The sequence below is a fragment of the Aythya marila genome (genome assembly GCF_965140915.1).
Source record: "Aythya marila genome assembly, chromosome: 17".
NCBI classification, from domain to species: domain Eukaryota; kingdom Metazoa; phylum Chordata; class Aves; order Anseriformes; family Anatidae; genus Aythya; species Aythya marila.
The window spans coordinates 9,292,869-9,396,685 of record NC_139058.1 but is presented as its reverse complement, the minus strand read 5'-3'; the positions used below and the strand labels follow the sequence as shown (position 1 = coordinate 9,396,685).

The 103,817-nt window shown below is 44.8% G+C and overlaps 8 protein-coding genes and 1 long non-coding RNA gene across 11 annotated transcripts; 8 read left to right on the top strand and 1 right to left on the bottom strand.

Moving 5' to 3' along the window:
• Positions 1 to 5,003: 5,003 nt before the first annotated feature.
• LOC309884831 (solute carrier family 2, facilitated glucose transporter member 11-like) lies at positions 5,004 to 14,074 on the top strand. Its single transcript, XM_082774183.1, has 11 exons — positions 5,004 to 5,100; positions 6,075 to 6,235; positions 6,750 to 6,874; positions 7,762 to 7,891; positions 8,794 to 8,942; positions 9,745 to 9,932; positions 10,755 to 10,865; positions 11,301 to 11,402; positions 11,726 to 11,801; positions 12,129 to 12,256; positions 12,989 to 14,074. The coding sequence occupies exons 1-11, from the start codon at positions 5,005 to 5,007 to the stop codon at positions 13,193 to 13,195; spliced, it is 1,473 nt and encodes a 490-aa protein (XP_082630309.1). The 5' UTR covers position 5,004; the 3' UTR covers positions 13,196 to 14,074.
• A 2,492-nt stretch (positions 14,075 to 16,566) lies between these two features.
• LOC309884830 (solute carrier family 2, facilitated glucose transporter member 11-like) lies at positions 16,567 to 25,376 on the top strand. 2 transcript variants are annotated; one of them, XM_082774181.1, is made up of 12 exons: positions 16,567 to 16,622; positions 17,594 to 17,692; positions 18,017 to 18,177; positions 19,064 to 19,188; positions 19,627 to 19,756; positions 20,418 to 20,566; positions 20,934 to 21,121; positions 21,603 to 21,713; positions 22,279 to 22,380; positions 23,296 to 23,371; positions 24,350 to 24,477; positions 24,784 to 25,376. In XM_082774181.1, the coding sequence occupies exons 1-12, from the start codon at positions 16,599 to 16,601 to the stop codon at positions 24,988 to 24,990; spliced, it is 1,500 nt and encodes a 499-aa protein (XP_082630307.1). In that variant the 5' UTR covers positions 16,567 to 16,598; the 3' UTR covers positions 24,991 to 25,376. The 2 variants fall into 2 exon arrangements, with proteins under 2 accessions (XP_082630307.1, XP_082630308.1); XM_082774182.1 differs by having other exon boundaries at positions 24,350 to 24,398; positions 24,784 to 24,963.
• A 4,734-nt stretch (positions 25,377 to 30,110) lies between these two features.
• LOC309884938 (uncharacterized protein) lies at positions 30,111 to 53,379 on the top strand. The gene is made up of 25 exons (XM_082774425.1): positions 30,111 to 30,212; positions 31,449 to 31,547; positions 32,295 to 32,455; positions 33,323 to 33,447; positions 34,947 to 35,076; positions 35,225 to 35,373; positions 35,980 to 36,167; positions 37,255 to 37,365; positions 37,442 to 37,543; positions 38,718 to 38,793; positions 39,713 to 39,840; positions 40,164 to 40,363; positions 41,325 to 41,364; positions 45,359 to 45,385; positions 46,955 to 47,053; positions 47,862 to 48,022; positions 49,142 to 49,266; positions 49,497 to 49,626; positions 50,190 to 50,338; positions 50,875 to 51,062; positions 51,228 to 51,338; positions 51,916 to 52,017; positions 52,181 to 52,256; positions 52,590 to 52,717; positions 53,052 to 53,379. Exons 1-25 carry the CDS (start codon positions 30,189 to 30,191, stop codon positions 53,256 to 53,258), a joined length of 3,036 nt encoding a protein of 1,011 aa, XP_082630551.1. The 5' UTR covers positions 30,111 to 30,188; the 3' UTR covers positions 53,259 to 53,379.
• A 1,815-nt stretch (positions 53,380 to 55,194) lies between these two features.
• On the top strand, positions 55,195 to 58,868 carry LOC309884617 (macrophage migration inhibitory factor-like). The gene is made up of 3 exons (XM_082773711.1): positions 55,195 to 55,351; positions 57,854 to 58,026; positions 58,753 to 58,868. The coding sequence occupies exons 1-3, from the start codon at positions 55,244 to 55,246 to the stop codon at positions 58,817 to 58,819; spliced, it is 348 nt and encodes a 115-aa protein (XP_082629837.1). The 5' UTR covers positions 55,195 to 55,243; the 3' UTR covers positions 58,820 to 58,868.
• A 2,797-nt stretch (positions 58,869 to 61,665) lies between these two features.
• On the top strand, positions 61,666 to 63,629 carry LOC309885023 (macrophage migration inhibitory factor). The gene is made up of 3 exons (XM_082774560.1): positions 61,666 to 61,872; positions 62,479 to 62,651; positions 63,368 to 63,629. The coding sequence occupies exons 1-3, from the start codon at positions 61,765 to 61,767 to the stop codon at positions 63,432 to 63,434; spliced, it is 348 nt and encodes a 115-aa protein (XP_082630686.1). The 5' UTR covers positions 61,666 to 61,764; the 3' UTR covers positions 63,435 to 63,629.
• A 256-nt stretch (positions 63,630 to 63,885) lies between these two features.
• DDX51 (DEAD-box helicase 51) lies at positions 63,886 to 80,540 on the top strand. The gene is made up of 16 exons (XM_082774009.1): positions 63,886 to 64,009; positions 64,093 to 64,394; positions 71,470 to 71,708; positions 71,835 to 71,985; positions 72,864 to 73,009; positions 73,357 to 73,428; positions 73,612 to 73,718; positions 74,258 to 74,366; positions 74,995 to 75,140; positions 75,811 to 76,009; positions 76,696 to 76,811; positions 76,912 to 77,028; positions 77,925 to 78,026; positions 78,584 to 78,647; positions 78,903 to 79,037; positions 79,794 to 80,540. Exons 1-16 carry the CDS (start codon positions 63,987 to 63,989, stop codon positions 79,818 to 79,820), a joined length of 2,055 nt encoding a protein of 684 aa, XP_082630135.1. The 5' UTR covers positions 63,886 to 63,986; the 3' UTR covers positions 79,821 to 80,540.
• Positions 78,913 to 91,475, bottom strand: LOC309884756. 2 transcript variants are annotated; one of them, XR_014318682.1, is made up of 5 exons: positions 91,336 to 91,475; positions 90,595 to 90,695; positions 82,602 to 82,712; positions 82,006 to 82,243; positions 78,913 to 79,041 (listed from the first exon to the last, which is right to left on the bottom strand). It is a non-coding gene; the product is annotated as an uncharacterized lncRNA (long non-coding RNA). The 2 variants fall into 2 exon arrangements; XR_014318683.1 differs by lacking the exon at positions 82,602 to 82,712 and having other exon boundaries at positions 82,006 to 82,263.
• LOC309884755 (glutathione S-transferase theta-1-like) lies at positions 80,933 to 88,764 on the top strand. Its single transcript, XM_082774011.1, has 5 exons — positions 80,933 to 81,437; positions 83,565 to 83,652; positions 84,278 to 84,428; positions 85,036 to 85,212; positions 86,087 to 88,764. Exons 1-5 carry the CDS (start codon positions 81,326 to 81,328, stop codon positions 86,285 to 86,287), a joined length of 729 nt encoding a protein of 242 aa, XP_082630137.1. The 5' UTR covers positions 80,933 to 81,325; the 3' UTR covers positions 86,288 to 88,764.
• Positions 91,066 to 101,388, top strand: LOC309884754 (glutathione S-transferase theta-1). Its single transcript, XM_082774010.1, has 6 exons — positions 91,066 to 91,429; positions 91,535 to 91,591; positions 95,746 to 95,833; positions 97,429 to 97,579; positions 99,936 to 100,112; positions 101,119 to 101,388. The coding sequence occupies exons 1-6, from the start codon at positions 91,318 to 91,320 to the stop codon at positions 101,317 to 101,319; spliced, it is 786 nt and encodes a 261-aa protein (XP_082630136.1). The 5' UTR covers positions 91,066 to 91,317; the 3' UTR covers positions 101,320 to 101,388.
• The last annotated feature ends 2,429 nt before the right edge of the window (positions 101,389 to 103,817 follow it).

Sequence of the window (103,817 nt, the reverse complement as noted above, 5' to 3'; positions counted from 1 at the left end):
GGGGGAAGCTCAGCAGTGGCTATGTTCTCTTGCAGGGACACGGGGAGAGGAGGAGGGTTAGGGAGAACATATTACTCTTAGGTTCACCTTGAAAAGATTTTAGGCCAAAGCAGAAAACGCAGCCGTTCGGTCCACATTACTTACTTACTTTGTTTGTTAAACTCCTCCTAAGCCACAACTTGCTCTCCCTTCCTGCCTGCACCACTAACACGGACTTGTCCTTTGTCAGCCCTGGGGACGTTCTCAGTGACTGGCTTCCTGACAAGCCATGGGGAGGCTTCTTGTTAAAAACTGGTCAAGGGTGACACGAGGGTTCCGCTGAGATACTTTCAGACAGGTAAATCAGAGAGACACCTGACAGCAGCAAAACATGGATAGGCAAGGGATCTGATCAGTTTTCTCTAGGAGATCGATAGATGTTACAAACTGTAGTGAGATGCCTCTCCACCTGCTGAATGCTCCAACACCTGATAAACTCTTTTCTTGCTACACAGCTTAAAAAATTGTCCTGCTGCTCACTTCCATGAGTTGAAATGCAAAGTACTTGCTTCCAGCCAACACTGAGACTCAGGCCACGCTGCCAGGTACCTAAATACTGAATTAGGATACTATGGTTAGGTATTGAAATCTGAATTTTAGCACCAAAGACTGAATTTAAGATGGGCCTTGATTAAAAAAAAAAAAAAAAAAAAAGAGAGAGAGAAAATGAAAAATAGATTTCCTCCTTTCCCAAGGAGGTGTTCATAGGTGTTCTTGGATAAATGCATACACCCACTGAAGGGTCCATAGCTAGCAGCCAAAGCATATCAGCCTGGCACACACCACCAGATCTTTGCGTATATAGAACTTTGTGCTTATGGAAATAAATCATGTTGCTGCTTCTTTAAAGCAAATTTATAATGTACATCAACTAATATATGTCTCCAAATATTTAAAAATCTATTTTAAGTTTCTAGTAGTAAATAACACATCTATATTCACATTTATATATTAGAATCCATATTAAATAGGGACAGACTGCTGCCTTATTCTCTTATCATCAATTACCACCATGCAATGCTTCAGCAAATGTTTTCTAAGTATCTTCTGTATGTCTTCTCCACCCAGACAGTAACTTACACCTCAGAAGCCTTTTTTTGCTTCTAAATCTGGGTTCTCAAACACAAAAATTAATACGATTAAGTTCTTTTTTCAGATACCAGATGAAATTCTCAGTACCTTGTGCAGTGCTCCTGTTGTTTCTGTTATTAAGTGATTTCAAATCGCCCCCTACTTGTTGAGCAACAGTGAGAGTTAATTATTTTCAGCTATAAAAACATGTGACAGGTGGATTAGGAAGAAAGCTTCTAGTACTTGCTAAGTGGCTTATTATACAACTGACTTTTGGGCACTGTTTGCAGACTATTTATTCTGGGCTGGTTTTCTTCATGGCTTGTTTCTTGCCATCCAGTCCTCTGCTGTGAAGCACAGGTAATTCTCCGGTCCCACGTGCACACCGTGAGCACAGACACTGCTGACGCACCCTGTGGGGCTCCCACTCCATTTTACACCCACGTTCTGCTGAGGCTGGAGTGTGGTGAGGAGCTGCGATGGCAGCTGCTGCTTCTGGATGTGGAGAAGATTCCCCACAGCACGTTCTCATTTGTCTCCACAGAGCATATTGGAAAAGACCCAGATGTGATGCTGATATTCTGTAGATAGCCCAGTAGAGAACAGGGCAAAGGTTCTCATTTCACATGGTTTTCCCAGGCATCAGGTTGACTGGTGATGGTTTTCTGCTGATGGTTGCAGCAAAGAAGAATGTATACATTGGCAAAATAAGTAGTTGAAGTTTCTTTCTTTATATTTGTAACTAAGTCAATAAAAGTGCAGCATTTTTAAATGGCATGAATGTAAACATCACATTTCCAGAGCGTATTATGGTCATGCTGGGCATGAGTGGAGAGGCAGATATATTTCTCAGACAAGGAGTCTGTGCAAGAGCTGTCTTTCATTGTCTACAGTTTACAACATAGGGAAAATAAATCTAAACTTTTGTTCACTTGTGTTTGGTGCTAGTAGTCAGTCACACACACACATGGGCAACAGAATGTCTCTGCTTTTGGGCAACACTGAGATTTGGAAACAATCAGGAATTTGAGAAAGACAACCAAGAGTAAGACACCTGCAAGCTAGGAAATGCAGAGATACTTTTCATTTATGCAGTCTGGAGAGCGCAGGAAGGGGCAGATGGAAAGCGTAAAATTGTTAAAGCAAAAAGTGCTGGTAGCATCACAATGGTACCAAAATACTCTGACATTCCTTTGGTGAGGATCAGAGAATACAGGAGACAGGAGGGAAGACAAGGCAGTAGAGAAGACGCAGGGTGGAAGCTGGGGATGGACTGAAGAGACTGCCTGGGTGAGGGAGAGCCCAGCACAGACTGCCAGGAGGTGCAGGTCAGAGAAGAACTGGGCAAAACGGAGAAGTCCTGCGACATCCAAAGGTCCTCAGCTCAGCCACCTTTGTGGCTAATGCCCAAGTCAGCATTTTTCTGCTTTCCCCAGATCCCTGGAAGGACGGGCACCTTCTGCAGCTGGCCGTATGCCACACAGCTGGCGAGGAATGACACGCATTCAACACTTCCAGAGTTAGGGACCCCATCCTGCGAGTACACTTCAGGAAACACCAATTCCAACTCCTGGCGTTTCTTCTGACTATGGCCTGAAATCAGGTGTCCTCAGAGTGACTAAGCAAAGACAAACAGTGGTTACATTTTAATTGATCTGATCGGTTACATTTTAATTGAAACACTTAACAAGTTGGTTAATTGTTACTGAACACACCTTCATAAACTGAAAAAATGTATGTCAGTTGTTTAGGTCAATTTTCTTATGTGAAGCATCAGGCAGAAACGCATCTTGTAAAAACCTTTTAACAGAAACACGGAGACTGCTAGATAGAGGTGATTTAAGAATATGGATAAAAGTAAAGATGTCCTTTTTTAATTTTACAGTTAGGATGCAAAACTGACGTTCAACCTCCCTAGCATCTACCCTGCTATGGGGACACAGACTTGAACTTTAAGGCAGTGACCATTAGCCTTGAAGAGTCGACTGACCCCACAACCCAAGTGTTGAGTGCTCAGGCTTAGTCAGGCTTAGTCATGTTTCGGAGACAGGCTTCAGAAGGCTTTACCGTGGTGAGGCTCAAAGTAACAGGACCTCCTCCTTCGGTGTGATGAGTGATTACCCAACCTATGTCTTGGGGAGGCCAGGCCAGTCTGCTCTGGTTTGTGCTGGTCCCTGGACTTTGCTTTCCATTAGTGCCTTCTTGTTGTCCTTTACTCATCTCCTGCAGCTCCGTGTCAGCTGTCGCTTCAGCTTCTCTTCCCAACTGACCTGGCGTGAATGCTCAACTCGCCGAGATGACCGGCAGTTTCATCAGTAACCAACACAATAATGACAAACCAATAGCAAGAACTTCATGACAAACCAAAGAGAGTGCAAACGCTGAAAGAGAATGAAACAATGTGTTGAAATATTATCTCGGGCTCCTCTTTCTCTATATATAGACTGACTTTTTCCAAAGTACCTGAAGAAAGCGTCAGGAAAGACCTAGCCTGCAAGCTGAGATGACTACCTTTGCATGCAAGTTGGTATATGTTTCTCTTTTTTTCCCCCAAATAGAATATATTTCTTTTTTTTTTTTTTTTTTTCCCCAAATAGATTTTTTTCAGTACAGATTTTTTTCTTTTCTGCTATTCTAAAAGACCAATTGTATAAATTAAGTACAGAAAGAAAAATAAATCTGAATCAAATATCGTTAAAATAATAGTACAGAGTCATAATTGAGAGATATCAAATATCTTGCAAGAAAATATTTTTAAAAATCAAAGGAAATTGGATTTGAGAGCACTTTTGTATTTAATGCCTGATACATGATAGAGAAGATAAACCAAAGGAGTTCAGAGCAGAGCAACAAAACAAGGCTGCATGATTTGACAGATGGAAGAGGACCAGAGGACTGAAAAAGTCCTCCACAATAAATGAGTTATCAGTAAGTAAGTATCTGAAAGATGTAAACACCAAAGGATGGAAATCAATCCTTTCTTGTCAAGGAGGTATAGGAAAAAAATACCCAGAAAATATAAAACAAAGATATTTTTAAAAAACAATTTTAGGATGAGTATTAAATAACAATAATAATAATAAAGTCTTCCTGATTTTAAAATCTGTGAGACTGGAAAAGGCACCCAAGAGATGCAACACAAAACTGAAGCAATCAATCAAGCAATGGTGTTATGATACAGAATGAGGATAAGATGAAGAAATTTGCTGCAGGTGCAATACACGTTTTGTACATAGAATAGAGTTTACTGACTTTGTTGCTGATGATCTGTCTCATGCTGATGTGTGGCATCTTTAGGAACATGAAGGATGTTAGGAGATGTCTAGTTGCAGAGACCACAAGTCTCATTTCTTCCTAGTGCTCTGACACGCAGCAGATTGCCATCATTTGATTTATGAATGCACCAAATATCAGATTTATTCAGAACCGAGTCCTCTGAAGCCAACAATTTTACAACATGGATAAATTTGGTGCCCATTGAAACAATGGCATTCATCTGATTAGAAATCAGCTTGTAAATGTTTAGCAGTTATTGCTCAGCATTGCCTTTGGATACGATTTGTTCTAGAGATAAAAGTGCAGCATCGTGCCATGATTGCTGGACACATCCCCACTAGGACTCTCCGTAACAGAGCATGGGGAGTGGGAGGGACTAGCAATCCCATGCTAGTGCCAATTAAGTTGCCCAAAGCTGGAGCCAGGAGCACTGAAGTGTGAATCCGGGTGCTGGGAGAAGTTCTCTCCTTTCCACAAATTTCCTACTGCCCTGTGCTCTTGCTGCTGTGGTCTTGCACTGCACTAGCTGTAAGGGTTCCCACAGGCAAAACAGGACAGCCGGGGCATGTCTGAATAGCTGCACTTGCTTTCTTTGCTGTTTTTTCTTCCAGCCAGAAAATGAGCTACAACCTCTTCCTCCTGGCTTTTGTCCTGGGCATTGGTGGAACTTTCCAATATGGGCTGCAAGTCTCCATCATCAATTCTCCTGCCGAGGTAAGCCCACCAGTTGAGCTCTCAGCATGCATTTCAGTGTCCTCATGTGCTCCTCTCTCTATTTCCAGTCACTAGTTTTTCCCTTCTGCTCTCAAAGCTAGACTTGTGGCTTCCTGGTTCTCAGAGCAGCTGCCATCGCTCCTGTGTTTCATTGCATTTAACTTCTGTCTGGTGTCACGAAACTGGGAAAGGGGAGGATGAGGAATATCTATGAAGACAGCCATGTGTCCATTACCGAGTTGGATTGTTCACAGGACGTTCTGCTCTCTCCAGAGCTCAGGGACTGCCTTGCAGCAGGTCTCTGGCTATGCACACTACATCTATGTGAATGCATCTAAGGCGAAACAGGACAGGGAAGAACTGTAGCTCTGGAGCTGAGGTCAGCGCTGATACCGCAGCTGAAAAAGGGGAATTGGGTGAGGTGTTTGTCATCTTCAGTGGTGCTGAGGACACCGAGCTTGTAGTATCACCACATTGCGAAGCCTCATCCTGAATGAGGACACACTGAAGTTATCTAGAGCAGGTCAGAGAGACCCCAGAATAGTGCACATCAAGGGACAAATCCTGACCTCACTGAGGTCAACTGGAGTCAAACCTGAATTTCACCCAAGGCATCAGGCAGGATGCAGAAGGTGGACGAGAGGAACAAATGGGAATGGAGGGAAAACCTGGGTAACAAAATGGTCAGGGTCTAGCACATAAACAGAAGCCCAGCTTGCTCTTCTCTTAGTGGCACCCACTACTGGTATTTAATATTGATAGTTACTGTGATTCATTGCACTGTGTTTTTAAACCATGGACTCCTGTAATGTTAGTGGCAAAATTCCCTTTCATTTCACTGGGGCTAAGATTGCAGCCAAGGTGTTGATAGAAATGTATCAAGCAAGACACGCAGGTAGGTAAGAGAAGCAAAAAAAGAGGTGCAATTATTAGGAAATACGTTGATTGAGTCCATTTCTGTTTTTCTTTTAAAGTACATCAAAAGTTTCATCCGTGAGGCCTGGCTGAAGAGATACGGATCTTCTCCCAGTGAAGAGATCATTACGTTGATGTGGTCCTTCGTTGTGTCGATTTACAGCATCGGTGGGCTCCTGGGGTCCTTGTCTGCCGGGTATTTGTCTGTTAGATTTGGAAGGTAGGAATAATGACTTTACTGGTCTTTCTGTTTACGCCAACACCTGCAAAAACAAGTGGTTGTCTCTTGGTAGAAACGCTGCTTGTAAAGTGGTGCTGTGAGCAGCCCAGGGCCACTTCAGATCAGTTCAGTGAAGACAGAGAATGGCAAAAACTGCCAATGATCACGTAAATCATGCCATGGTCCTTGTAAATTCCAAAGCCAACCTAGTTCAGAGAAACCACTTGGAGAGTGGTTTCTCGGAACATACCTTTTAAACACAAATTTCCCAGACACCATCTCACAAAGGCTGTTCCTCAGCGTAGATGCGGGCTCCAGTAGAATACCTGCACGTGGTGCTGTAAGCATGAAAAGCTCCAGCTGGCTTTTCAGACTATGACAAAATTTTCTCCTTTCCCATTTGCTTCACGGCAGCTGATCTCAGTGATACCCATGATACAATATGTGACTTCTGTCCAGCCGTGAATGCCACATGGGCAGTATTCATGCTCATCCTAATTTAAATGAATTCCAGGAAGAAGGTCATGCTGCTCAACAACATCCCCGCTCTGCTGAGTGCAGCTCTGATGGGACTCAGCCGGCTGTCTGGATCCTTTGAGATGATCATCATTGGCAGATTATTAGCTGGAGTTTGTGGAGGTAAATCTGCATTCCTACATATGGGTTTTAATAGCTGGGAGAGCAGTGGCTGAGGGTCACAATGTTTTACCAGTCTGACTGTATGGATTACAGATTTTCACTAAACTCTGAAGAGTGCCTGATTACTGAATGAACTTTTTACTAAGAAAACACAAACATAATTAATCATGTGTGACAGCTCCATTTTTTTTTAATTTTTTTTTTTTATCTTCACATCCAATCCATATAAAAATACTACCAACTCGTGAAAAAGCCAAAGCGTGTGATATTTCAGGGAGCACGCTCACTCAACAGAAAGCTAACCTCTGTTTTTTCTCTTGCTGCTGTTGTGGCTGACACTGCCTTCCACGTTACAGACAAGGGAGTGGTTTTCAAGGCAGGCAATTCTAATTTCCAGATCCTCAGAAGGTTACACTCTGTCGGTGTTTTGATCCCTGAGCAGCTGGATAAAGAAAATACTAACCAGCAAATGAATAAATAAATGTGTTTTAGTGAGAATAATTCTTAATTAATTCACAGAGTAAATGGAATATATGGTGTGATTGTGTTAACTTTTGGCTTCAAGCACAAAATAAAGCACACGAGATCCTGAGTATATGCTGACATGTCTAACTGGGATTAAAGGGATAGATAGCAATCCTGTGGCTGGAGGAGCCATGGCAAGGGAAGGCCAGCCTGGTGAAGAACTGACTTCCCAGGAGAACATACTTGCTTAGTGAAATACTTAGCAAAGATGCAATGCCAAGGTGTTGGGAACACATTTTGTGTGAGCCAGACTCATACTCAGCCCTGTAAAAAACATTTTATAGCCTAACCCTTTGCCCTTCCAAAACACCAGACCGCCAGGAGTTTGTACTGCTCCGTCTGACGGTCATTTGTCGCTGCAGGTTTGGGTCTGAATATCCACATCATGTATGCTGGGGAATGTGCCCCGCAGAAGCTGCGTGGGGTGATTGCCATAACAGCTTCCACTGCCATCGCCATCGGCAAGTTTATAGGATTTGCTCTGGGTCTCAGGTAAGGGGGTCAGAGAGCTGCTTAATTTCTTCTGTTTTTAAAATATGTGCATATGTCAATGCAAGCCTACAGAAAGGCAAATCAACAGCTTTTTTAGACATGTTTTCAGGGTACCCTAGGTAGCCAGACCAAATTGGCTCGGCACGAATTCCAGACTTAAGTAAATGGAAAACAGAAATCATACAAATATTTAATACTGAAGAATGATGTTGCTTCCTGGCAAACACAGATCAAAATACAGAAATGAAAACCTTTAACAGATGAGTTTTACGTCTTACCTTTTTAAGAAGGAACAGTGAGTGTCAGATGGACCAAAAACTTCCTGGAAACACACAAAAAGCAGCACACCCACTCACCAGGCACTCATGCAAAACCAGAAGGCTTTGGTGGATCCCTGCCCCTCAGCCCAGGCCCTGTCTGCCTGTCCTGTGCCAAAGGCAGTCTGTCCTGTCCCCGGGCACAGGTCGTTCTGCCCATAGTGTACTCGGAGCTGCTTTTTCGGAAGGCCAGTCCCAGGCTGGGAACCCACAGATCCTGTCTGCGTTGTAACTTGGGGGTAACTCTTTGCAGCAGAAGCAGAGGGATCAGCCACTTTCTGGGTGCTCTGCCCGGCCAATGCTCCTCGCTGGGGGATTGCAGGCTGCAGTTAGGGTGCTGCACTCCCTGCTGAGCAACAGGTGGCAACGCTGTGTAATGCCTGTGCTGCAGGCAGTGGCACTCTGCTCTCCCCTTTCTCCTCCTTTGAGATTTAATTTTTCTGGGCCGAGAAATCCTGGAGACCCCTCAGTGGCGACTGCCAGGACACACGCAGCAGGGCTGAGGGACCAGCCTGTGTCCCATGTGCTCACTTGGCCAGTGCACAGCGATGTTCAGCTCTTCTTGCTCTGCTGGTCTGGTTTCAGAGAAGTCCTCGGGGTGGATGCTCTCTGGCCAATTCTCATGGCAGCGAACGCGCTTCCTGCCCTCGTTCAGCTTCTCACCCTGCCCTTCTTCCCAGACTCGCCCCGCTACCTGCTCATCGACAAAAAGGACAAGGAGGGGTGCATCAAAGGTAAGGAAAGGGGCCACAAAGCTTTCATTTTAGAAAAAAAAAAAAAAAAAAAAAAAAAAAAAAAAAAAAAAAAAAAGGAAAATATGGGAAAACCCCACAGACAGCCTGAAAGAGATGTTCAGTTTGGAAAGAGGCTCTTGGCCTTTTGGCTCTGAAACCACCTGCAGTTTTAACACAAGGCAGCCCCTTCTGTTTTGGTGTTAGAGCTGTCTTGGCGCTAGTACTTGCCTTGTCCTCTGCCAGGATCCTCTGGGGGATGCGAGCACGCGGAGCTTGTGCCCTGAGCAGTCAGGGCACGGATGCAGCACACCCTGGCTCTGTGTAAGGAATGGATGCTCCCTACCAGCATGCCATTCCAGGTCTTCAGCAGGCCTAACAGCAGCCACTGACATGAACACAGAAATAGCCATTGTGGCTTTCTGGAGGATGAAAAGGCAGAACTCTGGCTTTAGACTTATTTTTTACCATAGGAACTGTTTTTCCTTGCTTTAGTGTATGCCTGAGAGCTGTATGTGTGGCGGGAGGGGAGTCAGGGAAGGATCAGTGAGAATTTAGGCTCGGTTTACAATGAAACCCTGTAAAGAGCTACTGGCCAACGGTGAGGTTGTGACTAAGATTTATGAGTAAAACCAGTTCACAGTGAGCTGGGTCAGCATCTAGGCTGAACCCAGACCTCTAGGAAGTTCACACAGGCAAAGAGCCTGAAGCTGAAATAAAACTGCAAGGCAGGACGTACTCCCTGAATCCAGGGCTGTGCTGGGGAGCGTGGACCAGGAGTCACCTTCTCTTCCCGTCCGTCCAGCTGTGAAGCAGCTCTGGGGAGACGGTGACCACATGGCCGAAATAGATGACATGACTGCAGAGCAAGAAGCCATCCGTGGGGAGAAGGCTAAGCACGTCTGCGATCTTTTTCGTGACAAAGCTGTCCGCTGGCAGCTCATCACTCTTTTCCTCGTCGCCGCATGCATGCAGTTAATTGGAGTCAATGTGGTACGTGTGCTACTTCTCTCTGCTTTTTAGTCTGCTTACGATTCCTTGGCAAAAAGTAAGTTCTGCAATGAGTAGTAAAATGCTGATTGCAACAGGGGCTGTAAGAAGGGGAAATGTCAGTGTTTATTATAATCTATTCCCATGGAAGCTTGGGACTTGGGATAAGGTGAGATCTGTGTTTTAGCAAGTGTCTTCTGAAGGCATCTCTCTTATGATAACACATTTCAAAAATCAGATTAATTTTGCAAATTCAGAAAGACTTTGAGATTCATAAAACCATTTTCTACTCCTCTCTTGCAGAAGTAAATATATCACGAAGGATCAGTATAAATTTAGTATAGTCACAGTGGAATTTCTTCTGCGTTAGGAGGACTTACATCTGGAAAAATAGTGGCTATCGAAATCACTGAAGATATTTAGAGATGCAATAGATAATTTTAACCATTTGCTTAGCAAGTACTGTCAGTATTTCTATGTGCTCTATGTTCTGCACATGAGACACTAAAACAGGACGTGTGCTCCATGTCCTGCATGAGATGCTAAAGGATGAAGAATTTTGTAACCTGTAACATAAAGCAAAGGCCAGTGCTAAAAGAAAGCAAAAAAAGAAAAAAAGACCGTGTGTTACTGAGTTAGAAACAGAGCTGTTCACAAAAACTCTTCTGCACAAATGAGTCTCATGGAAACATTGAGGATTAGTTACTGAAATCAGGAAGATTTTATTTTCCTAAGGCCTGATTAGTTATTATCTGTCAAAAAAGGCAAAGCTAGTGTAAACAGAACCACCTAGGAGCAGCCTTCACATGTTTCTGTACTTTCCAGGTTTACTTTTATGCATACAATGTCTTCCTACAAGTGGGAATCTCCCCTGCTCAAACCCGCTACGTCTCCCTGGGAGTTGGGGTCACTGAGATCCTCACCACGGTTCTGTGTGTAAGTGGATCCTCAGCTGAATTCATCCTGCTGTAGTGCCCATTTCATTGCAATCTTTAGAAACTACTGCAAATTGAGCGCCAGAAATGAAACTCATGCAACAACTCAGCAGGAGTACCTTGTACTGATCCTGCAAAACACCTCCCTTCTCAGCAGGACTCTCGGCTGTAGATTCATGGCAATGAACAGTGCAAACGTTTCCACGTTGCTGTCCTCCCAGCTGTCCTTTGCCTGCAGAGTGCCGCCCTGGTCCTGCCCTGCCCACACAATGCTCCCTGCAGCCCTGCACCTCCCCAGCTTGCCCCAGCACCTGCCTCTGGTGGTGCTCAGCCCCTCCTGGAGGAGCCCAGCTCCCCAGAGCCTCCCAGACCTGGCTGCTGAGGGCTCCTCCTCGTGCCTGCCCCTGGAGCTGACCGCGTGTCCTCCTGGTTGCAGGGCTACCTCGTAGAGCGGGCGGGGAGGAAGACACTGCTGTGGAAAAGCTACACGGTGATGGCCCTGGCTTTAGGGCTTCTCACGGTCACGCTCACACTGCAGGTAAGCATCACATCTTCCATTTTATTCTATGGCAGACATCATCACTATTTCCCTTCCCCCAAATCGTTTTGTAGCTGAAGCAGAATTATCCTGGGGGCTAACCATCACACTGGCAGTTCCCAGCCACATACACACAGATTCAAGGCAATAGCTTTATACACCCCTGACTGCTGCCAAAATTATCTCCCTGTAAAGTGTGTGGGAGCTGAGGACACAGATGTTGGTGATACCAAACAGCAATGAAGATTGACCCCGTTTCTAAGGGAGCTGGATGAATAAAATTTTAATTTCAGGTTTAATTTGCTTTTTGTTTCCCATCACAGGATTCTTTCTCCTGGGTACCATACTGCTCTGTTGTACTCATCTTTATCTACATCATGAGCTTTGGCATTGGACCAGGTTGGTATTTCATGTATTTCATATACCTCTGCCTTCCTCATGCAGCCTTTAGGAGAGGCAAGGCTGCTCCACAGTCAGTGTGAGTCCCTGCTCCTGATTCAGTGGGAGGAGATGTTCCAGGTCCTGGAGCACTCTGTAGTGTGGCAGGAGTTAAAATTTCATTTCCTATTGCTTTCCTGCATGCCTTTCTCCTGAAGGACCAAGCAGCACCTCAAACACTTCCAGGTCAGATAAAGCCATCGACTTCCATGGCGATATGCAGTATGAGTTACAGAAGCATCCTGCAAAATTTTTAATTTTCCCTTTTTTCTTCAATGTTTTTTTCAGCTGGAGTATTATGCCTCCTGCCCACAGAAATATTTATTCAGTCATACAGACCAGCTGCTTATGTTTTTAATGGTGCTTCAAACTGGATCCAACTCTTCTTCCTTGGGCTTGTGTTCCCTTTCATTGTGGTAAGCAAGGCAGGGTGTGTTAAAACTCTGGAGGAGGAGGTGCGGCCCTTCCTGAGCCCAGAGCCTGCTTCTCCTTTTCATCATATCAATGAACAGAGGCCGCACTGACTGCAGTTCTGATGGTCTCTTGCTTTCTACCTAGATACGTACTGAAGTGTAGCAAACCCACAAAATGCTGCTAACTGTGCACCCAGGGAGTATCCCTGGCAAACATGGAAGGGTGACAGGCATCGACACCGCCAGCAGTCATCTGAATGTCACGAGGGGCTCCCTGCTTTTCCCTCCTTGTCCTGTGTGTCCTTTGGGGTTGGTGCGGAAAAAGGCCGTGCCTGTATTTGTCCCAGAGGTCTCACCCAGGACTAGGAAGTCGCAGGGAAACAGAAGCCCCTAACCTCTGGGGACTGTGCAAGGAGGGACCGAGCTAACACACAACGGACCCTCCCCAGTCTAGCACTGACTGAGAAGGAGCAGAGAGGAACAGTAACTGGAACGTGGCTCAGCACCTCTCTGAATTGCCAAGCAATGGCATTCAATGCCTGCTGAGCGTACTGCTTCCCTCCCTAGGCAGGAAAGGAGAATTAGCTTGCCTTAACACTCAGTGCTGTTCCCACGGTGGCTGCAAGCAGGACTGACATCAAGTGTTTTAGTGAATACAAAACCAGAAACATATCATATGAGAAAGATATCTAGATCAATTTATATGAACATATTTTCTCCTTTCTTTTCCCATAGGAAGGCCTTGGTAGTTTCTGTTTCATCATTTTCCTGGCATACTGCCTGTCCATGGCTATCTTTGTTTTCCTGGTGGTGCCAGAGACCAAAGGAAAGACGATGCTGCAGATCATGGAGGAGTTCAACCGCCTGAACCACCGTGGGAAGAAGGGGCAGCCGGCCCTACCACAGAATAACTGCTCCCTGATGATTGTTACTAGACTTTAATAACGAACTCTCCGGTCCATATTTTGTTCAAGGACTATTTTGTTCATATTTTGAAATTACAACTTTTTTTGAGCTGCTTGTGACCATGTTTCTGTGACCTGCAGCATGGTCTTTATCCTTTTTTTTTTTTTTTTTCTTTTTGGAGGATATTCGTTGCTACATTTGAAGAAGAAAGGCATAAAGGACATTAAATTCCTGGGGTAAAGGAGACACTGTGTTAGAGAAGCATCCAGACATAGGCTGCCATCTCCAGCCAAGGTTACTGTTTTGTGCGTTGTTTCTGAGATTCTTCTGTTGGGACGTACAGCGATGTACCCGTACTGAAAGAAAGCATGATGAAGAGAGCAGAGCTGCAGACAAGCACAAGTAGGCTAATCCACAGCGGGTCTGTTTGCCTCCATCAGCAATGGCAACGGAGCATCCAGTCTTCAGCCTGGAGTTACTGCGTGTCAGAGGAGGAGCACTGAGCTGCAATGGGATTCAGTTCCCAAGAGTTCCTGGTACTGATGAGACAAAGAATTGTGGTGCCTCTCCCAGAGAACTCAATCTCTGTGTGTCTGAGTATTTGCTGGCCTCTCCAGGACTCCAAGTACTCCACATTCCCATCACAAAATTTGGGAAAAGGGCCTCAGTTTTTGTATTCTTTGCTATACAATGTGACACACCCTTGCTTGTAGTGCTTTGCAGTTTACTGATAAGGAAATGAAAAAAGCAGTGACTTGGAAAACACATCCCACTGATGGTACCTGCATTTGGCTTTCACCGATCGAAGAGTCAGGGACAGAGGAGAGCCCATCTCTGGGATTGTGTTGTCAGGGTCAAGGAATCCCGTGTCTGGAAGTGAGACCTTCACTACTGGCTGTTGCAGACGCTGCGCAATGCAATAAAATTTGGACCCAAACGTTGAGTGGCAGTTTCTTTTGCACCCCTAACATCCTGCTTTCTGATTGTCACACCACCCTCTGACAAGACTTGTGGCAGTGCCAAGAGCTGGTACCAAAAGCAGTGGCCTTCCCCTGCTGTGCTGGGTTTACGTGACAAGGGTTTGGTGTGGGGGGGCTGCAGAGCTGTGAGCAGAGCCCAGCAGCTGCCCTGTGTCAGACAAGGGCCATTTCCAGCCTGTTCCAAAAGGGACCCGCTGCTGGTCAGAGCTGAGCCAGTGAAGGCAGATTTAAGGAAGGGTGAAAATGCTGCTCAGTAGCAGCTGGGAGACAAGGGTGAGAAAATGTGAGAGAAATAAGCCCTGCAGACCCCAAGGTGAAAGCAGCAGGAGGGCAGGAGGTGCTCCAGGCACACAGCACAAGTTCCCCTGCAGCCTGTGCAGAGGCCCCTGGTGGAGCAGGCTGTCCCCCTGCAGCCCATGGGTCCCACATGGAGCAGATCTCCACGCTGCAGTCCCCCCATGGGTGGAGGAGCCCCCAGTGGAGCAGGTGGATGTGGCCTGGAGGAGGCTGCGGCCCATGGAGAGCCCCCGCAGGAGCAGGGGGCTTGGGGGGAGCTGCCACCCGTGCCCTTGAAAAGAAGGGATTAGGTTAACTAGCTTAACCTGGCCTGGGCTTCCTCAACCCTACTGGCTTGCAGGGAGGAGTGGTTTTGTGTCTTTTAAGACACTAAAGGCTCATTCCTTATACCCGTCTTCCTACAGTGCCATCTTGCTCAGCATGCCTGACTTCTTCCCTTTCCCCCCCTGCTAGACCATACTGCCTGCTAGAGGGAAATCGTGGTAAATCATTAATGCTGCCATAAATCAGCATCTATTGGAAATAAAGGTCAAATGAGTGCTTGTGGAATTTGCAGTGTATCCATGTGCTTTCCAGGATCACTAAAGTGCATCTTTGGAAATAAACCCCTTGTGACAAGAGTAATGGGTAAGCTACTTCCTCGGTCTGGAATAAGCACATTCCTTGTAATGCTCAAATATTAGGTGAAAAGACATCCCTTCCAAGGGGACTCCACTCCAAGGTGTCTGACCCTATCCCCAAACGGTTTGCTGTTAGCCTGGCAGACCCCCTTGAGAGGGAAAGGAAAAATAAGAAGAGACCTGCAAGAGACCAGCATGAAAAGGTCTGGAAACAGACCCAACATCAACTTTGACACAGGAAACAAAAGAAGTTAAAAGGAAAGGATGAACTTGTAAAAAGCAAGACAAAACCTAAACAAAGACAGGGATTTTTGCAGTAGTAATTGAAGAGGAAGGTGGATTCTGAGGTGTTTTAAAAGTGAGAACATTTGAAGAGTCTGCGCTGAGAGGGGCAGGAAGGAAACGCTGCTACAGCTGATGTGGAGGTGACGCCGAATTCAGGGAGGATGCGAATGGTGCGGGTGGACAGAGGAACTACCTCACCGTGCTGGTGTGCCACAGGGCACCCAGGCAGAGGCTTTGGAGAGAGCGTGACTGCAGAAAGGTCGAGGCGTGACTCAGCAAGCTCGCTGGGGCTGCCGGGCACGGGGACGCACGGGCTGAGCTGCGGGTGGCTGCGATGCGACAAGCACTGCTCAGCAAAGCTTCTCTTGTCCTCAGAGCTGCCACCCCTTCTGCACCAACCACAGACGGCTACATCTTTATAGGACGCTGTGTTGTACTTAGAGTAGTATGAAACGTTGTTTGTAGAAGCCTGAAGGAATGAAGAAGGAATTTGCACTCTTTGTAAATAGGCAAGTCTTTTGTTGAGTCAGAATAGTTTTTCTCAAAGTGGAAAGGACTTCTTAAAATCAACCCTAAAGCCAGAGCAGAATGAGCTCCCTGCTCTGGCACACACATGGCTATCTCTGCTGTAGCAAACAGGTAATAGTGGTTAGCAACAGGTCTGAGTAGTTCTGGAAACAGCGTGAGCCTCGAGAAAACTGGGTGTTCACAAGGACCAAGGCTCTTTCTCCATGCCAATATTCAAATACTTCATGTCCTGCAGCTGGGAAATTGCTCAGATACTTCAACCGATTGAAAATCTTGTGGTGTGCAGAAAAGCAGGCAGCACAGATACACCATACTCTGTGGTGTATCTCTGTGGTGGGCTGGGAGGAGGGCACACACTGCTGACACTGCTGGCAGAGAGGGAAGGCAGGCTGCTGCCCTGCAGGAAAGCTGCTAACACCGCCCGAACCCACAAAACAGGAACACTCGGTCGCTTTAGCAGTGCAAATAAGGGGGAGCACTCCCGTTACAAGGACAAACATTTACCAATGTTGTAATCAGCTTGGCATATCCGAGTCTTGGAATAATTAAACCAGCAAAAGGAGACCCTGGCCAGTGATGGAGGAGGACATAATTCACCAGAAGGCACATAGTTAGAATTTAACTTCTGTGCTATGATCCCAACTTCTTATAATCTAAGCATAGAAAACGTATCACTCAATCTGACAGACTTGACAAGGGCTCTCAGAGCAGGCAGGTTTTCAGGGGGAAATGGCTGGTTTCCTCTCAGACCTGGTGAGTATCCAACTTCTTGTCTTCTAGCCCTGGTCACCGATAGCAGCTTAATCTTTTAAGATTACAGAAAAAGGGAATCAAGCAGTAATGAAAATGAACAGAGCACATGCTGGGGACAACACTGATTCAGCAATAAGACTGAGTACACAGCACCTGCAGAAAATATATTGGAGGTACAAAAGGGAGGGGTTTAAGAGAGGACCTGGGAAGCCAGGAAAGAACAGACCCTTTGAAGAAAATGGATAAAAGAGTGGTATGGAAGAGACAAAAAGGAACAAATCTCCCACTGTACTGCCCTGCAGTCTTGAAGACATTTGAGGATACTCATCTGTTTACAGTGTGACCTGACTAAATACCTGAAAACTTATGTGCTTGTGAAGGGTGCTCTAAAATTCAGTGTACATCATGGGAACACAGCATTTCAAATAGAAGTCATTCAAGCAGGGGCTCTGAAGCTGCAGATTCCTACGAGAGTAATAAAAGTGAAATTTAAAAAAAAAAAAAAAGTTTTAAGAGGACAGACTTGATTATTCCCTGGAAGCTGGTGAACGAAGTCTCCAAGAAGTTATGGTTGAAGGGAAAAAAGGATTCAAGAAAGGTGTGGCTTCTTACCAGTACAGAAGCAAACATGAACTGTTTCAACAAGGCTTTTATGATTTTTTATGATTTTTTTAAATTTCTGTGGCTGCCAAAATGAAAAGAATTAAAGACTGCATCTTTCCAGGCTGTTAGTAACCAGGAGAAGAACTTAAAGGGATGTGTGGATTTGCATCTTAACTACTTCCCAGCAATTTTGCTTCATTATTGAAACATATAATTCGTTGTTGTTGTTTTGTTTTGTTTATTTTTTTTCTTTATAAAGGCTTTTTAATCATGGAAATGTAAAGATGTAATACCTTATAAATTACCTCGTGTTTCTGAAAGCCCTGCTGGTGTCAGGACCTTAGCATGTCTTTCATCATCTTTGGCAGGTTCAATACCGGAAGCTATTGCTAATGATTTTGGTGCTAGGAATTGGTGGAACACACCTCTCTGGTTTTCAAATGTCTGTGATCAATTACACTTCTCCAGTAAGTAAAGCTCTCACAACAGCAAACCTGTAACTGCTTTTCATGGGTCTAGGCCTTACACCTCGAAGAAGCTCTAAAAATCTCTTCCATGGTACTACGTGAGTTTATCCCCCGCTCTTTCCCATCCCTTACTGTCGCAGTACATATTACACAGTTGAATGGAGGGACTATGGAAGTCTAGGTGGTTCCTTATACTATATCTTTTTCCTTTATACAACATCTCAACATAACGACTATTAACCTAGCTTTTTAAAATCACCAACATAATAAAGAACTATTGCAATTAGTGCCTCAGAGGAATAAATACCTCTTTTTCTGTCCAAGTACATTCAGAAGTTTATCAACGAAACCTGGCTGGAGCGATACGGTTCAGCGCTGCAGCAAGAGACACTCACATTGCTGTGGTCCTTCATCGTGTCTATGTACTGTGTGGGGGGAATGATAGGATGCCTGTGTAGTGGGTACCTGACTGCAAAGTATGGAAAGTAAGTATATTTCCCAACGGTTAACTAATTAGGGATGCCATAAGGGAAGCAATTAACTATTACTCACCTCATATAATAGATGTAGGAATTTTCACTTCCCCGTCTTGGTACAGAATTAACTCTACTCTGCGTGTATAACTACACCTAGGTACATTAGAGAGACAAGAACATGCAGCTGGTTCTGATTACCTTTTCACAGTTTTTGGTGCCATACAATTCCTATACATTTGCTGAAATTTTAGTAAAGAATCACTCTGAAATTTCTTCATTGAGCAATAATGCCCTAGGGAGCCCAACAACACTGCAGGTGTGAAGGAGACGATAGATATTCTGTAGGCAAAAGCTTTTTCTTTTTTTCTTTCTTTTATTGTTTGTTTTAATTGATTGCAGCTCTTAAAAAAAAAAAAAAAAAAAAAAAGTGTGCAGGTTCATTCCTCTTTAAGAATAGCCAGAGTTTCAGCAAAGATAAGCAGAATCTCTCATGCCACATTCAGAATCCTCTCTTTGAGCTCAAGGTGGATAGGGAATCTAGCTCTCCCTAACACTGGATTTGCCTAGCTCAGGGGACAACCGCAGTGTTGGGGATGGGAGCCTGGCCCAAAGAAGTGAAAAAGAAAGTTCCTTATCAGTATCTACCTTAAAGGAATTTCCTTCAGTGTCACAGCATGCTCACATGGTATTAGCATAGAAAAGAGAAGTCTAATTTTTCCCTTTCCGCTCTCCTGAGAAGACATCACACCTTTTCCTAATCAGATATCATTGCCCTATAAGCAACGGATTTTAAAATGTCCATGGTTTAGCCCATAAATCCAGAAGAGAACATGCAGACATTAGTTAACTATGACAAAGTAAAACATGGATCATACCCACATGTTTGCTCTTGCAGGAAGAAATGTCTGCTGTTCAATGATGCAGTCCTAATAGTAGCCACACTGAACACTGGCTTCAGTAGGAGAGCCAAATCCTTTGAGATGATCCTGATTGGGCGCTTCCTCGAGGGCATTGGTGCTGGTAGGACTTCCCACTACTCCATGTTAATGTGACTTCTTTGGGGTGGATACAGAAATCTTCCTGCTGGGAGTACCCAGGCATGCACAGTAACCCCAGTGGAACAAGGAGCAGATTGGGAAAACAGAAGAAGATGATGGCTCGCAGCGAGGCAGCAGGCTGCACAAACCCATCGCATAGTCCAGTTTGTTCCCTGGGCAGGGACAATATAATGACGAGCTGTCCTTTGGCTTCAAGAGGTCTTTCTGAGAAGGGTATCTGGTGGATTAGCGAAACATCTCACTTAGAGTAGATGTACATTATCAGCCTATTTACTGTGGAGGACATACAGAAAACATTTCAGGAGGGAGATGAGAGAGCTACCTTTGGCTGAAGGAGAAATGGAAAGGGACCCTCTCTCTTATTTTCTATAGCTTTAGTTCTCTTTTGTCTTCTCTTTAGGAATACATATGAATGCCCATGTTCAGTATGCAGGAGAGATCTCACCTAAGAAGTTCCGTGGATTTGTAAATGTGACCTGCTCTGTGTTTCTTGCACTAGGAAAAGCTGTAGCAAGAATTCTTGGATTACGGTACTTGTGCTGCTCCTTCTGGTCCTGTTTTCTATTTGTCTTCTATATGTCAGGAAAGTGCTGTCCTCCTAGTCCTAGAAACAGACACACACTGAAGATGGAGTTTAACTTTGCTTAGCTACATCTGTCAAACAGGAAACGTCTGCTTCATGCCAGTCACTGAGGTTCCCTTGTCAGTCTCTGGGGTGAGAAAGACCCTTCTATTGAGAAAGGATGAGTCTATCTCTGGAGATGTAGTCTCTGCTGAAGTTAATAAGAAAAAAAATATGTATATAAACTCTTACTATACCTCTGAGACCTGACAGTTCTGCTAATTTTTTGATAATCTCATGCAGAATTACTATATTAGTTGAGATAGCTGTTGTGGGAATGTCCAAACTCCACTGATATTTAGAAAATACTCAATTTTGGAGAAAAATCTCAATCTTGCAGTAGAACTAAGGTATCAGTCTGTTTTCCTTTCCCTAATCTAAGCATCTTTTACATCAATTTATTCTTTACAGGTATATCTATATATATATGTAGATATAGTATATCTATAGATATAGATATAGATATAGATATAGTTTTCATTTTGCTAGCTTAGGATCCAGAAAATACCAGACTAGGTGTAGAATGTAACTGTCTTGGCCTATACATACACTCTTGTGTGCCTTCGTAGAGATCTTTTAGGAACTGAAGACATGTGGAATGTGCTGTTGTCCTTCTCTGGGTTGGTGGCATTGATTCAACTGCTCTTTTTGCCATTCTTTCCTGAGTCACCTCCCTATCTTTTGCTTCAAAAAGGAGACAAAGATGGTTGCTTGAAAGGTAAGGGAAAATTTTAGATCCCTAATTTGTTAGACTGTAACCCTTGGGAAAGTGAACCTAATAGAGGGAATTAGCTTTTCTATTGTACAACTACAGATTTCCTGATAATTACATGATGAGAGATCTTGCAAAGATCATAGCATAAAATTGTATTACTCTAGAAAAAGAGGAGTCATCAGAAATATTTACGATCTACCTTTAAATACTAGAACAAGTTGAAAGCCGTTTTCCAGGCCAGTCTCAGCATGTTGCAGTAAGCTGTTTTAGTTCTTTGTTCAGTGACTGATGAATCAAGGCATGGACTCAACTGTGAATGACTAGTGGATCAGATGACGGAAGCATATACTTCATTTTGTCTCTTCTGTAGCCATGAAGCAACTCTGGGGAGAAGAGAATTATCACACAGAATTTGATGACATGCTGAAGGAAAAGGCTGTAACAAAAGGCACCAAAATAATGAATGTCCTAGAAGTGCTGAAAGAGTCATCCGTGTATCCGCAGCTGTGTACCATGCTTCTGCTTTTACTGAGTCTGCAGCTCTGTGGCCTGAGTGCAGTTGAGTATTCCTGATATCCATACTTACATCCACTGTTAAGTGCTCAGTCCATCAGGGGCTTTGCAGATGAGCAGCTTCTGCTTAACAATTGTGAAAGGCCTACAGAATGAGCTGCTGGAAGAATTACATATGGTCTGCTATGATTGCAATTTGCTTTTCTTTTCTTCACTCCCTGTCTTCCCTGTCTTGTCCCTCCACTTTTCCTTTTCCTCTTTGCCATAACGTCTTTCTTCCATGCCTTTCAGGCTGAATGATCCTTTAACTCTTCTTTTTTTTTTTTTTTTTCCTGGACTTTCAAATCCCTTTTCTCCATCACCTTTCAATTTTTCACATCTCAAGCAGGTTATGTCACCTCTGCTAAGCCCCAGTACTATACTGTTACTGTTACAGTGATGCCAAATGTAGTTCTAAGTGATGCTGGGTAAGCACGTATTACATCTATTGACTATACTTCATTTTAAAATGTTTCTTATTTATTAGATCACCTTCTACACCACAGAAATTTTTCAGACAGCCAACCTCCAGGAAAACATAATTCCATATGTAGCTCTAGGAGTTGCGACCTCTGAGCTCATCTCCATCATCTTCTGTGTAAGTCAGACGCTGCTGGGGCTCTAAGAGTTCAAGTACACGTGATTTGTGTCTATTCTCCTTTAATGTAAATGAATCTTCATTTGGTGAGCTAAAGGATTTTTTGTGGCACTACATAAGTCTGTAAAGTGGTTGATACTGTCCCTGACAAATTTTTTCCATCTTTTAAATCTTTCTTCCCATCTTCAATCTTCATACTTTCTTATAAAAATACCTTTTATTCATACATATATAAATGAAATATCATTCAGAGATAAATGTTTGCTTATTTCCATACATTTGTATATATATATTAATGGAATAATTACATGCTTCCATTGACTTCAGTGTTCATACAAAAGTAGCTGCAATGCTCAGTCAGTGACGGCAATTCATAGCACTAGAGATGCTAGAAGGAACTCCGTAAATAACAAACTTGGTACTAACGAGACTTCTGTTCTCTAAATAAGAACTGAAGAAGAAAACTTGATTTGCTGAAAGGCTCAAAGCTGGATTTGGCCATGCTTCCAGTGATATGTTTGTTGTTGTTTTTGTTTGTTTGTTTGTTTGTTTTATTATCCCTCAGAGCTCCATTATCGATCGTTTTGGACGCCGGATTCTGCTATGGGGTGGTTATTTGTTGATGGCACTGATACTGGTGTTGCTTGAAACAAGCCTTCTACTGAGCGTAAGCAAATGTCTCTCTAGGGGTGGACCTGCATCTGAAATCTTTGTGCAGGACAGCAGATAGTCAGCCTTAGTTCTGACGTCCAAAAGAGCAGGTCAGAATATCTTCTGAACACAAATTCACAGCCCATCTTGCAAGGCCTTTATCTTTGTCCTGTCTTGTATTTCATCTTTTTAGTCAATCTTTCAAACAGTCGGTGAAAAACATTTTGTAAGACCATCAGCCTGGCGTAGCTTTCCTCCAGCTCTCTGCCTTCCTGATCTCTCTGAAGCTCTCTCATTGTTTGCTGCCCTTTGATCCCCTGGAGGAGCATCTCTTGTCACCGTTCCCATTTGCTATCCCATGTCCCATGCAACAGAAGCAGTGTGCACTGCCCCTTCCCACCACCAATTTCCACCCTCGTTGCATGTGATCCAGCTGGATACACAGCGTGCAGCTCTCTAACTCCTTCCAGCCTGGATGGTGTAGACGAGTGAGGAACTCAGTGTCCTGCCTTCCATATTTCCAGTGTTTCGTCCTGTATTGCAATCTTTGTCTCAGCCCACAAACTAACTTCTCTCTGTTTCAATCTTCTGATTCACGTGATTTAAACACTTCTCTGAAATTGTCTAAGGAAATTAGATAATTAGGTTGAATCAGTTACACTTTTCCCCATGCTGTAATTTTCTTGGAATTTATTACATGTTTTTCAGACCAGGGTGCAGTTTAACTCACCTCTGTAGATAGGACACTGCAGGCTACTTTTGGCCTTCCACTGTATCCAGTACAGAGATAAGTAGTTGTAGTGAGCATCCATTACAGAGCCCAGCATCGTGGGCTTTTTCATCAACATCACTTCTCTTGTATGTTTAGATCAGCTGTGCTATAGCTATAAAATTAATTGTCATTCTCATCCCTCCTTCTGCCCTTGTCTAGGATCGGTTCCTCTGGATGCGTTACTGCAGTGTTACTCTTATCTTTTTATTCATCATTGCCTATGGAATAGGACCAGGTGAGTGTAACAGCACTGATAGCAAGAGCAAACCTTGGACACAAGGGAATGCACAGGCCATGGATGTGTGGGAAAGTACGAGGCTGGGTGAATACATCTTTGTAAAGCAGCAGCTTAGTTTGGACTGATGGGGGAGCTCCAACTTCTGGTGAATTAATAACTTGAGGAACAATTTTTTTAACAAATTGCTTCAAACAATTCAAACCCTGATGTATCAAGACTCTATATCCTCACACTGAATTGCAGGTTCAAGGCAAAGAAATACTCATTAAAAATCACTCAGACTTGATTTGGGAGGCATGAATGCCGTTCAGTGCATGCAGACTCATCTGGTCCATCTCTGTCTCTGCAGAAAGGCAGAGGTAGCCCCTCTAAAATATCAGTTTTCTTAATTCACCTATAAAATTCAACTCTATTAAATACCCAATAGCACACACAGTCTCTCTTAGTAATTCTGCCTTTTCTCATCCTCTCTTAATCATCTACATCAGTAATGCCAGAACCAAATTTACAGCTCTCTGTTATGATTTCACTCACTTAAAAGCAATACTTACTCTGAAATTTCCATGTCTAAGCACTACTTTCAGTTATGCAATTTTCAAAATCAAACGCCAGCCTATTTTAAGGCTGAATATGAGGACTATGAATGTCTTGAAAACCTAGCAGAATTCCCATGGTAGCAAAACCCAGTCGGCACATCTGGGCAATAGACCCTTAGGGCATCTCCATATTTGATACATCTTAGGTGGATAGGAAGTGCATTTCTGGGGTGTGCATCTCTCTCTGTGGACCATTAGAGAGGTTGGTGGGTGAATTCAGATCAGGGTGGGTGTGCTTCCAAAATTTACATGATCGCACAGCAGCCTGACATTACTGGGGCACTGTGTGACCTTTGAGTAAAGTGGTTAACCAAATCTCCACAGGAGAACACAAACCATGCAGCAGTGTTTTTGTTTGCTTTTTATGTTTTTTCCTCAGCTGGAGCCGTTGCATCTGTCATGAATGAAATCTTCACCCTCTCGACAAGGTCTTCTGCTTTTGTAATTGGTGGAATCGTCATTTGGCTAGGCCTCACTTTCACTGGAATGCTTTTCCCCTTTGCTGTTGTATGTAATTTGATTCAAATCTCCTCTTTGACTCTCTCAATTTAAACTGGTTTTCTAGGTCTGGACAGAAAGTGAGATGAAATCCTTGTAGATGATCAAAGCCGTGAATTCCTTATTATTACTGGCACGTGGAGGTCATTCATGTAAAACACTTCCCTAGAGTCCAGACATCCTCTGCTGCCTTGAGAATAGACTGAAAAGATAAACTTATTCCTCATCTCGTAGGGCAAACAGAGAATTTGCAAGAATCTGTAGGGGAAAGTATTGTCAGGGAAATCACTCATCTTGCTCTGTTTTTATCTCCAGATGGTTCTTGGTCCTTTTTGCTTCCTCATCTTTATTGCTGTCCTGATCACTGCGGCAGTTCTCATCTATCTGTTCCTCCCAGAAACAAAAGGGAGGTCAATCTCTGAAATCACGGAAGAATTCAAGACACGCCAATTTAAGAAGAAACATCATCGGGGGGTGGAGAAGAATGCTACTGAAGAAAGGACATTCTGCACCAAGCTCTGACAGGCCACCTTAAACAACTTCTGCTGACAAAAAGCTGTGTCTCAGAAGCATACTGAAAGCTAACCTTTAACATGGACTTTTCTCAATAAAATATAATCCAAAAAGTAATCCACAGATAGCTTGTCATTAGTGCAAGTAGTCCTATTTTTGGTTTTGCTTTTCAGTGCCTCCTTCCTATAACAGCTCTGTGGCAGGAAGATATTCATAACCACGTACACTTCTCAGAACTGGCACAGGGAAAATATTTTCAGGCATCCCACACTGATTTTATTTCAAGTCTTTCTCATTTGCTATCACTTTAAAGAAGCAAGATTTATCTTGATGCTTGTTGCTTTGTAAGAAAGCTCTGCTCAGGATTAACAGCAAGATGAAACATAAACATAACTCCTGCAGACAATTTTCATGTCATCTATTTATGATACCTCACTGTAAAGAACCCAGTGCTGAGGATGAACACCTCAAATGAACAAATGCCTGGTTGAATAACAAAAAGAACTTGACTTTGTTCTATTTTATTTACCAGAAATATTCCAGCTATATGTCCTGATTGTTTCTGTAATGACTGTCAGGGCTCAGCCCTGCTCAATGACTAATTGGCACAGAACCCTCACCTGCAGCCTCTGGAGCAAATTGGCTGCACCCTCCACCTGTAGCAGTTGTAGCAAAACCTGGAGCAAGTTTTTGTAGTGTGAGCAATCCTGGTTGCCTCAAGGAGGGCACTGTTTAGCCACAAGGATACAAGGCAGCGCTGACAGCTGGGGAATGAGACAGGGAACGAGACGCTTTGCGACAGTACCATGGGAGCAGGCACTTTGAAAACTCAGCCCACTTTATAAACAATTAACTGCTCAAGACAAGAAGCAGAAGCTGCAGGGACAAACGTCTGCTAGCTGGGTGCTGGGTGAGGACACACCACGCTCCACTAGGGCCCATCAGCAGGCAGTGCTGCACTGCACTGCTGTGCTTCACAACCCCCGGCACTGCTGCTGGCCCAGCGCTGTTAATCCTGCTGACCACCATTTAATCTCCTCCCTCCCCAGAGTCTTCTACCTACGTGTAAGACTATCGGTTAGATTTCCATTTTCTGTCACAGATACAAATGGCATACCAGCAAATGCCTCCTGTTTAGTAGGACTGTAAGTCCTGTCTGTCCACAGTTTAACTGTCCACATTGCTTGTTATTGTGTGGGAGCTCTGAATCAGTGTTGAGTTTTGGGGAATTTTCTATTTAAAAATTTTAAACAACGTACTTGCTACTCCTAAAGGAATAGCTGCAGAAGAAACTCTGACAATAAAGCACCAGTGCATGTTCCCACAACTAAAACCTGATCTAGATTTTATATTCTTCTGGCTGAACGAAATCTGCCAGGCCTTCAGCACGTAAAGAAGAGAGAATCCTCTGCGGTCACCTTGGTCGGTGCCATTTGGCTTCGTTGGTCCTTTTGCAGGACCCGGTGCCAGCAGCAGCACGGCCACACCACTGCAGAGGGACCGCTCATTGTGCCGCGCAGCACAGTGTCAGGTTTAGAAGCGGGAGCCTTGAAGCCCTCTGTTCCTCTCCTAGGAGCTCCAGCCAAGCTCACCCTGATTTGGCTCCCCTGTCTCCTGCAAGAAGCCAGTGTTTTGTGGGCAGTCTTGCTGGGCACCTTCACTGCCCAGCTGAAGGATCCTCCCCATTTTAAGCATTCATCCTCTCAGGATCCGCCAATCCAATCCAAGAACTGAGCCTGCTCTCCCCAAACCTCGCTATTGTTGCATCTCTTGCAGTTACTGATAAACCAGATCGTACATGATTAACTCACCAATATTAATGTTTGCCAGTTGTTTTAACCCCATGCCAAGGCCTCTTGCTTTCTCATACTTCTGCAAGCAACATCTTAAGTTGCTGTTAACTACTCACTCTGCCTATCTTTTACCCAAAAGGAGAGATAAAGTGAGAAAGCTAGTTTTTTTCTCTTATCTTTCTCATTTTGTATCTCTGCCTCAGTGTCACTGCCATGGCCACCACCTCCAAGAAGAAGCTGGCAATTCAGGTGCCATCCAGCCTGCCTTATTTCAGTGCAGGCTCATGCATCAGGGCCAACACTACCGTTACAAGCCTGCTTCTGGCATCCAGTGAAACTGAATACAAGGAGAGGCATGACAGCTAGTGTGTCAGGGTTATGCTTGTATTTTTCAGAGATTACATTCTGTAAATATTATGGCTTCAGTAGCTGCTGTTGTCAGCCTTCATATCCTGTATTTTTGCTTCTTTTCTTGGTTTTGCCTTGACACAGTGGGGCTAGAATAACAGCAGCAATAGCAAAAGGAGAAAGAAAAATGCTTCGTGCGATTTCCCTCATTTCCCCAAGGAAATTCACCCACCATTAACACTTCTGTTTTCACTTCTGTAGGTCCATCACCAAGTGACGATGACAGGTGTATTCCTTGTTTTTTCTGGACCACAGCTGGCTTGCATCAGATGGTGACCAGGACTGAAACTTTAAAATGAAAGCAACTTCTTTCTGTAAAAAACATGTGAAAACTTCTTAAAAGATACTTTCTACTTCTAACCCATTCTTGAAAAGTATTTTCCCAGCATGCAGCAGATAGGACAGGTCACCGTTGGAAATACAGCCCATTGGCCTGCTTGCAGTCCTCGTATAGGAGGTGATATCACACATGCAGTTTGTTGTTCGCAGTGCAAGGTTTTTTTCTGTTGTGTTTTATAGTCCTATTTCTACACTCTTGAGGCAGCTGGGTTTGAAGAGGGCCTTATTCCATCCGCATCTCTAGGGGCTGGCCTGTGCATTGTGTAAGGTGCACTGCATCAGAGTGTCCCCAAAGGCCCAAAAGGCCCTCCCAGGCCTTTACCACTGAGCGGTGCAGCAGGAAGATGCTGCTGTGGAAGGGCTCTGTGGCCTCGGTGCTGTCTGTCTTGCTGACATTACATAAGTAAAGCTAGAGCAATAGTAGAGTCCAAAGGGGAATGGGAGGAGAATGGATGTAAATAGACTTCTGTGTGGAGAAAAAAAAAAAAAATCAGGTCTGATTATTTAGGGGAAATCAGAAATGAGGAGAGAACTGAGTGTCTCCTTTTCCCCAGTCAGCTTTGCATTCCAGATTCAACAGAGCAGTTTTCTTGTGTCACAGGGTATGCGATTGTCGCAGCCTCGGTTACTCATTTGGTGTTCTGACTTTTAGCCCCTTTCCTACCGCTGCGACCTTCCCCAGGACCTGCAGAAACGTGTGGTGCGGCACAAGCACCGCAGGAGGCACAACGCATGGAGGGAGCAGGAGGAGGGAACTGCCAGGGTACTGGGGCTAACCAACTATAAGTTGGTTAAGGCTTGCTGATTTCTGAGTACTATTAATTCCCTGTGGAGATCTGCAATACTGGACAACTACAAAGAAGTACGGACATAAAGGAGCACAGCAGAATGCAGCAGAGGTGATATACATGTATGGTAGCTGGTTTTTGAAGCAGGGCACAGGGCACAAGCAGAAGCCAAGAGCCTGTCCTCACTGCTTGATTCCTTAGAGAGAAAGGAACAGCAAAAGTCTCCCGAGCTCACTCCTAAAATTGCAGCTAAGGTGAACCAGTACCATGCTATAAAGTCTGAGCTATGTGGCTCAGGATCACCAGAAAGACACAAACGTGTAAGAGAAATTTGATTGTGAGCTACTGGAATTGCTGCTATTTGAGATCCTCAGCAATTACTTTGCAAGGAGTGTAGGAATCGTTGTAACATAAAAACCTGTGCTTTGATACAAATTGAGAAAAATCATTATGTAATACAAATTTACATTTTGAAACAATAAAAGAATCAGTCAATAGCTATGTGATCTGCATTTTCGTACAACGAGAATGTTACACTTGTTGGCATTCAAGAGAAAATACAAAAATGCCAAATCATTCTGGCCACTATCACAAGCCAGAAAAAACAGCATTTGCTGTGCGGTTATATAGGCAATAGTTGGAATTACAGCAGTAACCAAGGTTTTATTATTAACATGCATTTTTTCTCATTTCTTTAGACTCACAGTATTTGCAGAAAAACCCTCTGTAAATAATTGCATTCTGTGTTTTATGAACTAAAAGTACAAGTCCTGAGGATGAGCTTAGGCATTTACTGAGGGCTCCAGCACAACCCCATTGTCACATCTGCCCCCACACCTTGGGGCTGGGGGAAAGTCCCCTGGCCTGACCAAGAGAAAGCAGAAGGCTTTGAAAGCAGGAATAGCGCACAGCATCAAGCACACACGAGAGCCTCTCTTCCAAATGCTATATCTAGCCAGAGCCACGCAGAGTCACAGTTTGGGAGCCTCTTGGGACCAAAGGTGACTTCTCAGTGGCTGCAGCACCAGGTTTGGAGTTGTTCTGTGTCTGTAATGCTCAAAGCCAAAGCAGAGGGATTGAGAGCCCAGCTGCACCGTCCTAACTCACTGAGAGGTATTTACTCCCTTTGCTGACTCTCACGAGGATGCGGATCACACAGTTACTGCCTGCTTCAGCACCGAGCTCTGCTCCAAAAGCCACTACCAGGGCCCAGTTATCAGCTGGAGCCTTTTCACCTCTCCTGGCCAACAAATGCCCTCATAACCACCAGACAAGAAACACCCTTCCTCGGTACAGTCTAGCCAACACATAAAGTCCGAACGGCTGAATTGAGCTTTGAAATTTGCTACTTGTATCTCATGCCTATTGAATAGCTGTGTTTGAGACTTTGTCCATTTTTCATCTAATAAAAGGTATTTACCACACCAGTGTATCTGAAACTGAACACCACATCTTTACTTAATAATAAACACCAGTAGCTAAATGTCTTACCAACTGCGTTTTGGTTTGTGCAGATTATGGCAAAGATACTGCTCGGTTCGTATCACAGAAATAAAGTATTTTACTGTTCCTGAAAACTGTTTAGATTTTTTTTCCTGAGCTGTTCTCTTTTTCCTCTCAGTCCCCCCAGGTGCAAACTTCCTCTGCCTTGAAACTTTCCCCCTGCGGGCTGGACCAGATGCAATTATTTCCTGAAATATTTAATCTGGCAGTGTTAACTTTGGCCAGTCGAAGTAAACGTAAGCGAGTGAAGACACGATAGTAAAAATTTAACCCTGTTCCCTGAAGCCAGAAACCCACTGCAACACCAGCAGGCAGGAGCCAGAAGCCTGGGATGGCACAGACATCGCACGCTGGACAACCAGCCCCGTAGCCAGAGATGACCGGCTTCCTCTCAGACCTGGTAAGTACTTGGTGAGGGATTTACATCTCTGATATTTCTGTCTGCTGTCGGTTGGCAGGCAGAGTTTTTGAAAGGCAGGGAACAGGACGGGATGTTGCCAGCTGTGACCGCAGACAGGGATGTTTACGGGAGCCTGCAGCGTTCATCTTCTGGCTATGGCTGAGCTGAACTCAGAGCTGCTGCCTTGCTCATCAGTGTAACACCTTCAGTTAGCATGATCCTTGTTCAAGAAAGAGCTCCCAGCTTCGGCTCACCACAGTGAGCCTCTCTTCTAGGAAAGAGAATATGGCAGGGCACCTCTGAAGGGCAATTCTTCATTCATTCTCAGCATATTCACTGTCCTGTTGCAAAGGTTGCTGCGGTGCAAATGTAACAGCAGCGCTGATTGTGCATTTTTGGATCTGTAAGCAACCAGAAAAGCATCACAGTGCAATGCCTATTTTCCAAAGCTCCTGGGAAATTAAGATGACTGTGCTGCTTGAGACAGGCAGGGCAGGAGTTCAGAACTGACCGTGGTAATAGCAGCTAGAGAAGAGACCTTCCTCCTGTAGCACAGCTTGAGCAGAATCAGCACAGAATGCACAGCTGTCACAAAACTTGTCTTTGCTGTTCCCTCCTCTCCATGTAGGTAGAAAACATGGATTCTGTCACACTGACAGAAACCTGAGTGGAAAAACATGCTACATGCAACGTTAGTCTGGTTTTCTGCCCATTTTAGACTTGTTTGTTTGTTTAATTTTTAGCTGCTATGGGCAATTTCAGGGGGCTTTGCCACAACCCTCGAATTGAGGGATCCCTGTGCAGGGGCCTGAAGGGCAGCAAGCCCAGCAGCTACTCTCAGTTAACATAGGAAAGATCCTCTGGGTACTTGGGCACTGGGCTTGGGCACTATGGCGGGCAGGGGTCCGAGCTGCAAATAGCCCAGGCACTGCCCAGGTAGCAGAGAGGAAGGTAAGGCCTCCTGCCCCAAAACCACTCTCACATGTATTAGCCCTGGGGTGTGGAACAACCTTCTGCTTGTTACTCTGTTTAACTGATGATCAGGAGGAGAGGGAAAGGTAACGCTGGAGTCTGCATTTCCCCCAGCTGGCTGTAGGGAAGTCCCAGCAGGATGTACCCCTGCAAGTTCCTTGAACAAATGTTTCTAGAGAATGATCGACACGTTTAAGGCACAGACTGGTGTGACTACAAGCCTTTTTAAAACCTTTTTAAAAAGGTTTTGTTCTACCTTTGCAGGTACAGTACCAGGGGCTCTTTCAAATGATCGCTGTCCTGGGGATCGGTGGAACATTCCAAAATGGCTTTCAGGTTTCTACAATCACCTACATGTCTCAGGTAGGTAACAATTCACACAGCACGCTGGTGAATGGTGTCACTGGGTCTGCATTCTTGTCTGAGGATGCTCCTCTGACAGCCAGCAGGGGCTTCATCACTCTGTTCTCCTCTCATGTTTCATTCCCATTACTGTGCTACTGTGTAAAGCAGAACATGTCAAAGTGCTGAAAACAGTAGGAAAGAGAGAGTTGTTGTTTATAGAGCTGTTCCTCAAAGAGGCACCGACAGGTGTGGCATCTGCCCGTAAACTTACAGCACGTGTCTGCTCCCGTGGAACCACTTGGCATGCTTACAGCCCATCCGCAGGGTAGACAAACAGAGCAAGGCAAGTGAAGCATGCTGTAAGAAAATGTCTGCTTCCCTCCACTGACCACAGGTAAAAATGCTGAGGCTTCTTATTTAGTAGAAATCACCTTATGGCAAGTTATTATTATTAAGAGTGTTGTTTGGCAGAGAAAAAACAACACATCCACAGAACTCTACGGGGCAGTTCACATTTTCCTAACCACAGGTCCAGGCCTTGGTTCCTCTGATTTCAGAAGCAACAAAACAAAGAACAAACTCCTCCTGCTGGTAAAATCAACGTAGTGTACGCTACTACACAATGTCTATTAGCTAATGCAAACTTTTAGAGTCTGTATGGAATAGTGGCTTCGGATGAAGCAACAAAATTGTGTTCTAACTGTAATAAAATACATGCAGTGGAGCCATGGTTATTGTTAACGAGAATCCTTTTTTCTGTCTCAGCACGTTAAGGCTTTCATTAATGAAACGTGGCTGGAGCGATACGGCTACCCCATCCACCAGGATAACCTCCTGTTTCTGTGGTCCATCACCGTGTCCATCTTTGGCATAGGAGGTCTCGTGGGATCCTCAGGAAGCAGATACCTCACTGTCAAGTATGGCAAGTATGTATGTTTAAAGAATTTGTCGATCAGGTCTTAACCTAAAGAAATGACAGTTGGCGTTTTTAAATGTGAGATAGATTTTCAGGCTTAGTACTAGCTGTAATACAGCCGGCTTGGCAGTGGTGTCAACAAATTCTGCTACCCTTGTCCTGCAGCACTGCCAGTCCTTTGTGCTGCCGGCCGGTCACACCAGACGCAGTCAGGGAGGCTGGGTTACTACTGGCACGGAGGAAAGGAGCCTCCTGGCTGAAGGCAGAGTGTTTCTTGGAGGTGCTACTCACAACACAGCAGCATCAAGATGCTCCAAAGTGTTACATCAATGTGTTCCGTGGTAGATTTTCAAGTGCAAAAAAGCAAGAAGACTTTTTCTCTGCTACAAAACCCAGAAGCGTTCCCAAACTCCCAGGTCTAGCCATGAGTCCTTGTACACACACCTTTTCCCTTCCTCATCTCCCACTCCCTGGGTTACATGAGAAAGAAACTTCAATGTATGATCCAGAAGGGAGGCAGCATTGGCTGGCAGTCATCTCCTAGAAATGATGGCGCTCGTACATTTGCCAGGGAATCTGGAAAAAGCCTTTTTTTGCAAGGGCCTTTCTCTGCTGACCATACTAAGAACAACCTTGGCTTTAGCGAATTCTCCCTGTTCATATCCTGAGCTAGCTGGATGACAATATAATTCTGTGTACTAGGGACACAGTATCTAGTGTCAACAGGTGGAGGGTCATATTTTGTCCCTGTCCACATACACATAACTTGACAAAACTAGCAAGATAAATTTCACTCAGGACATCCTACGTGCCAAGAGCTTAAATGCCAATTCCCTCCTGATCTACAAAAATTCTTTTGACTTTCTTGCACTTACAGAAAAAAATGTCTCCTGTGCAACAATCTCCTTATGATAACTGCAGCATCTGTCATGGGCTGCAGCAAAATGGCCCGGTCCTTCGAGATGATCCTAATTGGGCGCTTCCTGTGTGGCGTAAGTGCAGGTAGGTGACTGCTCCCACGGGTCAGCACCCTCTCCCAAAATGGCACATCTTTATTCAAAGTATATAACCCTTCACTAAGAAAATAAAATCTTAAAGTCAGTGATCCCTTGTCAGAAGATCATCTATAACAATCGGCAATAAAGAGCCTAATTATTACTAATTCTGCTCATACCAAATGAAATTCAGCTTTGCCACGTGCATGAATATTCAGAGCTGTCAGAAATGTTTTGATACTATTTAAAACTTTTTTTTTTTTCTATTGGAAAAATAGATGCAGTATTACTGTAATCTTGACAAACAGTACTTGAAATTGTATGAGACATGGTTTAAATCTAGAAATCCAGTATTCTCATAAGGCTCCAGAAAACCAGACTGTTTAAAGTCATGGCCATTTCATTTGACTCTGTACATATTTCAGGAATGTTCTACATTGAACCTGTTTTTAAGCTGTAAATCCTTGGGGTTAGTACAAAGAGCTGGGAGTAATCAAGTAAAATCAGTCCTGGTAGGTAGTCCATATACAGAGAAATCATCCTGTGCTAGGACCAGTATGCCTTGTATTTGTCTCCTACACAAAAGGGTGCTCTTCCACTCAGTTTTGGATATTCACAAGAATGCCTATTTTAACTTATTTTATTAGAAATTAATGTCTGTGTTTCAAACAACCAAATTTTGTAAATTGCTTCTCTGACATACAGCCACATTGAAGAACAACAGTCTTTTGAGAATTACTCACTCACAGTGGCCCTGCTATGATCTAAAGCCTGTATCTTGCCTCATGCAAAGACTTAATTTTTGTTAAAGAGGTTGCATATCTCCATCACTTTGCCATCACACTAAGCCAGGAGAAGAAAATGTTGTTTTCAAATCAGATAAGATGGCCTGTGACCATCATATCAGGAAAAACCTCTTGTTCCCAGCTAGATTTCAGAATTTCTGAGTTATTAAGTACTTCACTGATAGCTGGAAACATCAACTCTGCCTGAAGCCAATGTTATAGCTGTACAGTAAAAAAGAAATACTCATGCCTCCCCCCAAATCATGTACAAATCAACGCTGAATATAACACCACTTACTTTAATCTGCTATGGATTGACCATACCAGCTCGTCCATAACATCATGTCAAAAAGGGCTGAGATTATGCAGGCTGATTACATGCAAATTTGATATTACTACAGGGTGTTTAGTTATTCAGCACTTGCATGCTCTATTTCCTCTAAAATCTGCTAAGATTCAAAAGAGACACTGCGATGAGGCAACATCCTTGAGGTGTGCATTTCCTAAGATCAGAAAACTGCACTGTGCAAATAGGGCAGGAACTGAACGGTTTTGCAGAAAGCGTTAGAAAATCTGGTACTGAAAAATCTCACACCTGGGCTGAGATTTGGTGCATGAAGCAGCTATGTTCTGTACTGCTTAATTTTTTACATTCAGTTTTATTTCCCATGGTTATGAATGTCTTCTTGCTTCTCTCCCATAATTCCCTCCTCACCTCAAGGCCTTTGCGTTCCCTTACATCATCAATATGTTGGGGAAGTTTCCCCTAAGAAGCTACGTGGATTTGCAAACTCCACTGCCTCTTTCTTTTGGTCACTGGGAAAAGCCACAGGGCAAATTGCAGGACAAAGGTATAGTACAACTGATTTACCACCCAATTCATACCTGGACCTCCTCTACCTTTTGCTTCTTCCTCTGCTTCTCCATCCACTCCTTTCTCTTCTCAAAAACCAATGCAATGAACTTTTATTCTACACATGTGTGTTTTATCCCCTCCAGGGAGCTGCTGGGCAGTCAGTCCCTGTGGCCCGTGCTGATGGCCTCCTGTGGAATTCCTGCACTGGTCCAGCTGCTCACCCTGCCCTTCTTCCCTGAGTCCCCACCTTATCTTCTCATACACAAAGGAGACCAGGAAGGATGCAAGAAAGGTAACTGAGGGCTTCGGGTTCCTGTTCCGCATTTGGTTTTCAATTGGTTTGTGATGTTTGCTTTCCCCATGCCAAAAAAGTTTCCCCCTGCTCATTTCTAAGGTGACTCTGTGAATATCCACAAAGTATATTTTTGTCGTAGTTCCACTTAGAACATGAAACTACTTCTCCTTACCATTCTGTAATAATAAAACATTTTATATTCAGCTGACACCCCCTGAGCAGTTTAATGATAAATGATAAATAATGATAAATGACACATGGCTGTTTGCACTGCAGGGGCTCCACAAGGCACCACTCAGCTCTGGTTGTTGGCTTTGTACCATGCTTATACCCTGAGAGAAGGTGGAAGGGAGAAAAGCAGACCCATGGGCAGGGAGGGAGTCGTTGTTCACCCCACTAGGTCCCCTGTCAGAACAGGCTCCTCTGTACAAGAGGGTACCAGGGCTCTGGAACGCACCATAGGACATCAGCGCCTCACACCACAGACACAGCCCACGTGTGCTGTTCTGACAGAGATATGCATCACCTCTTAACAAACTCCTCAGTCAACAAACAACAGAGCCGAATTAACATGGCAGGTCTCACTCTCATTCTCCTCCACAGCCATAAGGCAGCTTTGGGGTGAAGGCCATCACCAAGCAGAGATTGATGACATCATGAAAGAGAAGGCAACAATGAAAAACACCAAGATCTTGAGTGTCCTGGAGCTAATGAAAGAACCAGCTTTCCGTTGGCAGCTGTACATGATAATTATTCTTAGTGCCACAGTTCAGCTAAGTGGCATCAGTGCAGTTGAGTGCATTTCCCCCTTAAAGTCTCAAAACATTTGCTGACAACCTTAGAGACATCTCATGGCTCTCAGGAGCTCTCCTCATTTTCCTCAGGTTTCTCAGCCACAGTTTGTTTTCTGCCAACCCTCCTACACAGCAGCAGCAGCAGCATGCAGAGCTTGGCCAGGCTCTGTGTTTGACATCCTTTTGCCCAACTCTTGGTCCTTGCTGGAGTTAACATCCTCTGTTATTATTTAACAGCCATTTTGGACAGCTGCTACAAGGCCCCAGAACCTGCTTCTACAAATGAGCCCACCTTATCTTGGCAAAAACCAGAGCATAATTTTATGTTACTGCTGCCTGCAGCTGCTGCTATTTGGCCCCTGTCCCTCAGCATCCTAAGGAGCACACGTGTTGGGACGGCAGCACACACTCCAACTTTAAAGCTAATCAAGGAGCAGACTCACAGTTCTGGCGGCTTCTGCAGTTCTTCTCCTCTTCCTCAGATCAGAACTTCTCTGGGACCATTTTGAAGCCACAGCTTTGCAATCGTCTGTGTCATTCCTCCACGTGTAGCTTCACGGTGCAGCAACATCTGTGAAGGAAATACATAACTGAGTCTGCCACAGCTTAAACTGGAACCTTTCCTTCTCAGCAAAGTTCCAAATAGAGCAGAGATACTTGAAAAGAAAAGATGTTTGTTCTGCTCCCTCTTGATTCCATAGCCCATGATATTCTTTCTTGGGAAAGAAGGATATACCCTACAGTGATGTTCTTGGATAGGCTCCAGAAATGATGATATACCTGGCTGTTTCTGAAAGCCCCTAAATCAGGTCTATGCAACCTTAATTACATTGCAGCAGCTGGAGGTCCTTTTACCACAGAATTTTATCTTTCATAAAATTAATTAATCAATAATGTTTTACAATGTTTTTGTCTGCCAAAAAAGTGAGTACTACCTAAAAGAGTGCAGAAATCTAGCTTACTCCAAAGCTGAGCCACATCCTCCTCAGCTACTAGCTTGCATCCAGGGCAGTGGCACACAGACATGGCTAAGAAATCATTGCATTCTTGTCTTACAGTTTTATATTTGTTTGTTTTTTCCTAGATTTATTTTTATACTTTTGAAGTCCTCCAGGCAGCTGGCTTTGATGACAGAATGATCTCCTATATGACCCTCTCTGTTGGGCTTTCGGAACTTTTAGCTGCTATGGTCTGTGTAAGTCACATTACTGTGGGAATGGGTCGTAATTTGCTTTTCTAGCACCGACACCAGTGTGATTTCTGTCCCTCAGAGCTCCATCATTGAGCGTCTGGGCAGGAAAACGCTCGTAAGAGGAGGCTATTGCATCATGGGTTCACTGCTAGCTGCCATCACAGTGACTCTCTCCCTACAAGTAAGGAAACTCTTCTGGCAGGTCTCTTTCCAGTATCTGTTCTATTTTAACATCTGCTCAACATGCTACTGAGAAAGAAAAGTGAGGCTTAGAAGTGCCAAATAACATCTGTGTTAACAGCTTACCTCTGGGGCAGATGAAGGGAATAGTCTAAAGATCAAGTTTGTCTGTAGATAGGATTAAACCCTCTCTTAGCCAGCACTCTCTATACTCCTGCCTCCCCAAGTTCACGCGCTCAGCGAGGAGCACAGAAAGCACTGAGATACTAGCTGTGAGTCCTGGTTTCATTGGGCTGCAAGCACCAACCACTGGCCAGCATAAACTAAAAGACAGTCATAGGTAAATGGCCTTTCTCTGCATGCAGCTCTTAACAAGCCAGTGAAAAAAAAAAAAAAAAGAAAAAGAAAACAAACAAACAAGCAAACAAAAACCCACACACACCAAAACAGACTCTTTGCATTGGTTAACTTGAAGTTTAACTGCTGCTGAAGAGACTGGAAATGCACGTATTTGTTCACATACTGCAGAGCAGTTCACCTCTGTAATGCTGTCATTGCTGGAACTTTAGAAACGAGTCTCAGGGGTCACCACCAGCATTGACCCAGGAGCTCTCCCATAGAGACTACTGCAAAATTGCCCTGGAAGCAAGGTGGCAGCAAACTTCCATTTCTGTTTCATTCATGAAGGATCTCAGACACAGGAGAGAGAAATCTTTTCTTAAAACATTTTGTCTTATATCTTCTTGACTAAGATCTAGGAAATTTCCTTTTCAGTAGAATTATTATAGCTATCACCTGTCAAAAGCAAAAAAAAAGATGTGATTTGGCCTTCCTGTATCTCTAAGGATTAGGGGAAGCACTGTGGGGTCAAGGAGGAAAAAGGTCAGGGTGGAAAAGAGCTGTTTGGGCAACCTTTAATTGAAGGCTTCTAAGCTTGACAGCTATTCCCCACCAGCAAATCTGCTTCTCTGCACACCTAACAGAAACCTCAATGCTCCATCCGTGGAAAGAAGTACTCACATTTCTTTGCCTGTTCCCACACACTGGATATTGCTTCTTGAAGTGACAATGTTGGAAAACAATAAGCTTCTATAACCTATTTAACCTGCTAACCTAATTAACAGATTTCACCCAGAACTTGTGTATGGTTTTCTTACTGTGATTTTTTTCCCCAGGATTGGTATTTCTGGATGCCATACTGCAGCCTTTGTCTGATTATCTTGTTTGTAGTTGTCTTTGGAATTGGGCCAGGTAAGAACTTAATTCAAAAGAAATAAAGGAATCAAGTCATGTGAACTAATTCATATGGCTGGGAAAAATACTGCATAATATTGCATAACAGTTAGCATAAGTAAATTCATTTAACCTAACCTTGTAGTCATTTAAACGTTGTTCAGTCACTGGCCAGAAACTTCCGTGTCATCAGGTTTGGGTTTTTCTAATGAGAGACTGAGAGACCAATGAAGGAAGAGAGCAAAAAGAGCTCACCAGAAAACCAGAAAATATAGAACACGAGCTGATGGGTTAAAGATTTCTTAGAAGTACTAAGAAAGAAAGCGAAAAAGAAAAGCAAGAGTTCTTTCAAATTCTGTGTCATATAATATTACTTCTTTTCACAAATGAGCAGCAGTGTAGAGGCCCTCCTTTGGAGGAGCTCTTTTCCTAATGTATGCTACCTACTCCTCTTTAACATAAAAAGCCTATTTTCGAATATTTGCCTTCCCACATGGCAGGTGGAGTTATTTTCCTAACTCAAAGCTGGCAAAGTTCAGTGACTTCAAAACAGAACTGAAATGCCCAGGAAGTGAATCTGGAATGATCACTTATTGTTGATCTAGCAACATCATACTGGGAATTCTGGTATATAAGAATCATTATTCCATACTTTTTTCATGAGAAGATGTCAGATTTTTGCAAGTGTTAAACTGCTAATTCTAGAATCTTCCCAATGAATTTATTTGAATAAATCAATATTTAAATAAAGTGATGTCTAGCTGCTTGTAAGACACCACAAACACTTTCTTTCCTAAACGAGAGCAACATACTCACGACTTTTGAATGCCAGTCCATGACAGCAGCACCTGTTTGCTGACTGTGCAATGGTAACATGCAATCCGAACATCCAAATGAAACACATCGGCAAGTAATTCTTACTCCACTCTCCTTTCAGCTGGTGCCACAATTTCCATCAGGGCTGAAATTTTCCAGATGTCGTGCAGACCACCCGCCTTTGTGATCGGCGCTGTTCTCAACTGGCTGGGCATCTTTGTGATCGGAACAACCTTCCCCTTCATCGTGGTGAGTCGCCGTCCCCGGCACACGGCCCCGCCGCTAGGCTCCAGAGCCAGCCATGGGACAGGAAGGAGAGCAGCAGGAGATGACCGTGGCACTTTAGAGAGGTCTTGGTGTCTGCTCTCCCGAGACCACTTTTGCAAGTGTCAGGCCCAGATTTGCTCAGGAGTCCTATTCAAACTCAAATGCTTGTCAAAGGCCAAAATGCAAAGAATCCCTTATCAACTTCACAGTACCTTAGGACCCAAATACAAAATCTGTCCCAAGGAAGTGACAAGCGAAGAGATTTGCTCATCTTGCTCTCTTTCTTGCTCTGCTCTTCCCTGCAGGAAAGACTCAAGCAATTCTGTTTCCTCATCTTCATGGGGGTACTTTTCACTTCAGGGACAATTGTTCACCTGTTCCTTCCAGAAACAAAAGGGAAGTCAATTGTGGAAATCACAGAAGAATTTAATAAGCTAAACTTTAAGAAGAAGTGTGTTCCAGCAACTCCAAACCATGTCATGGAGGATTACACCTACTGCACCAGGCTTTGACTGCCCAGCAGGAGGAGTCAGGCTTTCTTACAAGGAAGAAAGAAGACATTCATCATTTTCTGACTAGCAAGCTGGTCCAAATGGGCTGTCAGCTTTCAATCTGTCTCCTACAAGGTTTTCCTCTTGCCAAAATATCACATTTCAAAAGCACTCCGCTCCGGCAGCTTAGAGAAGGGGTGATGGCTGATATTAGCAGGATAGACTTGGGTGACTCAAGAGCATCTTGGCTTAACCTGCTGATGTATAAATCTCTTTTATAACAGAGCAATTAATACATGCTGAAAGTACATGCAGAATTTGTAAATACGCTGCTGAACACACAAAAAGGGAAGACCAATGATCTCCTGTCTCTCTCTGATTTATGAGTGTTCCTGAAACGGGAATAGTAAAGTTCTTGGCTTGCTACCTCTGGCTAGATTTCAGTCCATGACAGATTAAAGAATAAAAATAATGGAATAGGAGAGAAATTCTTTGTTTCTTTAGACTCAACTGAATAATCAAACCTTCCCAGGTTCCCATGCTTAAATGCCATGTTTTTCTTCTGTTGTCAGACTTTCAGTCTAGTTTGTTTGTTTGTTTCATTCTTCAATCCTTTTGGAATGAAGTTTTTCATATCAGCAGCCCTCCTTGGCTTGGCTTAACCTTAATATAATTATTTTTGCTTAAAGAAAAAAAAAATCAATCATTTGATTCTAAGCTCAGAATTGTTCATGAAAAAGTATGGGTAAAAATTTGCTATTCAACTCTTCTCTGGGCTTGTTTCAGTGGCAATACAGCTAACGAAGTCATGGATGGAACCCAGTTGCCAGAAAAGACAGGCACCTGGAGTCATTTTGGGCACTCTCTGCTATCTTGTCCATCAGCATCATCACCTCTGAGCTCCCACAGTTACCTTGTGGGCAGCAGTTTAGCTGCTGCTTTCCGCAGTTGCTCTGTGTGACTTTTGGCACACAGTTTACCTCAGCAGAACCACCCCAGGCTGGAACTCCTGGCAGTAAAAGAGTATCTGTGGTTTTACAGTTTCTGTTAAAAACAGCTGTAAATACCTTGCTGTATGTACAGCAGGCAGTCAGCAAAAGCTAAGATATTGTCCAGCTCTTGGGTGTGTGCAAGGCTCCTCTCTGGGGTATATTTCTGTACTGTGACTCGGAAGCAATCACACAGCCTCCTATTTCAGGGATGTGCAATCAGCACAGACTCTTCCGTTATTGTTCTATGCAAGCGTAGATACTGACAGCTGGAGGGATGACTGGAAATGTTATATTCCTTGAATATTTTGTCAGACTCATACAGCTAAGTAAGTTTTACAGTAACAGTGAGAACTGTAACTCATAACATGCAAGGCATTCATTTAAGCATTTCCAACAATAATTTATGATTAATGACAGTCTCGTAGGAATTTTGCCAATTTTTTCAAGAAGGCAGTCTGCAAAGAGAAAAGGAGACAAAATGACAGAGTATGTTAAATGTATCATATGCATGTTTTCTAACTTCCAAATTTAGTGTCATATGCCATTCCCAATGATCACTGTTGCAAGAACAGATGCAATGTCAGTTCCCACATTGATCTATAACCAACATCTGGGCTTCAGTTCACTTACTGCAGGTCTTCAAACTGTGGAAGATGTTCAAGGCCATATGAGTTGAGTTCCTAATTCTTCTTCCTTCTGTATATAGTTAAAGATCAAGAGAGTTTGTGAGCCTTATAGGCCACAATCTTATAAAGTACTGCAAGGATTAATTTCACAAGAGACATTTTTTGAAATATGCAAGCTCATGGGATTTTCTTTTTTTTTTTTTTTTTTTTTTTCCAGAAATTGTCTAATTTTCTGCACATTTTCCTCTATTAATGGGAAGCTCACACAATCCTAGTAGCAAAGCAATACTATAAGCAAGAACGTGAAAAAGGTTAAGGTTTACAGTGGTGCAAAATATACCAATTAAAATCTAAACACACTAGCCTTACATAGTAGAGAAAGTGTTTGCATCTCTGATATTGCTTTGACTGGCATATTTACTTCAACTAAGATGACACTATTCAAAATATGAATTCAATTGTTCATTTTAACTGTTGCTTATTTTTCATTGGAAATGTTAAACATAATAAAAATGGCAGATGAACTTATAATAAGACTTCTGGCCTCCACAAGTGTTTCTTCCGCAACAGCAGGATGACCCTCAGGAACAGCTGACTAGAAAAGTTACAGGCATACACATCCTTCCATGACTGGGATTTTTCATTACTTCTGTCTTTCATATTGAGTGAAGTTTAAGACCTCTCACTAAAAGATAATCTTTGAAACATAGACAGTCCATAAACTCAGAAAAGTCCCCAAATTTTCACAGTGTTCTATATATGTAACAACATAATCAAAAACTACCAGTCATTTGGAGATGACAATATAGAAAGGAAATCTTTCCTTGTAGGAAGGAAACCTCAACTTTTGCAAAACAGAATTCTCTTTTCCTAACCAATCATTCTGAAGAAAGTCCTTCATTCCCTTACCACAATACCTGACTTCTTTGGAAATATAAGCAGAGTGGCACCGTGTAGCATTGCTGGAGTGACTCTCTGGTGAGCCACTTCTCTGATCTCAGTTATTCATTAGAGGCTGTTAGGAAAGCCTTCTCCATCAGCTCCTCAGCAGGAAGCGAGCAGATGCCCTATGGAACATTAATGTGACAACGAAGTGGAACAGCTGTTTGGAGCACAGGTCAACATTCGTCTGTGCTCAGTGGAGCAAGAACTGTATTCCGGTAACAGCCTGGTGGAGGGATGAAAAAGCAAAAATGTATGGTTCAAATGCACAGAGCTGGAGTATCTGCAATACTTGATTGCACACAACATAACGACTAGTTACATTGGCACCCCTGCTTACTCGTTTCAGTCTTAGCAATCTAGGCTTTCTTTCATGTTTTTGTGTCAGCAAGAATAAAAGTTGTCAAAAGCCTTCTAACAGTATCCCAGAGTCATCTGAGAAGGACCTACGGCATATCAGTGATACTTCAGAGAACTGTGTGAGGCCCATCCAGAAAGTCAGAGCACAGTCTGCGCTCCGGGAGGTGGCAGGCACGGAGGTCACTGCTGAGAAGCTTCAGGAGCACGACACACACTGTTTCTTTCAGAGACATCAGCTGATAGGTAAGGCACGTCTCAAATACTGCCTGTAACTGAGGTAGATATAAACACTTTAAAACTGGATCAGAGAACTGCTATTAGATAGACACACACACATACACACAGACACAATTCGGTTAGTTGGACTATATTAAGGAAGGCTTAGGATAGCTTTGCATATGTGTCTCAAATGGCCAGAAGGTTGCAAGATAAATAACTAAATGGCCTGATGATCTCCTGTTCCAATCACAATATGACTGAAGGATATCTGTAAGAACCTAGTTAGCAGTAATTATGAAACTGCACATGTAATGAAGGGTGCGTCAGCACAGCGTAAGCTGTATGAGCACCGAAGCAGTACAGTACCTAACCAACGTAAATGAAGAAGTGCATTACAGGAGAAAAACTATTAACCTGCCCAAAGTGGGAGTCCTAAAATTAAAGTACAAAAGTAAAGACAAAAAGTCACAGTATGTATAATGCAAAATAAGTAGAAATAGGGGAAAGAGAACATAAGAAAACTAGTCTAACAGCAGTGTTTGAGAAGGAATGTCCCAGGCTGGCAGCTACTTACCATTGCCTGCTTGTGTCTTCCCCCTGTGCCACCTAAACAAGGCCGGTACTAGAATTAGCATGGCATGTCTGTCCCTTGGTAGATGCACTGTATGTTGTTTCAACTTTACATGACTTTATGGAAAAAGAAATTAATTCTTAGCATCAAAGGGATGATCTCACTCATTTTCTAACATGGACTTCTCTGCTGGAGAAGCCAACCTGGAATTAAAAAAAAAGCACATGAACTCTCAGCTCACAACAAAAACAAAGTCAACTTCTTTATGAGGACCACACAGAGATGGGACAAATGGCCAGGTGGCACTACATGCTACATCTCAGGCATTAACCAGAGAATTTGTGAATATTCTTTGCCGGTGATGTATTTTCTATTATGACTACTTGCATCCAACAAGCCTTTTCTGATTTCTTCATCTTCTTTAACTGAATCACAGAATCACAGAATTTCTAGGTTGGAAGAGACCTCAAGATCATCGAGTCCAACCTCTGACCTAACGCTAACAGTCCCCACTAAACCATATCCCTAAGCTCTACATCTAAACGTCTTTTAAAGACTTCCAGGGATGGTGACTCCACCACTTCCCTGGGCAGCCTGAAGTGTAAAGGGTAAATGATATCTGAGCCATTTACCAATTTAATACATGCAAAACCCTCTTAACCATTAAATAAATCAAATTAAAGCCTGCAGATGTTCTATCTGAAGTAAGAGACAGCACTCCAACTATGCAGGTTACAAGACTGATGTTGAATCTTCCTCTCCCAGCAAAGGAAAATAGGCTACTCCTAAATATTTATCTGCTCAGGCCTGCTGTGCTGCTGTAGAAGTGTTAAGCTCTTTCCCACTATATGCCAAAGTCCTATAGTTCACTGTCGGAGCCACATCTAAAATTCCCAATAACACTGCCTCTCCATTTCTCAGCTTATACTGAAAAATAAGCAAGTTAAAACTATTGGAATTCTGATTAAAATCTACGTCTCTGCTCCTGATATAATAAATATTTCAGCCAATGGTTACATCTAGCACAAGATGGAATTCACAAAATGTATGGGTTCCTTGAATGGGAGATTGTCTTGGTTACTTGGACAAGACATAACCATTGGTTGAAATATTTAATCCAGCAATTCTAAACTTTGTACAACAGCTGAAATATGTGTAATTAACTCAAAAACCTTTCAAGTAAACTTTAACTTCAGTAACATGCGACTAGTTCACTGACGTTGCTAATTGCATAATGTGAGCTTTTGCTTCTTTTGGCAGGTACTAGTCAGTAAGCAACAGGAATCAGCTCTTTCGTAGGAGATGGCTACCTTCTTCTCTGACCTGGTGAGTAGCTGGTCACTTTTTCTCATGTTCTGGACTTTTAAAAAACAAAATTAACATAATACTAAATATCTAGATTGCTTAAAGATTGTGAGCTGTTTGGGGACAGAGGCCATCCTTCTCTTCTGTGTTTAAACATCACCAAGAGGAATGGGGCTTGGGGCTATGAAAAGGTCTTTATCTTGCAAAAGGATAAAATGAAAAATAGCAAAAGTCTTTACAGTTCCACCACTGACAATGCTATTGTACTTTGCCTTCTGAATTAGTGAAAATAATGATAACTAGTAGGTTCTCTTATTATTTTCTGTGGCTATTTCTAAAGTAATGAATGGATTAACTGTTCTCCAAAAGGCTATGAAATACATGACAAGCTTTAAAAGAAATGAGCCTCCTCATTTCATCCACCCAATTACTATCATCCATCAAGAGCTACCATAGTCTGAAACAGGGAAGAAATGATACTAAGCATTTCTCACTCTAATTTTCAACTGCCATCAGAAGCTATTTTGCTTGCCTTTGTAAGTATTAAAATTGCCAATTTCTAAGCCTATTGCAAAAAATAAATAGGAGGAGGGAGGTGAGATAACTTGCCGATTAGCAAATCCATTGAATCTGAGACAGCATTTTGAAGGAAATTTAGAATCTTCTGGTCCATTAGCTTCTTGGTTCTTGTCATTGATAACCTGGGAAATCCAGCTGTGGGCCAATTAAGTAATAAGGCCTTGAAAGGTGGACCTAAGAGCCAGAAAAAGGGAAGTTCTTCTACATGCCTTCCAATCCAGCATTAGTCACATGTGCTTTACTTTGTTCCTGTCTGATTGCATTTTCTACCAGCTTCTCATCATCCATGCACTGGTCTCCAAAACACTGTGAGCTCCTGAAGCTCGTGTCTGATGTGAAAACAGCACGGAGTGCAGTGTCCTCTATGCAGAGATGGTGCCACTGTCCTGGGTCTGTGATGTGCTGAGTAAAAAAAGGAAGGGCAACAAAACCTCAGGGACCCTGCACAGCTCCTGATGGGGCTAAAATAACAGTTGGCCTAGGTTCGGTCTGCGAGGTACAGTCTAAGCTGTTGGAGGATAACTCCACCAAGACTTGCAGGCGCTTGGAAGCTGGACAGAAGCCCGGTAGTATCACCTACCTCAGAAAGGTCTAAGTAGTTACGTGTTATGCTTTTTCTTATTTACAGGTAAATTATTTCATTCATCAAAGCAGCCAGCCTATCTCAGTCCCTAAATCTTGACCAAGGCAATTATAGACAGAAAGTATCTCCCAAGCCTCAGACACCCAACCCTTCAATACACAAGCATCTATTTTCAGGTTAAATATGTAGAAAAAGGAAAATATTTAGAAATAAGTGAAATCACAAATCAAAGTCAGGAAGAGTTTCATGTTAGTGCAATTACAGGGGCTATTCCAAATTATTATATTCTCTTTTTAGCTCATGCCTCTCTGAAAGAGGTGAGTATTAAAAGGATCTGTTCTTTATCATGCTTGAAGATACAACACAGGCAGAAACAAAAGCAGTGCATTAACGTGAAATTGATTGAGCTTTTTGTTTTCACTTTGCAGGTTCAGTTCCAAGGACTATTTCAAATGATTCTAGTGCTGGGAATTGGTGGTAGTTTCCCATACGGATTCCATATTTCTGTCATCAACTATCCTTCTGTGGTAAGTAGCTGTCTTCCTGAGGCTGAAATCCCCAAATGGAGAGCCTGAGCTCAAAACATCTGATATATTAAAGTTTCAGCTTCTGTTATAAAAGTTTCTTACTTTAATACTTGTGGAGAATTCTAGGTTCAAATTATTAAAATATAGGTCATAACTGGAAGAACATTAGCTAAAACTGCACTGGTCATTCCCCCAAGATATCATACTTTCTAAGCCAATTTTGAGGTTATGGGGTCTTGCTTTCTGGTGTTTCAGTCTGTCTGGCCTGCCTTACACGTGAGCCCTTCTCCTGTATGCTACTTACTGGCAAAACATGGCCAAATACATGGACATCAAAGTCACAGCTCTATGCTTTCACTAGTATGACTGATTCCAGGTGTAAATACAAGATGTCTCATTGCTAGAGCCCCTAAGTGAGAGAGGCATCTTGAATTAACCTCTCTGAATTTGATTTGTGATTTTAGTTCTCCTTCCTCAGCACTTTTTCTTTTGATTTAATTGTAAAAGATGAGCCACTCTGCTAATACACTTCCAAAGCCTTCCTACGATTCCTGAATTTCATCAAATATGACTTTTTAAAACAGGGGGAAGAATGCTAAAAGCACAATTTTTGTCTTTCGAGTTTACTGACTGACACTAATTTGAAGATTTTGCGATGTGATCTCAGCTAACCTATTTTCCCAAGGAAGTTAGTCTCAGAAGAAGTCCAGTATTAGAACCAAAGGCTAGAACTGAAGTACAACAGCCAAAGAATATGAAGGAATCTGACACCACCCACTATCCAGTCAAACACCATTTTATTTTTCAGCACATCAGGAAGTTTATTAATGAAACCTGGATAGAGCGCCATGGCTCTCCCCTCCATCCTGAGACAATCATGCTGCTGTGGTCCTTCATTGTGTCTGTTTATGGGATAGGAGGGTTCCTGGGGAGCCTCTGCTGTGGTTACCTGACTACAAAATACAGAAAGTAAGTGTTTCTTGCTCAATAATCAGAGTACATGAAGTATAGAGAAATATCAAAGTGAATGAGCAAACCTTTTCTTCTTGCTTAAAGCAGCTTGATTGCAGACTAAACTGATTTTCTGTGCCAGCACATCCATCAGTCCCAAACTCTCTTTCCCTATGGCTGGAGAAAGGATTCCTCCCCAGTCTGGTTTGTTCTCAGTGCCTGTGTGTAACACCACTAATTTCATTTGCAGAGAAATTGGCAAACTTATCTGCTTGGTGTGACCCACTTAAAGATCTGCTCCACAACCCACTGGTCCAGAGGCCCCTCATATGGGTCTCAACAAACCATCTTAGCCTGCCTGCAATTGTGTTCTTTCCTATCAGGTAAGTGCCCCCAAGAAATTTCTTGTGGGACACTGCCTCATCCCACACTCCGAGGGTCTCTCCCAAGACTGAAAACAAAATCACGTTCTTCTCCCACGGGTTATTCAGCATGTGATAACCAATTGCTGAATCAGTGTCTTCTAAAGAGAGGACCTCTGTGAGTTCTTAATGCGTGCAAGAGGACCCTTGTCTAGCAAGCATCACAGCAAAACAACTGAGTGCAAAAGACTGATTTGAGCCTGAGACATCGTGGTCATGACCACAGCAGCCCATGGTTTACACAGAGAGTCATGCCTCTGAATAATGCTTTCTGCCATCTCTCATCACCTCTGGCCACATGATTTGGCCAATAGTGCCTTTAATACGAGCCATTCGAAAATGGGAGCCATAAACTCAGATTGTTTCCGGGGATCAATCTGATGTTTTATGAGGAGTTCCAGTCATTTAAAAGCCCTGGTGACAACCTGGGCCAGTTCTTTCATCTCTTTCCCACTTGGACCATGGAAATGCTGACCAAGTGTTGTGACTGTTTAAAATCTAAGCTAAGAAATATTCACAAAATCAAACACAAAGGATCCCAACATTTTAAAGAACCACTTTTGCTATTCAAAGTCAAAATTGCTTCAGCCATTCCTCAAAAAAAGTAAGAATGGTTGTACCATGCTTCTTGTCACAGCAAAATTAGTCCAAAGAGTACAAGAGATTCTCATTTCACCCTAAATTCTCGTGTTTCGGGTTTGTTTGTTTGTTTCAGAAAAAAGTGTCAGATGTTCACCAACCTGATCATGCTGGTAGCTGCACTTCTCATGGCCTTCAGTAAAACAGCCAAGTCCTTTGAGATGATCCTGGCTGGACGCTTTCTCTATGGTGTTGGTACAGGTATGCACTCATGACCCTGTGGAGGGTGAGCATCCTTGCTGTCCCTGATTGTCTCTACTGGTATTGCCATTCTTGGATAATGATTTTAACGTACCCAGAAAATATAACAGGCCTTTTGGAAGAAATTTTAATCCAAATAACAGAGTGGAAACAGTGGAAGAAAGGATGGAATCAGAAAGTTTAGCTTTCCTCAGCATTTTAATAGTCATTTGTCCTCTTCCATCTTAAAGGTTTTTCTCTCAATATACATCCTCAGTATGTAGGAGAGATTTCACCCAAGAAGCTGCGCGGATTTACGAACTCCACAGTTGCTGTTTTTCTGACACTGGGAAAACTCACAGGACAGGTTGTTGGACTAAGGTAAATTCTCCAATCTTTCTATCAGATTACACTAAAAGTAGTGGCAATCTTTCTGCATCCCCATGCTCTCACCTATTCAGTGTCTGAGAAACCTTTCCTGCTTCCTGAGAACAGGCCTTATCTTATGCCAGAAGAAAAATTTTGATCAAATTTGAGGCAGACATTGTTTTAAATATAGGAGAAAGAATTTCCTGTTTTCTTCTTCCATCTACTCTCTTTCTACTAGGGGGCTTCTTAGAAATTTACTATATTTACATGAAAAGTCTTAGCAAGATGTTTTGGTCCTGTTGTCTAACAATGGTCAAATCAGTCTCATCAGCTCTTTAGACATCATGTTGGATCCTAATGATCTTTAGAAAGTATTTCAAGATGCCAAAAGAAATTCTTTAAAATTGACATAAGTAAAATAGCCACGTTCGTGAAATTTGCCAAATCATCCATTCAGGTGTTTGCTCCACTGCACCCTTAGGTGGAATTTGAGCAATCCTCACCACTCAGAAAAAAAGTTCCTGAACATTCATTCCATTATTTCAGCATAATTTTGTTTCACATACACTTTCCAGGGAGATTTTAGGAAGCGAAGCTTTGTGGCCCTGGTTGTTAGCATCTAGTGGACTTTCAGCATTGGTTCAACTGGTTACTCTCCCATTTTTCCCTGATTCACCATCTTACCTCCTGATCCAGAAGGGTAATGAGGAAGCCTTCAGGAAAGGTAGAGTGTCTAATTTGCCACCTCATTCACTTCACTTCACATGTTAGAGTGCCAAGAAGTGTAGAAGTCAAGAAAGCAGGGCAGAGCTGGACAGCAAAGTGCTAACTTCTAAATGAAACAGTTAAGGTACCTAAAGCAATACACCTGTGTTAACCTGGAAGCTCACTCATACTAAGTTAATCAGTCAAGAAAAGAAACATATATAACACCATGACTAGTATGTCTCACTTTGCTGGTAATATTTCTTTGGAGGAAATGGTTCAGGCAGTTCATTCATTACTAAATAGAACTAACCTAGAAGTTTACTTTGTGTACAATTAAGCCAACTCAACAGTTGAAAGACACTATAGTGACAACCAGAGAGACAAAACTCTTCCACTCGCCTGCTGGCCTAGCACCAACCAGATGACAGAGGCAGCTAACAAAACCACCACCACCACCCACACCAACGGCTAGGCAGACTGAAGGATTTCATGCACTCACTCCTGATGAGCTGTTCTGGTAGCATAATGCCCTCCCCTCTCTCTCCCCAACAGCCATTAGGAAGCTCTGGGGGGAAGGAGACCATCAAGCAGAAATTGATGACATTATGAAGGAGAAGGCTGCAGTGACAAGCACCAAAACCCTGCGCGTCCTCGAAGTCATAAAAGAGCGGTCTCTGCGCTGGCAGCTTTACATCCTGGTGACTGTCATGACCACCCTGCAGCTCTGTGGAATCAATGCAGTTGAGTGCTCTCTATCCGTAGAACAAGAGCCACCAGGCAGCATTGCAAAACCCTCTGAGTTGCTGTTTGTTCCACCAGCTTAGAATGAGAGACTCAGTATAATTTAGATTGGGTGTGACCTTTGGAGGTGGTCTTTTTTCACAATTTCCTCTGCCTTTTTTCAGATATACTTCTATTCTTTCGAAGTATTCCATACAGCCAAGTTTGAAGAGTACCTTATCCCATACGTGTCCCTGGGTGTTGGGTTGTGCGAATGCTTATCTTCTATCTTGTGTGTAAGTCTTTTCAGACTGGAGTTTGAAGGAAAAATTTAATGTGGTCAAACAATTGTACTTTTCCTTTCTTATAACTGGGCTCGGGGAAGATTTGCACAATCTAAAACAAATCTTCCTGCTTCTATAAACCATATGCAGGATGAAAGGCAGCTCTTCTCCCACAGTATTTGCATGACTGGATGTCTTTAGACTTATTTTTATTCTGATAAAATATTTTTTCATTCTGTTTCAAACAACTCCTTGAGTAACTGCTATGTGAGAAGACAAGCAGATCCAAAGAGTTGGGGGCATGGCTCCAAGGGAACAGGAGCCTAGATGAGCTGCATCAGCTGATGGTCAGGATTAGATGTGTGTATGTGTGCATGCACAATTTGACATATACCAGCACGCAAGAAAGGGAAGTGTCTAAAGACAGCCAAAGGAAGACTAATAAATACAGCTTTGAAGCTAAGAAAATTTGCTAGGAGTTAAGAGTCTCTCAGATGGCACAGATTTCTGACTATTATTCAGATAAGGCTTATGAGAACACAGGGGAAAGGCAGGAACTTTGTCATTTGACACGTTTTCTCTTTTTCAGAGCACCCTTATAGAGCGATTTGGGAGGAAGGTGCTGCTGTGGGGAGGATACACGCTGATGTGCTCGGTGCTAGCACTCCTCACCATGACCCTGTCGCTGCAGGTAACAAGGCAGCAGCCTTCTGGCTGCTCACCCAGCACCAGTCCCCTTCCTGGTCCTACCTCACAGAACATGTACAAAAACTCAAGTCAGTGGCAGAAAATAGAGAGCTCTGCTATTCTGTCATGTACCTAACAGCTTGGTATCACTGCTTTTTCACCTTTAGCATCAGTTCTTCTGGCTGCACTACTTCAGTGTTATCTTGATCTTCCTCTTCGTTTTCTTCTATGGAATCGGACCATGTGAGTACGAGAGGGAATTTTTGTATCATGTTGGCTGGCAGCACAGCTGGCAGAGGAAGAACAGAGCAGTCCCATGAAAAAAAAAAAATCTAGAAAATAAGGAGGAAAAGGCAGATAGGTGCAAGAGGGAAATAAGGAGGAAAAGGCAGATAGGTGCAAGTGGGGAGAAGGTCTTTCAGCCTCATAGCAGAAGCCACCGGCCAGCAGGCCACCTCTGCTGCCTGTCTGTCATTTCCTACCACTGCCACCGTAAGGATCTTTGGCAGGAGCAAGGTGTGCTGTGGAACTGAGGAAACAAGAATACCTTGTCCGTGTTTTGCTTTTCTTTTTCAGCTGGAGCCACTGTATCTATCATGGTTGAAATCTTCAGCCAGTCATACAGACCATCAGCCTTTCTGATTGTTGGCTGCATCAACTGGATGGGGCTGTTTGTACTTGGGATGATTTTTCCATTGATTGTTGTAAGTGACTCTGACTGGATCCCTCCCTCCAGGCTAATCTCCTTCCGAAAGCTGACAGGGAGCTAAATAATAGCAATAAATTGCAAAGACATGCAAGCTTAGAGCTCTGTCCGAACACCAGGGCTGCTCAAGAGTACCCCAGGCCTGCCAGAGATGCAGCAGTTGGACTCAGATCAAACATGGCCAGTGGAAATTCTTGGTTTAATACTTGCCCTGGCTTGTGTATTGAGCAAACCTTTGAATTTTCATTACTAAGACACAGACCTGCACCTAAGGGCAAAGAAATAGAAATGAGATTCTTATTTTCCTTCCCGTCTCTCTCATTTGCTTGCAGGATAACCTTGGTCCCTTCTGCTTCCTTATCTTTTTGGGAATCCTTGTTTTATCAGCAATTTTCATCTACCTGTACCTTCCTGAGACCAAGGGAAAGTCAATCATGGAAATAAAAGCAGAGTTCAACAAGCTGAATTTTGGAAAAAAAGAAATCTCAGTGACAGAAAATAACTTTCCTAAGGAAGAGTTGTTCTGCACCAAACTCTGAATGTCCGGAGGAGAAATTTGCATCTCTTAGAAAAGACAGGAAACAATGTTGGAATAGAACTAAAAAAGAAACATTAAAAACAGACTCTGAGCACTTCTGTGTCTTCTCTTTGTTTTTTAAATACAGATATGAAATTCATTATGCTGGAGATTTATTTCTTGCTGATCTCTAAACATTTTAACAGGAAATTTTGTCAGTCAGCTTTAAAATCTACTGGATGCAAATAGATTTTTTTCCTAAATAAATACATCTTTTATCTTAGTGTACTTTGTGAAGTTGTAAAACATTTTGTTAATGATCCATAGGGCCCAATCCACCCTGAGACCATATGTAAAGGCTGCCTCTTGACTCTGGATCCACAGCCCTGGGTCTCAGCTGCTCTCCCTTGCTCCCTGGAGCCCTGTCTGACACCACAGATACCTGAACAAGGAGTTTGTTACTGAACTTGCCTGAGTGAGACCTCACTAGTTCTGAGCACCTCAAAATCAGGATACTGCCAGCAAATAGTTCAGAGAAGGGCATTTAGAAGTATGTAAGACCAAGCAGAATAATTTAAAGAGGCAAATGGAGGGAAGAAAGGATTAACGTTCATCAGTCGTGAGACAGGGATAAAACACAAGTCTAAAATATCTGTCAGGCTGATAGAGGAAAAGCTAGGTGCATGGTTTACTGTGACCCCAGGGAACACAGATTCAAAACTTAGCAGAGGAACTTAGGAAACAGGTTCCAGCTATGGAAACGTTAAAAAAAAAAAAAAAAAAAAAAAAAAAAATTGAAATTGTACTGTCAGACAGTCCTTCAGGAGATGAGGTGGGAGTCTCAGCGGAGAATGTCCTGGTAACTCCAGGCAGGGAGAAGGACCGGCTGAACAGTTCTCAGTGTATGTACAAGAGGTGAAATGGTTCCTATAAAATAAAGCATGCTCTCAAGAGCCCTTGTGGTGTCAAAGGATCTGGTTTCCAAGCTGGTACATCAGCTTCTGGGAATTACATCAGATGTTTTCAGAAAAGAAAGAGTTTGTTTTGGAAATGTTTTTCTTGTTACATAAGTAAGCTGCAAATAACTAGAGATTGTTGTACCAGTAGAAAAAACAGGTTGTGAAGTTCATTACAAATACAGTATAAGATTTTCCAGGTGACCACTAACAACAGTAGTGTGATTTATGACCAAGTGCTTTGGATTACACCACCTGCTTTCAACAAATCCCCGAAGAAGAGATTCATCAATACCGCAAACAGCAGTTCCTCTCCTTGTGGATGGAGCTGTCATTTGAGTTCATTTTAATGCTTTGACACAGGATACATGCCCTGAAAAGTATTTTTGGATTTTTTTTTTCAGGATTTTCATTATTTTCAGAGCATTTCTGATGCAGGAGAGCCAATCCATTAACATGGACAGTGTATGAATTAAAGGCTTCTTTGTGACAACTTTGTCACAGTTCAGGGGAGGTCTCCATGACATTTTCTGTTATGGTCTATGCCGCAGAGAGAGTCCCCAAACTCACAGTTGAGGTGTCCATCTACATTTTAAATAATTAGGAGAATAGTAAGAAGAGGCACATTATATTCATTTCATCCTCAAAAATTCTCTGAAACCCTTGCTTTTTCACTGTTGTTTGTTGTTGTTGTTGTTGTTGTTGTTGTTGTTGTTTTGGTTTGGTTTGGTTTGGTTTGGTTTTTTTCAGTCATCCAAACAAGAAGTGTCTTTTTTGGCCGCTTTGATTTCCAGAGTGAGAGCAGCCAGCTCCCCCTCCTGCAGAAGCTTTACCTGGACTGCCTGCAACAGCAGCCAGCAGCACAGGCGGCCCCTTCTCTGCCGAGGGACTCCTGCTCCCCCCGGAGCAGCAGGGCACGTCACTGCTGGCTATTTAAGGGCTCCTGGCACGCTTTCCTTCTTGGTGGGGTAAGCAATCTAGCAGGTGTGTTGGGAGCAAAGCCGTGCTGTGAACGAGGCGAGCTGAAAGAAAAGCCTCTTGCGACCCAAAGATGCCTAAATTCATTGTTAACACAAATATAAGCAAGGACAAAGTTCCCGAGTCTTTCACAGGAGAGCTCACCCAGCAGTTATCAAAGGCAATGGGAAAACCAGCTCAGGTAAGTTGGGATGCTCGCGGTTTCCATTTAGCCAAGTGTGCCTGTGCAACAGGCCATTTCTCAGGAATGAGCTGCGCAGCCAGCCGGTCTCATTAAACATGTAGGAAATCAATCTCTGCAGTATCTGGCTGAAGGGAGTTATTTCAGGAGCAGGTTTTAGGCTTGTATAAGCCTTATCTCTCCAGAAAACAGGTTAAACCAAAAATGGGAGTAGGATTATTTTTGTTTTCAACCCATGCAGGAAGATAATTGACTACTTCTGTGAGACTGATGTGCTCTACCCCTCTTCAAATAAAATTTCATCAATCTAGCAAACAAATGCTTCCTGTTTGGGGGAGCAGAGGTTGTCCTCTGCCAGTTCTTGCATAACAGCTCTGAATATAAAGCTAGAGGGCAGGGCTGGGATGCAGCTGGGACAGGCTTGTGCAGCCCTGTGGAAGGGACTTGTAACATTACTTCGAAATACACAGGGAACAACAAAGTCTTTTTTTAGGACAGGCAAACTCTTCGTGACAAAGGAGGCAAAAGGAAAAGGAGAGAGTCTCCTGGATATATCAGAGAGAAGGAAAGGATTAGGGGGGGCAGGAATGCAGAGCTTTCCTCTCGCAGGAAATGGTACCATCTGAAAAAAAAATCTGATTTTTTAATCAGTGGTGTTTGTTGTGTTTTGTTATTATTATTATTATTATTATTATTATTATTATTATTTATTGGAAATAACATTTCAATAAACATTTTCAAACCATTTAAGGTGAAAATAATGGTGATTAATATCTCAGCTTGTTTTTTTTTAATAGTAACCTGCTTCTGGGATAGGTATTTAGAGGCATGTGCATACCTACAAGTGGCATGCAGCGAGCTTAGAGCACAGGGTGTCCAGCTGGGGAGAACGGGGCTGGAAAAGTGGTACCTCAGCAGGATCCCCTTGGTTCATCCTGCGCTGCTGTGGCTGGATGCACCTTGCACCCAAACAAGCTGTAAATGGCAGCCAAGGCTAATTACCCAGATGCTTCCTGGTACTCAGGCTTGCTTTTTTTACGAGGGGGTTAATTGCTGCTGAATTCCAACGATGCGCTACTAATAAACGTGGGTAAGAACAGAAGCCAAATGGGTGCCAAAGGAACTGATCCCTGGATTCCCCAGTGTGTGGATGTGACACTACGCATTAGCAGCAGGGAGAACTGCAGGCTGCTCGTTAATGGTAACATGGATACTTTCTTCCAGTTTTCCTGCTATCAAGAACAAAAGCAGGATTAAGCTGTATTTTGTTTAAAGAGGGGGGTGTTGGTCTAGACCTCAGCTGTGTCAGTTCACATTTACCTCAGCAGGGAAGACTGCAGCAGGACCCAGTGAGGTGCAAAATCTCTCAGGAACGTGGGGCTGTAGCAATGCAGTTGCAAACCCCGGCAGCATTCACTCATCCCTGCATAGGCAGGGAGAGCCTGGTGGCTTGGAGCAGATTCTGGCTGTTTTGCACGTCACCGAGTGCTCAGCACCTGAACTTTCCACCCCAATCTCATGGGCAGCCAAGACAATGCTGCTACGGGGTCCTCCTCCCAACGCTGTACTTGGGCAGAGCGTCCAGAGCCCATCTTCCAGTATGGAACTGGGTGCTCTGGGGTCAAAGCCTGCAATTACCTACAGCGTTCACTGCAAGACTGCGGCATTTGTCAGGCACTGGGCACTGCTAGGATCCCCTCCTCCCTAGGCATGCCTCCTGCCCCATTCTGAATGCTACATGGCAGACTCTGGACCACCCACTGCTTCAGTTCTGCCTTTGTTTCTCCGTGTCCTGGCTTCACTCCTGGCCGCAGGAGGAGCAGAGGTGGTGCTGGCTAGCCAGGGACAGTTGCTCAAGCTCAGGAAGGGGCTGTCCTGCACGTGAGGTGCAGTGTGTCCATCCGCCCCCCACCCCAATTATCTTTACTTGAACAGAGTAATCATTAGGAACGGAGACTCCCAAGCCTAGCTGTCATGATGCCTTGTTCTGGCCCTTAACACAGCAGGGAACGTCTCAGAAGAATGCAAACTTGTACAGTTGGGTACCAACACACAAAAGCCTTGAGTGTAGCAAGCAAGGCTTGGAGGACAAAGTCTTCAAGAAGAAGACAGAAGGCAGGGAAAGATCGGTGCTCCACTGTAACTTCACAAGCACACGAGTGAACCTATTTGCACTGCAGAAAGTGGTAAAAAAATATCTGTAACTGCCAGTGACCGTCCTTTTCAGTTTCATGTGTTGCTAGTAGTTTTAGCTAGGAAAGCAGCCATCAGTTCTATCCCCAAATTGTATATTATGGGAGTACTTTTTACCTTCTCATCTCTGTGACTTGCAGAAAAACATTCAGGAGATCTGAGAGTGCAATGAAGTACATACAAGAAAAATTCAAAAGCCTAAGTAATGGCATCTGGGATTTTGCGATTTTCAAAACTTTTCCTAACATGGCAAAGGAAGATAATACTCCTCTTTTTTTTTTTTCTTTTCTTATTTTTTTTCCCCGACAGTATCTAGCAATACAGATCTCTCCTGATCAGGTGATGTCCTTCGGCGGCTCCACAGCCCCCTGTGCTATGTGCTTTCTTTACAGCATTGGGAAGATAGGAGAGCAGGAGAACAAGGTCTACTCCAAATTGCTCTGTGACCTGCTGAACAAACAGCTGAAAATACCATCTGACAGGTGAGCTCACACAGCAACTTGTCTGATGTGACTTTGCACAGATTGTCAAAGCTCTTAGTCCCAAACTTGTCCTCTGGTGTTTTCCTGTTAACATACTCCTTGAAGATGCTAAATGCCAAGTCAATAGAGCAACTCTTCAATTAGAAAGAGGAAAGGAGCAACTGCATGAGCTGCAGAGCCCAAAAGCTGTAAAATCTTAGTTAAAAGCGATGGAGGTTCAGGTACCATACATGCACAAGCCCAGGTACAGATACATTTGGTAATTAGAGTAATATCTGCCAACACCTCCTCACTGTCAGTGTGATACAGGTGGAGGTCTCTTGTAAGAGCTTTGATTTAGATAGAAGCATTTCTAGTGCTTCTCCTGAACGTACACCAATCTGCCCCAGAACCGACTTCGTGTCACTTTACTTTAGATATAGCATCCTGAGATTGCCTTAAAACAAGAAGCAGAAAACCACTCCCAGCTTCAGGATGCAAGTGGACAAGGCATCTGGGGTTACAACACACGAATTTACCTTCCAGAAACTGCAGGAGGCAACGTGCAGCTTGCAGAGAGGTGGTGTGGCCCTGCGATGTGCTGAGCTCTGGGGCCAGGCAGCAGCAGGATGTCCTGCTGCAGGAGCTCTGGGGCCAGGCAGCAGCACCATGTCCTGCTGCAGGAGCACCCTGGCCAGCTGCAGCGCTCTCCTCTCAGCAGCTAACAGCACCTCTCTTCTCTTTCAGGATTTATGTCAGCTTCTTTGAGATCAGTGCTGCCAACGTGGGCTGGAACAACACCACCTTTGCTTAAGTGCTCTGAGGTGGTGAGAGCTTATTCTGAACACACACCGTGATTTTTGCACACTGCAGCTCTAGTTGTGTTATCTGTGTATGCCATGAGTGTAAAAGCCAGGGGTGCTGTCCTAACGTCTTGTCTGCTGCCTCAATAAAAGTAGAAGAACAGCGGGAACCTTTACACCTGAGATTCTCCTTATCCTGGAAGGGCCTGTGGCTGAGATGGGAGGGTGCTTTCTTAAAATATTCCTAATAGACCCTTGTCTTTAAAACAGTTTCTCCTTTTGAAGATGAACACTCCATTTGGGTTCATTCTGAGCAGTCTGAACAAACTTAATCAAGTCAAGATAGTTCTGTTTTCAAAATATGCGTAAACGTACGTCGGGATGTGGCTATTGATGTGGTGCATGGACCTCACTTCAAAAGGGGGAACGCAGGGTTGTGTTTTATTGAAAAGGGCTGGGTTGCAGTCCAGGTCCTCCTTAGATCCTACACTAGGCAGACATCTAGCTGCTCAGCAGAGACGCTCGTGCTGCAGGAGTCTCCCAGGGTTCACAGCAGACAGAGGGAGTAAGTGGAAAAAACCCACTGTCTGCTGTCCTGCCCTCCCCTTTCATCCCCTGAGCAATCTGCAATGACAATGAAGATTAGAGCACGGCTCAAAATGAGGGAGACACAGTGAGCTATTCCCAGATGTCAAAGTGGTGAATTATGAAAGGAAGACTTCCACTTAAATACTATTCAAGCCCTGGGTCAGATAATATAATTTGCTTCCAAAGGAAAATAGAAAGATTGAATGCAGAACTATTTCCTGGAGCTCTGAGATCAGGTGTCCTTTTTTTTTTAGAAAAAAAATAAAATATTTTTTTTGGGGGGGAAGAATAGCCCCCATCTCAGCTTGTTCACCCCTACTTAAAGCCTTGCAGAGTCGCCCACTGAGGAAGGCATGGCACGAGGTAGGTGTTCTTTCAGCAGAATTGCTCATAGACAATGGCTACAGGGCCCCTCAACACAGCAGGACCTTGGCTGAGGAGGCCGTTCCCTTCTCCAGAAATCAGTCTGCCTTTCTCACTGAGCCAGCAGCTCAGAGCGCCTCCTCTGTCTGCTCTTGGAGGCACGGCACCGGCATCTTCTGGTGTTCTCCTGCCTCCTTCTCCCTGGCCCAATGGCTCTGTGCTCTGGTTCTGACTGCAGTGAAGCCAAGCATGTCCAACCATAACCAGCAAATGCCCCAGCCCTGCTATTTGCAGTCAGGCTCCAGGGAAGACCCCAGGCTCCAGCCAACTCCCATCTCTGCTGAAGCCTTTCTGTGCTAGATGCTTTCTGAGTTATTCTCAGAGCATCCAAACACTGACCTGCATGTTCCTAAGGTAACTCTGAGACCAAGTACAGTCAAGACCACCTCTACTTGTTAACAACCATGCTTTATGCTAATAGGGAATATGAAAGCTTTTTAAGCTTTTTTTTTTTTTTTTTTTTTTTTTTTTTTTGGCTCTAGTTCATCATTAGAATGCTGTTAGATGTATTTCTGTAAAACATTTTACCTTTCAGCTTCTTTCTGTTTTAGACACACTTCATGTTCTTATTTTAATCACAAGCAGTTGTTCTAAAGCAGATTCATCCAGAAAACATGATTACACGCACGTGGAGTAATCACTTGAGGGAAAGGTGCACAGATGCATGCTAGTACTTATCTAACTTTAAAAAATGCATCTTTACAAGCCATGAAAATATACTCTCTGCTACTTCCCCAGTCAAGGGGACACAAGAAGGAAATTGCAGGTCTCTCCATGGTGTGAGCAGCATGGCCAGGGGCTGGTGTTTTGGGCCTGGCGGGCCGCAGAGCATCACCCCCGTGGTCCTGTTGCTCTCCCAAGTTTTTTAGCCAGGGAACTCCCACCCCACACCTGTGCAACAACTCTGGGAGGGAGAAAGGTGGGAGGAATAAGCGGTGCTGTGCAGAGGGAAACATCTTCAGGTCTCAATAGTGCTGTTAATCACTAAAACGAAAGTAAGCACTTCAAGTCCTGCCAGTTCTGTGAGACAGCCTGTGCCTCTTCAGATCACCTTCTGCTCTTTGTTCAGGGCTATGTGTATTCACATGTGCAATGCAGATGTACCAACGAGCATTCTAGCAGCAGCAGTACCGGGACTTTGTTAAAAATTAACGTGCTCGATTCCTGTCTGGAAAATGTCTGCACACAGAGGGCTCTGGGCCTGATTCTCTTTTGCCTTCCCGTGAGTCATTTCAAGCAGCGCCAAGCTGCAGCGGGAAGCAGGGCGGCGAGTCGTGCCCTCTGCAGCCTACGTGCACCACATCACATAGCCAGCAGAAGGCCCATCTCTCAAGACGCCTTTCCCCAAGGAACGGGCTCACACCGTTCCCTTTCTAAGCAACGGAATGAGAAAGAAAGGAAGAAAAGAAAATCCTTTTTTTTTTTTTCTTCTAAAAATCTGGTATGAAAATGAGGATGCTAAGATCACTTGCGATCTGAGTGAAGCACAGCAGAGAATAATTATCGAGCCCACCAGCCAGATGCATTTTCGCTCACATTGTGTAACAGCTACACACACGGTAAAAACAAAAAAAAAAGCACAAATATGCCTTGATTTTGCAAAAGGACACAACCCCCTTCCCATCCAGGGCCAATATCCCCATTTTATAACTGCCAAGAGAGGCGGCCCTTTTAATTTATTTTTTTAGGATGGGTGTTGTGGCGGGTCCCTGCAGTGGGGGGGGTGTAGGGTGTGCGTGTAGGGGTGTGTGGGGGATTCCGGCCCCCCCTCCCCAGCGGTGCGGCCCCTTTAAGGCCGGCTCGGCGCGGCCCCGCTCGCCCTAAAAGCGCCGCCGCCGCCGCCCCCTCGCCCCACTGCGCCGCCGCCGCTGCCGGTCCCGGTCCCGGTCCCGGTGTCGTTCCCGTTCCTCTGCTCTCCGCCGCCGCCACCAACCCTACCGGCACCATGCCGATGTTCGCCATCCAGACCAACGTCTGCAAGGACGCCGTGCCCGACAGCCTGCTGGGCGAGCTCACCCAGCAGCTGGCCAAGGCCACCGGCAAACCCGCGCAGGTCGGGGAGGGCGGCGGGGGGACGGGGACGGGGAAGCGGGGTCGCCCCGGGATGGGGCCGGGCAGGGATCGGGGGGGACGCGGGGCCGGGGAGGCGCCCGGGCAGCGAGTGGCTGGGTGCACATGGCCGCTTCTTCGTCCTCCTCCCTACGCCGCCTGTAGGGACGGCCTGGACGGGCAGAGCCGTAGGTTGCGGTGATTTGGGGTGTGTGTGTGTGATTTGGGGGGTGTGTGTGATTTTGGGGTGTGATTTGGGGCGTGATTCCTGGCACGGGAACGCGGCGTTCGGCCCTTATCGCCGACCGCGTGCCCCACGGCCGCAGCAGCGGCAGGGGGAAGCGGCTGCCTTGCCTGCGGCTTTGCCCAAACTCAGCCTTCGGATCTGGAGCCCAGAGACAGCATCCGGGGGGATCCCAGCATCTGGGGAGATCCTAGCAGCCTCTAGTGGTCCAAGGCCCCATAAGGAGGCTGGGAGTTGTTATTGGCCTCCAGAATGGCACACAGCTAGCTGCACGATGCTTAATGCTGAGTTTGGTACCTCAACAAGTCTCCATGAGGAGAGGGAATTAATTGACTTACTCCCTAACTGTTTGTTCTCCCATCACAGTACATCGCTGTGCACATCATACCTGACCAGATGATGTCCTTCGGGGGCTCCACGGATCCCTGTGCTCTCTGCAGCCTCTACAGCATTGGCAAAATAGGAGGGCAGCAGAACAAGACCTACACCAAGCTCTTGTGCGATCTGATCTCTAAGCACTTGCACGTATCTGCAGACAGGTAAGGCTGGGGTGTGATGCTGACCTTGTTCCTCTGGTGCTCTGAAACTGCCTTGAAAACTTAATTTGAAAGCATAAAAAGCCAGTAATAAGTCCATGTGTTTGACAGAATACAAAGTGAGCACTTGCAACATTCTTGCATCCACGTCAGAGTTTGCCTACAAACTTTCCCTTGAGGCCTCTGCTGTCAAATGGCTTCCTGCCCTCAGAGTAGGGAAGAATACTAGGGTATTAACAGGTTGCAGAGTCTTTTGCCTCTGAGGTGTGATGTCATCTTATAGTTTGAGGCTAGAAGCTCAAGGGAGTAGGAGTTACAGGCCGGAGCTGAAAGACAGGGTAGGAATGAACTATCTGGCTGTGAACAGCTCCCTCATGGACTGGCAGGACTCTGGGGAATATCCGCAGGGAGCGGTGAAGGCCAGGAGGAACCTGCTGCCTCCTGCATCCCAGAGCTGGAGGGAAGAGACAAAACATCTCTGGAGTCTGAACAGCCCCTGACTGAAGAAGAGTTTATATTTAAAAGATTAAGTACAGTTCCAGGCCTCCAAGGAATATTTGCTGTTACGGGTTCTGTCAGACAAGTTAACTGGATTTTGGTAGAAACAAAACTACATTTTTTTTTTCTTTCTGGGGAACAGGAAGCACTCTCCAATATCCTGTTGCCTTCTCTCTCTCATCACTTACATAAATGTCACTGTATTTGTGCCTCTTCTGCAGGGTGTACATCAACTACTTCGACATGAATGCTGCCAATGTGGGCTGGAATGGTTCCACCTTCGCGTAGAGCTCCCCCCGTACGAAAAGGCTGCTCCTGGACCTACCCTCACGCTGCCCATAGAGACCACGGCACAAGGGGCCCCGGGCTGCTTTTTGTGCCCTCACGGAGCGATGGCTCCTTGCTCGTGTGTTTGGATACTGCTGCTTCGACATTCCTCTGTTTTTTCCGTGTAGGAAACGAATAAAGATTTAGAAATAAAACCGTCTGGTGTAAGCTGTGGCGGGTTGGGAGGGTGGTGGGGGCTGAGAGCTGGGAGGAATAAATGCTTGAGGGTCGGTGTTGCTTGTAAGGCTGCGTATTTCACTGAGGGCAGGGTGTGTGGCAGCGCTCCTCCGTGATTTCTACCTTGCTGGGCGCTGGGGGCGCCTTCAGGCCGCCTCGTCGCCTTCTCCGTGTCACCGCCAGCGCCGTAGCGAGGCCGGGGCCGCCTCCTCGCCTCAGGGCAGCGCCGCCTCGCGCCTCTTCTGGAGCCTTCTGCCGCTGTGCGGGCCCCGTGGCGCCATCTTGTGGCGGCCCCCGGCGCCGTGACGCCATCTTGTGGCGCTGGGTGCCGCCGCCATGGCGCTGTTCGCCATCACCAGGTGCCCGGGGCCGGCGGGCGGCTGAGAGCCGGGCTGTGGCGGGCGGGGGCCGGGCCTGACGCGTTCGTTGTCGGCTGTTTCAGGTACGCCGCGGAGGAGGAAGAGGAGGAGGCCGGGGCCGAGGCGCAGGAGCGGGCCCGGGTCCTGCTGGAGCGGCTGCGCGAGCAGGCGAGGGCCCGGCAGCTGAGGCGGCAGCGGGATGAGAGGCCCCGGGGAGCCGGCGGGGAGCCCGCGGCGGGCGGCGAGACCGCGAGCCCGGGGAGCGAGCGGCGGGGAAGGCGGCGGGGGGAGCGGCGGGAGGCTGCGGAGCGGGCAGCAGGAGGCAGCGAGGAGGAGGAGGAGGATGGAGGAGCAGCGCCCGCCGAGGGACGTGGAGCAGGCGGTGGTGAGAGGGGCTGGGGGGGCCTGGCGCGATGGGGCGGCGGTTCTCAGCCGAAAGATAGGTGTGAGGTGCCCTTTGAGTACCTCGGAGGGTTTATTTGAGAGGAAAGTTCTCTTTCTGAAGCCCTATTGTTATAAGTTGCCCCCTTAATTAATTTTCAGAGAGCATTGCATTAATAATAGAAAGGAATTTATTGAGTAAGCAACAGCAAGCAAAACAGCGCTGGGCGGCCGGGGAGTCTCGGCTCCTCCAACGGCGCGCACCTCACCCCCGCCAGGCTCCCTTTTTATATCTTGGTAATTCCGGGATTACGCAGCACATCCTGGTATATTCTGCGACTGCGCGCACTGTTGCTAGGGGGTCGTCTCTGTCCCTCTGGTGGTCGTGAAGATGAAGGCCGTAGTCTTCCTCCGCGTTGTGGTTCAACTTCTTTTTTTTATTTGGTCATGTTGGCCCAGCGTGAGACAGGAATGCAGGATGTTGATACACTAGTTTAGCAACTTATCAGGAGATGGTTACATGAACTTTGCAGCAGTGTCTTTGAACAAAAGAGGCAACTGAGATGCAGAAGGAGAGAAGGGGAGGGGGTTCTCTTTTTTGTTACATTAAGCAAAAGAATTTTCATAGTGTCTAGCAAAGGAGTTTTCACAACTCCCGTTCCTCAAACAGAACTCCTTGTTTTTATAATACAAAAGACAATGAACAAACATTTATTGTGTATTACAATCCCTCCTTTTTCTTTTAGTTACTCATTTTGTTCATTGAATCTCTGCAATGCCTGGCTACTAAGAACTAATGTTTCCTTGATTCCTTTGTTGGTACTTATTGGCTCGTATTTGGCATGTATGAGCATTAGATGTGCCGCTTCTAAACATCCCTTTACAATCGCAATCAATTTATTAAAAATACATGGTCCAAAAGTTAGTGCTATTATTAATAACAACAAAGGTCCTGCTATTGTTGATAATAAAGTAGTAAGCCAAGGTGAATAATTAAACCAAGATTCGTACCAGCTCTGTTGGGCTTCATTCTCCCGTTTCCTTTTTTCCAACCCTTCCCTGGGTCTTGCCATTGTATCTCTTACCACTCCAGTGTGATCAGCATACACAGCATTCCTCTTTCAGGGCTGCAAACAGCCCGTCCTGTTGAAAAATACCAAATCTAATCCCCTACGATTTTGTGACACTACCTCTGAAGTGACCTGATAGATTTTCCAGGGCCGAGATGGATTGTTCAGTTTGGGTCAGGTAAGTAAATTCTTGATTTTGTTTAACCAATGAGGCTACCCTGGTCCCCACTCCAGCTCCTCCCAGGATTATTAGGGTGGCCAAAGTTAGAGCCGTGAATGGTTCCCGTCTTTCCAGATGATAACTTGCCACTGTGTGCTGGGTATACATACAATCCTCAGGGTGGTATAGAATCCTCGGTATAATTATCACCTGTATACAAAAATCAGGAGACGCATTAAAGAGTTTTAGTGATAGACAAAGAGTTACGCCCACTCACGAACAAACCCACCTAGCGTTGTTGGCTGGGATTAGCCACTCGGTTGATTGTTTTCCATTCTCCATGGTATTACATAGGTGACACTTCCCACTAGGAACCGTGCCCACACACCTACCACCTCCAGTGACTTGTGTTAGTCTTACCCTTATGTCTTTTCCCCAACTGCAATGTAGAGGGCTGTTCTTTGTGCAGGTGGGCTCCCCAGGATCCCCAATAGCATCATAATATGAAGGCCTTATACTAAAGCATAATCAACAGTGTTTTGTTACATTTGGGCTTGTTTTGTTTAATAATTGGTAGCTGGCATTCATGACCCCCCCATATGTTATTCTCAACTATGTTATCATTCTCAGCTTTACCTGAGCTTGTAGGGCTGCCGAGGGTTGGCACTGTAGTATTTTCCACAGGCTGGATTCCCTGGACATTTTCTGACAATACCTCATTTGTTCCTACTGCCTGGGGCCCATCAGCATCCTCCTTTTTATTAGTATGAGTCCTCCCCTATCTGTTCCGTGTTCGTAAAATCTGACATTTTCCTAGTACCCAGCTAGTATCGTCCAAGTTTGTTATATTTATATATAGAACCTTGCAAATTTCTTTATTTCCGTGGAAGGTTCCTGTATACCCTATACCATGCCCTTGCCACCTGTAATGGGGATCCACTTGTCAGTTACAACCTTGCGGCCCATATCCCACTTGTAAGAATTTATTCCGACCAGCCCCGAGTGTCCAGTCCGTAGCAATGGTTTCACACCCCCAGTATGCACAATAATATGCGTTTGGATAATTACAGTACCCCTTTCCTGGGTTAGAACTTGGGCAGAAATAAAATCCTGATAGGTTAAAGCATGGCTGCACTGACGCCAGGTCACATAATGTGATGCGGAAACTGGGAGCACCCGCTGTCGTTGTTTGCTGGATGATGAATTGATCCTCCCATCTGATTAAGCTCCATTTAAAAGGCTGGTGGGGATGCGCAGACCCATAGCTGACCAAAACGATGATACTGACTCCCATGTATCATAGGAGGTGGTCGGAGCCCATCTAAATTGTCGGCCCCTCAGTCCCCCACCGTTTTCACTTCTCTGCCTCGCTTGTCAGTTCGGTTGCAGCGAACTACAAGGTATCGGTTCTTCTTGGCAGCAGCAGTGTTCTTCAGGGGAACCTACTAGGGAGCCTTCGAAACAGGGCCTCCTCCCCTTCCCACGATACACAGATAATACACAATACTTATCGAGTCCGTCTTAGCGTCAGCTTCAAGTCGTCAGGGCCTGGAGCTGCCTCCCATTTACGTTCCCGGACTGGTCCTTTCACTCGGCCGGCATGCGTCCATCCTTTCTCCGCAGTTCGAATAGCCGTTTCTGTGGTAAGCAAAACAACATAGGGGCCTTCCCCATCGTGGTGTTAAAGAAGTCTCTTTCCAAGTCTTAATTAGAATTGAGGGTGATCAAGTGGCAATTCCGAGTCATAGGGCATACCATATAGCATTTCAAAAGGAGAAATTCCTATACCAGTTCTGGGCTGTGTCCATATGTTTAACAGTGCAAGAGGTAAGCATTTTACCCAAGAAGCCTTAGTTTCCAGCACAAGTTTTGTTAGTTGTTTCTTAATTTCACCATTCATTCGCTCTACCTTTCCAGAAGGGAGGGGTGCCAGGGGCTGTGAAAATCCCACTCAATCTCTAAGGCCTGCTTTAATCCTTGCAGTAAAGCTTTACACCCATTCAGTCACGTGGTCAATTAGGACAAACAAGTAACTCAGTAAAGTCTACCTGTATACTTTGGAAAGGTCAAAGCCCTGTCTTCCGTCCCCCTCTAGATAGGTTACAGAAGACCATTTTATTTACCCTTTGACATATGGTACATCCTCTGCATGTGTGCTTCCCTGAAGTATATATTCCTACACAGACATGCTTTCTTAGAACAACATCACACATTGCTTGCACCTCCCAATGATTCTTCTGATGTAAAACAGTTATTTGCCTCATTATCACTTTATTCAGCATTTCTCTCCCATCAGGGAGTATCGATTTTCCTTAAAATGATCCACATATTTGTAACAATAATACCTCCTTGGGAGGTTGTAATTGCCCCAAAATCTTTTTTAGAATTTACCCAAATAGATAGGTGGCCCTGTAAACCCCTGAGGTAAAATTGTCCACCTATATTGTTGCTTCCGCCCCCATTTCAGGGTCTTTCCAGTCAGAGGTGAATATACGTTTGCTCTCAGGGCCTGAGAGCACTCCATTAATAACACTGTTATTCCAGTCTAACAATTTACTAGTTGAATGCCCAATTTAATCATCAAATCCCTTCCCAACAAGTTAGTTTCCGCCTTGGATACATACAATAATTGCCCAGTGATCATTTTATCCCCTGGTCTCAGCTTGGTATCCCCCAAAAGTGGCACTGTTATCCCAGTCCCTTCTACCCCCATCACATTTAGGGTTTCATTAGTTAATTTAATCCCTGATGCTTTACAAGTCAGTAATGATTTAGCTGCTCCAGTGTATTGGGTTTGATGGCAAGGTTTGAGGGTGTGTGAGGGGTGTGGGGGTGGGAAACTGCAGTGGCAGCCCCCGTGAAAAACAAAGCAAAACAAAAACAGAAACCTCCCCGTGGTAGATAAGGGACAATTTCATCTGGCCCTAAAGAGGCCCACTGCTGCCCAGAGCCAAGCCATAGCAACATAGTCCGTGCCTCTGTGAGAGCACATCCACGAAAACAAACAAACAAACAAACAAACAAACAAAAACCTGCTGCTCAACAGCAGCTGGGAGAGCGAGAAACCCCCCCGCAGACACCAAAGTCAGTGCAGAAGGAGGGGGAGGAGGCGCTCCAGGCGCTGGAGCCGAAGCCCCCCTGTGGCCGCTGGAGAGGCCCCTGGTGGAGCAGGCTGTTCCCCCCTCCCTGATGCTTGGGAAACTGAACAAACACCACAACAAATATGCAAATATACCAAAACTTCTAGACTGTTACTTAGATAATACCTACATCACCTTTCCCTGCTCATTCAACTTCGAATACCTTTAACACTTTCCACAAACCTTTTAACACTTCCTTTATCTTTCTCTAGCCTTTACTTTTCTAATGCCGACATCAAAGGCTCAGTCAGGGGCCAACTTAATTCCATACCTTTTCCCTCCAAGATGCTGAAACAACATCAATATACAACATTTCATCCTGTTTTCCTTCTCTCCACAAAAACATTGACTGTAATATGGTGTTATAATTAGTAGTTCCATTTAGGGGCCACTCCGCTCCATCCTCTACTTTATAAAGTGGCCACCACTGATTACAATATTTGATAAGGGCTCTTTTACTCACTGTACCCTCTCAGCCCACTATATCCCTCCAATGTGTTAGTATACATCCTAGGAGGCTTTTCCTCGGGGTTTCTTTGCTTTGAACTTTTCCTATTGTAATCTACAGTGGTTAATATTCCACCGTTTTCCTAGAAGATCTTTACTAGTCAATCCCAATCCCTCCAAAATCCACAATATACAGATACACAAGTAAAAACAGACCACTGTAAATTAACTGCCTGTAGACAATTACACTGGGGACATTTAAACCTGATGAGCCGATAATATACCTGGGCAAATTTTGTTCCCTTAGACATACACCTCAATGGCAGTTCTTATATTTACATATTAACATATGTATAAAAGAACACTTTAACAAAAATGCCCGGGCTTTTATATATACAATATACAATGTACAGTTATTATTCCAGTTAGAATTATTCCTCAGCAGCTGCAAACATTATGCCAGTTGCCATTAAAGATCGCTTACCCTCCTCCTGTCTCTTTCTTAAAATCTCAGACGTCCCCGGAGTTAATGGGGACTGCCACATATTCCTAGTCACTAATCCCTGAGTGCTAGAATCAGAGTTGTTATTGGCATCCCCCTGGGGTTGCAGATTAAGAAGCCCGGGAGTCGGAGGGGCTGCAGGTGGGGATGGTGGAATATAGGGAGGCAGTGGGGCTGGGATCTCTAATTCTCGGTTTTTCTTGTGCCTCCCATCCCCTCCTTTTTCTTTTAGAGGATATAAATTGGCTCGAGTTTCCGAGCTGATCCACAAATGTGCATATTCACTTTCTTCCAAACTAAAAGGTTCTTTTGAGTTTACATAAATATTTAGGGCCTGGCAAACCCAATCTTCAAAGGACCCAAATACAGGCCAGTAAAGGTGGTCTCCTCAAATCTGTTTACCACCCCAAACTTCAACACAATAATGTATCATTTTTACTTTATTCCTTCCCCGCCTAAAAGGGGAATCCTCCCAATTTTTAATCATTAATCCCGGGGTAACCTAACATCAGATGTTACCCCGCCCATGGGACCAGAAGGCTTACTCTTCTTCTGTCCCATCTTCTGGAGCGCCTTCACACACACACACAAATCGCTTCCCCCTTTTCGTGGCCCAGTCCCTCGCGGGATGTGGGAACCGCACTACTGAGGGGTCCACACTCGCTTCGTCCGCAATTGGACGTCTCACAGCGACACGCTCCAGGATACCCAACCCCAACCGAACGGATCACCGGCCTATACTTACTCACTCCTGAGTCTTCGTTCGGTCTTCGTGCACAAAGATTACTAGGGGTTGCCGGCTTTATTTGCTTGCTGCCGAATTTAGGGTTCGTCGGTGAAGGATTTGAATGAAAGCAGTCCTAGCGAAGGCCGCTGAAATCAGCGGGGCGCCCCCTCCGAAGGTCTTTCAATCAGATTGCCTTCATCCGAGTCACGGCACCAAATTTGTTATAAGTTGCCCCCTTAATTAATTTTCAGAGAGCATTGCATTAATAATAGAAAGGAATTTATTGAGTAAGCAACAGCAAGCAAAACAGCGCTGGGCGGCCGGGGAGTCTCGGCTCCTCCAACGGCGCGCACCTCACCCCCGCCAGGCTCCCTTTTTATATCTTGGTAATTCCGGGATTACGCAGCACATCCTGGTATATTCTGCGACTGCGCGCACTGTTGCTAGGGGGTCGTCTCTGTCCCTCTGGTGGTCGTGAAGATGAAGGCCGTAGTCTTCCTCCGCGTTGTGGTTCAACTTCTTTTTTTTATTTGGTCATGTTGGCCCAGCGTGAGACAGGAATGCAGGATGTTGATACACTAGTTTAGCAACTTATCAGGAGATGGTTACATGAACTTTGCAGCAGTGTCTTTGAACAAAAGAGGCAACTGAGATGCAGAAGGAGAGAAGGGGAGGGGGTTCTCTTTTTTGTTACATTAAGCAAAAGAATTTTCATAGTGTCTAGCAAAGGAGTTTTCACAACTCCCGTTCCTCAAACAGAACTCCTTGTTTTTATAATACAAAAGACAATGAACAAACATTTATTGTGTATTACACCTATGCTACAAGCTTTGGGGGTGAATTTAGCATAAGGGCAATGTGTGTCAGCTTAGTATTCCACCATCTCTATACCACCACCGCAATGTTTTGCACTTGGATTTAAGAGGAAGGATGAGCTTGCACATTGCTGACTACATTCTGTGGTGTAAAGTGTTTCCTGTATCACGTTTTTGAAGCATGCTCTGACCTGCAGCTTTGTATTTCTGTTATCTAGATTCTGAAGAAGATGTTAAACAACAGGAAGACAGAAGAAATCTTAAAAATAAATCTAAAAGGAAGAAGAGGAATGATGAAACTGAGGGAGCTGAAAGCAAAAAAGCACGCAGTGAAGGAGCTGAAGGAAACCAAAGCACAAAGGAGGAGCTGCCTGTAGCAGCCTCGGGGGAAGAAGCAACTCCGCCACCTTCCAGCTTGGTGGTTCTCGGAGACTATGACAGAAAGCCTGTGCAGAAGGTAACTAGCTTGACTGAATTTTGATGATGGTTGGGTATAAACAGGCATCTTACCAGCTTATTTTAATGTATGGTATTGCTCATTTGATGGCAGAAACACTTTGTGACTCTCTTTCCTCCACTTCAGGTTCAGCCCTTTTTACCACAGTGGCTCGCTCAACCCAAATTACTGCAAAAACGTATCAAAGAGAACCTGATTCCAGTGGGGGATGTCCCAGGAATTCATCCAAAGCTATTGAAAAAGCTGCAAATGAATGGGATAGAGTCCTTTTTTCCAGGTACCTTGATAGTGCTCTTTCTTTCTTTCTGAATTCACTTATGTAGTTCCTGAATCTGTTGCTGCATGTATCATGTGTTCAGTGAAATAAAATATAGCACAAAAGCAAACTTATTGCACTGAAATGATGATACTAGTTTTAACACTTTACTTTCAAAGACTTAGGAAGAGTGAATAATAAAATTCGGTATATCTAGTCATAAATGCAGCGTGACAAAAGACGTCTTTTGAAGTAACAGCTCACAGCACCCACAGGAGACCGATCTTGCCTGTATCCTCCTTTTTTCCCCCTTAGTTCTATGCACGTGCTTTATTTCCTTGCCTTCCACAATCTCTGGTACTAACTGGACCAATCTGGGAACCTGTTCAACTCATTAAAAGGAGTTAAAGGGAGCAGCAAACTTGAATGACTTCAAAGCCTACAGGAGGTGTTCATTTTTCTCCTTGGCAGATGTTGCTTCATTGCTCTGTTGCATAGTATGTGTTTTTATAGGTGTAGTTTGTACTCCAAAAAAAGGATGCTCATAGACAAGCGCTCATGGGTTTTAAATCTGCCCAGTGTCACCCTAACACGAAGACAAGACATGTATGAGTTGAAAACAATATTTAACACAGTAACATCTATGCTGAGTGCTAGAAATAGCTGAATTCTTGGAGCGGGAAATCTCCGTGTTCAGTGCTAAGCTCATGAATGAAAAAGAACCAGGGAAAAAACATAGCATTTCTACTAAGATGTTTTTTATTCTTCCTCTCTTATGTGTGTAGCAGCAACAGCACAGATAGGGAAATAGATTCGTTGTATAAAACACTGCTTTCCTAGATGAGTCTTAATCCCATTCATTAACTCTGTAGGTAATGTTCATTCCCATTTTTGTTCAGTTCAGGCAGAGGTGATTCCTGCTGTTCTGCAGAGTGCGTCCAATGGGTATTTGATGGGGCAGGGAGGATACCGCCCCAAAGACATCTGTGTCTCGGCACCTACTGGCAGCGGTAAAACCCTGTCCTTTGTCATACCAATAGTACAGGTGAGTTTACCCCCAGCAAAACATAGGGCAAATGTTTTGCTTGAACAAAATCAACCCCGTCCTGAACTTAGAAGTGGGTTAGAAAGCCAAGGAATTTGTGGATGCAAATAGATATTTTGCTCAGAGCTTTCTGAAGGAGCTGTAGGAGGAGTATTCTTCACCGCAGCATCCTACTCCTTTTTGCAGACAACAGGCATAGCATGAGGAGTTGGGAGTATGGAGGGGAGTAAAATGGAAGCATAGAACTCTGGAAAGTGTCACAGCCATCTCTTCTCACTAGCTTAGATACAAGAAGCTCCTTTTCACCCCATGGCTTTCAGGGACTTATTTGGCCTCTGTTTTGGCAGGTTCTGCTAGATCGAGTAGTTTGCCAAGTACGAGCTCTGGTTGTTCTGCCCACCAAGGAACTGGCACAACAGGTATATAACTTAGCTCTTCAGCTTCTCACTGAGAACTGGGCTGAGGGAAGGGCTGGTGCAGGGAATATTTTGTCTGGCTGTTCAGGGATGCAGTTTGAACACGCTGTCAGCGGGTTTGATGTTATTAATGAAGTATTACTTTCACTGATTTTGTTGTGGCTAACAAAGCACATCTCTTTGCAGGTGAGTAAAGTGTTCAACATTTACACTGATGGGACAGGTCTGAAGGTCGTTTCAATTACTGGCCAGAAATCTTTTGCAAAGGAACAGGAGATGCTTGTCCAGAAAAAGTAGGTTAAATGCTCTTTTGATAAGGTTTGTGGGGATTGTAAGCTATTTAATCTTGGTGAGCAGAGGTCAAAATGGCACTTATTGCATCACACCATCATGCAGTAATGATTTTTGATAGTAGGTTCATGTGGTAGACACATGAACCTACATGTTTTTGACAAAGTGCCTGCTACTACCCCTCTTTGTGGTTGTTGTGTTTTTAGATTTTTGGGGTTGTTCACCAGCTGAGTAGAATGCAAACGTTTACCTTGTGCCCACAGGTACAAATGACTGTTAGGGGGTTTGCTGCAGTTATTAAGCTTTTTCTTCAGGGCAATGAATAATGTCACTTTCTGTTTAAACAGGTAGTACGATGGAGAATAGTGCTTAGTGTCCAGCATTGTCTTTGTGTGCTGGTAAACTGTGTGTTTGAATTTTATTATTTCTCAGTTAAATTAAAAGAATAATGGGAAAATCTTAATGTCTTTTCACCAAGGATCTCTTTTATATGCCTTACAGCGTAGGGAGAAACTTAGTGATGAGCTGCTTGTTCTTTCAGAGTGACAGGCTACTGCAGCCTTGCTGATATCATTGTGGCTACGCCGGGGCGGCTCGCAGACCACATTAGCAAGACCCCAGGGTTCAACCTGACGCAGCTTCGCTTCCTGGTGAGTCAGCTCCACAGGTGTCCAACCTTAGCGCGAGGTCCGTTGGATCTTCCTGCTTTGTTCTTTCATGGTCCATAAATACGTCTCTGTTGGAACTGTTTTGTGGACTTGGTCCTTGCTTCAGATTGCTCAGGCAGCTGTGTCACGATGAGAAGTTTTATTCCAACTTGTGACACCCAGGCATCCACACACTTCCCCTTCTGTCTTACCTTCGTGCAGACACAAATTTGGAGTGAAGCCATATCAGTCAAAAAACAGGGTAAATTATCAAACTGTAGTATCTTCCACTGTATTGGAGTCTGTGCAGAGACAGAGCTGCCATCCTATTTTGGTTAAAGGTGATTTTTATCTTTTATGCAAAGGCATCAATTGTATTTAAATGCAAATGAATTTGTATAGTTTGAGTGTTGGTTTGGCTACGGAGCAACTGAAACAAAAGGAAAAGTTTGGAGGTAGAAATTTCTGCCTTCAATTGAGGAACAACAGGCAAGGAAAGAAATTATGTGGAGTAGAAGCTTCTATACATCTTGCATTCTCGCTCACTGTTACAGTTACAAAAGAGAAATACAAGCTGCCTAATCACAAGACAGTATTAAACAAGCAATGTTTTTTGTCTTTGTGAATTCAGATCATAGATGAAGCTGACCGTATGATTGATGACATGCACCAGAATTGGCTGAACCAAGTTGTCAAAGCTGCATTCCAAGTAGAAAATGACTCTGGCTCCAATATGCTTTTCCAGAGGACCAAACCAGGGCCTGTAACAGCAGCAAGGTAAGTTTCAAAATGCTTTTCTTTGAACCGTTTGCGTGGATGCCAGCACTCAGATGCCTGCTTCATAGCACACTCACAGGCGCTCCCAAAGCTTACTTATTCAGAGAAATGTCTGCCAAATTAAGGCAGCTACTTCTTTAGAGCTCTAAAAAGCAGGCAGTAAACAGCTGGTATTAAAGGATGTCTTTTAGACTGAAATCTCCGTACTGTATTCTTCGAGCTTTTCTTAACTAGACTAAAGCAACATCAAAAGAATCCACAAATATTGCAAGTGTTTGAATCATTTGCACATTATCTATAGCAATGCCCTCTGGCAAGCTGAGTAATGAATTTGAAGGAAAATGCTAGAACTGTGTGTCTGCAGCTGCTGTTTTCAAATAGCAGGATAGAGATGTGTCAGAAACAGATCAGCAACCAAGGAAGGAAGCAACTAGGATGGGGGCAAGGGTGACCGATGTGTGTTGTGCAGCTGAGTTGAGAATGCTGATCCAGTTCCACCTGTGAACTCCTCTATAAAATAAGGGTAGAAAAAAACCCACTGGAAAGGCCCAGAGCAGAAGAGCATCAAAAAGAGTTAATGGCTTCCCTTGTAACATCACCTAAAAGTACTTCTGGAGGAAGTCCTTTGCCCTAACCTCAAAGCTCAGTTTCTCTGTACTATTTATTTCAGCTGCTGCTATCCTCAGATACCTTTACAGAAACTGCTGTTTTCAGCCACGCTGACCCAGGACCCAGAGAAACTGCAGCAGTTGGGCTTATTCCAGCCTCGCCTCTTCACGTCTGTATATTCTGAGAAAAAAACACTCAGAAATGGAACAGAGACTGAACAAGATGCTGAAGAGAAATACACACTTCCTGAGGGGCTATCGGTATAACATTAATTCTCTTGTAACCATGAAAGTAACTTTACTTGGTAGCTGTTGAAAGAAACAAGGTGCTTGAGTAAGTTATACTAGAAGATCAGTTTAACTCTGGAAAAATGTTTGTAGCCTATATATTAATACAGCTTTCATATGATGCCTTGTGTTACAGAGGTACTGGGAGAAAGTGGCTTTGACAGTATTTATGACCCAGAGAGCTCTGCCTTTGCTGAGTAATGAGCAAACAGAAAAGCATTCATTTGATTAGGATTAGAATTCTTCAGAATTCAACTTGTCTTCATGCAGAATTAAATTTGCTATCAATAGGGAGTGGAGATATGGAGTAATAATGTATTAGTACCTTTCAACTGTACTTTACGTACATATGTATCACATGCATTTCAAGGCATGTGGTTACAGGTCACCCAGTAGACAAGGCAGTGCGTGTTGTTGCTTGCCACAAAGAAGTCAGATCACTCCAACAACATTGTTCTTGCACCTCTACCTTGTGTTGTGTTCTCCCAGCCCATTGCTGTGACTTGTTCTAAGAGCAGTGACATTGTGGGGTCTGGTTTTGTTGCTATCAGTTGCAAAACATCCAAGCCTGTGTAGGTCACAGACAGCTGGTGGGTTTCAGTGGAGGTAGCCTGGAGGAAGTAATTTTTGTCTCTGAATTTCTTCCCTGCTGACTGCAGCAATGTTACGTGCCTTGTAACCTGAATTCCAAGCCTTTGCTCCTCTTGCACTTCATGCTGACAATGAAGTTTACCCGGGTGTTGTGTTTTACCAACTCCAGGGAGGCGTCCCACAGGTGAATGAACGCGTTAATGAGATCACTTGGCACATACCTCCTGTAGTGATGTGACAGAGTTAGTTAATGAAGTGACCGTTTCTATGCTGTTTGCCTACAGATTGTTCCTGCTGATTCAAGCCTTTGGTGGAATCACTGTGGCTGAATTTTCTTCCCGGTTACCCCCCAGTGAGAGACAGAGAACCATAAAAGAATTCGAACAAGGAAAGATACAACTGTGAGTATCTTAAATAAGTTTCCTGCATGTCTTCAAATATAGATTATTTCTAGTGTGAAAAGCTAGTTAGAATCAAGAAGATACTTAAACAAGGACCCCTGTAAAACAGAGCATGTAGGAAACAATTTAAAAAATGGGTGTGGGACTTTGGTCTTCTGACTTATGAACTGTTTACACCTGCATGTAAACTGGCCTGTTGTGTTATTTCATAACAAGTAGTAAATGTATCTGCTTTCTCATGTTGTTGCCCAAAATGTACATACAGTTCTGAAAAATCTTAGCTTTACTGTCTGTGGTTAGGGGGATCTTGTGCTTACTGGAAGAAAATAGATGTTGCTGCTAGAACTACATATAGTACTAGGGCTTCCTACCACAGAAACTCCCAACCAGACTGGCAGACAGTTTTACTTCTATTCATTTTTTTGATTTACTTTGTGATTTTGGTAACCATATGGGATTGCAGCTATAAGATGTCCCTGAGAAGAAGGTAAATATTATTTTCTGGATTTTCTTTTTGTCCAAACCCTATATGTTTAAATTTTTCCTTTACTACCGGAATTTCACACCTTACTGAATGCACACAGCACATTTAAGAATTTTTCAGATGGTTTACATGTTTTTAGCTTCCAGTACACTGGGATCAGTGTTGTGTGCTTGGAGAACCTGGAAACACCAAGCAGCTTTTCATGTACAGCTGCAGTGGAACTTATGTAAATGGCGTTATTAGCTGTCTGATCTAAGGGAGTGATTTATAGTGTTGTTTTCCTGTTCAGAGGCCAGAAGCCGGCTACCCAGTTTGAGCAGAGATTAGCAAGAGTTGTGCTGTATTCAGTTGTTTTTTGTGTGTGTAGTGCAAGAGGGGTTACCTGAAAATGACTTCATGTATTTAAAACCAGGTTAATCAGCACAGATGCCACTGCTCGAGGGATTGACATTAAAGGAGTGAATTGTGTGATAAACTATGACGCACCTCAGTTCATCAGGACATACATTCACCGGTAGGTAAGACAACCAGGAACAAAAGGAAGGTATTTGAGCTTGGCTTTCTTTGAAATACATAGCATAAGTAACATGCACTTAAAAGGTGTTTATTAGCTTTTGATTTATTTTTTTTAACTTCAGTATGCAAATAGCTTTTTTAATCAGAATTTAATCCCTAGCATTGCCAGAGCAATGTAGTATTAAAATAGAGAACTAGCTTTTGTAGAGAACTAGAATAGAGAAATAGAATAGAACTAGAACTAGCATAGAGAACTAGAACTTTTATATAACCCTGTTATACAAAATGTATTTTACAGGAGTTAGAAATATTGTCCTGGACAGCACCAAGTTGAGTTTCCAGATGCTTAGAAGACCGCAGAGGCTCTGGAGCTGTAAATGAGCCCTGGAAATGCTCATCCTTTGTAATATGTGGCTAGTCCTGCTGTGTTAGACGTGAAAACTTAGAATCATACTTTCCTTACATGTGGAGAATTTCATAATCAGACTTTTGAAGCTGATAGTGGCAGCAGCTATGTGGCTAAACTGACTTGATGCTCCTTTTTTTTGATTTCAGGGTTGGAAGAACGGCTCGTGCAGGAAACGTTGGCTTAGCTTTCAGCATGGTCCTTAGAATTCAGGTATGTCATTGGTGTAAAATTCATTTGAAAAGGAAGCATAGAGAGGAGAGTAAGGAAGATAAGGGTCATACTAATTTCCACCTTCTCCAGTCAGCTGAGTTTTGTACTTGGAAATTCCTATTCAGTTATTCCCTGACTAGGCAGCATGTTCCAAAATGTGCTCATTTTCTAGCTGATAGGCAATGGGGTTTCTCAACTCCAGTGAAGGGGAGTTACTTTCATTTCTTCTTCTATTGTATCTGTTTTGTTGCACAGGAACGCAGGTTTCTGCGGATGTTGAAAGATGCTGGCATCCCAGACATAAAGAAGCACTTGGTGAAGGGCAAGTTATTAACGCCGTTGGTGCAGCAATATGAGGAAGCTCTGTCTAAGCTTGAGAAGACAGTCAAGGTAACTGGAACAGGAAAGAAGATTTTAAAAATCAAACTACAGCTTACACGGTTCATTGCAACTCATGACGAGCACAAGTATCAGAGTCCAGAAACCTCTTTAACTGAGCTGTTTCTGTATCAGTATGAAGGAAGTTTTTTTGTGTGCATCAGAATTGAAGTACTTGGGAAGGGTTGGGAGGAGAGGAAGGTTTTCTGTTAGAAGGGTAGACAGTATTTGTGGTGTTCCCTTTACTCTGTTGGCTTTCTCTTTATCTCTTGAGCTTGGGTTTTGGCAGCTACCCAGAGGCAAGCAAACAAAATGGAGAGATTGAGTTGCCTTTTGTCATTCCAGAGTTTTAAGATTTACAACCATGCAGACTCACAGCCATGCTCAAGTTGGGTGTATCAAGCCAGGAAAGCTTTATCCACAGACCCTTCCATTTTCCTTTTATCCACATCCCTTCCACACCATTAGGAAGTTTGAGAGCTTTCAGACAGAAGCAGGATAGCATTTAACTTGTCAGATTGGTGGACTAGAGATCCATAATGGACATTGTTGTGCTGTGTGGTGTGGGGAAGTATTCTGCTCTCTACTTTGAGGACTCTTGATAAACACCTGTCCTTGAGAAACTATGATTTTGAGTTGCAGATTAGGAATGTCAGAGAACTGGGCAGAAAAGATCATTAAATTGTCCCTTTGCTCCCTGAAGTCCCTTCTGTGTGACCCTGAGACAGGAGCATCTTCAGTCACCTTCTCAACTTTAATTTTGAATAGGGGGAGCAAGCACAGAAACGAGCCTGAATGAATGCAAGCAGAGGAGATTGTTTCATCGCACTGAAGCTGCTGAGCTGGACTCTACTACCTAGCACCGTAACACAGAGATACGGTTCCTGAGCTCAAGGGTTGTCTCCTCAAACTTATCATATCTTAAGTCAGCTGTTACAGACCTTGTTTCCCTTTCAGGGACACAGGTAACACTGTTCATTTACTGGTTTTCAAAAAAGAAAAAAATATTGCTTTGAAAAGGGTTTTGCATCATACCCTCCTGGCATATGTAAAACCAGCAAGGAGCTCTACACCGTTCTGAATTTGGGCTGAGGGAACTGCTGGTCACCAAAGGTCTGAACTGTGCCCTCCTTGCCTCTGAACTGGGCCAGGTCTCGGTTCTGTACTGCGCAAGGAGCGGTATCTGCAAGTGCATGAAAGCATAAAAACCTGTGCAGTGTCTATAACAGAGTACTGTTTGAAGAGCTGTTCTAGGCTGAAGGGCCTGGAACTTTTAAATAAATACTATATAAATATTTTTTAAAACATTCTGTGTCTGTTAAAGATTCCTGGGTACAGGGGTGGAAATCGCACTGAGGGGGTTTTTGGTTGTGCAATCCTGTGCCTTTGGTGTTTCCTTGCCTGCATTGTTCCATTTGGGGGCAGTGGTAGCAGCAGATGCTGTTTCATATGAGGCTACTATTAATGCAGGGTAAAATGTCCAATGTCTGCAGTCAACTACTACCAGTAGGAGCCATAAGTCTGTATTTGACACATGCCGCTGGTATTTTTAGCTGCCCCAGGCAGAAGGCTTAGAACTACCACACAGCTGTAGCCTCCAACCACCCTTGAAGACCTTCAGCAGGAAGTGTTCCAGCACTGCCTTGCTATTTTGTGAAACAAAATAATTGTACAGCGGTGTTAGCAATACATTAAGGGAGAGAAAGGAAGGGGAAGGTGCTGGAAAGATTGGGGGGTTGGATGGCAGGAGAGGTGGCTGCGTACTGTAGAGGTGGGATTGTAAAAGTGAAGCCAGCCTCTGCCTTCATGCTGTGAGTGCCCTCCTCTCGCTGTCACGCTGGTTTTGCTTAGCACGGATGGTGGAGCAGGAGAGTAAAACCAGCGCTGTGAGCTCCTCTGGGCACACACGTGGGTCTTTGCTTCAGGGGCACCGATCCCGCTCACTCCTGGCTTTGTTTCCTCGTCCTCATGTGTTGATGGACGGCAGTAGAATCACAGAATCGTTAAGGTTGGAAGAGACCTCAGCGATCATCTGCTCCAACCGCCCCCCTACAGCCAATGCCGCCCACCGGGCCGCGTCCCCGTGCACCGCTTCGGACGGGTTTCTGCTGACACTACACCCAGGGCGCTTCTAGTGGCAGGGGGCGAGAGCCCGCCCCGCAGCACGCCCCTGGGCTCGGCTCGGCCCTGCGGGGTGGGGCCGGGCGCTAACGGGGCGGGGGCTCTGAGGCCGAGCAGGGCCGTGCCGAGCCGAGCTGAGCTGTGCCGGCGGAGGAGGGAGCGGCAGCAGCAGCAGCAGCATGGGGCTGGAGCTGTACCTGGACCTGCTCTCGCAGCCCTGCCGGGCGCTCTACATCTTCGCCCGCACCAACAACATCCCCTTCGAGTTCAAGCACGTGGAGCTGATGAAAGGTGAGCGGTGGCGGCGGGGGAAGCCCCCCGGGGACCCTCCCCCCGGAGCTCCTCGGGGGGTGCTGGGACGGGTCTGTGCCTCCTGTGAACGGGAACTAAACGGGAACGGGAACTGTGCAGGTGGGAGCTCGCCCTGCCCACCCGGGGCAGCTGGCACCCCTGGGTGCTGCATCGGGTCCTGCTGCCCGTGGCACTCATCCTGATGGGGCTGAGCAGAGGCTCGCAGAGGCAGTGAAAGCAGGGTGGGGACAGCCCGGTGACTGGGGATCTGAAAGCCGTGAGCTCCGGAAGGGAGGCATTTTGGATTGTTTGGAAGCTGACCGGGAGTTGGTAGACACCTGCCCGAGAGGTAGGCTATCGTTCTGCCAAAGGATGCCCAAAGATCTGCATCTCCCTTTTTTTGCAAGAAGAGCTGGTAAAAACTGCCCTTCAGCCTTTTCTGAGCTCTGCGGGATTTGAAATTGAGCTAACATACTGGCCTGAAAAATCGTATAAGGTGAGAAGGCTTCTGGGGCTGAAACTGATAAAGAAACAAAAGAGGCTCCAGCTCGTAGCTAAAAAAACAAACCTCAGGCGTGTTGTGGTTGAGGCTCTGGGTGTTCCCCTTCGTGCCTTGGCTGTTCATTGAACACACCTCGCTGCTTCACTTGCTCATCTGGGTAGGAACAGATTTTGCTGTTGCTTGCAGCTGGGGCTAAGCCCATCCTGTCCCTTCTTTCCCAACGAGCGCTTGTGCCGAGACGCTGAGCCAACAGAGAGGAGGAGGCTGGTGGGCAAGCCGTGAGAGCATCACGGGAACAGAGAAACTGAAAGAGATGTCAGGAAACTGAGAGGAAAATAAGTGAAATCAGTCCCAGCTTTCCAGTGCTCTGTGCCCCGTGGTGTCAGTGGATTTTAGAGGGGCGGTTTGGCTTACAGGAATACTAAAGGTGCATCCCGCTCCTGGGCTCACCCACCTCTCCTCTGCAGGGCTCCTGAGAGCTGGGGCTGGATTACCCCAGGATCTGGGTGCTGGACAGAGGGGTGTGGGCACACTGACCCCAGAAGGAGCCCTCCCTGGGGGCTGCACTGTGCCATGACATGTGCCAGTGTCTCAGTACGCAAGGACCAGTGAGGGGACGGGCGCTGTGGTTTGTGCTGGTGGCTGGTTCAATCGCGGCCCACCTGAAAAGCTCCTGGGTCCAGCAGGGGAGGTCTCAAGGAAACAGGGAAAGAGTGAGCCAGGATAAAGATCACACAGCACTCCAGAGACACCCAAGGATCGGAATCTGTGACCTGCGTGTAGGAAATGACAATGTCTTTTTGAAAAGGGGTGGAGGAGACAGGCTGCAAGCCAAATAACAAGGGGAATAGTCACAAATCAGGTTTGCCAAGTGCTAGGAAAAGTGAGACCTCTTCCAGAGCATCTCCCGGGGCACAGAGATTCTCAGTTGACTCATGCGGTGGGGACATGGCAGAGGGTTAGGTGTTAGAGAAACCTCAGTACAGATACACAAGTATGACCGAAGCCAGGGGACTGGAAAAGGTTGGCATGAGCAAAAGTGTGTGGGACTGGGCCCAGATGTAGTGAAGCACGCTGAGACTTCAAATGAACAAAACATCTCCAGTCGAGTTCGCTCTCTGCCTACTTTCTGGGGGAAAATATCTATTTAGTCTGAGGGCTAAAAAGATAGTTGAATATAAATTACCTTATATTCCAGCCAAAAAAAAAAAATCTGGCTTTCTCCCTGTCTTTGGGATCGTGTTTGTGGTACTGAGATCCCTTTCCCTCTCCTCCAAGCTGCTTGGTCTTCGCTCTAGGTTTGTACCCTGACAGGTAAGCTCCGAGCACAGACTTCGTGCTGATAGAGTCCTGATTTGACAAGCACTGCTGGTATGAAAGGACTCTTAACAACCTCTTGACAAAGGTCAGAACAGTTCTGGTATGCAGGCAATAAGCTGACATCATAGGGCAAAGCCAGGATGCACCCTGCAGCACTTCTTGATTGCTTATAACTTTAAACAGGACTGTACTTGTACAGTCAAAGCTGGAAACGTGAGGCCGGATGGTGCCCATGGACTCCTCAGGTGCTCCCAGATGGGTGCTGAGCATCACTGGTGAGTAAGACGTCTCGTTTCCTTCCTCAGGGCAGCACAGGACCGAGGAGTTCAGGAAGGTGAACATACTGATGAAAGTGCCCGCACTAAAGGATGGTTCTTTCACCTTAGCAGAGAGGTAAGGCTTGAGTAAGCTCAACCCTTTACTAAAACGTTGGTTGTCCTAACACTTGGATTCTGCCAGTGTGCTGCTGCCTCTGCTGGGACTCCAGCCCAGACAGTTGCTTACCTCTTTCTGTACATAAAACAAACTTGTGTTTTAAGGGAAGCTTTCTCTTGTAAGCAGCACAACCAGCACTGACTGGGTAAAATCTGTGAGCTGCTGCTTGGAGGCAGCTTGCACTTAGGCAATGTTCCTGAGCTAAAATACCTGTCCTCCTGTCCTCCAGCTCTCTGCCATCAGCTAAGGGCTGTTCAATGCACTACATCTGACAGAAGGCACCTGCTGCAGGACAGCCTGGCAATGCAAAGCTCTGATGTGGTGTGAACTCGTTCTGTGGCTCATACTTGCTCAAAAATGTCCATGGGCTTACTGTACAGCAGGCCACGTCTGCCTAAGTGTGCTGATGTCTCAGATAATTGCTGTCCATGAGCAGCTGGTCAAGCCAGCACGAACTCTGCCATGTGCTGTGACTACCTGACAATTAATTCAAATACATGTACAAAATTCGGGGGAGGGAGAAAAAGACAAGGTGCTTCCATCTCAGATTGCCTGCTCACTGCTGTGTCTTGCTCGCTGGCAGCATTGCGATCCTCCTGTACCTGGCCCGGAAATTCAAGACTCCTGATCACTGGTACCCCTCTGACCTGCAGAAACGGGCTAGGGTGGATGAGTACCTGTCGTGGCAGCACGTCAACATTCGTGGGAAGGGGAGCAAGCTGTTCTTAACTAAGGTAAGACCATTGTACATTAAAAACTGAGTGCTATAGCCCAGGAAGTAGCCCCGTGTGCCAGGCCCTTCTAAGCAAATGTACAAGCCAGCTGACAGATGGGAACAAAACTGGATCTGGGATTGATGTGGCTGATCAGCAGAGCCAGGTCTCTGCCTAACTGAAGTAGTCTGGATCCTTCAAGTCATAGCCACTTCTCCACGCACACCCTGAGGTCTGTGGGACTCGTTCCTTGTAGATGCAGTCTGGAGCAGCACGTCCCATGTGTCTGTCCTGGGTGAGCAGCAAACAGCAGATCCAGCTCGCTGGCTTCTGCCCAGCTTCATGGAAAGAATGAACCTCCCACTGGAAAACAAAATGCAGCTGCTTGGAGATGATGCAGCCTTCCCCTGAGAGAAGACACTTGTGGTTGAAATTTCAGACTTTCTAGGGAGGAGACACGGACAGACAGGAAGCAATGGACACTGAAGTTAATCGGTCATGGGAGAGGAGCAGTACCAGCTGTTCCTGTGCACGGCTGGTGGACAATCCTCAGAAGAAGTCAGGTGGAGGCCTGGACAAAATTTTGAGAAAAACATGAAAAAAACAACTTTTTTTTTCTCCTTGTCAGGTGCTGCTGCCTCTCCTTACGGGCCAGCCACTGTCTCCAGAGAAACTAGAAGGTGTTACTGAAGAGCTGAATGTTGTCCTGAAGCAGTTTGAGGAGAAGTTCTTGCAGGACAAGCCCTTCATCGTAGGCAACGAGATCTCCCTGGCAGACCTCGTAGCGCTGGTGGAGCTTATGCAGGTGAGCATCAGCTGCAGTGCTGTTGGATATGCAAGTTGGGTTGTGGGCAGGCCAGGCTGCAGCACCACCTCCTTCGTGCCAGACCTTTCTCCCCACAGTTTACTCTTCAGTGGAGTTAAAACTTGTTCCGTTTTGACTTTGACCAGAACTGAGTTTGCCAGGGAACACCTACTCTGAGACACCTCTCCCTATAGAAGTTTGGATAAAATTCCCATTTTCTTGTATTTCTTCTGGGAAAAAAAAAAATAGAAAAGAAAAAAAAAGATAAATTACAAAGTAGACAGAGAAGAACGAAGGAGGGATTGGAAGAACAGCTCCCTTAGATCAGGAATTCAGGAGGAGAGAAAGTAAACTCTGCATTTGTCTTGAGGGAGCTGGTCCTTGTTAACCACTGCATTGTCTTTTAAGTGGCAGAATAGGGACTCCTCGCCCTCATTCCTAGACAGAAGTACTGAAGCACTGCCCATGCTGCCTAGGAAGAAAATCACCTTCTATTTTAGGTTAGAACAGATCTATTGATTTTTCTCAAAGTACCAGGATCAATGTCATAAAATGAGCCACAGAAAGTAGAGGTATTTAGATGAGAGATTGGTGTGCATGGACCTCTGTGCTCCACGTTAGGCAGTCCCTGGGTTAGCCGTGGCTGCGCTTTTGCTGCAGGTCACAAGGGACAGCAACTGCTGAGGATGACAGCACTTGCTTCCTGCAAGCTAAGAGCCAGAGATGATCTCCACCTCATAAACTCCACGACTTTCTGCTGCCTTGAGCTAGAGGCACATCTGTGCTCCGTTCTGGTCCCAGCCCTGGCAAACACTTCGGCTGACTGCTGGCAGGAAGCCTCACGCCCAGGTTCTGTTGCTGTCTCTCTCTGCAGCCTGTCGGTGCTGGCTACAACCTCTTTGAGGAGAGGCCAAAGTTGGCGGCGTGGCGCAGCCGGGTGGAAGAAGCGGTGGGGAAGCAGCTCTGCCAGGAGGCGCACGAAGGGATCTTGAACGCCAAGAATTTGACCGCTGATAAAATTGCACCTGAACTGCTGGAGCACTTCAAGCACCAGCTCCTAAAGCAGTCTAGCTAGAATTAGCTAACTCCACTCAAATTAAAATGAATTATTTTGTGCAGGCTTTTCCTAATATTTCTGCATTTCCTTTAAAAATCATACAAAAACACCATTCCACAAAATGCACTTCAGTTACAGCCTTTCTGCAACTTAAAAGTGAAGAAAACTAAGTCTTAAACACAGTGCAGTGAGCTGCTTTCTTCTCTCGTCCACTACAGATATATGAGCTGCAGCCCTGTAGGCTTTTCTTTCTTGCTCAAGCACCACTGGATCTGCTTCAGGACAGAGGCAATTCAGTCCAGGTGGCAACAAGGCCAGTCAGAACTGCCCTTTTCGGCAGAGATTTCCTGAAAGTGTGACAGAACAGAGCTGCCTGAAACAAGGCCTTTTAGTTGTAGAAAATGACATTCACTTTGCAGCAAGCTCAGGTGGAAGATTTTTGCTCGCTTGGTAAAGAGAATGGCCAAGAACCAGCCCGTGGCTGGGGGACCCTGCCCAGGAACGTATGGGAGCACCTGGCCACTAGAGGCTGCTGCGCTACGTTTCGGAATAAAGGGATGTAGCAGCCTAGGAGCAAGGAGGCTGTGCAGGTTTTCAAGTGAGGTCTGAGAAGGATGGGGTGAGTCCCATGACTAAAGGTCCTCAACTGTAGACTTTTGCTATAATCTACAAGGAACAGACTGCACAGCTGAGAAAAGCTGCTTTTCTAGGTGAAACCACTGCCAACTACACGGTCCCCCTCCGCAAACCATATTGGTGCTCTGTCCTTTCCCCTGAGCTGCCCTGTCAGCTCGGTGGAAGATATTTAAGCCAGGTTCTCCACTGCTGAAGGCTGCTCTGGCTGGGCCAGTACCCGTGGCAGAGGGAGCTGTGGTGGCCAGCCCCAGGGTGAGTGGAGTGCCTAGCCGGTGAACCAACCAGTGCCTCAGTACTGTCAATGTTCCACTACTCTTCTGTCGTGTCAGATTCTCCAGTAAAGTTAATGGTTACACTTGCCATGTGTAGTTCTGTTTGGATTTGTAAACAGGATTTGGAAGGGAGCGGCCATGGATTCATTACACACACTTGTGCAGCTGCCTTCATAACCTCTTGGCTGTGTCCTTTTGTACGCCTCTTGCCTTCCTGTCCTCTTCCTGCCTCTGTAATCTTCCATTTCCAGGTAAGAGCCATGACGAGGGTTCTAGTTTCCAGGACTGTTTTTTTCCTCCTTGTTAGGCACCAGTTGCAGCTGGAAGTCTGTCCGTCTCTGCGCTGTGATCTGCTAGGTGGTTACACCACCCACAGTGGTGGCAGTGTGGTGAGATGTTGGCCACCTTGGCCACCTCAGCCACCTCCAGCATACCACAGCAGGTTAAGTGACTCAGTGCTCAGAAAAAGTGAAAACAGCTGCCCAAACCAGTCTCACACTCTCACCAGGACCTGCTGTTTTGGAGGGGTAAGCCAGCTGTCTCTTCTGTGTTTGCGTTTCCTGAGTAAACCTGCCCTGTAGTTCAAAAGGGCACCATGAACCAAAGCTTGCAATGCACGTCCCTCAGGGCTGAGATATACCAGCCAAGCAGGCCAGTCCCCTTTCCATTCTTCCAACCTGCAGGAAATCCTAAACGTCAGTGGTGAAAAAAACAGATTTACCCCAAAACTCTTTCGGTTTCTGTGCTGACACAGGCAGACAATACTTGTATTCTCACCTGATTTTTATTGGTATGTTCGTCGAGGACAGCCTGTTGCACTCCAGCCAGAAAACTCAGTGACAACAGCTTTCTTCTGGCCCTATGAGTGCTCACGTTGCTGCTGCCTCGTCAGTAACCTCTGTAAGTGCTGCACTGATCTTCTGCTGTAGCAGTTTGCCTGCAGTGCTCAACCCAAGGAAAACGGCCTGTTTATGCCACACCACCAACCACTTCCTTTCTTCTATAACTTGCAGCTTACCACATCCACCTGGCTGGCTCTCAGTGCACCATTGGAATAAAGTAGTTCCTTCCTTGCTACCTCACTAAAGCTATCTCACCCTGCTGCACTCTCTCCTGTTGGTACCGCTTGTACTTTGTGTAGCTTCATGCTCCTGACCTCCAACTTCTCCCTTTTTCGTAGAGAGTAAACTTCCTATTACCAGCACAATAAACTCCTCAGCTTCTATTCAACTATAATCAGAGCAGAGACAATTAAAACCAAGAGCGAAATGTACAGAGTGCTAATCTTGGCAGAGACCTCAAATGTTAGCAGTGCCCTGCTTCACATACATTTCCCTGCAGAATCTCTAGGTAGGGCTGCTGTGCATACAAAACCATTGCATGAGCCAAAGCAAATAGCGTCTTTTTTTTTTTCTTATTTATGATACCTACAGCACAAGAGCTCTGTGTAAGAGAAACTTGAGCCTATTTTATGCTTGTTTGAATAAAGCAGTATTTCCCTAAAGGTCACCCATTGTGTGCTCTTGCAAGGACGCTGCCTTCAAAAACAAGTTAGAACTATGTTCAGAGCCCTTTTGTCTCGTGCTCCTCTGTTGCCAGTGTCACAGAGGATGAACACACAGATCAGCTACTGCCTCTCTCCAGTATAGTCATGATGACAGGAGGAGATTTTCAATTTTTCCCCCATAGAATCATCCATCTGCTCAAAGCCCATCTGAGTTCCAGGTTCATGTTCAATGAAGCTGTGTGCTCAGTGACCACTGGTGTTTCAGGCCCACCTGGGCATGCAGGACAAAACACCTTCCCACAGTTACTCCTCGCATGTCAACAGAGCTGTACAACAGATAAATCTGCCTTGCTGCTGTTTTTTTTTCCCCTCCAAATCATGGAGATAGAGTATCTCATCCTTGTACTTTGCCTTCTGCTGTCCCTCCACCTCCCCCATTTGGTTCATTTGTGTCATTTGATCTTGGCTGGTTTCAGGCCCTAGGCTAAGAGCCCCAAGAGCAGCCCTCTCTACCTGCCAAAACCCAACGGGTTGTGCAAGAGTTTTGCATGCCTCAGTACACTGTTTGGTGTCCACTCCCCTGAATATGGAGAGATGTTACACCTCCCATGACAGTTTAACTTGCTGTTCTGAATCATTTTCTTTAATTTTTGCCAGGGACTATTTGTAAAGTGGTGAGAGCCTGTGCTTTCTAGAATAAAACAAAACTGTGATACACAAAATCAAAAGAAAGTTTAAAAACCAGATACATAACCCAAGACATCTTCTAAATGATTAAGAAATACAATGCAAAGCCTACTGCTTTTTTTTTTTTCTTGACAGTGCCTACAAGTACAGGGAGGAAAAACTTCCTTTGAAGTGATGGAACTAAATTAAAATACTGTGCTAGAACTCTGGTCAAAAATAATGCACTAAAATGTCATACAATGTGACCAGATGAAAAATATCTCTTTGGTTGTGTGGGTTGTGCAGTGCAGTCAGCAAACTGGAGAAAGACTTACAGAAGGAACTTTTCCAGGACCCATGGGAAGACCTTGAAAATCCAGATAGGACTAATGGCTCCACCGAACCATGAATCTAGGATCAAAGTGAACCCACACTGCTGATCTTGCTACCCTCCACTGGGATCAACAAACTCTGCTCACTGACATTTTAGAAGGACTTTTGACCATTTTGAAACACCATGACTTTTCTGCCTGTTATTACCTGTGCAGAACTGCATTCATGCTCCTTTTCCCCATTCCCTTAGCATTTAAGATCTCCTTGCACTGAAAAAATTTGATATGAGTGTAAGCACCTACCACAGTACTCTACAAGCTTTTGTCTCTGGCATGTTGGTGCTGCGTGCAGGTGCTCTAGAGCGTAACAGGAACTAAAGCGTGTACACAGCTCCTCTCAAGCTATTCAGGCCAAGAAAGTGAAAAAAAAAATATTGCGCAGTTCTGGATCTGAAAAATTCTTCCAGAAAATATGTGTGTGGTGCAGTGGACTCAACACTTGATGTTGAGACACAGCTTGTTCAAACACAGCTTGTTAGACTGACCAGTCTAACAGCAATCCCCACGCTTAAGAAACTGTCAGAGCAGAAGCCTTGGCAAAGCAATATAAAACAAAGCACATGAGAGCATTCCAGTTTTTAATTTATGCAGTCAGTGAGCTCACTGCTCAGCATCTGAACCTCTTCAGCATGCTGTGTAACGATGCTTTGTACAGGCAGACCAGAAATTGGTCCTCCAGCTCCCTCTCTTTGAGGTTCCCATGGCTGTTTCAGAGGACTTGTGTGTGACGTGTGAGCTCTGTGGCACAGCACTGATAGCAAGGTGTCGCTGAGCTGAGGTGGGTTTGACTGGGGGTGACTTTGCTTTGAGTGGTTCAGCTGCTCTGAGAGTCAATGACGTCCCCGTACTTACCAGCACGTCGCTGTCCCCGACTTGCACAGCTGGGAAACACTGCGGGTGCACGCAAGGGCTCGAATTCAGCCTCAACTTTAGTTCTCTGCTCACGTGGAGGTCTTGAATGACAAGTAACAGGGAGACAGGAGGGTCACTGGCCTGTGAAGTGCCTGCAGAGAACCTTCCACGCTCCGCTGCCGCCCTCCGCGTCAGGGCGTCACCTCGCTGCACTGCGCAGGGTGCGTGACGGGGGAGCTCCCTTCTGAACCCCAAACCCGGGGGGTGCCCAGCCCCGCTGCACGCTGCTTGGCACCCAGCCCTGCTCCGAGTGCGTGCCCCACTCCCCGTCCCTAACACCTTTCCCCCCAGCAGCCTTCTCCTCTCCCAACCCGACATTTTGTGGGGCAGGGAGCACCCCCAGCACCCCCAGCACTTCCACCTGCCACCCGGGGCGGTTCCCCGGGGACACCCCCGCCTCAGTTCCCCTTCTCCCCCCAGCACCACCCCGGAGGGGCACCCCCGGCCCTCAGCCGGGGCCCGGCGCCTCACGGCTCCCCTCAGCGTCGCCGCCGCCCGCGGGGGGCGCGTCCCCGCCCGGCCGGGCCCACGGGGAGGGCAGCGCCCGCCCAGGCACGGCTCAACCCCCGCCTGCCCCAACGGGGCGGCTCCGGGCAGCCGTGGCCAGAGCCGGCGGCGGCGGTGGCAGCAGCAGCAGCAGCAGCAGCAGCAGTAAGCGGCAGCATGGGGCTGGAGCTGTACCTGGACCTGCTGTCGCAGCCCTGCCGCTCCATCTACATCTTCGCCCGCAGCAACAACATCCCCTTCGAGTTCAAGCACGTGGAGCTCTTCAAAGGTGGGACGGGGGAGGCGGGCGGGCGGCGGGGACGGGGTGCGAGGGGTGTCCCCCTGTCGTCCCCCCCCCCTGAAACTCATTGCCCCTCTCTCGGCTCTTTGGCAGACTCGGTGCTGGGGAAGAAGCCGGCGGCGGCGAGCAGCGCGGAGCAGCCCCGCACAGGTGAGGCTCCCCCCGGCTCCCCCGGGGCCGTTATATTCCTGTCACAGCTCCCCTGCCCGCCCGGGGGGCTCGGGGCTGGAGGGGTCCCGGCGGTGCTGCCTGCCCTGCCCGCTAGGAACAGGCTGTGCCCTGGCCCGGCTGGCAGCAGCCCAGGCCGTAACACAATCTCCTGACAGCAGGCCCCAGGCGGTGGGGGCACCCTGGGGCGGCGGGGGACGGGTGCTGGCAGCCCCCAGAGCTCCGCACCCTGCGTGCGGCCACCGCCGCTAGAAGGGCTGCTGCCCCGTCACGCCTCGCTGCGAGCTGCAGGTGCCTTCGTCCCGCTGCTGTCACAGTCCTTTCACCTCCCTGAGCGAGGAGGCCTGAGGGTTTCGCCATGTCCTGCTCAGCTCTGGGGTCAGCACCGCACTGAGCTCCTGTCACGGCTGCATCCCAAGCTCTGCTTCGCTGGGACTTGCCCGGGGATCGAATCGTTTTGGGCTGTTCCCGTAGGGGCGTTCGGTCTGCTCCAGGTGGACGGAAACGCAACGGGCCTCTCCCTGCTAAGGGGGTACGGCACTGTCAGTGTGTGCCTGGGGACATGCAGCAGCAGCAGGAGGACACGCTTGAAATCGGGAGGCGAGCAAAATGCAGGAGCTAGTGGGAGCAGGAGATCACCTGCTTGAGGAGTGCGGGGATGCAGAGCTCAGAGGAGACTTTTGTGGGGTCACACCCTGTGGCCTTCCAAGACGGGGTCCCTTCCTGCTTGGGGAGCCAGTAAAGCAGGGTCAAGCCTGGCAAGACCACAGCAGAGCTGAACCTGCTCCCAGCCCCTGGAAGCTCAGCTTGGCCCGCTGCAGGGGAAGGACTGGCTCGTCAGGTAGCTGGGAGATTTCCAACACGCACCCTGCAGACCCACCTGAATACAATGGTTTGACCATGGAGCTCTTGTTCGAAGAGCTGTCTCATAGCCATGCTGCGTCTATTTTTGTGGATCCCCGAGGAATGTTCCTCCAGCCATTTCTAGCAAATTAGTCACAGTGACAGCCAAGGACTGCTCTGGGTGTACTTAGCAGAAACTTTCAGCTGTTCAGACTCGTCCAGCTGTATAAGATGACTATTGAACATTTGCATATTGTATTTTCTGAGTAAATTGTTACTTCTTTGCCTAAGGCAAAGCACAGTACTTGGAAATCCTTGGCTGAGGAGATGATTTGGCAGGGACACAACTGGCAAATGAACCGATGTGGTGTTTATTTCTTATTTCTTTTGTAGAGTCTTTCCATTTCTCTTTTTACCACCAGTGAATCTTCCCTACACTAAGAATCCTGTGTGCAGCCTACCAATCCGCTTAATAAAGTTATTCCTCAAAGCCCAGCAGTACACACAGGGAGTGTCCCACACCCTTGTGGGACACCAAGAACTAATTACACTTGGATGCAACTGATGCTAAACAGCACCATAAATCAAGTGAACATCACAGGACTGATAAGGATGGGTCATGTAATAACTGAACAAAAAGTCTAATTCTGCTTGCTGGGAGAGGCACAATCTTAAACTCTGCTAAACTGCAAATACAAATACTGGTCTCTATTCTAAAGCAATAAACAACCAGTCCCACTGAAGCAACCTGGAATTAGTGTTCATACCGAGGCTTTTATCAGTTTGCAGCTCAGTGGCAGGGTCTTGGCACAGGTCTTTTGTGTCTGTAGGAGCCAAAGCAAATAGGATGCTGTCTCTGGGCTGTGGTGCAGTCTGTGTAACAGACACTGACCTACTGTCCAACCTGCTGTAGTGACATGTCAGTCCCATGAGGAATGTGTATTCAGTATTCCTGCTGAGACTGATACACTATGAAAGCAGGCTGAAATCTGATTCAGGCTGCCTTTACCCACTGCTTACTTCTCATATCCTTGTTTTTCAGTTGTTTGATACCTTAGATGATAAACACAGTAGGTTGTAACAACCAACAACCAAGTAGGTTGTTGCAACCTTCTGCTGCATTTTTTCCAAAGATCACCTGAACTCTATAGATCTAGCCCAAGCTGGGTGTGGTGAGCACTGGCCTTTGGAGCCCCTCTAAATGCACGGGTCCAAACACTTTCCCAGAGCAACTCCTTGGCTGGCAAGAGGTTTACACAAATCTGCCTTGCAGTTTTTGTGATATAAATCGTAGAAATATGGCACCTTGTACTTGTACTTTGTCTGCTGGCTTGATTTTCTGTTAGGGGTGGGGTTTTTTTGTTTGTTTGTTTGCTGTTTTGTTTTTTTTTTAAGTTCAGGTTTCTCAGATAATAGGCTTGTTACCTCACACTTTCCATTTGTCTTAATTTCTTAATTCTTAAGAAACCCTTTCTTCCTGCTTTTCCTGATGCTGCTGCCTGGTTCTGCTCTGCATCCCACCTTTATAAGCAGGAAGGCATGGTCACTGTAGGTGGATAGAGACATTTCCCAGTGAGACAGGAGATGGGCATCTGAATCCCCTTAGACAGTGGATGAGTGTGACCCTCAGTCTCCAATGAAGCTACTTATGCTGGAATTTAAAGACACGCTTCCCAAAGAAGAAACAAGGTAGAGGCTGGTCAGCTAGAAACAAGAGTAGGGTGGTAATGTTTGCTCTGCTTGAATTTTCTCACTTGAAATCAATATTGGGAAAGTAGTCAGAGACCTTTTTGCATTCTGTATTTTGTAATGCAGCACCCTTGCTTTCTCCAGCCCCTTCCCACAGCCAACTGTAAATAAATTTGATAGGCCAAAGACTTTTTACTGCTTGGAGACTATTTCGTGCTGCACTTTTGTCCATTAAAGCAGACACTGCCACCACCTCCTGTATGGCAGCAAATAGTTCTCAGAGATGTAGATCATTGTCTGTTAGTACTTTTTTTTTTTGAACAAAGGGATTTTTGTGTAAGACTTCCTGCTGGTTGTGCTGATTTGATTTGATCAGGCTTTGCACCCTGGAATGTCATGTCTCCTTACAGAAAGCATTTAAACCAAGCAAAGTAAACAAACTTCTCAAACCTTTTCTTTTGTACACGTTCCTGGACTTTTGTACAATTCCCTGGCATTTAACTGCTGACTTGCAAGTTCAGCACCTTCAGTGAGAAATTGAAAACTTGATTAGATATAAGCCAGCAATTAATGCCTCCAAACTCCAAGTAACTGTGGAGTTCAAACTCTTTTATGGGATAACTTCTTCCTCTTACGTTTTCCTGACAGAGGTAGGTTGAAATGCTGACCCAGAGCTGCGAGTGATACAGGACAGAGGTGTTTTGAGTTTCCCTGCCCCTAGTGAATGTGCGCTGTGGCAGAATGAGTTACTTTGTGAATCCACTGTTGTATTGCTGACATTCATGTTTTTCCCATTTCAGCAAGAACCCTGGAAACATCCTCTGCTGTGTGTGTGCTGTGGGATCAACATTTGCTTTCTTTGGAAGTGCTCAGTTCCCCCTGCTCTTGAGCCACAAACAAACAAGGGAAAGATTCTGCTCTGTGTGTCTTATAAGCCACCCAGCTTCTCTTTGAATAATTAACCACTGCAGTGATCACCGTGGGCCCAAGGCTCTTAAGTTGCTTACCATCATGACTACATCCTAGCTTGAGTCAGCCATGTTTACAAACTGGAAGAAAACAAATTTGTTTTGGTGTTGTCTGCTGGAAGAGGAGCAGGAGCAGCAACCATCTAGCCTCGTCAGGATGCTCTGCATGCAAACTCAACTTTTCCAGTCCCTGCTTTGTTTGCAAATACGAAGTATTTTTCAGCTGCTCACTTGTCTAACTTATATCCTAACTTACATCTTTTTACCCCATCTCTAACCATAGGACGCTGTTCTCAAGTCCAGATAGTGTTTTCAATAACAGTATCATCATCATGGTATTTAAGTGCCTCTTAGGGAATGATTTTTCAGTATTTTTTGCAGGGAATGCTGGAACCAGAGTCAAGCAACTTAATTCCTGCATAAAAATGCATTAAAATGTGAACTGCTTCATGCCACATGACAGGACTGATGGCTTTTAGAGTCACTCTTCATTTTCTCAACCTTTTAATTGCTAAATATGACCATATAGGAAAAACCTAGCAGAGTTCATGATTTTCCAGTTGGATGCACATATTTCATTAGTTATTCACTGGCTGTTACTCTTCTAACCTCCGACTTGTCTGTTCATGTTCTTAGGGCCACTAAATAGTGAAGGGGCTAGCAAAATCAGCCTCTTGAAGAAAGTACCAGCACTAAAGGATGGAGATTTCACCCTAGCAGAATGGTAAGAGCTCAGACATTCAGGCCTCCTGGGCACCAGTAAGACATATGGTGTTCAGGAGGCGTCATTCCCTCTGAATGACTAAGGATCCCAAAACTGGCCATTTATGAATGGAACAGATTAGTGATCTGCTTTGGCATTTCAGTTCCTTTGTTCCTGAAGAGAAAATAAATTATATTTATATGTACATATGTATATGTATCAATATGCAGTTTTAGGCTAAACAGTTAGAGCTATGCATTATTTCAGATAGACATGATCCCTATGTGGAGATAAAGAACTTGGAGTCAGTAGAAAGGTGCTCCTTCAGGAGGAACTTCTGTAATTATAGATTATCAACTAGCTGTTATGTCTTTAAGTCTTTTTATGGAGAAGCAAGCATTTTCTGCCTACGATGACGTTGTAAGTGCTTGTTTCCTCCATCACATGCCTTGCTTCTCAATCCGAAGAGGTTAATATGTTATGAACTCACATCGAGTTCCTGATGTGATGAAAATATAATTATGATGATATTTTTATATTTCAAGTGTATTTGCTTTCAAAAGAGAATTGCAAAGATTGAAAAAGTCTCTGCAAAGTTTCATACCTTATAACATCTTAGTCATTTGTAATACTATAACCTCATTTACTCTGTTTCCATTTTCTGTTTGAATTATCTTTCATAGTGTAAACAAATCAGTTGACTTAACTTGTTGATCCTCTGAATGCACTTACCTCAAAATAGGACCATAAACATTTCTGAGGATTGTTTAAAATTGTATGAAAATCCCTTTTACACTAGAGAAAACTAAGGAGCTGCTTTTGTTTACCTCATTTAGTCATAACAACAAATTAACACCTACAGAGATTAAATTTAGTTTTTTTAATGTAAAATTAATAAGGAGACTTGATAATAGTGTCGTAACACTAAAATAATTGAACTATTTCAGTATCAGAATAGTTGGGGGGCCTGCATTTTCCTTCTTTTTGTCAGCACAGGGTTATCTATGACATCTCTTTGTAGTAACAGCCTACACATTGTTGCAGATGACTAAGTTTTTTTTCCATCTGACTTTTTCAGCTCATTAGTGGAAGTATAAACATGTGGACAAACACAATAAGATTCTGTAGGCTCTCCCTGCTAGGACTTCCACTGGCTTCAATGAAAGGTGCAGGCTAGAAAGACATAGATCTGATCAAAAGGCAACATAATTCATTACATTTCATTTAGTACACAGGCACATAAACGTTGAGCAAAAGTCAGAGAAATAGGTCAGAATAGCTGAGGAACAAATGGGGTTAACATCGCTGACAGATGATTATGGAGGATTTTTGTCTGTTTACCCCACTACTGTCCAGCAGTACAATGCACTTTTATCAGTGCTGTGATTTTCCAGCAGGTTAAAGTTTTCAGGGGGACTAAGGCGATAAAGTTCCATCTCTAATGTCAACGTGAATTAGGTGCCTATATATGGCCCCTAGGCTCTGTCAGAAACCTGGGTCTGAATGCTTTTTAGTGTTCAGGAAGTTCAGAAGGGGTAGGAGAGGGAACTGAAGTGAAGGCATTCTGCATCTTAACTCCCTGACCCCTTTCTTGTCTCTTGTTAATGTCTGAGCAGCACTGCCATTCTGCTGTATCTAAGTCGAAAGTACAACACTCCCGACCACTGGTACCCATCAGACATCCAAAAACGGGCCCAGGTAGATGAATACCTCTCATGGCATCACGCTAACATCCGGGCTAATGCTCCTAAGACCATGTGGATCAAGGTAAGGAGACTGAGTATTAAAATCAGTGTAAAGCAATGTTTTCCTGGCCAAATACTGAACAGGCCCAGCATAGAGAGTTTGTCAGAATCAAATAACAAACCCAGGCTATTCCTAGCTGAAAGGAGCTGGCAGAGACGGAGCTGTTCCTAGTTGCTTGACATCAGGATCTGGCAAAAGCAGCTCTGGTCGATTTGTTGTTTTCTTTTTTTTTTTCTTCCCCTTAAAGTATCACAGAATCATCTAGGTTGGAAGAGACCTCCAAGATCACTCAGTCCAACCTCTGATGTAACACTAACAAGTCCTCCACTAAACCATATCGCTAAGCTCTAAATCTGAACGTCTTCTAAAGACCTCCAGGGATGGTGACTCCACCACTTCCCTGGGCAGCCCATTCCAATGCCTAAAAGTAGTACTGATACAGAAGGTCTTGAAGGCCAACAGACTTTTATTGCCATGATTTATGAACAAATATATAACAGATTGGGTATTGCCTCTAAGGGCCTTCCCCTCCCTATGCAGCACACACAAGTTTTGCTTCTTTGGCAAGTGCATGTGTTGTTGCTGGAAGCTGGAAGGCTTGTGTTCTTCACTCATCGAGTCCCTGCAGCCCCATGAGGGTGGAAATCCAGGAGACTTCTCCTTCCGGCACACTTACGTACTACCCTGAAATAAGTTCAGCAACAGGTAGAATAAAGATACAGAGAGTATTTCTTTATTCAGTGTGGTCAAATCAATTTACATTTAGGCAAAATTAACAGAATCACCCTGAGGCAAAAAAAATATAAAAAAAAAATTACACTGAGGCTGTTCACCTGTTTCCAATCAACTCATCAAAAAGCTAATGCAACTCTTTAGAGAAGCCCAGATACAAATATAGCCCTACAAGTACAGCTATAATAGGGAATTTCAGATGAAGTAAAGGTTGCCAGTAAACAGGTAAGAACTTCACTCTTCCTGTGTGAAGTTTTGCCATTTATGCCTAACGAAACATATCAGGACTCAGTTAGCTTTTTGATTTATTGACATTTGAATTTTTGGCTAGAGAGCCCAGACAAGCAACACAAATATGAGTCAGATTTGTACAAAGAGCAGTTTCTTCCAGTCTCTACAAGCTGTTATTGCACTGCTCCAAGAGAAAGAAATCCAGCTCGTTGTTGATGATTAGGTGACCCAGAAAAGTCCTCAGAACAAATGAAAATAGGGAAACATGTTAAGCCACTGTCTAACAGAAGATACATTAGCTAGTTTTGTGAGAAGATAAACTGCCCTAAGATACAGAAAAGGAGAAGCCATTTCAAACGACTGTACCCAGAGATCCCATCATTCATAATTGGAAACACTTAAGAAGAGAACTGGCCCTGAATTTTCTGATGAAATAGATCTAAATGTATTTGGCAAAAATCCTGGCTTGGATTAAGCAATCACAACATGAGTTGTTGAATATACTAGCAGTAAGTAGAAAGTCAATCCACTCCCACTGGTGGAAATTTACATCTTTAAATTTTTCTCTAAGTAAACTATATTTCTTTAGCCATGGTAGGTGGAGGCAGCATCATTGTGAAATACTGCATGTTCTGACGGTGCGCACACCTCTGTGAATGGTGACAAACCTCATTGAAAGGCAACTGCACCCTGTGCCAGCAAGCCCATGAAGACAAGGGCCACACTTATGATTCCTATGGAAACATTTCTAGTGGTCTAAGGAATGGTGTTTGGAAGACCAGAGAGAGGGTGGTGTCACGATGACATTTACTCACTCTCCGCCTTGCTTGTTGCTGTCACGCAGAGGAAGCCATTTCCTGCCTCTCCAGCCAGTGCTGATGCGTTCCACTGCCTCCTACGCTCCCTGCCACAGCCACCACCGTGCCTTCCTGTGGTATCCTGACAGGACTGGCAGCTCCTGCCTCCAGCAGGCAGTTACATGGCAGGGTGGACACCACGGGTGGCTGATGGGCCTGCAGCCCGCTCACCGCTCTCAGACTGTTGAAACCAGGGACTTAGCAGTGGTGACTGCTGCAGAGATTTGTCTTCCTAGAAGCTGTGTGCCATTTTTCTTTTGTAACCCACCGAGGGGGAGTGGGAAGGTGCAACGCCAGGCACAAAACACCGAATCCTGGGTTTCTTTCTGTGTCTTGGTGCTCGTTAGCTGGAGGTCACTGTCACTGCAGATCAGTCACTTTAGACTGTGTGTGCCCTGCCTGTGAGCTACTTGAAACTACAGCAGTATATGAAGCTCTAAGCTCATCCTCCCTAAGATCACTGACAGTCATGAGTACCTCAGGGGGTGTAACTTAAATGACTACACTAAATCCATGAGAAGACAGCTGGCTGTACTCTACATGCGTTCTCTCCTCAGGTGCTGATTCCTCTCTTCACAGGGCAGCCACTGCCCTCAGAGAAGCTCCAGGAGGTTATGGACGGGCTCTCCACTTCCCTGAAGCAATTTGAGGAGAGGTTTCTGCAGGACAAGGCTTTTATCATCGGGAATGAGATCTCTCTGGCAGATCTTGTGGCCATTGTGGAGCTGATGCAAGTGAGTGCCGGACTGTGGTAATGAGGTCTCAGCACAAGGGAGAGCATGCTGCTGGGCAGGGAGGGATGCAGCATGTGGTAACACTTCATTAGAAAGAGAAGTAAGGGCATATCTCAGCAGAACCAAGACAATGAAGAGAAGTCAGGAGTGGGTTCAGAAAATCACTTGGTTTTTATTTTTTTTATTTAAAAAGCTGGCTGCAACCGATCTCTTTTGTTTCTATTCTCTAGCAATACTTCTCCATCATCCTTTATCCTGATTTTATTTTTAACCCCCAGAGAAAAAGATAATAAATAAAGCAAGTAAGAAGCAATAGCAGGCAGGTCTGATGAGTAAGAAAATTATTTTAAAATATTTTTATCATACAAAACTATCCTTTTGATGGTACTTGCCCATGCCATGTCTGGAAGATGTAAGACTGAACCCCAGACAGTGGCAATCAAATTAAGTCTATTACAAACTCCTTGTTCTCTCCCAGGCCATCAGGGCTTGTGTCCTGCAATCCAGAGGTGATTCCTTCTCCTAGTTCTGTATCCCAGAGACTGAAAAACAGCAAGTTCTGCTTCTCTATAGCACTGTGTTTCTGCATGTGGCACAGGCAGCAAATGGAAGGCAGTAGACTATGTCAGCTAAGATATCTGTTCAATTAGTAATCAAGCAGACCTGACAGTGGAGTGCAGTTGTCCCTGCAACTGTCAGGCCACCACATCCTTGATTCTGTAGCTGAAACTCACTGGCAGTAAGTGGTAGTTTTCTCTGTTACTCTGTAAGAGCTGTTCCTGCACTCAATAATTGACTTAAAGAGCCTTTAAAATACAGACTTGCGTCTGTGTCCCCTAGATAGGTTCACCAGACTTGTGGAGATTTCCCTCCTCGTTCATGCTCCTCAACGAGCTCCTCCCTTGTCTTTCCCCTGCCTGTACCTGCAGGTACATTTTTGGTGCCTGTTGTCTTGGCAAAGAGGGGGTTGCCCAGTGCCTCATCATTGTTCTCTCGCTTTCTGCAGCCTGTTGGAGTTGGTTGTGACATCTTTGAAGACAGACCTAGACTGATGGAGTGGCGCAGGCGGGTGGAGGAAGCTGTGGGGAAAGAGCTTTTCTTCCAAGCCCATGAGATGATCCTGAATATCAAAGAACTGAGCAACATTCAAATTGATCCACAGCTGAAAGAGCATCTGGCACCGATGTTGATGAAGATGTTGAAGTGAATTAACCTATATTGCCATTTTTTCTGCTCCCTCCTTTTTTTTTTTTAAAAAAAAAAAAAAAAAAGCAAACTTCTCTGATATCCAGCTCTACATGTAACTGGAAAGAACACTGTAATTCTTACACAGAAATTGCAGGATGTCCTCTGCCACATCACCAAGACTTCCCTGCATCTTTGGGGGTGGTAGCTGAGGAAGTTTTAAGACCTGAAACATTAAATTTGTACGAAAGGCTGAGGCCCCATGGGTCACTTAGTATGTGCATCTAGGTTGTATTTTAGTGTCAGTCTTCTCAGAGATGGTGGAGATATGAATGGTGTTTTCTGACTAAATTTAAGCCAGCCTGCAAACTGGAACATCAGAGAACTGTATAGGATGAGGATCGTTGTTTTCATGTATGTGTAACATTTGCAGCTAAGTGGCAAGCACTGCAAAGCATACCTGATCCTCACCTTCCCAGCATGTCTCTGCCTGGACAAGTATGGAGCAAAACTACAGGTAGTCACGAAAGTGAAAAACGACATCACATTTTTCTTGGAAAGTTTGTTATTGCTGGAGCATGTTGCTTGGCCACCCATGTACATTCCATACTTCCGTTTGCCTTTACGATCCTGTGCGAAGTTTATTCATATTCATCTATAACTGTGAATCTTTGTAATTCTTTAGTTTAACCACAACTCTCCAATTCTGAAAGTTGGGCTTTATAGATGCTTGGTCTGTCAGTACAGGTGTGGCAGGGCAATTCTTGGGAGACCTGTGTAGTAAAGACCAAGCAACCTCAAAAAGCTGTGGGTGGCCACAGCCTTCAAATAACTGCCTACCTAAATACTCTGTTGATATTATAGGGAATACACTGAAAGAATGTGTTCACATTCTTTCCTTTTTTGAAAGAGAACATGACTGCAATTGATTTTTGTTTGCTTTGTTGTTTGTTGTCTTTTCCTGTGGTAATAGTGCAATAGCAATCCACATTCCTCCTAGGAAATGGAGAGGAGGAATAAATCCAAACATGCTCTTCTGAGATTGTTTTGGATGGAAGTTCACCAAGTAAGTCACTCTGTGCAAGCTGAAGTAACATTTTGTGGCATTCAATTGCATCACAATAATATAGGGTAGAGAGTTGTTTTGGAGCTTCAGGGCTCTTTTTCTTGGATGCGTTTACTTCTGATTAGTCGTAGCTCAAATATAAAAACCTTTTGTACTGCAGCACAATTTAAGTAAAATAACAATTTCTAGTATCTTCAGTTGAAAGTAACAAGTAGTGAAAGATGCAAAAACTTGTGGAATATCTCTGCATACTTCCATTCACAAATAGCTGCTGCTCTTGAACCTTACCCTGAAATCTTTGCCCAGGAGCTCTTCATGGAAGGAATGAAGAAAAAATGAATAAATAATTTGGGAACTGCTTCTCTCAGTAACAGAATAGCCTCTTTTCTTTCCAATATTAACATGTCTTGGCTAGTCATGTATCTGCTGAGTTCTCTACAACCTGATATGTTTTGATGATGTTTTTCTGTAAGGTTTCAGTTCTAGATACTACGGATTTAGTCCAGAGCCGAGGGACATCTTCAAATTTCCAACTGGAAAGAGAATTCCATTATATATTTGAGCTTTCACTAGTAGAAAATTTCATTTTGTGATTATGTTCTCTATAAGAACAAGAGAACTGGCTGAAGTCTCTCTTTTCATGAACCAAAAACATTAGAAACAGGCACACATTTATTCTCACTTTCCCAAACATTGGCTGAATAATATGTTTTCACTTATGTTTTATTCACAAATATTGTCTATAACTGAGTTAAATTTTAAAGGGGAAGTGGTTGACTTTTGAACTTTGAGAGTGGAATTTCTAAGTGGCTGATGACACACACAGATGTCTACAAGTGAAAAAAAAAACACAGGATTTTCCAAAGGCTGAGCAGGATGGAGACTACTTGCTGCTGCGCTGTCATCCCTCTTGGTTTATCGCCCTGCAATAATCAGTCATCTGCTCCAAGACAGAAACAATAAAACAAATGTCTTTAGTTTAATAAAAACTCTGGGATTCTGGGTTGTGCCCTGAGGCCATGGACAATTTGCCACTCACATTGCTCATCAAGAGCAAGGGACAAAGCATATCATTAAAAATGTTTGTAGCAGACCCCCATCCTGTTGTAGTTGATGATTTCTGATAAGTAAATCTCTTTTGATTCTTTATTCTTGGGAGGCCTTCTGACATGCTGGTCTCTTGCTTGTGTTTTGGTGGTGTAGTGGTGGGGTTTTTATTGGCCTTGGAATTTATTTGGAAGAGATTTTTTAATATTTAAAGGATTTAATGGATCCTAAAAGGCATCTTATGATGAGTCAATGATTCCCTGCAGCCAGGCAGTGGGCTTTGGCCTGGGGTTTGCAAGGTGCCTGAATACCCCCAGTGTCTTGGTTTTGGTGGCAAATTGGTCTGTCTTTCCCTGATGGTGGTAGTGAGTGCCCTGGAGAGAGTTCAGTACAGTCTCCTAGGGCTT

What these genes read in the sequence shown, in the direction of transcription:
- LOC309885023 (XM_082774560.1), top strand. Translation starts at nt 61,765, where the DNA reads ATGCCGATGTTCGCCATCCAGACCAACGTCTGCAAGGACGCCGTGCCC. An exon ending in CCACCGGCAAACCCGCGCAG is followed by an intron (nt 61,873 to 62,478) that starts GTCGGGGAGGGC and finishes CTCCCATCACAG; the next exon opens with TACATCGCTGTGCACATCAT. An exon ending in TTGCACGTATCTGCAGACAG is followed by an intron (nt 62,652 to 63,367) that starts GTAAGGCTGGGG and finishes CCTCTTCTGCAG; the next exon opens with GGTGTACATCAACTACTTCG.
- LOC309884938 (XM_082774425.1), top strand. Translation starts at nt 30,189, where the DNA reads ATGACCGGCTTCCTCTCAGACCTG. An exon ending in AGCTAAGTGGCATCAGTGCA is followed by an intron (nt 36,168 to 37,254) that starts GTTGAGTGCATT and finishes GTTTTTTCCTAG; the next exon opens with ATTTATTTTTATACTTTTGA. An exon ending in CAGTGACTCTCTCCCTACAA is followed by an intron (nt 37,544 to 38,717) that starts GTAAGGAAACTC and finishes TTTTTTCCCCAG; the next exon opens with GATTGGTATTTCTGGATGCC.
- LOC309884617 (XM_082773711.1), top strand. Translation starts at nt 55,244, where the DNA reads ATGCCTAAATTCATTGTTAACACAAATATAAGCAAGGACAAAGTTCCC. An exon ending in CAATGGGAAAACCAGCTCAG is followed by an intron (nt 55,352 to 57,853) that starts GTAAGTTGGGAT and finishes TTTCCCCGACAG; the next exon opens with TATCTAGCAATACAGATCTC. An exon ending in CTGAAAATACCATCTGACAG is followed by an intron (nt 58,027 to 58,752) that starts GTGAGCTCACAC and finishes CTTCTCTTTCAG; the next exon opens with GATTTATGTCAGCTTCTTTG.
- LOC309884830 (XM_082774181.1), top strand. Translation starts at nt 16,599, where the DNA reads ATGGCTGGTTTCCTCTCAGACCTG. An exon ending in TCATCTCCATCATCTTCTGT is followed by an intron (nt 21,714 to 22,278) that starts GTAAGTCAGACG and finishes ATTATCCCTCAG; the next exon opens with AGCTCCATTATCGATCGTTT. An exon ending in TGCTTTTCCCCTTTGCTGTT is followed by an intron (nt 24,478 to 24,783) that starts GTATGTAATTTG and finishes TTTTATCTCCAG; the next exon opens with ATGGTTCTTGGTCCTTTTTG.
- LOC309884831 (XM_082774183.1), top strand. Translation starts at nt 5,005, where the DNA reads ATGAGCTACAACCTCTTCCTCCTGGCTTTTGTCCTGGGCATTGGTGGA. An exon ending in GGATTTGCTCTGGGTCTCAG is followed by an intron (nt 7,892 to 8,793) that starts GTAAGGGGGTCA and finishes GTCTGGTTTCAG; the next exon opens with AGAAGTCCTCGGGGTGGATG. An exon ending in TTGTGTTCCCTTTCATTGTG is followed by an intron (nt 12,257 to 12,988) that starts GTAAGCAAGGCA and finishes CTTTTCCCATAG; the next exon opens with GAAGGCCTTGGTAGTTTCTG.
- LOC309884755 (XM_082774011.1), top strand. Translation starts at nt 81,326, where the DNA reads ATGGGGCTGGAGCTGTACCTGGACCTGCTCTCGCAGCCCTGCCGGGCG. An exon ending in GCAAGCTGTTCTTAACTAAG is followed by an intron (nt 84,429 to 85,035) that starts GTAAGACCATTG and finishes TCTCCTTGTCAG; the next exon opens with GTGCTGCTGCCTCTCCTTAC. An exon ending in CGCTGGTGGAGCTTATGCAG is followed by an intron (nt 85,213 to 86,086) that starts GTGAGCATCAGC and finishes CTCTCTCTGCAG; the next exon opens with CCTGTCGGTGCTGGCTACAA.
- LOC309884754 (XM_082774010.1), top strand. Translation starts at nt 91,318, where the DNA reads ATGGGGCTGGAGCTGTACCTGGACCTGCTGTCGCAGCCCTGCCGCTCC. An exon ending in GCACGTGGAGCTCTTCAAAG is followed by an intron (nt 91,430 to 91,534) that starts GTGGGACGGGGG and finishes GCTCTTTGGCAG; the next exon opens with ACTCGGTGCTGGGGAAGAAG. An exon ending in CTAAGACCATGTGGATCAAG is followed by an intron (nt 97,580 to 99,935) that starts GTAAGGAGACTG and finishes TTCTCTCCTCAG; the next exon opens with GTGCTGATTCCTCTCTTCAC.
- DDX51 (XM_082774009.1), top strand. Translation starts at nt 63,987, where the DNA reads ATGGCGCTGTTCGCCATCACCAG. An exon ending in TTGTCATACCAATAGTACAG is followed by an intron (nt 73,010 to 73,356) that starts GTGAGTTTACCC and finishes CTGTTTTGGCAG; the next exon opens with GTTCTGCTAGATCGAGTAGT. An exon ending in GAACAAGGAAAGATACAACT is followed by an intron (nt 77,029 to 77,924) that starts GTGAGTATCTTA and finishes ATTTAAAACCAG; the next exon opens with GTTAATCAGCACAGATGCCA.